The sequence below is a fragment of the Lissotriton vulgaris genome, chromosome 5 (assembly GCF_964263255.1).
Source record: "Lissotriton vulgaris chromosome 5, aLisVul1.2, whole genome shotgun sequence".
In the NCBI taxonomy this organism is placed as follows: domain Eukaryota; kingdom Metazoa; phylum Chordata; class Amphibia; order Caudata; family Salamandridae; genus Lissotriton; species Lissotriton vulgaris.
This window is the reverse complement of record NC_141693.1, coordinates 1,744,753,606-1,744,897,784: the sequence shown is the minus strand read 5'-3', so window position 1 is coordinate 1,744,897,784 and position 144,179 is coordinate 1,744,753,606. Positions and strand designations below refer to the sequence as shown.

General features: G+C 44.3%; 1 protein-coding gene across 3 annotated transcripts; it reads right to left on the bottom strand.

The window, feature by feature from the left end:
* Positions 1-46,066: 46,066 nt before the first annotated feature.
* PHB1 (prohibitin 1) lies at positions 46,067-98,909 on the bottom strand. Of its 3 annotated transcripts, none has more exons than XM_086923993.1 (7): positions 98,808-98,909; positions 57,141-57,260; positions 55,163-55,324; positions 51,701-51,843; positions 50,411-50,527; positions 47,297-47,392; positions 46,067-46,847 (listed from the first exon to the last, which is right to left on the bottom strand). In XM_086923993.1, the coding sequence occupies exons 2-7, from the start codon at positions 57,226-57,228 to the stop codon at positions 46,635-46,637; spliced, it is 819 nt and encodes a 272-aa protein (XP_086780119.1). In that variant the 5' UTR covers positions 57,229-57,260; positions 98,808-98,909; the 3' UTR covers positions 46,067-46,634. The 3 variants fall into 3 exon arrangements, with proteins under 3 accessions (XP_086780119.1, XP_086780120.1, XP_086780121.1); XM_086923994.1 differs by lacking the exon at positions 98,808-98,909 and adding an exon at positions 87,932-88,128; XM_086923995.1 differs by lacking the exon at positions 98,808-98,909 and adding an exon at positions 71,720-71,778.
* Between the last annotated feature and the right edge of the window lie 45,270 nt (positions 98,910-144,179).

Here is a 144,179-nt window from a genome sequence, read left to right as displayed (position 1 = left end):
GACAGACAGTAGCGGTACCACATCCACAGCCCATTGCCGCGACACAGCAAGTTGCACAGCAGATGTACCAGTATGCACAATCTGATTACCCCCGATTATCAGCGTTATTCATGAAACAGCCTAGAGAGGGAGGTTGGCTTGCCTCTCATTGAAGTTCCTGTAGATCAAGAAGGTCCCTATGTACATAGTCAAGTATTAGGAAAAGATAAAAAGTTTTTGATTGACACAGGGGCAAGTCGAACAACAATAAGTCACGACGAGGTTCCAGGGGCACCCCTCTCAGGCTCACAGAATGTTTCCCTTGGTTTTTCAGGACAGCCCATTGTTAATGAAGTATCGAAACCTGTTCCCCTAGCAGTTGGTCCATTGTCACGTACTACAGACTTACTACTCACGAAGTCATGCCCAGAAAACTTGTTAGGTATCAAGACACTGAAAGCTCTAGGAGCTGTAATATGTTGTTCTCCGGAAGGAGTTAGACTGTTTTTACGTGACTTTAAAGGTCACTATGTATTACGAGATTTTGATGTGAGATTGAAAAATGTACCAGAACATTTGTGGGCGAAAGGCCCAACTGATGTAGGTTGTATGCACATTACACCATACCGAGTTACACTCAAGCCAGGAGTTGTACTGCCCCAAATCCGACAATACAAGTTACCACCCGATGCTGTAGTGGCTTTACTAGAAATCATTGAAGAGCTCATCGCACAGGGAGTGGTTGTAGAAACTGACTCCAATCTATGTAATTCCCCCGTCATTCCGATTCTTAAACGTACTGACCCGAATGCACCACCAGTTTATCGGTTGGTGATTGATCTGCGAGAATTAAATAAATGCATTCTGCCACAGTACCCTGTGGTCCCCGACATCTCATCCTTATTGACTGCTATTGATTCAGAGGCGACGTTCTTTACTGTAATTGACCTCAAGAACGCCTTCTTCAGTGTCCCCATTGATCCGGAAAGCCAATACCTTTTCGGATTCTGTTTAAATGGCCGTAGCTTCAAATTTGCACGCGCACCTCAAGGATTCACAGAAAGCCCCAGCATCTACAGCCAAGCATTGAAAAGACAACTTGACAGTATTCACATGCCAGTTAACACAGCCCTACTGCAGTACGTCGATGATCTGCTGATCACCGCCCGCAGCGAACCTGAATGTGAACATGCATCACTGACGGTTTTGCATTTCCTAGCTGACAAAGGACACAAGGTGTCCCCTTCAAAGTTACAATTCTGTGTTCAGCAAGTGGTGTACCTTGGGCACTTGCTGTCCAAGAGGGGGAGACAGCTAACACCTGACCGCATCGAGTTAATTGCACACTTACCGCAACCCAAGACACAAAAGGAAGTGCGGGCCTTCATTGGCCTCACCTCTTACTGCAGGCAATGGATTCCCCAATACGCATTTCTAGCCAAGCCACTTATACAGTTGACAACACAGGAGGCAGCGACTTCGACTGTCCTCCCTTGGACTCAGGAACACACACAGGCTTTTGATGAATTAAAGAAAGCGTTATGTCAAGCACCAGTTTTAGCAACACCTTGTTACAGCAAGCCTTTTACACTTTTTGTTACAGAACGTGATGGCACAGCATTATCTGTCCTCACACAAGACCAAGCAGGTTCACATAAGCCGTGTGCTTATTTTTCGAGTACATTAGACCCAGTTGCCCAGGCCCTGCCTGCGTGCTTAAAATCAGTTGCAGCGACAGCCTTAGCGATCCGACAAAGTGATTCCATAGTGTTAGGACATCCTCTGACAGTACAAGTTCTACACTCTGTGGAAGTTCTTTTAAAAAAAGAACACAGACTCAACACTTGACTATAGCACGATTGACAGGTTATGAATTGACATTGTTCCAGCCACACATAGAAATCAGATGCTGTAATATACTCAATCCTGCCACATTGTTACCTTCGAACATTACAGATCCAGCTCCACATGACTGTATAGAGATCATTAATGCAGTAACAAAGCCCCGACGAGACTTGACAGATGTTGCACTGACTAACCCAGACCTGACACTTTACGTGGATGGTTCATGTATGAGAACAAGCACAGGAGAATTAGTGGCCGCATATGCAGTGACCACTGAAACTGAAGTCAAAGAAACACACCGCATTGATACATTGTCTGCTCAAGCTGCAGAGCTCATTGCTCTGACCCGAGCGTGTATAATAGCCAAAAACAGGAATGTTAACATATACACAGATTCACGTTATGCATTTGGAGTCGTACACGACTTCGGTGTACTCTGGCAGGAAAGAGGTTTCTTGACCTCTCACGGAGCCAAAATCCAACATGGTCCCCTCATTCAAGAATTATTGGAAGTAATACATTTGCCATCAGCCATAGCTATCATGAAGTGCAAGGCACATACTAAAGTTACAGATACCATTTCCCAGGGTAACGACCTGGCCGATCGAACCGCGAAACACACAGCTCTGACTTACACACATGCAGCTGACATGACAAAGACAATAGTTCCGACACCGACACATTGCATGACAGTCAAGGATCCCGCACTAGATGTAATTGACATACAGACACATGCTACTCCAGACTAAATTAAGAAATGGACTGAACTAGGAGGGATCCAGACAGATCAGGGATGGATGACGAAGGGAAAAGCCACATGGTTTCTCCCCGACTCTATGGTCCAAGTTATGATTAACACTGCACACAGTCCAGCACACTTAGGAGAAAAAGCCATGTTAGACAGTTTACAGAATCTCTGGTACAATAAACATTTACGAGCAGCAGCAAAACAGAAAGTACGTACTTGCATGATCTGTTGTCAGTTCAACCCAGGTAAAAGCATTCCCGTAGAGCAAGGTGGATTCAATCCTCCCGATTACCCTTTTGAAGTCCTCCAGATGGATTATATCCAGATGGAACGATGTCGAGGATTCAAATATGTCCTCGTAGTTGTATGTGCACTTTCCCGTTGGACAGAAGAATATCCAGTCCCAGATTACACTGCTCCGACCACTGCCAAACAGTTGGTTCGTGAATTCTTCCCACGGTACGGTTTGCCTCGTGTGGTGTACTCAGATAATGGCCAACCTTTCTCGTCCGAGCTAATGAAGCAGGTATCACTCCTGCTAGGATATCAGTGGAAGTTCCACTGCGTCCGACATCCCGAGGCAGCAGGTCTCGTAGAGAGACACAATCAGACACTGAAAACACGTCTTGCTAAGATTTGTGCCGAGAAAGGGGTAGACTGGATAGTCGCCTTGCCAGTTGCATTGTTTCACATGAGAATGGTTGCACACTCTAGAACAGGGCTATCCCCGTACGAGGTGGTCTTTGGTAGGCCACCGAATATGTGGGGGACGCCTCTGCCTCGTAAAATAACCGATGTTGATTGTAACATGTTGACAGATTACCTTGCCTCCTTGATGTCTGCACTACAATCTTGTCGTTCACAGGTGGCTGCAGCCTTTCCCGACAACACCGAGGTGAAGCCACACGAGATTATACCAGGAGACCTCGTTTTTGTGAGAAACTTCGACAGGAGGAGTCCGCTGGAGCCCCGCTGGCAGGAGCCGAAGCTTGTTTTATTAACTACAAGGACAGCGGTGAAAGTGGAGGGCCGCAAGGGCTGGCTCCACTCAAGTCATATAAAAAAATATCATGGACTTCCGCCAGAGTCAGACTCTCAGCCCGGCCCCGTCCCAGAAACTGATACCAAACTCCCACTGGTAGAGAAAACTCCCCAACAGGAGTACCGTTTAAAGTTGAGGTCTAGCAAGTCAGACAGTTTAATTGTTTAAGTCCTCCCCTAGGTGAAGCGGTTAGACAGGTTCCTGACATGTACAAGCTAGATCCCAATAGAGAGAGAGATAGACAGAAACAGCTCAAGAAACGAGAATATTGTAAATCTCTTCATAGTCACTGCATTGTGACGTTATTGATTATGTTTTTTCTGAGTCTTACGATTATTGCTGCGAGTTTACTGTTACACATGTATTTCCCTATTTCCATACATGCACATTTCTTTCCGAATAGCACTATCGAGCATACTTTCAGCGAATTACCCCCGCATGAGTTATCTTACCGGCTTGCGCTGCGCAACAATACCTTTATCAGTATGTTACATCATTCCCATCAGACCAGCAATGCTACGAATTGTTGGATATGTGGCCGACTTCCTCCCTATCAGAAATACAAGGGAGTCCTGCCCCTCTTCCCGTATCCGTTCACACATAATGGTTCCTGTGGTGCATGGTTTAGTTTAATAAATTCTTTAGACTCTGGTTCCATAGTCTACAAAGGCAGTTGGGTATGGGGAAATCTGAACACAGTTCTACACAAAGCATGTTATCCTAACAAGGAGGGTCTCCCACAAAGGACAGGGACCGATCTAGAAAATGAATTATATGGATTAGGTAATTATACACTTAACCTCATGATTCTGAATGTCCAGTCTGATACAGGACCAGACTTACCCTCTATGTCAGTGTTACCAGTCAAAGGCGAATTATGTGTCAGAAAGAATGGTTCAGTACCCCTAGGTCATAGTAAATGTACTACTGTGATCGAATTCAGTGATAAAGGCAAGTCTACATTCAAAGCTACCCGCCATTCCTATTTCATTTGTGGTCATACAGCCTATATACGTTTGCCACTAGATTGGGATGGGACATGTTACATTGCATTCCTTCTGCCACCTGTTTTTCTAGCTCCACCTGACTATCATAAGAATTCCCGTCTAGTACCTAATAGGCACAAGAGAGATCTCCCGATTGTCGACTATACTGAAACGGCATTGGAACAATATACAGATTTCAATAAAGGTTTCTTTCCCTATTTAGGAGCTATTTTCAATAGCAAAGCAATACGTCATTTGACCAGAACCCTTGAAGCAGTTGTAAATGAAACTACTTCCGCCCTAGACAACTTAACAGAGGAACAGTCTGCTATGAGAATTGTTGTTCTTCAAAATCGTCTTGTTCTTGACGTCATCCTGGCCGATAGGGGCGGGGCCTGTAGAGTCATCGGATCGAGTTGCTGTGTTTTCATTCCAGAAAACGCACCGTCAGTATATAAAGCCATAACGCGTCTCCATAAGATTGCAAGTCAGATACACCAGAATCCAGGTACCTGGACTTGGTCCGGTTGGTTCTGGAGCGTGTTATCAGCCTGGGGTTGGAAAGCCCTATCCTTCCTCGGAATAGCTCTTCTCCTAGTATTCATAATAAAGTATTGTCTATCCCTTCCTGATCCTTTATGGTGAAAGGAACATGATACCCTGGTTCGAACCATTCCATTTTATGGAATAAAACCCTTATAAACTCAGATATCACGGATTTTGCCTCTTATTTTTGACTGAGTTATTTTATTGAACTTTACTGCATAGAAATTCCGACGGTAAATATTTATTTACCACATTAATTTGGCGCCCGAATAGGGACCCCTCCCCCACCTTACGTGCCGGCGGTGCGTTGCAAGCCTAGCCCCCTGCCACAGCCGAGACGGACAATTACGCGTACCCGCAGGATTTCCTGTATCTCCCTCTGGCCAACGGAGGTGACTGAGACTGCGATCGACACCCAGACGAGGCGGTGAGGAGTGCGGAGGATCCCGACCAGAGCCCAGCCAAGAGAGCAAGATCCGAGGTGTTTAGAGGCCCACCAGTTCCGACGTGCCAGTGACGTCACGAGTCGAGTCCAGTCCAGTCCAGACGAGTTTTCCGAGGCCTTCCGTTCCGTGCTTCCCGGTGAGTACCGTTGCTGGGGACGCATCTAGACGGGTACATTACTATGTATCCGGTCAAGACGGGTTTGGGTACACAGACCCGGTCTGCACTGTTTTAGCAGTGTATCTGTACTGTTTAGCAGTATATCAAGTATTCGTGTCTTCAAGGGTTTGATTTTTGTCTTCGTTATAGAATTCAAGCTTAGTTAATATGTTTTCAAAATGTTTTTATGTGATTAATGTTGTGGTGTGAGTGACTGTTTGATATACATTACCTTTTTTCTGTGTCAAAAGTGTGTTCAGGTTCAAGTAAGTATCAAGTACCGAATATCAAGATGCCATTGTTTTCCAAATTAAGACAGATAGGAACTAGGAAAGGGATACTAGAGGAAGCGATTCCTGTCCCACCTAGGGACACTCCCGGAAATTTTATGTACCATAAGCATGGCTTAGATGCCATCTTATATCTAGACTTATGGGCCGATTATACCAAGAACCTAGACGAGAAATATAGATGGCCCGTTGCAGGGACATGGGATGCAGACTGCATCATGAGAGTAGAAGAAGTGCTATGGAAAAAGAAGGCCAGACAATCTCAGAAAGACGCCATAGAATTGTGGCGTAAAGAATTGCATAGACGTACAGAAAAAGAATTCAGGAAAGCAGAGAAACATAGAGAAGATTCAGACAAAGCCCGAGAAAACGTACTAGTTGAAGAAGGGATACGAGTTAAAGCAGAGCAAGTAGACCGACAACGAAACACCCTTTTGAATGGTATGTATCCTCTTTTGGCCGAGGGTTTACCTAAGGCCACTCCGGAAATACCAAAAGATCTGCCCCCTCCATTGGTTCCGACTAAATTACATCACAAGACCGCAGCAGACATTTTTATTTCTTCCTATTTAGACGATGTAGCTCCTACATATACTACTGCACCTGCCCATGTACCCGTACCACCTGCACCTGCTGACGGTCTCCTACCCCATGATCATCCGCCCCCAGGTCCGCAACAAGAGATCCTTCCAGCTCCGCTACCCGCACCCGTTCCCGTTGTCCCCCCTGGTATCCAACAACTGCATCCATTAAATCCTTTTGGGACTGGCGTGGTCCAGGACCCAACCCAGCTACAGCAAGTACAGCCAGGCTATGCTCAAGCCTCCGGTTCAGGAGGTGCTACAGGAGGTTACCGAACACCCCCACAGATACACCGAGTTACAATGAGAGATTTAGCAAAGGCTCGAACACCGAAAGGCGCTTCGACCGAACACCTTAGAAGAGAACTTACAGACTGCAGATATGACACAGTGCCTGGTACGTCAGGACCTATGTTGTTATACGTTTGAGACGCGTTACAGATTATTTGATGCTACTACCCGAAATGCCAGAACATCTAGACAAATTGTATTTCTTTATCAGAACAGAAGAAGGACCGGAGTCTGTTGCCGACGCTATGTCACGTCAGAAAGTTGAGACTAAAGGTTTTTTAATGCGATTTTTGGTTAATTGTTTAATAAGAGAACAAGATCAGGCAGGTTTTCCGCAAACTGAGATGAAAAGACTGATTAGATGGAGCCAGAATATGGCGGAGGGTAAACATGATAAGGAGAACAGTATACATATTATGGTTAAAAAGATCCGTAAAGAAATAATAGACATACATGCCCAGCGAGCACCTGACGAAGATTTTGAATTAGACGATCCACTTTCCTCACAAGAGGAGGAGGAAACAGAGAATGTAGCAGAAACATCACAACAGTCAGACAAAGAGATCATAGCATATGTAGGTAAGGGAAAATACCTTAAGAAAACAATACGTCCAGAAAGCAAAAGAATTTTTCTCTCTGCTATATCAAATCCGAGTTCTCCTGAACATATGTTTCAGGCTACCGATAAAATACTTCAAGATCGAATGGGGTACCATGTACTCAATTCCATGGATGAGCAAGAACTAGCCCGGTCCGCAGTACAATGGGCTAACGATTCCAGTACATATAATGATGATGCAATAGCTCAGACGTTTTTGAACCTTTCTCCTGATGAACAAAAATTAGCTGGTGTATACATGATCCAGCATCTCATTACGTTGTTTAAAAGCCAACATTCTGACCCAGGTCCCTTACCGGATATATTAGTAGAACTGCTCTCTAATAGATGGAGAGGCCTAGGTACTGATTTAATTAAAGAAATTCTAGAACATAGACACAAGTATAGTGCTTTTCTGAAACCCCAGTTTATGTCAGCTCCACCACCCTTAGAAAGAAAAATTTATTACTTTGACAGACAGAATCCCTTACGGGAAGTACATCCGGTCAGAAAAGACGATAACACGCTAGAACGTGTATTTGTATATACACCCATCACTAAAATGGAATTATTGGAAATGAAGAAAATAGTGCCCAGTCATGATAAAGACCCCGCAGGTTTTCACCGAGAGATTAAAGATATGTTACTCATGGGCGATTACACGTATACAGATATTATGAAAATGTTAAAAGTACTGTTGCCTGCTGGAATTTACGAGAGACTAAAGGAGAAAGAATGGGAGGTGGGAGACACAAAGATTGATTGGGCTGCATTAGAAGTTGAAGAAAATGGTCGTACCGCAGGTTTAGGCCTTGGGGATAAAGCTAAAGCATTACCAGGTTTATTAGTTCAGGTTTTACCTAGACTGTTAGCAACTAAAAAGGAAGACTGGGACGCAATCTCAGCCTGTAAACAGAAACACGATGAAGACACTAGCGATTTTTATTCTAGATTCGAGAAATGTTTTATTATTAACAGTGGCCTGAAAACAAGTAGCGAGTCATACCCACACCTCTTTGTATCAAAATTAGTCGAGAATTCCCTGCCTCAAGTTAAGAACCGTGTCTTGAAAGTAGAAAGTACATGGCAAGCAAATACGCCGTCCCAAATGTTACAAATGTTACAGTACCACCAGAATAGAATTAGGGAAGAACAAGACCACGAACAGAGACGTATGAAAGATACGAAAATGAAAATGTTGGTTGCTCAGTCAGTTCCAGCTGACGGTCAGAAAAAGGGTGTGACACAGTCAAATAATACGGCGGCTCCCGTTAAAGGGACATGCAACTATTGTAAACAACCAGGTCACTATGTGAATGAATGTACGGTTCTAAAATACAATATAGCAACAGGAAAAACTAAAGAGAGACCACGTCAGCCTAGACAGGACCAGGTCCAACACCAAGTTCAGCAACATATTCCACAGAGCACCCAGCCAATGCCTGCTCCTCAACAGACAGGACAGACAGTAGCGGTACCACATCCACAGCCCATTGCCGCGACACAGCAAGTTGCACAGCAGATGTACCAGTATGCACAATCTGATTACCCCCGATTATCAGCGTTATTCATGAAACAGCCTAGAGAGGGAGGTTGGCTTGCCTCTCATTGAAGTTCCTGTAGATCAAGAAGGTCCCTATGTACATAGTCAAGTATTAGGAAAAGATAGAAAGTTTTTGATTGACACAGGGGCAAGTCGAACAACAATAAGTCACGACGAGGTTCCAGGGGCACCCCTCTCAGGCTCACAGAATGTTTCCCTTGGTTTTTCAGGACAGCCCATTGTTAATGAAGTATCGAAACCTGTTCCCCTAGCAGTTGGTCCATTGTCACGTACTACAGACTTACTACTCACGAAGTCATGCCCAGAAAACTTGTTAGGTATCAAGACACTGAAAGCTCTAGGAGCTGTAATATGTTGTTCTCCGGAAGGAGTTAGACTGTTTTTATGTGACTTTAAAGGTCACTATGTATTACGAGATTTTGATGTGAGATTGAAAAATGTACCAGAACATTTGTGGGCGAAAGGCCCAACTGATGTAGGTTGTATGCACATTACACCATACCGAGTTACACTCAAGCCAGGAGTTGTACTGCCCCGAATCCGACAATACAAGTTACCACCCGATGCTGTAGTGGCTTTACTGGAAATCATTGAAGAGCTCATCGCACAGGGAGTGGTTGTAGAAACTGACTCCAATCTATGTAATTCCCCCGTCATTCCGATTCTTAAACGTACTGACCCGAATGCACCACCAGTTTATCGGTTGGTGATTGATCTGCGAGAATTAAATAAATGCATTCTGCCACAGTACCCTGTGGTCCCCGACATCTCATCCTTATTGACTGCTATTGATTCAGAGGCGACGTTCTTTACTGTAATTGACCTCAAGAACGCCTTCTTCAGTGTCCCCATTGATCCGGAAAGCCAATACCTTTTCGGATTCTGTTTAAATGGCCGTAGCTTCAAATTTGCACGCGCACCTCAAGGATTCACAGAAAGCCCCAGCATCTACAGCCAAGCATTGAAAAGACAACTTGACAGTATTCACATGCCAGTTAACACAGCCCTACTGCAGTACGTCGATGATCTGCTGATCACCGCCCGCAGCGAACCTGAATGTGAACATGCATCACTGACGGTTTTGCATTTCCTAGCTGACAAAGGACACAAGGTGTCCCCTTCAAAGTTACAATTCTGTGTTCAGCAAGTGGTGTACCTTGGGCACTTGCTGTCCAAGAGGGGGAGACAGCTAACACCTGACCGCATCGAGTTAATTGCACACTTACCGCAACCCAAGACACAAAAGGAAGTGCGGGCCTTCATTGGCCTCACCTCTTACTGCAGGCAATGGATTCCCCAATACGCATTTCTAGCCAAGCCACTTATACAGTTGACAACACAGGAGGCAGCGACTTCGACTGTCCTCCCTTGGACTCAGGAACACACACAGGCTTTTGATGAATTAAAGAAAGCGTTATGTCAAGCACCAGTTTTAGCAACACCTTGTTACAGCAAGCCTTTTACACTTTTTGTTACAGAACGTGATGGCACAGCATTATCTGTCCTCACACAAGACCAAGCAGGTTCACATAAGCCGTGTGCTTATTTTTCGAGTACATTAGACCCAGTAGCCCAGGCCCTGCCTGCGTGCTTAAAATCAGTTGCAGCGACAGCCTTAGCGATCCGACAAAGTGATTCCATAGTGTTAGGACATCCTCTGACAGTACAAGTTCCACACTCTGTGGAAGTTCTTTTAAACAGAACACAGACTCAACACTTGACTATAGCACGATTGACAGGTTATGAATTGACATTGTTCCAGCCACACATAGAAATCAGACGCTGTAATATACTCAATCCTGCCACATTGTTACCTTCGAACATTACAGATCCAGCTCCACATGACTGTATAGAGATCATTAATGCAGTAACAAAGCCCCGACGAGACTTGACAGATGTTGCACTGACTAACCCAGACCTGACACTTTACGTGGATGGTTCATGTATGAGAACAAGCACAGGAGAATTAGTGGCCGCATATGCAGTGACCACTGAAACTGAAGTCAAAGAAACACACCGCATTGATACATTGTCTGCTCAAGCTGCAGAGCTCATTGCTCTGACCCGAGCGTGTATAATAGCCAAAAACAGGAATGTTAACATATACACAGATTCACGTTATGCATTTGGAGTCGTACACGACTTCGGTGTACTCTGGCAGGAAAGAGGTTTCTTGACCTCTCACGGAGCCAAAATCCAACATGGTCCCCTCATTCAAGAATTATTGGAAGCAATACATTTGCCATCAGCCATAGCTATCATGAAGTGCAAGGCACATACTAAAGTTACAGATACCATTTCCCAGGGTAACGACCTGGCCGATCGAACCGCGAAACACACAGCTCTGACTTACACACATGCAGCTGACATGACAAAGACAATAGTTCCGACACCGACACATTGCATGACAGTCAAGGATCCTGCACTAGATGTAATTGACATACAGACACATGCTACTCCAGACGAAATTAAGAAATGGACTGAACTAGGAGGGATCCAGACAGATCAGGGATGGATGACGAAGGGAAAAGCCACATGGTTTCTCCCCGACTCTATGGTCCAAGTTATGATTAACACTGCACACAGTCCAGCACACTTAGGAGAAAAAGCCATGTTAGACAGTTTACAGAATCTCTGGTACAATAAACATTTACGAGCAGGAGCAAAACAGAAAGTACGTACTTGCATGATCTGTTGTCAGTTCAACCCAGGTAAAAGTATTCCCGTAGAGCAAGGTGGATTCAATCCTCCCGATTACCCTTTTGAAGTCCTCCAGATGGATTATATCCAGATGGAACGATGTCGAGGATTCAAATATGTCCTCGTAGTTGTATGTGCACTTTCCCGTTGGACAGAAGCATATCCAGTCCCAGATTACACTGCTCCGACCACTGCCAAACAGTTGGTTCGTGAATTCTTCCCACGGTACGGTTTGCCTCGTGTCGTGTACTCAGATAATGGCCAACCTTTCTCGTCCGAGCTAATGAAGCAGGTATCACTCCTGCTAGGATATCAGTGGAAGTTCCACTGCGTCCGACATCCCGAGGCAGCAGGTCTCGTAGAGAGACACAATCAGACACTGAAAACACGTCTTGCTAAGATTTGTGCCGAGAAAGGGGTAGACTGGATAGTCGCCTTGCCAGTTGCATTGTTTTACATGAGAATGGTTGCACACTCTAGAACAGGACTATCCCCGTACGAGGTGGTCTTTGGTAGGCCACCGAATATGTGGGGGACGCCTCTGCCTCGTAAAATAACCGATGTTGATTGTAACATGTTGACAGATTACCTTGCCTCCTTGATGTCTGCACTACAATCTTGTCGTTCACAGGTGGCTGCAGCCTTTCCCGACAACACCGAGGTGAAGCCACACGAGATTATACCAGGAGACCTCGTTTTTGTGAGAAACTTCGACAGGAGGAATCCGCTGGAGCACCGCTGGCAGGAGCCGAAGCTTGTTTTATTAACTACAAGGACAGCGGTGAAAGTGGAGGGCCGCAAGGGCTGGCTCCACTCAAGTCATATAAAAAAATATCATGGACTTCCGCCAGAGTCAGACTCTCAGCCCGGCCCCGTCCCAGAAACTGATACCAAACTCCCACTGGTAGAGAAAACTCCCCAACAGGAGTACCGTTTAAAGTTGAGGTCTAGCAAGTCAGACAGTTTAATTGTTTAAGTCCTCCCCTAGGTGAAGCGGTTAGACAGGTTCCTGACATGTACAAGCTAGATCCCAATAGAGAGAGAGATAGACAGAAACAGCTCAAGAAACGAGAATATTGTAAATCTCTTCGTAGTCACTGCATTGTGACGTTATTGATTATGTTTTTTCTGAGTCTTACGATTATTGCTGCGAGTTTACTGTTACACATGTATTTCCCTATTTCCATACATGCACATTTCTTTCCGAATAGCACTATCGAGCATACTTTCAGCGAATTACCCCCGCATGAGTTATCTTACCGGCTTGCGCTGCGCAACAATACCTTTATCAGTATGTTACATCATTCCCATCAGACCAGCAATGCTACGAATTGTTGGATATGTGGCCGACTTCCTCCCTATCAGAAATACAAGGGAGTCCTGCCCCTCTTCCCGTATCCGTTCACACATAATGGTTCCTGTGGTGCATGGTTTAGTTTAATAAATTCTTTAGACTCTGGTTCCATAGTCTACAAAGGCAGTTGGGTATGGGGAAATCTGAACACAGTTCTACACAAAGCATGTTATCCTAACAAGGAGGGTCTCCCACAAAGGACAGGGACCGATCTAGAAAATGAAGTATATGGATTAGGTAATTATACACTTAACCTCATGATTCTGAATGTCCAGTCTGATACAGGACCAGACTTACCCTCTATGTCAGTGTTACCAGTCAAAGGCGAATTATGTGTCAGAAAGAATGGTTCAGTACCCCTAGGTCATAGTAAATGTACTACTGTGATCGAATTCAGTGATAAAGGCAAGTCTACATTCAAAGCTACCCGCCATTCCTATTTCATTTGTGGTCATACAGCCTATATACGTTTGCCACTAGATTGGGATGGGACATGTTACATTGCATTCCTTCTGCCACCTGTTTTTCTAGCTCCACCTGACTATCATAAGAATTCCCGTCTAGTACCTAATAGGCACAAGAGAGATCTCCCGATTGTCGACTATACTGAAACGGCATTGGAACAATATACAGATTTCAATAAAGGTTTCTTTCCCTATTTAGGAGCTATTTTCAATAGCAAAGCAATACGTCATTTGACCAGAACCCTTGAAGCAGTGGTAAATGAAACTACTTCCGCCCTAGGCAACTTAACAGAGGAACAGTCTGCTATGAGAATTGTTGTTCTTCAAAATCGTCTTGTTCTTGACGTCATCCTGGCCGATAGGGGCGGGGCCTGTAGAGTCATCGGATCGAGTTGCTGTGTTTTCATTCCAGAAAACGCACCGTCAGTATATAAAGCCATAACGCGTCTCCATAAGATTGCAAGTCAGATACACCAGAATCCAGGTACCTGGACTTGGTCCGGTTGGTTCTGGAGCGCGTTATCAGCCTGGGGTTGGAAAGTCCTATCCTTCCTCGGAATAGCTCTTCTCCTAGTATTCAGTTGTTGCCTATGTATACAATGTGGGCCAGCAATTTGCGGCTTGTGCGCCACATCATGTTTTCCTCATCCAAGTCCACGTTCTAAATCCCGCCTGAAAAAGGAAGAGCAAATGATGTTATATGAACAGATAGATGGACTAATGAAGATTGATATATCATGAAGGGTCCGTAGGGGACAAGGAGGGAATGAGGTAATATGAATTTTTATGGTCAATTGTGTCCCCTAACGTGAACCCCACCGACTCCATGTACGAGCTTAAAGTGCATGTAACTTCCCTCCTCTACCAGTTATGAAGACACAAATACATTTGCGTCCAACGTTAACATGTCCTCTTTCAGATCCACCATGAATGGATCGATAATTCAGTTCCTAAGTATGCCTTGCCAACGTCTTTTCATAGTGCACTTTCACGTTTTCCTAGCCCTGCAGAGCTAGGCCCTAATTTCTGCCATGGAGCCCTTTCTGTTCTCTGCCTCCTGAAAGCTGCAACGTGGGATGCATCCCTGACCTCTGTCCTACTCCCTGCGCGGCGAGCGGTGCCCGGCTCGGCCTGCTTGCCTGCCAAAGACAGTATTTTGCCTTCAAGTTATCAGTATAGCCGAGTTCAGCTCCTCGAAAACACATTCCAGTCTAGTAGAATAGATAAACATTTCCCCGGCTACAGAGCAAAGGGCCCGGCCTCTCTGTCTCCATGCAAGTAATTCATTGCTCCCGTTACCATGGTAGGCCCATAGCCCCTCGCATTACACGCAGACACGTAGTCACATATGCAGGCATTAATAGTCAGTATAGAGTAGCCTCTGCCCAAGAGACCTTTCCTTCTAGATAATACAGTTCCCCAAACACAAGATATCAGATATAATTTAGGAACGAGTCGATCTGACATGCCAGACTTCTGTCTCTTTCCTCTAGTGCTAAATGTCAAGTCCCCTGCACCCTCCAGCCTCACGTCAGTCACGCGTCATGCTGCTGCGCGCGCATCCTTGCTACAGATTTCTGCTGACACTGCAAGATTCCACTATGTATCCACCCACTTGTGACACTTTCATGTGACGTTTCTAGCACACACCTCTGTGTACGCCCTCGTGCACGCCTTTCTGTTACGCACATGTGTTCTTATCTCGTTTCTCTCAGCTGTTACGCCTTCTGTATCCATCACCATTATATGCATTTACTATAAATATTGTATGCTGTCAATAAAGTATTGTCTATCCCTTCCTGATCCTTTATGGTGAAAGGAACATGATACCCAGGTTCGAACCATTCCATTTTATGGAATAAAACCCTTATAAACTCAGATATCACGGATTTTGCCTCTTATTTTTGACTGAGTTATTTTATTGAACTTTACTGCATAGAAATTCCGACGGTAAATATTTATTTACCACATAACAACTGATATTTTTACAAAGAGATACTTATTGTATATGATTTTTAAAAAAAACAATAAAGATGCTTTAAATAATTCAGCTAATCAAGTCACATACGATGATGCACCTTCTCTCAAACCAGGACAATAACCACGTTCTGTGGCATAGGAGGTCAGACTCCATCCTGTAGGTTTCTGAAAAAGAAATAGCTTTGGGTTTGGTGCATCCGGTTTTAGTTCCTCTCATCATTGCACAACCCAACAGAGTAGATTCACAAGACAAATTGTTTAGGATAAGCAATTCTCAAACTGTCTTATGCAAATTTCGTTACCAAGTTGTTAATACTACTACCCTGTTTGATAATGAAATTCTCCCACCTAGTGGATATAAGTTAGTACTACAAACAATTCCGAACAAAGTCCCAGCATGGTTGCATAGCAAGTTGGCTTTTATATACAATAAACGTAGGGGCATATTACCAAGCAATAGCGATAATTATCGCTATTGCTTGGTTAGAGACAAAAATTTACTGCAACGCTGCGGCGATTTTTACCGCAAATAAACCTTGGTATTATTACCAAGGTTTAACGCAAATGCGGTAAAAATCGCCGCAAAGCATGAATATCGCTGAAAAGTCAGCGATATTCATGCATTAGAGAGCTAATACTCTTAGCCATGTTATCCACCTCCCATTGGATAACATGGCTAAGAACTGCTCAGGGCAGGTGTTAGCTTTTGGAGATATTCCCGCTTAGCGCGAATATCTCCAAAAGTTGGTAATAGGAGATAGCGATGTTAGCGACTGTTTTCAGTCTCTAACATCTTGGCACGCCCACTTTGCATCTCATTAGTGATAAATATCACTGACATGCAAAGTGGGGCCCAAGATGGTCGCTATCTCCTACTAGCTGTCGCTAACTGGTGGTAGCAGCAGCTAGGTAATAGGGAGATAATTTTATCTCCGCTTTCTTGGCTTTTAAAGCTAAAAAAGCGGAGATAAACCCCCTTGATAATATGCCCCGTATTACCTTCACTCCGCGTTGATTATGTTACTGTGTTGCTTTAACGTTTCATGTGTTTCTTTGCATCACTTATTTTGTAATGTTTTAAATCATCTTCGATATCATCTACTTGTACTGCGATGAGTCGAATGGCATAATGTTTGCACCAAGGTAAAACAAGTTTAAATTTATATACCACGATGTTTGTTTTCTTATGTATGTATGAATGGAACAATTTCCTACTCCTCGTCTGTGGCATATTTCAGTAAAATTACACTGATGAGAAGCATAATTGTTATTCGTTAATTTGCATTCATAGGAATAAAATAAAATTGCCTAACTTTTCAACTCAGAAGAATGGACCCAAGTTTGAGGTTGACGCAGTTTGCTACATTCTATATCGCATACACTATAAAAAAATGAAACAAAATTAATCAGTTAAATTTTTTGCGTAAAATCTTTTTTCTATTTGGCCTGCCAGTTAATATTGTCTGCTCTGCCTGGGAAGAGAAACAATTGCATGAGATGCAACAGGAGCCTGGGAATCCAGGGCACTTATAGTGCTCTGAAGTGGGTAAAAGGACGTTCGCAGTGCTTTATAAAGCTACTTAATATTCATAGCAAACACAACAAGATGATGGATGGAGTGCTGAAACTTTTCAAACACTCACCATGCCAACCCACTTTGGACCCAGCCAAATGCAAATCAGTCTTAATTCTGCCCCTCATGGGAACAGTCCAGCCGGAACTGCCAGGCCAGGTTCTCCCTGGAAGAGGGTATTATCCCTCATCAGCCAGGCTAGCTTGAATCCAGTGGTCTGGGCTTAACTTTAGCCACTTAGGGCGAACATAGCAAACACAAGAAGATGATGGATGGAGTGCTGCTGAAACTTTTCAGACACTCTCCCCAGTCATTAATAGATCTGAGTTGAATCATCATCATCCTTTAGCTCACTCCGCCACCCCATTTCAGTCCTGATGAGGGGTAATACCCAGAAACCAGTCCCAGGATGTTTGTTTCCGGTCCCTGGAGTACCTGGCCTGGCAGTTCGGGCTGGACTGTTCCAACATTTGTTAATGTTGTTGAGGACTGGAATGGTTATGAGGACCCAATGAAGTCTTCGACTCTCATGAGCTGTGGCCCATCCCTTAACGGAACAATGGCAATGATGCCTTTCCGTCTGAATAGACATATTGTGTCTGACTGAACGTGCTTGCCCACGAGTTACCTACAGCTCAACTGAGTCAAAGTTTTTATAAGCATATTCCAGTGGGCATCAATATCTTCCCATTAGAAGGCTTGAATGTCAGTACTAAATATAAAACATACTCATTGCTTCAGTACCGGCTGGTGTCCGAGCAGAGTGGGGGGAAAGGGGGGATCAACAATGACAATGAAAATAAGTAAAAACCTAGAAAAAAAAACCTTACCTGCCGCTTCGCCACTCTTCTGCTCCTCTCTGGCTCCACCTTTCTCCCAGACTCCCCTAAAGCCAATCCTGATGCTGCTCCCAGCTGATCATCGGTTCTGCCAAATTGTCTTTCCACTAATGAGTTGTGACTGTGTCGCATTAAATTCATACGATGTACTTGTGTTAAAGTTAATTAAGTTGAACTGATTAACACTAGTTGTATATAAGAAGAAAACTGTTAACAACTGGTTGGTTTGGCAGACTAGGTGCCCCACATTGGGTTTATTGATTCCCCCCTGTTGTGTGTGCACCGCTTGGATTGTATGAATGAGGTATGTTGTGCAAAAGTATATATGTGATTGAGTGAATGAAGGTTAGAGTGAACTGTTTTCAGCCGCCTTGTCCATAATACATTTTTTTCACTTCTTTTTCTGTTTGATTGTTGACTATGTGTTAAATTGTTATTAGATATAAATAGAGTATTTTTGAAATAAACAAGCTATTAATCAGCTTCCAAATGTGTATGGTTTATGCATTTAGGTCAAATATTTCTGAGTGACAATCAGTATTGGCGTTTCTCTTGTTTTCTAGTAATTTTTCAGCAAAAAAGCAGCATCAGGATTGGCCTGAGTGGCTTCAATGTACGCTCCCAGAGAAACTGGAAGCCTGTGCCTGCTGTGTCCAACCCACCAATGCAGCTCGGATTGGAGACAGCTCAGTATGCATGTCGGTTTGGCAGTCCTAAGACCACCGGTCAAACTCACATGCACACTGACAGCAATGCAGCCACTTCTCCTCGGTGACTATAATCTCCATTGCCCCGCCCCCAAGACTCTGCCCGTAGAACTTGAAAAATAAAACGATAATAAACCTGCTTTATTTTTCAACTTTTGAGGCTGCTGGCGGGGGGGGGGGCAACGCTCCTCTGCAATAGCAGAGGAGCCTTCAATGCATTGCGTGTAATCAGTCATTAGAGTGTTGAAATACTGAATACTGTGTTAACGGTATGGAATGATAATAGATTGTGTAATATTATAGACAATAGGCAGCCTGCTCAAAAATTAAGATTTTGGAGACTAGAATAATGGAATTGAATATCACTATGAGAAATGAGGGACACAAATGAAGTTACAAATTAGAATGCAAACATTAACCTTATAGTTAGGTATGATAATAATATCTTACTTTGCCCTAAATTAACAATAGCTCACGCGCCAGCCTGGCACAGTGTTGTCATCAAAAAGTGATGTAATATATGAGGTTATAAGCAGTGCCTGGTGAGGACGTGAGTTATAGTTACTTTCGGGCATGAGTTATAGTTACTTGAGATAATTACAACTGGTGAATTCAGTGGCTTTGTTTGTTCAAAATGGTGTGTTTTAACTGACATTTTCATCTAGCTATAACGTCCCTTTCACCTTTGTTTTTTTTCAGTGAACTTCTAAGGTTTTTCCAAATCCAAAGATATTGTTGCCATACCTAACTAAAACGTCACTTTAATTTTTGTTTTTTTTTGTGTGAATTTCATTTTAGTGGAAACTCTGACTGGAACGTGTCCGTGGCAGCTGTAAGTGGGAAAATCGTAGATTTTCCCCAGTTTATGGTGATAAGCGAGAGGTTGCCAAATCTGATGATCTCGAATATAAGGGGATCAAGATTAGTCGCTGGGTGGTTGACATAAAGGGTCACATCATTCGCATACATGGACTCAAGAATCACCCGAGGTGTAAAAGCAAATTCTCTTCGCGCATGGAACTGTTGCAGCCAGGCTGCCAGCGGCTCCATCGCGATGGCGAAGAGGAGGGGGGATAACGGACACCCATGTCTAGTGCCACGAGCCACCTTGCCCGGGGGGGAGACGACTCAGTTTATCGGCAATCTGGCTGTTGGGGTAGTGTAGAGTAATGCTATCTTTTTAAGAAACGCAGGACTTGTACCAATACGAGCGAGCAGTGAGAATAGTTTAGGCAATTCCAGCGTATCGAAAACGTTAGTTGTATCAAGGAAAACCGCAGGGATGGAAGGGTCCACCCCCTGCATCGCAGCAAAGAGGGTGCAGAGGTTGTGAGCTGTGCTTCTGCCAGGGATAAAGCCACATTGATCAGGCCTGAGTATTGTGGGGAGCAGTTAGAGCAGGGACGAGGCCAGCAGTTTTGCATGGATTTTATTATCAATGTTAATCATTGATAGTGGCCTGTAAGAGTCGCAATTAGTGGGTCCTTGTCCGGAGTAGGAATGGTCACTATGAGTGCTGTGCGAAGGGAAGGGAGGAGAACACCATGTTCCAGCAAATCACCATACATGTTGAGGAGATGGGGCTTGAGGAACGGCACAAATTCCTCTTAAAAATCGCTGGCGAGTCCGTTCAACCCGGGTGCTTTGTCTCCGGGCATAGCCCGAATGACTCCAATCTCCTCCTCTTCAGAAAACGGTTCATCCAAAACTTACGGTGGGCATTGCTAAGCCAAACTAGCTCAATGGAGGCAAACCAGGGGAGCAGATCAGGAGGTACCTCCGGCTGGAGTGCAGCATATAATGAAGAATAGAATGTAATCATGTTGGCCTGAAGTGCTTCCTGCCCGACTATGATCTCACGCTCGCCCGTCCGCAGCTCACTGATGTATTCATTTGCCCACAGCTTTTTTAACAATCTTGCAAGAGTTTTACCGGCTCTATCTCCCTCGGCATATTGATGGGCGCGAGCCTCCCTCCCCAGATACTGTGTTTCTTTTTATGCCACCTCCTCAAATTCCGCAATCTTTGCCTTAATCTGCCAGAGAGTTGAAAGTCGGTTGGACTCGAAATAGTCAGATTCAAGTATGCGTATCTCTCTTTTGAGCCGCAGCAGGTAATTTCTCAATGTGCCCAGAACTCCAGCCTGCTTGGCCATACACTTGCCCCTAATGCCTCCCATAACGTGGACGGGGAATCCAGAGAGCTGACATTTATCTCGAAATACTGTGTTATGGCGGCCCGAATTTCCTGCCGAAATGCCTGGCCATGAAGGGCAACAGCTGGAACTCTCCAACGGAAGGTCCTACTAGGCGCATCCGGTAGTGCGAATTCCAGTAGAACCGGGGCATGATCCGAAAGGGTGTGAGCAAGAGGAGCACCGTGTCTTATCCAGGTATCTACATCGCGGGAGATGAGCCAGAAATCAATTCTGGACCAGGTTGGGCTCACAGTAGAGATGCATGTCCCCTCTCGGGTATTCTGGTGTAGACAACGCCAGGCGTCAGCCATTCCATAGTCTTCCATAAGCACCTGAAGTTGCACCGCTGCCCGCGTATAATCAAATGTATAAATTCACTCAGTGCAATGTTTCATAAAAGTGATCGTCATAAAAATATAATCCATACTAATATAATAAAATGAGAGAGACCAAACCTTTGAGGCGGGTAAGTTCCGGAACCACAGTGCCAACCGGAGCACCGCATGCAGCGTTGGAAAGGTGAGGCAAAGCAGATGGACATAGGCTATACACCGGCGCAACATATATGTTGGAGGGGACAAAGAACGTTGTACACCGTCGGTTGACGTTTGGAGCGTGTGAACAGCGTTCTATTGCGGTGGCTGAGTACGCCGTCGGGTGACGTAGACGCGGCGTGTGGCCTCTGAGTGCATCATGCCGTGTTGTGGATGCAGAGTCCGGACACGATGTGCACAGCAGGATGGAAAGAGGCACATATCGCTGGGGCAGACTGTGAGACAAGAACTTCAGGGCAGGTACGTGTTGTGGATGCAGAGCCCGGGCACGATGTGCGCGGCAGGACGGCAAGAGGCACATATCGCTGGGGCTGACTATGAGGCCAGAACTTCAGAGCAGGCACACACGCATCAGCGCCTGCACATATCGCTGGGGCGCATTCTGATTGCAGACAGGACGGCAAGAGGCACATATCGCTGGGGCGCATTCTAATTGCACACATGTCTGTCATGCCCGGACAACGTCAGGACGGGCCGCTAGTGACTCTATAAAAAAACAAAATTAACAAGTCTTTGACTCTTATTTTAACAGTGTTCAAGCTACAAAGTGCAGATATAGAACCAACCTCGGGTGGGGCAAATTGAAAGACTGGAGGTTCGCCTAACCCCCGGGGGAGGATAGCCAGAGAGTGACTCTGTGGAGGCCCTTGCATTTGAGCAGCGGACGACGATGCTGGAACCCCCTGTAGCAGCAACAATGGCGAGTGGAAGGGGCTAAAAGCGATGCAGCAAAGTAATCTCGACAAATACACCAGCCCCAAGGTCCCGATGCTGGAGCACACAGTTCAGACTGACCACGCTGGCGGACTGGGGAGTGAGACCTCTGAGCTGTCGCTTAAGGACGTAATGGAGGTGATTGTGGGGGTACGCTGCTCCATGGAACAACGCACAGATGCCATCACGTTGGATGTGACTCGGATTAGAGCGGACCTTGCCAAAACCCATGAGAAGGTCAAACAACTGGAGATCACCACCAAGAGTATCGTGGATGACGTCACACGGCTCCAGACCGAAGTTCCAGCTCTCCACACCTTCAAGAAGTTTGCTCATAAAAAAGCTGGACGATTATAAGGAACGCTCCAGGAGGAATAATTGGTGTTCCTGAAAAATCAGAAGGTGATGCCCCGGACCTCTTTGTTGAAGACCTAATACTCAATCATCTCAAGCCGAGGGTCCTTTCAAGGTTCTTTGTAGTAGAAAGGGTGCACCGAGTACCTGGGGGGGACCGGAAGCCGGGAGCCCCGCCTCGTCCTATGTTGGCGAGACCACTAAACTTTAGAGATCGAGACGTAATACTGCAGAACACCAGGAACTTGCCGACTCCCAGGTATGAAAACTCAACTGTGACCTTCTTTCTGGACTTCACGCAGGCAGTACAGAGGCAGCGGAGGTCGTTCATGGCTGTTAAAAAGATCTTGTGAGACAAAGGGGTAAAATATGCTATGCTTTTCCCTGCTAAACTACAAATAGAGGCAAACAGAAGATCTTGGGGGCATATTATCAACAACTAGCAATATTTAGCGAAAAATAAGCTTAGCGAAATTTTTGTTATCACCGCGTATCGTCGGATTTTATCGCAGAGATAACGTGCTATTAGCAACGTTTATCTCCTAAGCGATAAAATATCCGGCGATAGCGGCGAAATGCGTGAACATCGCTGGAAATCCCACGATATTCAGGCATTATTGCTAATAGGGACTTAGCCTGAATATCCACCTCCCATTGGATATACAGGCTAAGAACTGGTCTGAGCAGGCGTTAGTTTTCAGCGATATTCGTGCTTAGCGCACATTTTTTTGTCGCTACGCCTGCGTTGATAATAGGCGATAGTGATGTTAGCGACTGCTTTCAGTCGCTAACAGGTTGGGTACGCCCACTTTACATGTTATTAGCGATAAATATCGCTGACATGCAAAGCAGGCCCCAAACCGCACGCTATCACCTAAAAGCTGTCGCCAACTAATGTTAGCAACAGCTTGCTAATAGGGCGATGAAATTATCGCCGCTTTGCGGACAAAAACTGCTGCAAAAGCGGCGATAATTTAATTTCGCCTGCCTTGGAAATATGCCCCTTGGTTCTTCGATCGCCTGGACGCGGTGGCGGACTGGCTGGAGGGATGGAGAGATGCCAGGGAGCACAACTCACGTTGAACTGGTAGGAATGTTGCCACTTCTTTTTGTGTTGGACTGGAGGTTTCCTGAACAGACTTCAGGGCTAATATAGACTTTACCATTCATATGCCGGACCCAGTGGGTGGTGCCGCACTGTTGAACTGTACCAGCTGCCACTGATGGCTCACTACCCAGGACTGTTGGACTCTAGCGGCCTCCTACTGCGGGGCTAGTAAACCATGTTCATTTGTTTCCCTTCTTCTTGGGGTAGTAGGTTGGCTGGGGAGGGTGGGCCTTTCATCCCCACCTTTAATTTGTGTTTGTAATTTTGGGGGGACAGGCACTCTGCGCAGTTAGCTTAATGGGCTGGTTCTTGCCTGAGGTGCAGGTAGACAGGGAAGGGGGAGTTGGTAGGGGGGTTGGAGGGGTGGGATTGTTCTTTGTTGTGATGTTGGCTTCATTACTTTCCATTGATCTGGGTGTATTATTACGTCCTAATTTGGAACTTGGGTATGAATCCATCTCTTTTATTCTACTATGGGGTCACACTGGAACAAAACCTTCATGTTAATAAGTTGGAACGTTAATGGATTGGGGGACAGTGAAACGCACAATAGTCCTGCAGTATATAAAAAGGCATTCCCCCCAGGTGGTCCTCTTGCAGGAAACGCATCTAGTCAGGGACATGTGTAAAGCCCTGAATAGATGGGGATACAGGATCTTGGCACATTCGGGCTTTACTAGCGGGTCTAGGGGAGTTGGGATCCTGGCCAAGCACTCCTTCCCCATTTCAGTTCAGTCTACACACACAGACAGCCGCGGGCGGTATGTGGCACTCACTGGGCAATGAGAGGGTAGGACATTGACCTTGGTGTTGGTGTATGCCTCACCGGGACTGCAGACACAAGCATTCACTGACCATGGCACTGTACTCCTCTCCCTCTCGGAGGGCTTATTACTAGAGGGAGGGGACTTTCACGCGGTCGCATCTGGAGTACTTGATCGCCAGCCCCCCTCGCCACAGGGCACTTTGACAGTTGGTTTCCCGACTTCATCGAGGCTTTTGGCCTTTCGGACGCCTGGAGGGCATTCCATCCAGGGATACTTGCAATACACCTTTTTCTCTTGCGCCCACCACAGCTCCTCTCGCATTGACTATTTACTTCTGCCTGCCTCTGACCTACTTCACTTGCAAGAGGTCCACCACCTGGCACCCGGTATCTCTGATCATTCTCCCCTATGGACCAGACTAGTCCTGGGGGATCAACAGATTGACATGGCAGCGCCCATTAATCCCTGGTATCTGCAACGACCCTCGGTCCGCGCGGATCTGCAAAAAGCGATTGATTGTTATTTTCAGGAGAACCTCGGCTCAGTGGAATCTTCTCAGATGCTCTGGGAAGCGTTCAAATCTGTTGTTCGAGGGGTAGCGCTCTCACTCATTGCGGGATTCAGGAAAGAAAACTCCAGGGACCTCGAGGAAGTTGAGGGAGAGGTCCTGTGCCTAGAGGCAGACGTTGGGATAGGGGGGTACCCCGGAGGCGGTGCACCTATTGCAACTAAAAACAGACGAGTACAAAGCCATTGTCACAGATCGTGCCAAGTCCTGGGGAAGTGAAAGAGACGGTAGGGTATATGAATGGGGGGGTGGGGGAGACAAAGTTGGGAAACTTGTCGTCTGGCTGGACAAAAAGGAAAAAGCAAACTGCCTGGTGCCGGAGCTTACATCCGACTCGGGTACAAAGATTACAGACCCAGTACACATTGCCAGGGAGTTTGCTGCACACTACACCAATGTGTATCGGACACGGACGTCACTGTTGGAGGCGGACTCGTCTGACCTCCTCACGGATATCAAACTCCCGGTCCTCTCTGAGGGTGACCGGAGCTACTTAGAGAGTGACATCACTAATGACGAGATCGCATAAGCGGTCAGGGCCCTTAAACTTGGGAAGCCGATGGGGCCCAATGGATTGCCCATTGAGCTCTACAAACTATGTCCAGACAAACTGGCTCTGCACCTAAAGGAAATGTTCGAAGACAGTAGAGAGGAGGGAGAGCTGCCACCTGACCAAAGGCTGGCATCTATAGTGGTCATCCCTGAAGAAGGTAAGCCGAGAGACAGGTGTGTCTCCTATAGACCCATCTCTTTAATCAATGCCGAACCAAAAATACTTGCTTAACTCCTGGCCCCCCGACTTTCATAAGTGACCAATCTGGCTTCATGTCTCACTGTAACACTGCTCTAAACTTACAACGACTTCATGGAGTGATTGAGCGGGCCAACACAATTCAAGAAAGTTTGGTACTCCTGTCCTTAGATGCATTCAATACTCTCAAATGGCCCTACCGATTCGCAGTACTTCTCAAGTTGGGATTTGGCCCGCAATTTATATCTTGGTTTTGTCTCCATTATTCTGCTCCTCTCGCGCAGGTGGTGGTTAACAACAAACGATCTGAGCCATTTGCTCTCGGTCCAGGCACCAGACAGGGGTGTCCGCTGTGGCCCCAATTTTTCGCCCTGTCTTTGGAGATCTTGGCGGCCTGGATCTGATCCGTCTGGCCATTCGTGGTATTGGATGGTCAGCAGAGTGGGAGGATCGTATCTCACTCTACGTGGACAACACCCTCCTTTATTTGACCTCCCCCGCAGAGTCCCTCAGATGTGTCTTAGATATCTTTACATCCTTCTGTAGGTTTTCGGGCTACTCTATCAACTGGAATAAATCGCTTTTATACACCCTATCGGGATCAACTCCATCTCTCCCCAGGGAGTGTCCGATACAGGTGGTGTCTGATGGGTTCAGATATTTCGGGATTTTTATCACCGCAGACCCCAGGCTCCGCTATGATAAAAACCTGCTCCCGCCACTGCAGCGTCTGCGACACGACGTTGAACACTGGAGAGCGCTCCCTCTCTCGTTGCTTGGCTGAGCTGTGCTTCTTAAGATGATGTCCCTGCCCCCCTTCCTGTATATCCTGCAAAACTACCCTGTCCCTGCGCAATATTTTAAACAGATGGAAGATCTACAGCAGCTAATACTTTGGGACGGAAGACTGAGAATAGCACTTCCCAAACTAACCCTCAACTGGTATGACAGTGGCATCAGTCTCCCGGACATTAAAAAATACTATTGGCCGGCCCATCTCGCTGCCATCAACCAGGGTACGTACCGTGCTCCAGGTGACCCAGGCTACGCCATAGACAGATGGCTGCTGCCGGGCGTAACGTACAATAGAGCCCTTTATGCTAATCCCAGGAAGTTTCTCCTTACTGGGCCCACTTCCCACTCTGTCCAGGTGTGGCACGCGGTCAGCAAGCACCTAGGGTGGGATCGGAGACTCACCCTAGCAAAACCCCTGTGGGACTCGAAGCTACTTGGCGGTCTACATAGCTCCAAGGGATTTGAGAAATGGGACCTCATAGGTACTTCCCAAGTGGGCGACCTCTGGGTGAAAGGTAGAATGCTGTTTCAGCCAGTTGAAAGAGCAATACGAACTTGCAGTTCTTCCGCTACTTGCAAATCCGGCATGCACTGACCCCCACAATTACTGGGGACACCCCCCCCCTCCCTGACTCCTCCCCCTTAGAGGACAGATTATTGAATGGACTACTGCCACAGAAGGCAATCTCATTGACCTACAGAAAACTTGTAAACAACATGCCGGATCCCCTGGTCCGGCTGCGGGAGGCGATGGTCTCCTGTTAGATGAAGAGGAGTGGAGGGAAGCATTGGTCTCCCCCAGAGAGGTGGTGGTCTCTGCACGTCTCCGCTTGATACAATTGACCACAGATGGTCTACATGGGGCGGGGCACACACTGCAGGCAGGTCTGTGGACTTGTCGCCATTTTTATGCACATTCTCTGGGAGTGTGAGAAAATTCAAAGAGGAGGGGGATACATGTGATCATGAGTGAAGTGCTGCACAAATCTATCCGACCTGAGGCCAAACGATGTCTCCTTAATGTGTGGGAACCCACTGATTTGGGAGGGGCGCAGAAGTTGTGGGTCATACTGGGAGGTGCGATTGCAAAAAGGGACATAGCTCAGCTATGGGGAGGAATGGTACCCCCTACTGTCATAGCATGGAAGCGAAATGTTGATTGGTGCATCTTTCTTCAGAAAACGGTCTATGTCGCAAGAGGATGCTCCCAAAAGTGGTCCCGAGTGTGGGTTAAGTGGTACGCCTATAGAGGGGAAATATGTGTTGCACCATCTGATCCCCTCGACAATGTAACCCTGTCTCCCTGAATATCTGCTCCATCATAGGTATCACTTACTGCATTTGCTTGGTGTCCCATGTGATTTATTGTACATAATTATGCTACATCTCAATGACTGGTGATCAGCCGACTGTTTTGTTTGTTTGATATAATCAATAAAAACATATATATTTTTTTAAATATATATATTGTAAGTTCTTCTGGGGTCATAGATTTAATGACCCAAGGCACTTACTGTTTTTAATGTTGCTGGGGGGGGGGGGGGTGCTACATACTCTGGTGCCCCAGAACATCATAAAAAGGCTTCTTGGTGCCCCTGCCCCTTGTAGGGACACCACCAGGCTCAAAATAATATATTTTTTAAAACACTGGCAGGGCATTATGGGGTGCTCCTTGTAAGCTGCAGTGAATAATAAATGGGCAGGTCTTGATGCTCATTTATTATTCATTTATTGTTATGGATTTTGTTTTATTTTTTTAGTGACTTGGTGTCCAACCTGGACATTCTTATATTGTATACCCAGCCAGGGCACCCCACAACATCTCATGTTCAGGGGTATCGGGGAGCCCCAAGGCCTCCAAAGTCCCAACAGCTCCTGTGCCAGCAACCCTCCTGGGTGTGGCAGGAGCCGGCATTGCTCCAAACCTACGGGAACATTTTTCTTTTGCTCCCGTTTGGTGGCAGCAATTCTTAGTTTCCTTGTCCATGACAGCACGGACAGGGAGAACAGTTTGTGCTCCACCCAGTAGAAGCAACTTTCTGCACCTGCTGGGTGGGAGCACATTCAACTATATATAGGTGTGTATATGTAATGTATAAGTAGAACTATGGATCAAATTTACAATGGCTCGATATTTGAAAAACAATTTTGCATGTAAATACAACTATGGAGCCAATTTACAAGGTTAGAGGGAGCGAGTCAATATATCATCCTGGAGGGGTTTAAGGGATGGTAAATTGTCAGTTCACTTGATATTTGTCAAGCAGAAGGGATTAATAGCACTTCTTGAAGAAAGCATGGGATGTGTTTGTGCGGGTCTCCAGAGGTAATGAGTTTCCGATCCTTGGAGTATTTCCAGGGAATAATCTTGAGTGGGAACTCTAGTTTAGGTGGCTCAAGGAACAGCGTGTCTGAGCCTTGGAGGACTCATTTGCCTCAGGAGTGAGTGAGTTTGCAGGACAGGTATATAGGTGTCCCTAGGTGAAGCGCTTTGGGGCATATTATCAATGGTCAGCGATAATTATCACTGGCTGCGCTTAGCGATAGATTTTTTTATCACAGGAAATTATCGCCATGCTAGCGCTGTATCAACAACGCATAGCGCAATGGCTATAATTATTCCTGTGATAGCTGTGTTTTCCATGGAACATCGCTGGTGTTGGCACGAACAGTGGCGAGACGCTGCACCTGCCTTCTGCTGCCCGGCACTGCGCTTTGATCCTTCATGGCTTGTGTGGCTGGAGTGCCAGGCTTAGGCACAACCAGACCTGCAAGAGGTTTGTGGCCCAGAGAACCTTTATGTAAAAGATAAAATGATGGCTTTGAGTAACTTTATTTAGGGCATTTAAAATGCGAAAGGTACTTCATTCATTTTTTTAAAAAATCCATTTGAAATGCTGTTTTGATTTAATTAGTAAATTAACGCAGTGTTTTACATAGATCTTTTATTTTTAAATAAACAAAGTACCTTGCACGTTGTTCCTGCTTACAAACCGGAGTCAGGAACATCATTTTACATTTCTTTTTATTACATTTTAAAGAAATAATGGGAAATATGTCAAATAAAGTTCCTGGCTTCGGTGTGTGCCCAAGAACTTGTAGGAGGTACTTTATTATTATTTTTTTTAAAGATCCCTTTAAAGCCCTGCTTTAATAAAAAAATAATGGGGCAAATTAAAATGCAGTGACAAGTTTATGGCACAAGGAACATAAGGCTTAACACTTCACTTTAAATGAATCTCATTTAAAAAAAAAAAAGTCCTCACCCCTGCAGTGCCCATATTTTTCTGTTGTAAATGAGGCCAATGAACTCACAGGGATAGCAGAGTCATGTACCAAGGTTAGGTGTATGACCTCTTCCTCGAACAAGCACAGATAAATAGTGACACAAAATTCATACAAAAATATGATGGAATCTTTAAAAAAATCATATTGTTTATTTCTCCAACATGTGCATTTCATCAGAACATCAGATTATACCACTGCTTAAGAGGCATTTTTAGAAGTGAAGGTTTTCAAATATTTAACAATCAAGATCTTTGCTTTTGCTAGGGCAGGGTGAGTGGCTACCTGGTCTGAGCTGGAAAACGCCAGTGTTTCTCCTCAACTGAGCTCCTACTGAGCTGTATTTGCAACAAAGTAAATAACAATAAATCAAACAATTTTCTAGGGAGAGAATGTTATGAAACACCAGCAACAGATCACCTACCTCAGCAATGCTTATTGTACTCTACACACCAAATAGAAGAGAACAGAATAGCAAACATTGCGGTGGGATCCCACTCCAGAGTGGAAGATGGAACTTCTCCCCTCTCAATTTCTTTTCTAGGTTGCTTTTAGAGGCAAAATGGTGCTCCGAACGACGCTTTGATAGTGCAACGGGTGAGTATAAACTGCTATACAGTATACATACACAAATAGTGGCTGATAACGATGCAAAGGTGTTTGATACACACTCTGGAACAGAGTGTAAGCTCCAAACCATAATAAAAACAGTACACTGTTATTGTGTCAACATTTCAACCACAAACATATTTATACAGGGTAATCATCCAGACTAAGATGGGCAGCACCTAAAGGGTGGTACACCTGAGGCGGATGTCAGTGAAAACAAACGCGAAAAGGATCCACAACAGTGGTCGGATACACTTCGAAAAGTAAATACATGAGTCTGGTTCTATCAAGAACCTTCATGTGCAAGTGGGCTCTTTACGGGTGGACATGCTAAAATGGAAGCAAATCTCACCAGGCAGGCTCTAGTATGGATAAACAATGTTTAAAGGTTGGTGTTGGTATTTCTCAGGTACAGACTTTCTAAAAGAAAAAAATCAAGGTCCCCTGCTTACAATAAACACCGAAGATCAGTGTAGGGTGGGCGCTGAAACATGCGTCTCAGTGGCCAGGCTGCCGCATGTTTCAGCACCCTTTTGACAGGGTTTATCCAAAACGCCGACATAATAATAGTGTACTGCAAGTGTTTAAGTCATTTTGATTTTGTTCTTGCTAATAATTAAATAAAATCGATTCTTCTTTTATTAAACCAATCATTGAATAGTTCATGAATTATTACCAAGTAAGTTGAGGTTCCAGTTCTCCCCCAAGGGACCGTTGTCTACTTATATTATTATTTCATGTGAATGAAAGATCCAAGGGAGGTGCACCACTCCTATCACGGAGGGCATGTGGCTGCATAATGTGGAAGGTGCATGTGAAGTTACAGAGAAAGCACTAGCATATCAAGCAGTGTGGAGGCCAGTAGCGCATGTGCACAGGGTGCAGAGATGGGCTTAGTGTACATATAGGAGGACCAGATATGTTCTCCAACTGTAGCACAGATAGTGGCTTATGCAGCTAAGAGGAGGGGCGCTTAAGACATTGGGTGTGGTACGTATGGCATTGAAGAGAAGGAGCTATGTGAAAGCATGCATGCTGTGCCTGAAGACCATGTGTACAGCTTGTCAATGAGCGTAGAAAAGACACAAGGAAATTGAAATTCTGATATATGCCCAGCGATTAACGGACATCTCAAAGGTACAGGGCTGTTGTCCTGGCCAGCTGTACCATGGCGCAACGCAGGTGTTTGAAACAGCCTGGTCTTCAGACCTTCACAAGAGGCCAGCTGATCATGGAGGATCCGGACATTGACAGAAAGGGAATCAAGTTTTGCTGTCTTGGGAAGCTATGTTCCATTTTATTTCAAGATTTCAAATCAAGCACAGAGTTACGTCTGAGCGCATAGATTTGTGGTTTATTTTTGAGGAACGAAGGTCAATTCAATTCCATGAGAGAAGCAATGAAGCCCTCCTGGACCCAGAAACGCGGCGCAGGGCTTAGTAATAGACTAGCCCCATTGTTGTCAAATTAACTCGACTCAAGAGTTTAGTACTCTTATGAGACTGCAGTATATATCCCAGGCCACTGGGGTAGATGACTTTTGCCACAATGTAGAAGAGACAGCACCAGGGCAATAGTCCTCTGTACCCAATAGGCAAACGCCAGAAATATTACAATTCTCCTTAGAGTTTCCAGAAATCAGTGCTGATTGGACATCAAAGGCCACTGCGATTCTTAGGCTTTTCTTTGAGGTTACAGGTTTGATAGGACTGTCCCTCTCCAAAAACTATTAGGCAGGGAATTCATAAATAAAAACAAGCAATAACAAAGCCAATAGGTCTTAGTTCTATTTTGCTAATGGCATGTGAACACATGCTCACACATGACTGGCAAGCTGAAGTGGGTTTTTTGTTAAAGAAAACCTATTTCAACATGGCAACGGATGAGCACCCAAGCTTTGTGAAGTATAGCAACAAAGTTTAATTTATGGTTCTAACATGAGAGATGCCCATGTTAGAACGGTAAATTAAAAAGTGAAAATAGAAACACAAAGCACCTACAGCACTTTTCAGCTGCCAAGTCCTAATAACGTAAATTAATAAATATTGTAACATAGGAAGCGGGAATGGCAGCAAGGGGGCAGGGGGTGTTACGCAGAGAAAAAAGCAAGGGAAGAAAGGAAACATGCACTACATCTGGCATTGGCTACCATTCGTTTGGCTTGGTCAATGCTTCTTTTATCTTGTCAAGGTTTTTGCAAACCTTTATTGTTGGGAAGACTCTGGGGCCCTGATCAATAAAAAAAAATAGCTAAAAGCCAAAATATTTTTTTGAATTTTTTTTGTGAAATATAACCTTACTTTATTATAGTGGTCCCTTCCACTTGAGGGAACCCCTGTGTGTGCAGATATTCTCTTGCCACTCATAGCGAAGTTTGACAACGGGTAACGGGGCAGAACCACTTATGTTAAGTGCTGCTGTATTGGGTGGAAGAAAAATGTGTATAACACTAAAACAGACCAATGGATGAAGAGGGCCGGCCGAAAGTCCCAATACATATATTGTTAGTAAAATCAAAAAAAGATCTTGGCTGACGTCAGACCTAAATAGAGCACATGCTGCATTCTATACCATGCAGTGGAAGGCTACAACTAATGCGATGTGAACGCAGAGATTGAAATGCCTCTAGATGGACAAACAACAATTGGGGGTGGAGAAGATTCTATTGAATTCACAGCAGAAACATGAGACAAACAACGCCATCAAAGCATGAGGCCGACCTAAAGTATACCCCAAGTATATGTTTTATTTATTGGAAGGAACATATCTGCCAAGACAAATCAAGTTGCCTATTGAGGTGACCTAAAAAGGGCTAATGTATTTTCAACTACTGAACCCAGATGGCTAACAGTTCAGAAGATCTTTGTGAGGTTTTCGGTTTGGTTCACATTAATTAATACCCTGTAAAGCGCTCTGATACCCTGTACAGGGTCATGTTCACGCTATAGAAAACACCAAAAATAAAATAAATAAAATACTTGAAGTATAACTTACCTTAGTACAATCATGACCCTAAGCACTTCCAAATTTAGCTATGCAAAGGTGAATAGTCAGATCCATTGCTGTGAGTTGGCAGTGGGATCAAATGTGGCAGAAGCTTAAATTGGCAAAAAAAATAGTAGAAGCACATGGTGTTGGCAGTTCAGGACCTAGTTCCGTAACACGTAAAGTTTCTGGATCTAATACATACAAAAGATCACGCGCCACAGTGCACTGTTGATAGATGCGCCACAATTCGAGATTTGATAATGTAGTGCACAGACAAATCAGGGGCTCTGCTTTCATGATTTGAAATTGCTGGGGCATCAAGAGTTGTAACAAATAGCCTGATTAGGTTACATTATAGGGCAGCTGAAAAATGCATCACCGCTAGTTTGGTTAGAAAGCATCAGGATGACCAGCCAGCAAACATGAATGTCGCGCAGCCCCAAAAGCATGCCACTGGGGTGGAACGAATGGCAGGTCGCACTCGCCCACAATGCTAGATCACTTGGCTGCATTGAGATCGCACAGCAGTACCTGGTAGCAGGACTACTACTGCCAATAATACTTTGAAAGCTCTGTTCCACACAATCCTGTCTCTGGCTAGCTCCATTTGCTGAAGAGCTTGATCATGACAAGTTTTAGACCTCATTCAGGCTTTCACAGAGCTGTGCGTGGTACCAACTACGGTGTTCTGCTAAGTGGGATTCATAATGTTCCAAAGCCACAGGTGTATGGTTTTACTGTATAAATGGCTCAGCCTTCCTCCCTCCCCAGCCACCTCTTGTTTCTTATTATAATCTGCACTATGTCTATTTGTATCTGTTGGACTTGGCCCTTAAGGCAGGTTCACCCCTAAACTTTTTGCTTTTAAATGCGACCTGATGTTAGTTGTTTTTGGCTTCTGCGCACTTTAACACTATGTCCCAGTATAAAGTGAGTGTGCAATCTGAGTGCGTGTGGTGAGAATGGCCTGCACTCCCATAGTAATGCATTTGGAATATATGTGTCCATGGTAATTCCTGGTGTGAGAGGTATGCAGACTCTAGTTTGGTATATGCGAACTCTTGAGAATAAATGCTGCGCCATGGTGTGCGCAAATTTATTGTGTCTAGTGGAGAAGTGCCACTTTTAGAAGTTGGCATTTGTGTGCTGTGCTTGGCCCCAGGAGCCAGGATGGGTCTGCCCGGTGGTGAATAGGGAGATCTGCATGTAGATGGGAGCCTGAATAGGGCTGTGCCTTCCCAACACAATGCTGGCTCCGCCCCCTGTGGTGCGTCTGATGTCCCTGGCCCATCCTGTTAATAGAAGAGGAGCTGAGCAAAACAAAGTGCTCCCAAACCAGTTGCATCTGGTTTTCCCTAAACCCTGTGCTAGGTGACAAAGGAAATGTGTGTATAAGAAGGGGCTGTGACCCCAAGTAAAATGTTCTCTCTGTGTTCCTGACTTGAGGGCCCTGCTGCTTCTGGGCGCCAGGAGGTACCACCACTGGGGACTGCCTCCCTGCTGGAGGGCCCTGCGAGCTGGCCCCGGGCCCAGCCTTTGCCCCCTTTATTCTAAAAGACTTTCTTTGACTTTAGCGCCTGGGAGCGCTTTATTTTCTGCAGTGGGGAAAAGAAGAGCTTTATTTATTCCTGGACAAAGCGCTGGATGTATGCCCTGGTGATCGCTCTGTCTCTGCTGGATTGGGCTTTATCCTCAAGCAGATGCCCACCCTGCATCTCTGTGCTGAAAAACCGAGTGGGAGCCCACACCGCTTCAGTACCTCTATAGCGTGTGCCTACCTCGCATTGTGTGCCACCAGGGACTTTGCGCTTTTGATATCCCTAGCGGGTGCCCACCCTGCCGTGGACTTTGTGCCATTCTTATACCCCTAGCGGGTGCCCACCATACCAGGGACTTTGTATTTAAACGGGTGCCTACCCCGCATCACCACCGCTGGTTGGGAGTCTGCCCCCTCGCAGCTCCCCCGACGCCAGGCGCCCACCGCGCTGGGATTGGTCCCAGTTGTGGGTGTTGCCTGGCGGGGCTCGACCGACGGAAACCACTCGGAGCGGAGGAGGCGCTGGACGTATCAGCCTCAGTGCTCCTCCCGCATTCCGCCGATCCTGCTCCTAGCGATCCGACCAGCGGAGGAAAGAGGCTGCAGCAGACTGGCGAGAAAAGAAGCAGAGTCCCCTGAGAGCCGCCCGGTAAGTTGAAACGGGCTGGGGGGGCTCCGTGGGTGCAGGATTGTCGCAGAGTGACCCTGCCTACCTCCTGAGCGGGCCCGCCGTTGCGGACCTCTCCAACGTTGGGAGACCCCTTTTCCTCCTGCAATTTGAGAGTCCCCCGAATGGGGCTCACCAGCACAGCTGGGCCCGTTCTCTTTGTTCTTGTAGGGGCATCATTATTATCCGAGCCCCATGTGGCTCCAACGAGGCCCCAGTCGTTTTAGGGCCCCCGTGGGGGTTCTGGGCTGCCTTGGCTCAGTTGCTCACAGTTGCCCCGCTGGATAGTTGGCAACTGCAACCCTTGCGGGCTATTCTTTTTCAGCCCCAGGGAGGCCCCGAAGGCCCAGCCGTGCCAGGGCCTGTTTTCCCCTGATCCCAGCTACCCTGCGAGAGCACAGGCAGTTGCAACGTTTGGCGCATGTTGGCACAAAAGGGCACAAGGAGTGCCACTGCCCCTATTTTGTGATTACACAGCTGCCCAGCAATTAGTGGGCAGCTGCCACGTTTAGGCTTGTTCTTTTGCTTTATTGCTTTTACTGCAGGCGCAGCCAGCCCTGACTTTTGGGACAAAGGGCATTTGAGCCCCAGGAAAGGCCAGTTGGCCTGGGGCCAGTACCTGCTGTGATTCTTGCGCAAGGTGATAGCATACTGTGTTCATGATAGTAATTACCTAATGTGATTTATGCGTAATGTATTTATGCATCCTGTTTGATACCTCTAAATATGGTTTATGATTATGAGGTTGTTCTGCATATCATGGTTTATGCGAGTGAGATTATGTTCTGTTATTTACGCCCCTGATGTGATTTATACTTAGGTGGTTAGGGTCTTATGTATTTAGACTTGTGGGATACTGTGCATAATGTAGTTTATGTCACAGACTGATGCAAAGTACAGCGATTACCAGTGTTTACTGGTTGTACGTTTTATGATCTATTTTACTTTTACCAAGTTCACGTTATGATGGTTCTGACAGAGGTCCATGTGGCCCGGTCAGGTGTACATAATCCATTGTAAATATTACCCATTGACAGTTGGCACAGTGTACAGTATGTGTTTACTATTGTAATGTGTTTTGAGAATACAAAGGCTATTTTTGATATAACCTTGTGTGGAGTTCCTTTAGTAGTGTGCCTGGGATGTTGTTGCTGTTGTGTGCGTGCGCAAATGCTTTACACATTGCCTCCGGGATAAGCCTGACTGCTCGTGCCAAGCTACCAAGGTGGTCAAGCAGGGGTTATCTTTGGCGCGTAACTCCCTTGCCCAGACTAGAGTGGTGGTCTCTGCCTGGCTTTGGTGCAAGCCTTAGCCAACCAGAGATCCCATTTCTAACAGTATCTAAATGCATTTACTGATTTGCTTTGGATTTGTCTTGGGCAAGGTAGTTTGCTCTAAGTTTCAACATGCTTACATGAAGGATTTTTGCTGGGGGTCAAGGACCACGTTGTCGAGGTGAATCCTGAAGAGATGCCTTTAAGATCACTTTAATTTCCAACTCCTAGAATAAAAATCCCTTTGTAGCACGGCCGTGCAGATACACCAGCAACAACTGCTCCATCTTATACGCAAGTAATTTATTCATCCTCTTTCCTGCTATGCAATGCCACTTGCTGCCAAATCACGCTTGAATATCATGTGAAATCTACTGCAAGGGAGGGGCAAGATGAGACGAGGCTGAAAAGAGCCCTCGCTGTGAGAGAAGGATCCGTCTAAAGCAGTGAAAGTCCCTGAATAAGAAAAGAGAACCTATCCTCTGCAGGAAGTACCTTTCTTGCTGCAGAGTCCAATATTACTCCTAGAAAATTAGTTCTTAAGGACTCGGAGCAGACTTCGCCCAACTCACAGAAAGGGCTAACTACTGGAGAAGAAATAAAACATGATGTAGACGGATATAGGGAGTACTTAAACAAAAAACTTAGAACATTTAAAAAAGATGTAGAGAAATACTCATTAGAAGCTGTTTATCCCTACACAAACAAAGACTATTTCTCAAATAAAAATGAACCCCGGAGTGATAGACCTTATCAACAAAGACCCATATACTCTAGGGGAGGAGAAAATAGGAGAATAACATTCTCAGAAACCTCAGGATCAGGTAGTGAGGAAGAACCAGAGAGAGCACAGGAGAATAGACCTGGCCGCAATTTTGAAAGGGAACCTTTTTTAGGGAGACGCCCATATCGGGGCAACAGAAACTTCAGAGGTTACAACCGCCAGGATGCTCCCCCCAACCATCCACTTCAGAGCAACACAAAAGAATACATCACCACCAGGAACAAGCAATACTGGCGATAAAAGAATTCCCTATCATCAATCTCTCAAGTAGGGTCCTATCAGACAGAGGAGGAAGTTCTCCAGAAAGGGTTTAGCTTCGCCCCAACCACCCGCTATCCCCTTTTTAACCTAAAAAGTGACTTAAATTTTTTTTTTAGAAAGGTCAGACTTAACCACTTCTTTGAAAACCGAGACTATAATCCCCCTGAGAGTGTAACAGGACTTAAACCTAAGTCAACATTATTCCCTAACCTTAACCAATTGGACAAAAAGGTAGAGGTTTTTGAACACATGGTAGAAATGGAGATTAAATCCCTATATGATAAAACAGCCAAAAATAAATTCAATAATAACTTAACACAAGAACAAAGAGCAGCCCTCACAAACCTGCAGAATAGTGAGAAGCTTACCATTAAACCGGCAGACAAAGGGGGAGGAGTGGTAGTTTTTAACACAAAACACTACGAAAAGAACATCAGAGACCTTCTCAACGTAGAGGAACATTATAAAAAAGCCAGACTGACAGATCTAAGCACGTTAAAACAAGAAGTCTCAGAACTGTTAAACAAAGGGAGAGAAGAAGGCCACATAAGTGATAATGAATATAAATTTCTTTTAAATAACCATCCAGTCATTCCAGCGATATATGGCCTCCCAAAAATACATAAACGGTTAGATAATCCACCAATGAGACCCATTATCAGCGGTATTGGCTCCATTTTAGAACCCGTAAGCCGGTACGTGGATTTTTTTCTCCAACCTATAGTTAAAAAGCAGAGATCCTACTTGAAAGATACCACCCACGCGATCACTACGTTTGAAGGTAGAGGGTTCAACAAGGCGACCCAGTTCCTGGTCGCCTTGGATATAGAAGCCCTCTACACCAATATCCCTCAGAATGACACCATACAAGTAATAGCATCGATCTTAGAACATGAAGATCTCAAGGGAGGGAATGACTATTTTATAATGTCATGTATATACTTGATCCTCAAGAAAAACTTTTTTCTCTTCAAGGACGATCTCTTCTTACAGGTGAAGGGGACCAGTATGGGGGCCACATGTGCCCCCAGCCTGGCCTGCTTGTACGTGAGCAATTTTGAGGAGAGACACATATACAATGAGATGGCCCCATTTTTTGAGAACATCTCTTGCTGGCACCGCTATATAGATGACATCATTTTCATCTGGAGCGGTGCCAGCGAGACCCTCTCTAACTTTTTGGAGTGGCTTAATTTGGGGGATCCAAACCTTAAATTCACAGGCCACCATAGTAACCAACAAGTTACCTTCCTAGATATCATCAAAGAGGAGGGGATTCTTAAGGTGGAACTATTTACGAAACCTACGGACAAAAATACCCTCCTGTTATATTCCAGCAATCATCCTAAATCTCAAAAAGATAATGTACCATTCGGGGAATTCCTACGTCTTCGCAGGAACTGTACCAACTTGAATGACTTCTATAAACACGCGGATAATACCAAACTTAAACTAGAAAATAGAGGTTACCCAAAGAAACTGATCAAAAACGCACTTAAACGTGCACGGTTCTATGATCGAGACAGTCTCTTGGACCCTGAAAGAAAATCTAAAAAGAACTCTACATTAGACAGGATAGTTTTTGTTACTCAATATTCGCATTTGAGCAATCAGATTAAGAACATTGTTAACAAAAACTGGAAAATATTGAATCAAAATAGGGAGACTCAATTGAACAAACCTCTATTTTCATTTCGTCGTAATAAGACCATTAAAAACAGTCTAGTTCACACCTATCCTACTGCAAAAGAACAACAACTAACTCTGTCAGGAAACCTTGCCTCAGGTAACTTCAAATGTGGAACATGTTCCATTTGTCCACAATGCATTGTAGGTAGCAACTTCGAATACAATGGCAAGAACCTTAAACCTATTACCTTCAACAACTGTCGCAGCCAGAATGTAATATACCTGCTGCTTTGCCCATGCAATCTAGGTTACGTGGGCGAAACAAGCAGAGAATTGCGTATCAGAGTTTTGGAGCACAAGTCAGCAATACGTACTTCTAAAACCAATGCGCCCCTAACAGAACATTACAAAGAGAAGAAACATTCCTGTGATATTAGATGGTTCATATTAGAAAAGGTGAGACAAAATAGAAGAGAGGGACATGCAGACAGACTTAGGAAAAGAAGAGAGCAATGGTACTTCTGCTACCTAAACACAATAGATAAGGGCCTGAATACTAGAGAGGATTGGGCCAAATGCCTGTAAAGAAAACTGAATAACCCCCAATGATTGATAACTCTGTAACTGGGAACCGCCAATAACAGCGACACAGTCCCATACTCTGGGACCAGTGATCAGGCCTGTTAACCCATGAGAGCCCTATGCTCGATAATTTACCAATCCCTGCTTAAACCACCAATCTTAGGTCTCTCTAGAAATTCATCGCAAGTAGCAGGAATATAACCCCACTCTTTGAGACACTGCACTATGTCTGACTAAAATGTACAACCGTACCCATTCAGAGACTAGCCAAGGTTAATTTCCTTTTCTTCTTTATAGTCCTATAATAAAAAGATCGGCAACTGAATACTATTCAACTACGTATTTCATCCAATATAGCCCCCATTCCCCGAGCAGAAAAAGAGAGAAACTTTACCCTTTTAAATTAGCGGAAATAATAATAGCTTAGGTACTAGGAACGCAAGCAAGTTAATACCGCACATGAGGGAACAAATATAGCCAATGGTACCTTGCGGTATACAAAGGTAGTTGGAAAATTAGGTCAACATTAAGCAACCTCATTATTAGACGAGCGCGAACAATTCCCCTCCCTTAGAGGACCTCAGTGGGAACCGAATAAAGCCTCCGAATAGACATGCCCTCTAATCACGTAACAGCCAATAGAATAGAGCGCTCAGCAAGCCCAACATGCAAATAGGCAGCTTCAACAGTAAATGCACATGATTGGATAATACAATACTTTGTCTTCATCCAATCGTAACACAGAGGGGTGTATTTTAACTAAGCCCGCGAGACACTAAGAATCTTTCATTCCAAAACAAAGACCCGATGCAACGAGACGCTAGCGCTAGAGCAGGTAAGACTCACCCCGGGAGGGAGCACTTAAAGATGTCGCACTTATTAACGAACCACAAATGAAATATGGTTATACTTTTGTCCTCCTAGGGGATACAAGAATACCAATTTAAGAAATTACCCCAGCGCTCTGAAAAGTAAAGGCATCCCACCGCGCCTCCATAACTCCCTCTACGGCGAGATTATTTTCCGCTACTATAGGTAAGACTACTCTATCAGTAACTTAGCAATTCGGGTGCATAATCATAACTATTTACACCGCCATATAGAATTGTGGCCTAAAAGCGCTCCCCTCTTGTCATTTTCCTTTAAGAGAGACTCGCTCTGGTCGTTTGAGCAAACCGCCATTGAACTCCATCTCCGCCACTAACCAAGAACAGCGGATAAGCAGTGGTATAGAAGTGTCTGAAGATTGACAGTTTTTAAAAAGTTTTCTAATCCTTAAGGGATAGGATACTCAAAGGAAATCTAAAGGTATGTCAAGCAATAGGCTAAAATGAATAAGAAGGACATAGGACCAATCCCACCTCCCACCTAATCTAGCGGTTTCATATGCTTTTCCCTTCAGATGGTAACCGCCCAATAAGAACAACTCCTTTCAACCTGAAAGCATTTTATCTCTTCCAAATAACTAGGAATCCCACCTGATGATACAGGTAACGGCAGAACTTTAACAGGGAAATTTAATTTTAAGTTCCTACACTCTTTAAATAGTTTTTTGAACCTCAATGGCAGAGATACAGCCGTTAGATGCATACACAGAATGTCTCCTCCTATTTTGTACCAACCATATACTACTATTAGCAATAGCTTAGAGCGTCATATGCCTAGCATCCCATAAGCCCATTATTCGGTTTTTAAAGGGGGAAGATGTCATGTAGGTAACTGTCCCCGCCTAGCTAGCGCCTATCAGGCTACCAGTTTGCAATATTACAAATTTGTGTTGTAATCTAGGTTTTTACCAGAGATATCTCAAAGATCATAACCTGATTAAGCTCCCATAATTGAGTTACTCTGTGTTTCTGTGAGTTTGCACGTAGAGACAATTGTGAAGTCATAAGAATATATAACTCATGTATATACAAAATCATAACACAATACTGTTTTTTAACAAGATAGACAATGTACCTTTGAATTACTGCTATGTAGAGTGTTCTTTTGATTTAGATAATTAATTGTATGTATATCTATTGTAGGACACCTATAAGGATCCAGTAACACGACAGACAACGAAATAATAGTCTTGATAAAGGTGGCACACAATTATACGCAAAACCACCGAAACGCGTCGACGCAAGTCTTTGTACAATTCATGCTCTTTCCTCCCCGGTGTATATACGATTGTGAGGTTATAAAACCAGGGGATGTTGAAATATTAACTGTGAATGTACGCTTTGTAATTTCCAATTTGTATGTTTTACAATTGAGTTTTGTCTGTCCCCCATTTTGTGCTGGTCACAAAATCACACAGTATTAGTTAAATTTTAACTGTCTTTTAGTGTTTTCCTCAAGTGTAATTGTAAATTGTTTTTTATTGTTTCAATAAATTGTTATGTAATTCAAATTTTTATTATTCTTTTAGCTTGTGTGTTTATATTCAATTGTGTTATAGCTAAATCTAGGCTTCTCCTGTACACGACCCAAGGGAATCATTTTGTTTGATTTAGGCCTAACACCCTAATTCCCTTGTCTACTTCAAGGGGTTCCTCTCTCTATTCATAATACTAACTACTGGAGAAACATAGCTATTTGCAGCGGTGATTCTTAATCCAATAAACAAAGGGGCCCCCTGAAACGTATATGGGCGGACGTCAGGGAAAATTACACAACTGTGAACAAACAAAGTCCAACCCACTAACTTTAGAAAATGGCACCCAGTGACAGTCTTGTTTGCGATCGGTGAGGAGAGGGATTAGAGGCGCACGTCGCCCTACTGAAGAGTGGGAAGAATTCCACCGGAGACGAAAAGGCACAAAGAACCCCCCTCGTGCATTGGGATCGTAATCTATAATACTTCTTATGCCCCTCGAATTCCTGAGGCGCCTCCAATAGACTGATGTAAGACCGACTCGTCACTGTGTGAATCGCACCTGCCTGTACCAGACACATTTCGTTGTAACGAAGGGGAATCGGAAATTGCCCCTCTGTTTAAAATCGGTTTAGGACCCGAGAGTGCGCTGTCAATACCTGCAGATCCTGTACATTTTCATCCCTGGTGTAAATGACGAGCGACAACCTGAACGGATTTCTAGCAGACTCTTTGTCGTCGGCCGAGATTGGTCACGTATATTTATCATACTTGTTGTCCTTCCCCCACCTAACGTGAGAGCCCTGATGAAGGTGCGCCCATTGATCTGGGCCTTGCACTGAAACACGCCTCGGCGTTATTTGAACGTGGGCGTTTATGTTCATCTAACTGGAATCCCCTGGTCTTGTACCACGGAGATCACAGTGTTTTTCCTCCCACTCCTACCACTCCAGAGGACTGTCTTTGAGAAACGTGTATATTTGTGGATGTATGTGTGTGATTGAATGAGCTTTGAGTATGTGTCGGAAAGTCTGGTGTGGGGACATGTTTTGATGTATATTTATTGATGTTTTGACATGATAATTGTTATCCCATATGATTCCTCCTGATGTGTAAACAAAAAAAGTATATGAATTAAATAGGAATAAAGGAGGAGAAAGAAAGGGAAAAAATAAAATAAAGATTTTTGTATACTGATATGTGTGTTTTTCTCCTCTCACTGTGACCTATCCGTTACCCCATGGTGAGCTCCTGGTTGCACTTTTAAAAAAATTGACTCTCTTAGAGCCATTTACTAAAGTTAGTGGGTTGGACTTTGTTTGTTCACAGGGGTGATTCTTAAACCTCTTCTTCCTATGTATGTATTACCCAGTAAGGGTAGACTTACATACCCTGCTTTCAAAAACAGAGATTCCTATGTAACGGTTAGATAATGGACAGTGATTTTTACTCAAATATTGTGCAAAATGTTCCACTGAAACCTATGGGGGGCAATAATGAAACCATCCGGCAGAACAAGACATACTCATCTGCAACGCAACCCCAGATATATATAGAGACAGCCTGCTGATCTTGCATCTTGGGACACTGTACACCAACACTCCAGCCGGTTTTATCTCTTAAAAGACTGCTTGTTAAACAAAAAAAATACTCCTCTGGAAACTTCAATGTATAAGAACATAAGAGCCAATCCTTTGAATACCCATTTGTGTTTAAGAAATGTGGAGAAATCATTCCTCCAAACCAGGATTTAGTTCTGCTGCAGACTTTACTAGTGCAAGTTGATCAGTGCTCCCAACCCACCGCATCTACATACTGAACAGGTGAATGGTCACCTTATAGCCTTTTTTTTTTTAAAAAGGAGCAGTTGCTTTTTAAAAATGTGGTATCAAAGAACACCTCTGCTGTAGCCTCTCTTCTACTCTAGCCGGCAGCAAACTCCAAGAAAAAAAAAAAACGTTCCTTTCTCCGCAGTACTGACCTGGAAATAGAGCTCTCAGACAAAGAAAATGTCTATTGAATAGCGTATAACAAGTATTCGGAGAACAAATACAAGGTCAGGCTGTCATCATTATTCTATTGGGTAATCATGTATTAGTGTTGAATCAGACTTTTATTGACCCTTTACTGAAGTTTCACCACTTATCAAAATCCTTCGGACATCCACCAGATAAAATGACTGATTGTGTGGCAAATTTACCCTCAAGGATACACTGAAATTAAACGCAACCCATTGTGTTAATACTCCAAATATATACATAAAAGGACACAACCAAAATCATTAACTTCATCTGTTTGGATACCATGATAACAACTTAACTAATAAGAGGACAGAAAGTCTGAGTTACATAGTTCCTTGTTGGTTTGCATCTCAACATTAAACTCTCAAACACCATTCCACACGACTTATGGACACTCAATGGCAAAATAACAGTTGTCTAAACTCCAATTTTTGCCTCTAAATTAAAATACCGTTTCACAACACACACTCATCAAAAACAGTGTATTGTATAGTAGTATCACGAAATGTCTTGTAAATACAAAAAGATCAATCCCAGATTATGTTTATCTGTTTTCACTAAGTGGTGAAAAAGCATATCTTTTCGAACACAAGTGGTATGAGGACTCTTATATTGTCCTGTTTTCTGTACCAGTGTTATACATCTAAAATGAAAGCGGTCTCTTTCTCTAAACCTTGCGTGGCACAGCTATGGAGATCCTGCCCTCATCAGCACTATGGCATCAGAATAGGAGAAAGCTCCCCCACTTCCATTCCTTTATCACAGCATTTCAGAGAAATCTTAAAAAATGGGCGCTAAAATGACTACATAATAAAGGTGAATAGAAACCAGAAGGCAATGCAACAAGTCAAAGTTTCTGCTTAAAACAGTAGGAAAAAAAGCGCCCAGAGTGGGGAACATACTCTAGGAAACGCCTCCAATGGTGAAGAAATTGACAAAATTATGTTGGAAAGGGGACTGCAATGGTTTAAATTTGAAAATGATGGGTCAAATCAAACCCCTAGCGATCTTGGATCCTCGGGAGTGGAGGTAGAGAGCATGGAGGATGCGATCAGGCCACCTCAAGCGAGAACCATCACAATTCCATAGGCCATGTATATATGTTTTCATAAATGGGTTTACACACACAAAGGATTACGTTAATTGAAATGCTTTGAAGATCTCCATTCTGCTCCACAGGAATATTGCAACAGTTAGTAATGCATATAAACATACCATTAAGGCCAGTAGATGATTCTAGAAGCAACAGTGAGAGTAGATGCTGTATACTATTTTGCGTACTGTAGTAACGAACTCAAATCTGCTTCATCAGTGGAATCTGTGAAAAAAAGGTTGTCATGTCTTTGCTTATTGGCTTGGACTATAATGTATATAACACGAATTAGGGCTTTTTGGAATTGATGAATGATACTGTGTATGGGTGTTAAGTGAAAAAAGGAGCATAGATCCAGACCGAGATTCCCAAAAATGCATGAAAACAGACCTGTTCAATTCCAACATCCTCAGACCGAGAAGCTAAGAGGGTGCTTATCACAGGCCACCAGCCAAGTGCAGGAATATACTCAAACAGGATGTTCAAACTGCTTTTATTTGAAGTACATTGGCTGTATACTGATCACACATTTTCAGGTTCGAACATTCAGAATAGAAAAAGGCAGAAAAATCAGGCCCCGGTGGAAGGGGTCTTTATGCTGTTCAATCACACCCAGAGTTCCCGCCCCTCTAAGGCTGTTACACATTAAATGGAATGAATAGAGAAGGCAAGTTCCAACTTTCAACAGGTAGGAAAGACAGAAGAAGGATGGTAGAGTGCACAGACTGTGTAAAGAAACTGGCATGTGGACAGAAACTCAGTTACAGACCCTCTTTTATATCCAGTTTATGCATGCACTGTATTGGCTACCATCCAACAATGTTCCGTAATGCACGCCTATCCTCCTCGGTCTTCCCTGCAGTCTCAAGCGTCATCCTTTACAAGACAGAGGGACTTGGTGTGGAAATCAGTGCCATTGAGAGTTAAAGTCTGGTGTCTAGTGATGCCTTTGCATTAGCCAATCTGTTCTCGTGCCGAAATTACATTTAAGCGGGGAAAGGCGTATGCAGCTAGAAATGATCATGGCTTGTGGGGCAGGTGGGGTCACTGCGGTAGCTGGAGCAGGGTCGTCTGTCCAGAGGGCAGGTAGGTGATGTTACGGGATCGAGAGAGCTGGTATGCTATGTCCTCGGCTGCCTCAAGTTTGCGCAGCTCAATCAGACCATCCCCGGCTGTTGTTAAGGTGTTGGCAATAAGCTCGGCTGCCTTGGAGTCACCCTCTGCAGAAATGATGGCAGCTTTCTTCTGCTGCTCAGCCTGTGGGTGGAAGAATGTGAAAAAAAGAAAAAACATTTAGGAGGGGCAGATAAGACAATGGCAAGCGAAGTCCTAATACTGATGGGGGAATCAAAGTTTCTACTACATTATCCAGCACTAATCACTTTCACATGACCCAATGAATATATACCAAACATGCTCTCTAGCAACAGATCCTGGGGAGGTGGACCCTCTTTAAAAGGCAGCTGCTTGACATGCAATGTTTAACTTCCCTCGACCCGCGTATAACGACTAGCTCCATGTACTAGAGGAGGATGGTCTCAGAATACCTCCACTACTTCTTATTAGACCTCTGATCTGAACTAATCTCTCCAAGGAACACTCGCACCCAGCTCATATCCCGCTACAAACACAGAGAAGTATCTCACCGCGGCCGCACATGTTCACGTTTCTGCAACTCTACCTAAAGCATGAGATCACCGACTTACCTTCTCGACAACAAATCTGGCTCTCTCCGCTTCTTGCTGGGCTACTTGCTTCGCTTCTACAGCTTCTGTGAACTCTTTACCGAAGGTCAGATGTGTCTAGGGTAGAAGAGATAGCTCAGAAATTGGTTGGGGAGGGGGGAGACTAAGTTCACGTGGTCATAAACTAAGACAAATCAGCAAAATACCATTCACACAGCTAGACCAACAGAAGATCTGAAAAAGAATTAAAAACTACGGAACATGTTCACGGTCCGCACTTGGGACTCTTGAAGCCCCAGCATAGTTCCTAATCTTGTCATCCCCTCACTTAAATATAAATGGACAGCGGCCTAACGTGTGGGCAGGGCTGACAATCCCTGCTTCCAACTAAATGAGAACATTGAGAGGTGTCAAACCAGGTCACTCACGCTGCAGCTGACGTTTAGCAACAGCATGTGTGTTCGTGTCAATGCTTCAAGGAGGCCAGTGAATTTATAGAAAACATTAAAGAGATTACAAAACAAGGGTGTGGCACAAAACATGACGTTTATCTTCATCAACTATCAACCTTACTAAATATTTATCGTCCGATTCTGAAGGTTGAAAATGCGCTCCCTAAAAGAAAACCACTTTTTCAAGGAGGGCAGCAACTGTTGTGTATCAAACACAGACTGACTTTACCATGTACAGTTGAACATTCTGTATGACACTATCATGTTCGCAGGTTTTGGGTGCGGTGCTGCTACTCCTGGCGACCAATGCAGATGCTGCTTCTCACGAGTCGCAAACATGCTGAGGAGAACTGTCGCGATGCACAGCAGCCCTGCTGACAAATGCTCCTAATGGCACTTTAACAGTACAGTTGATGCGCTAAACGTGCCAGGGGTAAACTACAGGCAGAATGATGGGCTTCAGAAGTAGATTTCACCTTGGTACGCAGTTTTGTGTTCGCATGTGAGCATGGCCCATTAGCCATCAACTAGCCCTGTTCCAAAGAAACACCCTTCCAATGAAGCATCACGGCCATTAATGTATAGAATCTACAGAACACAACCCTAATAACAAAGCACTGGACTGCTGGTCTGAGATAGGAGCAGGAAGGCCCATTAGCCATCAACTAGCCCTGTTCCAAAGAAACACCCTTCCAATGAAGCATCACGGCCATTAATGTATAGAATCTACAGAACACAACCCTAATAACAAAGCACTGGACTGCTGGTCTGGGATAGGAGCAGGAGGAATAAGGTGGAGATGCAGGCAGTGCAAGAAGGACTGACCAACATTTGGAAGTTACAAGAAAGCTCCCTTGGTCACATGGCCATCCAAGGGGCACTCGCTAACCAGCGGTAGCACCCCCTCTCAGGTTCCACATTCACCCGAAGACACAGACACCCACCATTAGCGTACTTACCCTGCTACTGCAAAATGTGGGTAGCAGGCATGTACGCTACTTGCGAGGCTGCTTACAAATCAGATTGTTTTTTACTGCAAAAAACAGCAATGAGGCTTGCACATACCACAGTCATACTATTATCATAGGAACATGATGAAGGGATAGGATGTAGCCTAACGGCTAGGGTGGTCGATCTCAAAACCAGGAACCGGCTTCGAATCTCAGCAATGACGCTCACCATCCTGTGATTCTGGGCCAATCACGTCATCTCCCTGTGCTTAACAAAAATTAATATGTCCTTGTGTAGCGAATATATGACTTTACCACGAACACAAATACTCCGCATGGCATTACCACGCGAATTTTACTTCGCAAGTGGCTGTTCCACGCAGCTTTTTAGAACGCAAGTTCTTACCTCGCATTTCAAAAACGTTACGTTCTCCAGCTCTTACTTCCATCCTCCATCGAATTATGCGTTAAAACAAGTCTTCAAAAACTAAAAAAGGACTTCATTTATGACGTACTCGCCACGTCTTCGGTGCGGCTCTTTTCTTTTTTTTTTTTATTGACACTTTAGTGCGTTTTTTTTCTATGTAGCCTGCTCTTTTTTTTTTTTAATGGGGGGGGGGAGACCCCCCCAACCCCCCCCCCAAGGCCACGCAGAACTTACATGCTGGACGACCAAAAAGAATACCACTTGCGTGGTGAAGACGGTCGTTGAAGGCTCCCTCGTTGAAGAGACGTTTGCGGGGTAAGTGGATCGTTGAAGACGTCATGCGTGGAAAAGACTTCGTTGTAAATGATGTTTCCCTGTGTAGCAACTGGTGTTCATGTGAAGCGCTCGGATACCTTTGGGTCAAGTTCACGCTATCTATAACTCCGAAATTTTCATAAAGGGCAGCACTCTCAGTTGTGTTGCTTTTCTAGCAATAAGTCCCATCAAAACAGGCCACCAACACTCTACAGAGAATGGGAAAACTGGCAATGGACTGATGTGCTCATGGCACTGTGCTGATATTAGAAACTTCACCGTGGTCACAGGGAGGGCATAACAGTGTCAAGTGATGCCTAATGCAAGAGTCAAAATTATAACAATGGAATAACTGCATAAAAACACAAAACCACACTTATGAGTTACTAACAGGACATGGGATCATTCTGCACATACAGCTGCAACCCGACACACATTACCTCTACCTTCTGGTTGTTAAGAGGTTCAACAGAACTATATATAGGACACCTATCACCATACTTCTAATACAGAGGACTGATTTAGGGACTAAGCATAAACAGTTTAAAACATTTTGTTCAGTGCCTTTTGTAACTTTACTCTAAATCTTTGTGCCCTGCAGGTCTTTCAAATAATGTTACTTGCCCTTTTAACACATTGATGTCATCTCTGCCTCGAGTGGTTAGGATGTAAAGTTACTACAGCAAAAACATACTAAACTCAGGGAGCTTTTTGAAATAAAGAGGGAACTTTTAGTGCTCTAGGACCAGATTATGTTGCTCTAAGTACAGAGTTTTGAGACCAAAATTACTGAAGTGATTTGTCCCAAGAATGTAACATTATCCCTTCAAGGAGAGATAACAGCTTCCCGCAAGCAAGCAAGCTGCTACACAGAGCACAGACTGTATCCTAGCAACAACATCTGATTAGAAGAGCAGCAGTGCATCCAAAGTTGTTGAAAACTCTGCAGTGGACAAGAGACAGCATGAAAAATAAAATTAGTTTTTTTTACCAGTGACACATCATCAAGGATCAGTCCAAACGTTGATGCTCGTTCAGTGAGATCTTCGCTGACCTGTCTGGAGACCAACTCTCTCTGTGTAATGAGCTCTCCTGCATCAAAGCGAGCCTAGAACCAAAGAACAGACCGTGAGATCCAAGGAAGCGAGTCATCTGCATATTTATAAAAAAAAGGAACAGACATAAGGCATATCTTAAGCAAACAAAAAAAAAAAAACACAACTAGGGTTGAACTAAGCAAAAAAAGCAGCCAGGACCTTCACAGCTGTGCAAAAGGGAACACACATTGCAAAGCAGAAGACGAGACAAAGAAAAAAAAACACCCACAAAGAATAGGGACAGAAAAAGAGAAACCATGCAGTGAACAGATTTTCTTTACATGGAGGTACATCAAGTAACTTCAATATAAATGAATGTGTGTGTTGCTGTACGTAAGATATATGGGTAGAAACAGTGGTTACTGTGGACAAAAGTAATTAATAAACCAATACTGGTATGCAAAATGGCAATAGGAAGGGTTAAAGTGGATGTCCGAGAGATACAAGACCATATACCACGGGATACTTGTAAGCAACCAGCTCTCTCCGCCAAAACCGGGCATCAAGGCAGACCTCACTAGTGATAGATGCCGGTTGCATCATCTCCTATTATCTGGGATTGCAGTGTTGCCTGCTGAATTCCCGTGTTTACTGATATGCGGGATATCATAGTGATGCCAGACCGAGTGGTGGTTTCATAAGAAATCTTGTGCATCCTACCACGGAAGGAATAGACTGATAAATGAATTATATTAAAAAAAGAAAAGGTAAGTTGTTGATTGCGTCGAAACAGCGTCCACAAACCCAAAGTGAACCATTCACCGTCTCTATTACTATATTAGAAGGCTGTGATCATTTTATACCATTTTGATAGGTGACTTTGTAACTTTGGAATCCCTTTCTTTGTCACAGATTGTCACAAATTGTTATGTAGGTTCCATGCTCACTAGGGACATCATGCACTTAAAAAAAAAGTGAGGATTTATGTATATAAACCTTTTGAATTTACAATTATCCTGTGGTATATGGTCTTATATCTCTCTCTCGAGCATCCACTTTACCCCTGCCTCTTGTACATACCAGTATTGCTTATTAATTACATTGGTACACAGGAACCACTGTTTCTGCTTATATACTATGTACCCTGGTTCCAAGTAAGTAGGGTGTCCCCTGTTTCCGTTACACAGCTGTAAGTAAGAGGCATAGGGAACAAAGAAAGAAAATGATTGGACAGATTTGCTTACAACAACAGCCTTTAGGATTTCTGTAGTGATGGAAGGGAGTACTCTTTCATCGTAGTCTTCGCCAATACTGGTAAATATACGTGGAAGCTGGTTGGCTACTGGTCTGAACAGGATACGTAATGTAATATTTACATTCTGTAAATCTGAAGAGAGAAATCAAAGTACGGAAAAAAGAAGTTTAGGGACTTACATCTGCGATACCTCCACGAATACAAACAAAAAATAATTGACTGAAGACCACTGTAGGTGGAATTAGGCCATGCTAACAGCCGAGAGAGCATGTTTAACACAGAAATGAAGTTGCAGGTCACGGTACAGTCAACAGAAAGGAAAACCAAGTCTGCCCATACGGCATGTAGGTTAGACACAGAATATAAGCACAGGCAGGGTATAGGAGGCTGGCTTCGTATATGGTGCACACTTATTTAAGTGATGCACCCTGCACTAATCCAGGCAACCTTTATGGCAATTTTCTACGACAACCATAGAAAGCTCTCTTAGTGTTAGTTGTGGAGAGCAGCCTTCATTCTTAGTCCAGAAGGAGTGTAAAGCAGCTTGTTTCACCTGAACTAATCATATAGTATAGGTTAAGTGAAAAAGAACCACACAGTAGTTATAACAATATGTATTTATTAAAAACACTCACAAACACATGGAGACATCGCCTAACCAGAGATATAACCACAATACTTTAATAGAACACGTAAGTGGCACAACTACACAGTGGTCCCCAGGGGGAGATCAAACCATACACTAAAATAGTGGAATGTGAACTACAACCCAAGTCAAGAATGGACTCAGAAGACAGAGAAAAGACGGGGACCCAAGGAACCACCCAAGGTGAGTATCTAGGCACCACACGGAGGTCGTGTGCAGTATGGGAACATGACTGTGTGCTCAATACAAGTCAACAGGTAAGTCGCGGTTGCAGTTTTTAAAGAAACAGGACCCTTCCAAGCACATCCTGAAGAAACCCCGTGGAAGATGGAAGGTTGGAGAGTCACCCCACCCATGGATACCCCAGGAACTGGGATACCAACACCAGGGAAGCCCGACGTTGGAAACTGCCGTAGACCACAATGGAGGACTTCAGTGAAGATGCCACTAGCGAAGGTGAAAGTGTCCGGTGGAATCCAAGAGTGGATTCTTGAAGGGGAGTACAAGCAAGTAGAGGGGACAGAGTCAATGCCACTCTGGACTGAGCAGGAGGCATGGAGGACGAATGCCCACCGATGGTGGAAGATGCAGGAGAGTTGCCGGTGACCTTGGCGATGTAGCTGTGCGGACCAGGCGACGCTGGGGAAAACCATGGACTGTCCCACGTCAGATGTCAAGAGGGACGGGGGGGAATGGGGGTGTCGGTGTCTGGCAGGAGCACAAACAAGCCTTGGCAACAGCTCTAGCGGTTGCGACAAGGGATACTAGTTTCAACTTGCTGTGAAGACAGCGCAGGTCTCGAGGGAATTGCAGAAACACCACCAGTGTTGCTGAACCTTTCAGAGTCTGTGGGAGCGCAGTAACAGCAGACCAGTCAGCTTTGTTGCAGTGCCTGCAGATGCAGGGGAGTGACTCCTTCACTCCAAGGGAGATTCCTTTGGGTGTCTTGGATGTCCACAGGCCTGTAGAAGAACCTGTAAGGAGCACAGACAACGCAGAAGACTGGCAGGACGACGATACCAGGAGAAGCAGACACCTTCCTGGTGCAGTAGAGGTTCCCAAAGCAAAATCCAACGCAGTCCAAAGTGCCAAGATGGTTAAAGATGAAGTGGTTTCGGATCTGAATCTTGTCCCACGACTAATCTGAAGGCTCACCCACAAGTAAGCCTTTAAGTACCCTTTGGTAAGGGTTGCGACGATTCAGGAGTCACTCCCAGAGGAGGGGATGGATAGAGGGGAGGCTACTTCTATGTCCTTTGTCCGGTTTTGCAACTGGAGTATGCAAGGAGGGCACCAAATTTGCCCTTCAAAGCAGTCTGGTTGTGCTGGCAAGTGCCCCCCAACACAGTAAATTTCCCTGTGACAAGAAACCTATTGTCCTACCTTCCCCTGCTCTAGTCTGGCTCAGCAGCAGGACAGCAGAATCGGGTCTGTGGCCGGCACTAGCTTGCTGTTAGACCCTGAAAGGCTGCTACCTGAAATATAGGGTAGCTCTATACAGGAGCCCACAGTACATGGGATCCTTCATCCAACACTGGAATTGTTGTTGGGGTAGGATTCCAACAGGTTTGATACCAAACATGATCGGTTTCGGTGTAGCTAATATTTAGTTAGACATATTGTGATTCACTTGATGTCCACTATATGTTTAAAATAGCTGAACGCACTTTCAAAGCCTGGAGAATCGACTGTGGGGTTTGTGGTGGGTGTCCTGCTCATGCAGGGCACCCTCACACTTAGAACCAAGCACCATGTCTAAACGATTGAAAGGCCTACCTTAGGGGTGACTTATCTGTGGCGAGTGGTGCTAGCACCAGCTCACATAGGGTGAAATGGCAGGCCTGCAGTCACAGTTTGAATGGTCTCTCTCATGGGTGGCATAGTGCACTGCTGTGCCAGACAATTTACAAAAGTTAATTGGTCCCCTTGAAAATTGCAACTGCTTTACGTCTGTATTTAAATGAGGGGTCAGTTACCCATATTGTAAACGTATCCTTATTTGATGGACTGAGAACAGGCTTTATTTTCAGCGTTCAAGTAACTGTATTGGGACAGTGTGGATAGAACAAGTCCATTGTTAAGATTTGTTTTGTTTCACTTTCAGTACAAATTCCTTTTCACGTCATACGATGTTCCCAAGGATGCAGTTATTTCAAAGGGTGCTAAGACTTTCGCAGAAACAAAAGTCTGTAGCATTTCTTTTAATGGCTCCAAGTCTTGAATCTTAAAATACCTCCAAGTAGGATACAGACTAAATAAATAGGAAATGTACTATTCAGTTCCGAAAATACGTTTTTAGGTCTCAACTGGTCTGTTGTCGAAAGACCAAAAACATAGTGAGCTTAGAGCAAGCATTTACCATTTGTTGGCTTGCTTGTCACTCATTTCCTTGTGTCTTATTCAATGGTTTTCCTGGTGTTTCCTGTGTTTGCCCCTCCCCTGGAGCAAACTATCTTTGCGGTCCCATTCTGGGAACCACTTTTTTCATATTCTTTCAGCATTCGATGTGTGCATGCATTTCCTTGATTTGTCCCTTACGTACGGCCCCCGAAATGCCCGCCTTCTGTGCACTCCATGTTGCTCCCTCATCGCACGCCTTTAACTCTTCCATGCTTTCCCCACCCATTCTCGGATTTTGTACATAATTTAATCCTCCAGTGCTGCATCATTTGAGTGGCTTAAGCCATCTTCATATAACAATACTGCAAGCAATTAAAGTTACAAACTAAAATGAAAGAATAAAAATAGAAATGTTTTTAAACATGGTTCTGTTAAAAATACGTTCAAGCCTCAATCCTCTCTCACCTTTGCTGCCGGTGATAACTGGAATGTTGCGCGGTCGTGACCGACAGTCAAAAATGATAGGCTTCTGCACCCAAGGGATGAGGAAGTGTGTCCCTTCTCCAACCACTACATCCTGAACACCACGAAATCGGTCAAAGATAACTGCTCTATGCCCAGCATCCACTATAAGGGAAAACAAAAATTGCTATCAGTGTAAATGAAGGTTCAAAGACAGTGAGAGGGGCCTCACAAGCACAAAAGGGACAAGGCACAACACGTGACTCAAGGTCCAATACATAATTCCCTTTTGGTACACCATTGCAGAAACATTCCACACATACTCACTCTTTCCAACTCCAATTCGCAGACACAAAACTGAACCGGATATTGAAACACAAATACCAATTTCATAAAAAATATTCTGATTCACACATATATCAAAACATTGTTACAAACATGGAAAATACATATATAATTATTTTTTTTTACATTGGTATTTATAAGTGTTTCGATATCCAGTTCAGTTTTGACCTTGCGACACCGAGAGTAAATGAAGGACCACCACAGGCAAACAGAGAAGACCTGCCCGAGTATAGACTGCGTGAGCATGTTGGGAATAAATGGGTTTACTGAAAGGCAAGCCATAAACCAATGCTTGTGAGGAGGTAAATACAATTCAGGGTGAGGCAAGATTTCCCACACAAGTAATTCCTCCACACATCAAACTAATAGAAGTACTTTATTATGCTATGCATTCAAGTAGTGATGTGTGAAACGGCCTTTACAACGTGGACAGAGCCATGTGTGCAGTTTCCCCGCAAGCGTAACCATGCATGCCTTAACCACGCATATGCATGGTTAAGGCAGTGTGCGCACTAGATGCGAGGATGGGCGGGCGGAGGAAGAATCAGGAGGGACGTGGATTAGTGATAGGGGTAGGGGTCAAGTGGGGGATAGGGGTAGGGGTCGTTTTTAAGGGTTGTAGTAGATTGTAGGGCGCGGTGGGGTCAGGGGTAGTGTTTAGGGCTCGAGGGTCAGGCTAGTGTTTAGGGCTCGGGGGTCAGGCTAGTGTTTAGGGCTCGGGGGTCAGGCTAGTGTTTAGGGCTCGGGGGGTCAGGCTAGTGTTTAGGGCTCGGGGGGTCAGGCTAGCGTTTAGGGCTCGGGGGTCAGGCTAGCGTTTAGGGCTCGGGGGTCAGGCTAAAAGTTTAGGGCTCGGGGGTCAGGCTAGTGTTTAGGGTTGGAGGGGGCAGGGTAGTGTTTAGGGTTGGGCAGGGTAGTGTTTAGGGTTGGGCAGGGTAGTGTTTAGGGCTCGGCAGGGTAGTATCTAGGGCTCGGCAGGGTAGTATCTAGGGCTCGGCAGGGGCAGGGTAGTGTTGAGGGCTCGGGGGCGGGAGGTAGTGTTCAGGGCTTGGGGGTCAGTGGTGTTTAAGGCTCGGGCAGGGGGATTAGGATCGTTTTTAGGGCCCAGGGCGAAGGGGCTGGGGTGTGATCTTTACCACACATTCCTTTCCCCAGCCATGCCTCTATCACAAAATTGCATAGTAAAACCCTGTGAGGTAAAAGATTGCATTATTCAGACGCATTCGTTGTTGGGACCACGTAGTAAAGGCACTTGTGGTTTAGCCATATATGCCTCTATCATACAACCAGTGATGTTTATGCATTAAAATGCATCAAGTACTGTGCTCAATGCATTAAAACATTTTCTTAATAAAAAAATAAAAAAACTCCCAACCAACAACCTCAAAGTTTCTTTGAAAGTCCAGTCTGGGTTGTGATTCACACTACTGAAAATAGAGGCCTCCCAAACCACTCTCAACCCTACATAAACACAATCCAGGTCATACTCAGATTCGTGAACTTTGAAACATTTCAGTCTAGCCTAGCCAAAAACAGCCACGAAAAAAACAAGATTTTTTTTTTTTTTAAGTATCCACTGGTGCTGAATTCAACTTCAATTTTCTCACATCACTTGGCCAACCGGTTTCATACGTCTTACCATTATAAAGGGCCGAGTTGGCCACTCCTCCAGCGACTGCCAATCCCAGACCCAACTTGCCAATGGTCTCAAATAGCTTAGCAGCCATTATTAGTCTTGTGTTTGCTTCTTCAGTTCAACCTGCAGAAAAAAATTATGGTATTTTAGAAACGCAAGCCAATAAAATCAAACACTACTAGGAGCAAATCCTAGAAATACTAAATCAATGGGACACATGCCTGTAAATATCAAATTTGCAATATATGGTACATGCGAGTCTATCTGTAATCTCAACAGTATTTAATAAAAATGCCCAACTAGATGCATTTCCTGTAAACTCACTGATACAGCCAGTCCTTCCTTTAGCACTGCCAGCACTCGAAAATAATGCAAGTGCTATCCTACGGAGGCAAATGTGTAATGAGCGCACAGGATGTCTCCACAAGAGCTATTGTGTAATTAAATTCCAGCCTCAAAGAAAGTATCAGTATCTCTTAGATAGAAGATAGAAAGAAGGGGGACGAACAGTGGCTATAAAAAAAAACTGCGCATGGGCAAGGAGGTAGGTGGGAAGTGTAATGCATTTCAACAGTGTGATTAGGCGGGCCCCTGAGTGATGGACCAAAAGCAGTCAAGTTGCGAAAATCTGAAGTTGCTGGCAGCACTATTAGTCACAATAACATATTCGCCAAAAGAGAAAATCATGGCTGTGTCCAAACTGAGGTGGCATTGTGTGCAAAATAATGATGGATTGAGATACCACACATAGGAATTGAATCCACTTCTCTTCAACATTTTTAAAAGTCATTCTTCCCCTATTCCGGTCACAGCCATACTGCCACACCAAAGCTTCCCACAGTGGAAACTTTGCCACACTGTTAGATTTAAAGTGCACTTTAGGACTGTAAAAATCAACGATTCCTGATTCTGTGTAAAAGTTACACTTAGATCTGATCTGCTTGTGAAAGGTGCTACATATTAATGGACCTGAACTTTCAACAGGAGTACTACCTATCGGGGACTAGAGGTTTAAGCGATATAGGTATACTATATTTGGGCCATGGTTCTGTACTCACTGCACATTGTTATAAGGACAACCATACAAATGATCAATCCACGTTCATACAACCGACTCACACTTGCAACAGCGCCCACTCCAGCAGTCGCTTATATCTTCAGTGCAAGTTGCTTAATCAACATTCCCATGATCTAAGCATCACACTGCTTAACACAGCAGGATCTCTAGTTTAATATGACACCAAGACAAACATTTTCCAAATACAACTCAACTAGGCATTATTCGAATAGTAACAAAAGGCTGTGTTGCTAACTGGGAATAGTCGAAAAAGTGCAAGATATGTAAATAGCTGGCCTGACAGTGGTACTCACAAGAGGTTTACAGGCTTTTAGCTTATGTCATACCTGGCTGAAGTGCGACATGTTGAGAGTTAATTGTGGGATCGCACTTTTTAGGTGCTTGGGATAAACCCAGTTTGTGCTTCCCATGAAGGTACTACCTGCCATTTCCCCCTCAGCACGGATCCAATGTCAAAGACTTCCAGTTTATATCAATACGAATGTCTTGTGCTATTTTGCTGTTGCCAGAGCATGGTCTGCACTTTTTGAATCCCCTAGATCAGTGGTTTCCTAACTTTTTAGACTCACGACCCACTTTTCAGGATGACACTCTTGCAACCCACCTACCTTTAATAGACATGAGGTGGGCAGTTGTTGAATGTATCTAAAGCATCATGTGGTATCGCATTCTCATTTATAGACAGCACGTTTTCCATTGAAATGGCCACTAAAGTTGCACAGACATACAGTTTTACTGACAAAACTAAATAGCACACAAATGATATTGGAAATTGGGTTTCTTTGAACATTTAGCATTTGTGCATCACCAAGTAAAGTGTCTTGATTGTTTAGTTCGTATTAAAACCTCCAGCACACTTCAGAATTACAAACAAGTGTGCTACACTTTTGCTTTCCTAACTGCTGAATACATAGTTCATTTAAAGGTATTTACATTTAATATTTTGTGCTGCAAAAAACAAACATCTACAAGCTCTCCTTCTTACTCTCTGTAATCCAGCAAGGATGGTTACATAATTCACTTTAAAAAAACTCCTCACACTTTGCAGTCAGAGTAAACAGCAATCTATGTCCATGTAAAAAAATAAACCAGCCTGACATCCGACTTCTGCCTTTGAAGCACCAGCAAACGTGGCAAGAGAAACACGTAATTTAAAGGAATCTTTCATTATTGCTCGGACTTTCACGACCCAACAAAAATCAGCTGGTGACCCCCCCCCCATCCCCCGTTTGGGAAATTTCTTACTGACCAAAACCACAACAGTAGTGGAGTAACGGCAGATATGGAATGAAAGGAGTTTCATATTGTATCATTTCAAGTGGCAAAATATAAATATCCTCCCGCACACCTCTCCCACCACCTGATCTATAGTTAAAAACGAGGGTTTGCAAGGTAGAGGAATAGTCACTTTAACGGGAGCACATCATCTGGTGTGCTCAGTCTTTGACGTGCATAAGCCATTAGCTAAATGTACTTAGGGTCCAATCAAGTGAACTTATACTGTATGGTCTGGGCAATCAGGCGTTAGTAGAGACAACACAAGTCCTTAGACAATTATTCCTTCAGCCCACTAATTATGTGAACAGCTTCACTCGGGATAGCATGCACCGGCCCTGCAGGAAAACGAGCAGATAATGAATTACAGTCATGTTTTTGTGAGTTGATGGCTACCCAAAGGCTATGTTTTTTAGCAACTGCAAGGTTGGGGAGGTTTGAGTTGAATGTCTTTTCTTTCTTCATTAACAAAAGCGGTCATTTACCTGCTATTACACAGACATGTATATATAGGAGGTATATAGGAGGATGCCTCGATTTTAACTTGTGGGACCAGTGTAACAGATTCCTAGTAGAACGAATGGGGCAAAATCTCAGCCAGCATGTGGAAGAAAAAGTAATATGAAACATGTTCTGTCAGAATTTAACTTAGGCCAAATGGACTTCATCTACTTTTATAGCCATTAGGTGATTGGTCAAAGGCTTCAAACAATATGTCACAAAACTGGGCCAGAGGACGCTACGGATAAGCAACCATAAAAGAACAGATATGAAAATTACTATGAAAAATAATTACTAAATCTTAGAGCCATTTGGGCTTATGGACAGACTCAGCCAGGAACCCATCATATAACAAGCATTGTCATAGCCAATAAGTCTCGCTTTTGGGACCTTATAAGTATTTAGTTATGCAGCACAATATCCTTGGTGCAAAACCATCAACTGTTGCATGGTTAAACACTTATAAGGTCCCAAGGGCGAGACCTATTGGCCATGCCAATGCTTGTTCTGTCTTACTTTGACAAGTGATAGAGCTGAATGCATGGATGGATGAATGTGAGTACAGTGAAATAAAAATACTTTACAACACTTTATGCATTAGTGATGTAGAGGGGATCCTAGATAATGTGTGTAATTTATTCAGAATAGTAAGCTATAAGTATTGTAAGGAAACATTTATCTTTTCAGTAAACTGTTGTGAACTTATTATGTTTTGATCCATGGACATTGAATTATATCGTTGCCTATAGTTTATTCAACTGAAAATAGTTTGTAAATAAAAGTAACAAAAAAAGTTATTGGCGAAAATGTTGTCAGACCTAAACAATCTAGTCCTAAACATTGTTTACAAAAATATCATCTCATTTGGTGTAGATCTATTATTGCACTCCAGAGGCAGTATGATTTTTTTTCTTTCAGAGTTTTATATAGTCACATGAACTGAGACTAGAAACGTCAATTCAAGTTTCTTCGCATAACAAAACCTAAGAATCCAACAGAACAAAGGAGGTGTGTCTAAAAATGATTTCCAAAATTGCCTGACAATTTCCCAAGTCACAAGATGTGATAAATTGTTCTGTTTTTGTATTCCATTATGGTATCCTGAATTTTTCGGGCAAGGTTGCAGTTTTCTAATTAATTTTAGTACCACCTCTTTTAGTTCCAAGTATTCTTATACTTTTGTAGGTTCTTCTAACGGACATCCCTGTAAACAAATTTTCCTCACAACTCTCTTCTCAGTTAGGTTTAATGGCTAGACGTTGGTATACCTCCTTCTCGGGACGTGTCAGCTGGAGGAGGAGTTGTAATCTTCTCATTGTGCCGGCCAGATTCAGCTTGCCGCATGGGATACCAAATGAACAATACCATCTTCAAAGCTCCCAACTACTGATTAAAGTCGGCTGCTTTTCAGGAGAGCTCACATAAGGGCTGACATAAATCAGAGAGCTGGAGGAAAGATTTTGCATCTTTCTACATACGCTGCTGCTTTGGACAAATGTTTTGAGTATGGTAAGCAGATGAGGTTATAGCCTTTGGGGAATGTGTGGTCTGTTTTTTCCAGAAGTGATTATAGATTTTTGTGCCTCAGAATTTTGAGCATTGGAGGGGAATTTGAGACCTTGCAAAATTCTTTATTTTTGTACCCACAGTTTTAAGAATCGTGCAGTGTTGGATAATGGGTGGTGTATGTGGCATCCACAGTTAGGTGAGCATTATCAGTTTTGTATATGAAGGAGAGAAGCTTGTCAGTATAGAATCTACTGGTGAGATGTGTGTAGATCACGTAGGGTTGGAGGCACATGGAGGAGGAGTAGAGTGGATGATTAGGAAAAGGTGGTGATTATGAGGTCCCAGCTTGGGGTAAGGTGGAGCAGGGGAAGTACGTTTTTTATTTAATTCCACTAAAGGCAGATAGGGCTACCATCCCTTTCCACACAGAATAGGTCTTCTCAGGTCTAAAAGCACTTTTCTTTTCGGGGTTGAGTGTTGCAGAGCCACTAATTGAATTTAAGTTTTTTTAATCAATTTACAAATACTAAAATGTTATTGACCAAGACGGTTTTATAGCAATAATAAAGGTAACATCGCTGATGCTTGAATGTCAATGACTTTAGATATGTGTTGACTGGCATTTAGGTCGAGGAATTTCGGTTTCTGGAGGTCGCTTATGGTGAATGTCTAAAAATAGATTGAGAATTGTTTCTATTTCTTCCTAATGTTTTCTCTTGTTCCCTGCCTTTTTGGATACTTTGTGCATGATTGCGGTATGATTATTAAAGATGGAGATTACTTTTTACCTTCAGGGACAGCTTAGTTGCATTCCCCTGCATCTGTTGTGGTCATGGCAAATGCTGTTGAAGCCATTCATTGAATAATCTTCCCCGTTTCTCTTTCATTCGATAAAATGTATTTTTATTGGAAAGATGGATAACCTGTAAAAGTGTAGTCATGTGGAAATATACACTGTATCACAATTACAGGATATTCGTTGTAGGGAACTCACAAAGCGAAAGATTAGTTTTTAAACAAAGGATAAATCATAGCCACAAATTGATATCCTAACTAAAGTAACCATTGTGGCAACCAAAAATAGCTTTAATATCAGCGAGTTCACAGGGCCTTTGTGGAACTGGGATTTTTTTCTCCATCTTTTTGCATTCTTGTGAATGTTGAAAAAACATGTACAATCGAATTTTAAAGTCAAGGGCTGTTTGTATGAATAAAGCAAATGTATGGCCATATGTACTATAGCATTTTCCCTTAGGGTCTTAGGGTTCCTAAACCCTTTGATGCATCTGGCAATTAGTTTGCTAACATTTATTTCTCGAATTTGGTCCTTAAGGGTTCTGGTCTGTCCAAGGTAAGGGTGACCCCTTTCTAGTAGCCACGATGCTGCCGATGATTAATTGCACTCCAGCGGAGTTGGGTTGCACTGAATTTATCACAGGCCTCGGAGGTGATAGCAACTTTTGATGTATATTGGCTGTGAATTTTAACATCGTATTGTCACCGTGTACAAACACCCTTTGTATGAGTAGCATAAACAATCAGATAAAAGAAACGGTCAGTGCTGCGAGTTAATTGTGTCTCACTTGTGAGGATATATTTTGATCTTGGAAGTCATACTCAGTCTAAAACATCAATATGAGCTGAAAAAAAAAAAGATACACAACCCTGTGAATAACCCCACCCATATTTTTATTGCGATTTGCAGTAGTTCCCACTTGTTGACATGGCATGTTACACGTTTTCCAGCAGAGAACAGCAATCTGTTGTACCATATCAAAAAGTGTCTCAATTGTGTACTTGTGAATGTATATTTTTGTCTGGCACCAAGAAGAATCATTAGATTAGGAAAACAAGCATTTACAATGCAATGGTTTTGCCTTTGTTAAAGTTAGAGCTATTGGCATTGCTCTTGACATTATTTTTATTTATGTTTTTTTTTAAAACATAAATAAATGGCATTGTCATTTACAATGCCAATAGCTTAATCGCTCGCAAATGCATGACCTCTTGCATTTTACACCCACACAGAGCCACACACGCAAAGCCACCCACACACACATAGAGTCACCCACAGAATCTGCACTCTGAATCCTGCACTCTGAATCCTGCACTCTGAATCCTGCACTCTGAATCCTGCACTCTCAATCTCAGTATTTTTCTTCTTATTTTTATGTAAAACCATCTGAAGTATTAGTGAGTAGGGGGGGTTCATATTTTTCTCCGGTAGATTATTTCTTAGGGAGCGTGATTGTGGTTCAAGCCAATTTTAATTTGATAAATGAGCCATAGCAAGAGCAGTAAATTACCATTTAGGGGACCCAATGTTTTTACTTTCATGGGCCGTGAATGGAGAGTAATTGAAAGTTAACCGGTTGGTCAAATATTCCTTTTAATAAACGCACGAGCAGCCGGTCCAGGGCTGTCTTCTCTGTCTAAATGGGCGACAGCGTCTTGTTTGCATATGCCTCTGGCTATAAATCATCATTGTGCGGCCATAATTAGATATTCTACACGTTTAATGCAAGGAACATACGCCCATTCAGTGTGTCAAACATCAGAGCCTGCCACATGCTCCGAGGCCCCTGCGACTGTGGAGGGACGAGAGAGCAAGTGCGGTCTCTCCCAAGAACTTGTGCCCTGCACCCAGCATGGCACAATCAGGGCCATTCACCGATTGGTCACAGTTTATTAGCAGCCTATAAACTTCTCCTCTGCTCCCGGGGACTTGCTAGGGGTCTGTCACCTGCGACTGCCAGAACAACAGCTCCCCCCCTCGCCCCCCCGCCCCTTTCACGGCCTCCTTTGTGATTTGTTCACAGCGCGTGACTTTGCTGGCAGATCACACACAACCCGAGTTAAGCGCATAACAATGTGTATCGCGGTCCAATCGGAAGTGGTTGGCATTTAATGTGGTTTTTTTTTGCCTGGTAGAAAGAATCATGATGAGGAAGCAAGACAAGGAAGACCTGTTTTTCGGACATCCCAGTATTCAGCCAGTGGAAAGTTGGGATGGCCTCCTAAAAAACGTTGGGCCTTTATTTATTTTAAAAATGAAGCTGTGGTCCCCAAACCCCTTGCATTCTTTCGCCGTTCCCCTCAAATAATACACAGCCCTTTTATCTTCACACATGGCCACATCTGTCTTAACTGTTCACGAGGAGCAGTTTAAATGCAAACATAGATATTTTTGGTTTTGTTATTTTACTCTCAAAAACAGAGCTGCAGGAAAGCATAGAAAACACCCCCAGCGAAACAATTGAAATGACCTTTAGAGGTTGTCGCGCAGAAGTGATGACAGGCCGGGGAGCATGGAGACAGGACAACTCCCGACGCCATCGCGGTGCTCTCCGGAGCTTGTGTCGCACTGGCCATGATCCAAAGATGAGGCAGGGGCGTGAGCTTCACTACTCTTCGTCATTGTTCTGCTATCTCCATCGTGAAGTGCGTGTGCATTAACACAACGAGCGACGGCACGCTTACCTCAGTCAGGCTGTCTCCGAGTATGAAGGGTGTGGGCGGGCGGGAAACAGGGCTCTTTCATCGCGGCCTAATCAATAAAGCATTTCCCTCCTTCTCCCTGTGCGGCATTGTTAAAATCTCCAGAGGCATGTTTTCCCCACCAAGGGCGATCAAATTATTAATAATGTTTTTTGTTTGCCTTTTCACGAAGAGCGGGAGGGGGGTCGGGAACGGCCACACACGAGGTAAACGGAGGAGGGGGGGGGCGGAAAGGCACGAAGAGCGGGAGGGGGTCGGGAACGGCCACACACTGACAGCGGGAGGGTGAGGGGCGGGAACAGACACACACACACGGACAAAGCAACAAACTAAAAAACAAAGCACTCACCTGGACATCTTCCGGCAGATCTCTTGCTTCCTGCTCTCCACTCCTCCTCCCGATGACGTGGTGGAGGCTCGGCCGGCTGGGCCAATCCCAGCGCGGCCCTGGCTGGAGGCGGACGGCTGCTTCCTTCAGCTGGCCGGCCGGCCTGAGGAGAGGGAGGGGGACGGGCTGCCACGGAGCGGGAGGGAGGGGCTATCGAGCGTCTTTTGTGCAATGTCCCGAGCAGGAAGGCAGAGGCAGGTGCCGGCAATGCCGGACCAGATTCGGGGGCGTTCCCGGCTTTCGCCTGACGTCGCGTGACGTCGGCAAAAGCCAAAGAATCTCGGGAACGCCCCCGTGTCTGGTCCGGCATTGACGGACAGGCCCCTCGTCCAATGGCTAGGCTCCATTCATGGAGCCAGCCAATGAATGACGAGGGCCGACCCAAACCCACACACAGTACTCATTAGGTTTTTGCCTGCGCAAAAAAGATGCGCAGAGCGCATCTTTTTCGCGAGGCAAAACCTAAAAATGTGGCCAAATTTGCGAAAACTCCAAAGCTTTTACATCTGATCTATCAAAAATCCAAAGTCAACAAATCTTGGCATTCTCCTCACAGTGCTAGCGCAAGAGTAGCAGGTGCACTGCTGAGCAGTGGCGAAGTAGGTGGTGACGCGTGCGCCATTTAGTAACCTTTTAATAGAGTGATTCATCCTTTATCGCAGTCAGGCCCAATAGAGAAACCCCAACGTAATAACGAATGTTGTTTTGCTGCGCAAAAGCCCGGCACCAAGCTGGTCAATACACAAAAAGGTCCAAGTTAATAATAATTGAAAAAAAACATGTCTAGTCAGTCACATACGCAAACACTCAAGGAAAACAAAAACAGCGACAGGCCTTTTCTTGTCGCGTACAGCAGACAGATACGCTCTAGGCATGCAAGAGACTCTCGGCCGGCGCTGCCCTGTCAGTCACCTCAACCCTGACCAGGTGGGGACTCCCTCTGCCGGGGAAAGATGTCCCTCCCTCGTCGCTGTGGCAGCTGCGGACGGAGGGACTCGTGGACGGTATGTAAGTGGTGGGCCTCTGCCCCTCTAACTGGGCCGAGACTCGAGTACGTTGGGGTCAAGGGTAAAGAAGCGTTCCACTGGACGCAAGGACAATGCCCCCATCCTCGTTTGAGTAGTAAAGACAGGTATGGCCAGTGGGCTCCTCACAAGTCCCCGGTTTCATTATTAACATGATCCACAACAAGGGAGGAATGCAGCTGCCACAAAGTGTGCCGCTGCTCGCTCCAGACACCAAAACGCTATGGAAGTGAACATTTAGAGAAAAGGTGGGACACACACCCGCCTCTGCCCATTTGTGTGCTTTCATTATTGAAACTCGACCTAAAAACGAGGGAGACAAACTTTGTGCTTGTTCAAACGACATGGGATGACTGAATGCCATAACAGATAGCAACTCTAGATACAACAACCCCTTAACCACTTAACCGCGGTGGCAATTCCGCCGCGGTGCAGCGGTTTAGCGGAGTGGGCGGGCCGCGTCGGCCAACGGACGTGCGCAGCACTACGGTGGTAGTGCTTGCGACGGCCGACGAACGCATGGAAGGGGTGAAAAAATAAAATACAGTTCTGGATACAAAAATCCGTTCCATAAACAGATTCAATGATCAGAGTTTTCAATTTTATTACCACAATTCGATCAATAATATGAATGACCTCAGCCGGAATAATTTCAAAAACCAAAGCTCAAGAGAGCAAAAAAACAAATAACTGAAACAAACAAAGTTACTACATAGTGTACCGGGTATTTTTGTTTTGGGTGCAGTGGTGCTTTGCTTTTAATGAGAAGTGACCTAAAGGTGTTACATTAATGTTGGTCACTGTTTACTAGCCTGTATAGGTCTACATGTCTTTTATTGTCAGTTTTTAACACCTGGTTTTCTGTGCATATTGTTTTTTTGCTCATTGTTTGCTTCAGTTCATTGTTTGTTTGCTCTTTGGTTTTTGAAATTATTCCGGCTTAAAAGAAGAGGAGCGTGCAATACGTATTTTGCCACCTTTCCACAAATCTACAGGTGGGGGCAGGAAGCTGTAGTTCCTGGGTTGAAATGCCCCCCACCAAGGTCTTTATACACACACACACAAACTAACGTTCATGGGTATCCACCAACTTATCTTCAGTCTCTTTCCGCTCTGGAAAAGGGTGGACATTTTCTCCTGACAAGGGCAGTGGTAACCACTTTGTACTCAGAATGAAAAATGTAAATCTTGTGTATCTTTTCTTTATATTAATAATCACAGTGTAGTCTGCTTATCAGTCACAATCTTCATTTATTATAGTTGTATCATCAAGCCTATAGTGTTGATCCATCACACTATCTGTTCGCTGTGATAAAGGTCTTAAGAATCCCAATGCATTTCGGGACTGGCCCTTCATCAGGGGTATATCTCCTATAATACAATCATATATAGTCAAAATAATCCAGAATGGAACAGCATGTCACAAGAACAATCTTTGAAAACCTGTCATTACTTTGCAAATGAAGTCAAAGAAACGTCTAGAAATCTGTAAAAAGATGTATCATAGCGTGCAGCCCTTTGTGAAACTTAAAAATAGTCCCTTGACACAAACTGTACACCCAAAACAACTAGGCGTAGTCTAGGACATGATCATCCCAAAAAGGTATGCTGACCTTGGAGTACGTCCTGTGCTGCGAAAACTGATGGTAAACTAAAACATAACTTAAAGCATCAATAGTGTAAAAAAGTAGAAGAAAAGAAGCATGCAATATACTGTGCAACATCAAAACTGTTGCTCCAGTCGATGAAATTATGTTCCAAGTGCTCTTTGAGGTGCAGTAGTTAATGGCGCGTATACTTTAAACCCAAGTATGCACAATGTGTATTATCAAAACCAGAGATTGTGCGTACCTTAATGGCGATACATGTCCTGCATTGTTTCAGTATTTGTTGGATCATCTTGAACAGGGCTAGATCTAGGGGTACAATAGATAAGAGGACAAACACTACCTCACACAAGACCACCCAAGTACACCACATATATACATGTGACACAAGATCCTTAGAGATTTGCATAAACCTCCCTTTCGACCAATAGTTTCTACAAGAAATTCCATACACGAACCCACTGGAAAATATTTGGATCGTCATCTCCAACCTATAGCCCAAAACATGACCACCTATCTTAAGGATACGACTGATTTTATAAAAAAATTAAGGGCAATTGAATTTGATGAAGATACTACTGCAATTTTCTGTACTATAGATGCGAGGTCACTGTATACTTTAATTCCTCATGATTTGGGTTTTCAAGCAGTGGAATCCATTTCAACAGCTTTATTCGACAGATTAAGTCACAAAAGCATTTACAAAGATACAGATGAAATTAAGTAAAACAGATGCCATAATGAAACGTGTAAACTGGATGAAGGGCATGCAAGAGTGACTTTTTTTTTTTTAAATGTGATGAACGCACTTGTTATAAAACAGCAATAAAATCACGTAATCAATCTTATAACTTGATGAAAGGGCATGCAAAAGTAGCCTTTAAAAAAATTAGATGTATGCACTTATTGCAAAAGTTAATAAAATCACATTACAAGAGACATAATAAAAATATTTAAGATTTTTACAATTTGCAACACCTTTTTTGAATTAACTGGATACGATCCACCTTCTGCGTTAAATGCTCAAGTGAATCTAATTAATCAATTTATCTCTGATGTATCCTGGCCTATTCATCAGAAATCAATCGAACATCTACTACAAAAAATTGGCTGTATTTAGTCGCATCATTATTTATCCTCACATAGGCGTAGGGAGTTGAACTTTAAGAACCATGACCACCCTAGAAATGTTGCCATGGCTATAGCAATCATTGCTGAAGTATTGGTCAGCAAGATTCTTTCAGCTTCGCTAGCTCTTCTTGCGCACAGGAGCTTACAAATTGGGAAAAGCCAAACAGGACGCGGGACAACATACCCAGCACAAACAAAGAGTTGGTGAGCCAAAGATTCATTGCTTGACTTACATACCGGGTTTATATCAACAGTAGATTTGTTCCATATAGCAGTGAATGCTCCTACTGGCAGTGTGCCTACTGGCAGTGTGCCTACCCTAAACTGGAAATATCGTTTCAGGTCTACTGGTCTGATCCTGTAAATTCTAATTTCCCCACAAACAAGGCCCTGAAGGACAAATACTGGGCATGTTATCATGCCTACTGCTAGGAGGGGAGCGTCTAAATTGGATTGTTGAATGCCCCGGAGGACTAGTACGAAACTCCAGTATGAAAAGATTCGACTAGATCTGTGCTATTCATGATAAGCTCGATACAGTCGTGGCGATGGTTTGGGGAGGTTAACCTTCGCGCAGCTACTATATCATCCCTCATCACCGAGCGGCATCCTTTCACACGCCTTATCCAATGGATGGCTTTATTGGTTAAGGAATCCCTGTTCTCTATGCCTCTACATGACACATATTTTGGTACATTTACCATGTAAATTCTAAGGGGTCTAGCTACGTTGTGTGTGTTCTGTACTCGGGACCCCATCAGAGAACCCAACTGTGGTAAATCCGTATGCGAAGAGGTTTTACTTCTAGGAGATCGATGGGTCCTCAACACTGCTGCCTTACTAAACGTGGTACTATTACTAGCTTAAAGGTGTAGTGGGTGCTTGATCGTTGCTGGTGTTTTATTAATGCTTAGCTTGCTCTAAGTCTAAGTAATGTAATGCCCCACTCGCTGTGGTGTGCCTGGGATACTCGGTAAGACCAAAGAGGTAGTAGACATGGAACCCTGTGGGTCTACCATCTGACTGCTATCCTGTGTGTTTCCATTCCCTCTTCAGGTTGGATCAGATAATAAAGATTTGACCATTTCAGATAACTCCTCTATCATGCCTCTCATGGTTCCCACTTCAAGTCTTAATGTGGTGACTACTTAGAACATGTTCGGCCATTCTGAGCAAGGTCCTGGTACTAGATCTTGATCATGTTTAGCTATTGTCTGTGGGGATTGGGCCGTCACAAGTCTATCACCTCCCACCTCATTTTTACTGTCCGAATCAGATAGTGGCTGAAATCTATTGGTACAAATGACTATAGGATCTATGTGGTCTAGATCTGGCAATAGCCTGGTCAGCCCGTTATTAGTAGGGGGTGTTGCCGTGGAATCACATACCCCATCATTATTGTTGGTTACCACTTTTTTATTTGGTTGCGAAACATGTCTGGAATGGCCGGCTTCGCTGGTTGCCTCTGCCTGGAGTTTTTGTTTTGTCACTAGTTGCGTGCGTCATGGGTGTGGATTCTAAAATATCCTCACACTCACTTATTAGGATGTCTATCCGGTCCATTACAGTTACTAACTGCAGATTTTTTAAATGTTTTGCCTTCTTTCAAGTTATCTCTTCTAACCCCGCCTTCACTCCCCTCTCCAATTTCTTCCAGTGACTTTCTTTTCCCCACTGGCCTAAGCTAAGTTAAGCTGATTAAATGGTGGCCCTCCCAAAACCGGAAGATGGGCTTCTCCTGGTTCCAGATAAACCTTAGCTTTCTGACACTAGACAGATCATACAAGTAAATGGAGGAAGAGACAGGGTATTTTGGGGCATAGGTAACAACCCACTGGCCCAGGTAAACATTCCGCTTGCAATTATTGAGCTCTGGAAGAAACATTCATTGACACAGAACCTTTGAATTCCCACCCTCAGACAGTTCAGCACCTAGTCGAAGAGGGGTGGCGATGATGGGCAAGGACGGGCCTGCCCTTCGCCGCGGGGTTTCACCAGCGCTGATAAGGGCTCTGTAGACTCCTCCCCCACAGCTGGCTGTGGACGGGAAACTCGCATTGCACTCTCGGAATTAGAGTCCGACGAGAGTGTCAGACCAGGTGGATGTGCTCGTGGTGATGGAAGGAGAGTGCCCGTAAGGTTTGCCACGGACAGGAAGCGATGCCAGGAACACAGACCCTGCCAAGGATCGGTACAGATGCCAAAACTGCCCCACAGATGGTTCGGGCAGTGTAAATCATTCTTGATAAATGCTACGATGGAAGAGGACTGAAAAATTCTCTTATTGGAATTACTACACTTCACGCTATAGAATAGTTACTTTGTGTGGAACAATGAATACTACTTAAAACTCTCAGGAACCTCCAAGGGAAATTGTGCTGCACCATGCTATGCAAATCTCTTCATGTATCGCTTCGAGTTAGACAATATCTTTCAAAATCAAGAATGATTAGAGAACCTAGTCACATTGGAGATATATTGACAACATTTCTTATATGGAAAGGCCAACAAACACAGTTGATCTCAGTTATAAAAGATTTAAAAGTCATTGATGAACGAATCTGACTCACCAACACCATCAGCAAATACAAAATAACATTCTTAGATGCTGAAGTAACAGTTCCGGGCCGAACACTAGAAACAAAAAAAGTTATCAAATCCACACACAGAAACAATTTGCCTAATTACAACAGCTATCAAACAGCCTTAAAATTACACTCTTAAGAATCAAACGGATGGCATCCAGGGAGGAACCCTACAAGAAAAACAGTCATCACACCTTTTAGATATAGAGAATGGACAAAAAAAGTATCCCTGTATGCCGATGATATTATGATCATTACCTCTGACATCAATTCCGCATTTCCGAGAGCCATAAAATTAGCACAACAATTTGGCAATATCTCTGGCTACGAAATTAATGCCACGAAGACTGAGGTCATGGTGTGGAATAGCATAGCAGTGGGGCTTCCTGTGCAACCCTGTGATAATATGAGATATGTCGGCATAAAGATCATAAAGGATATAAAGTTGATCGCCTCTACAAATTTTACTTTAGTGGCTAAAGAATGTAGGAAACTAATGAGCTCCTGGGCACATCTTCCTTTATCGCTCCTGGGTCGGTCAAACTTAGTTAAGATGTCTATCCTACCAAGGTTGACTTCTTTTAAACAGTTTGCCACTTTACTTTGAGAAAACACTGATAGCAAAGATGCAGAGTGACATTACTTCATTTGTTTGGAGGAATAAGACTGCCAGAATTGCTTGGACCAAACTGAGGCGACGTAGGGAGAAGGGTGGTTTGGCTGGTCCTGACCTCCAGATTTATGCTTGGGCCTTTCAGTTGACACATGCCCGTATGTTACTCAAAACTCCAGCAGATCAAGGCATCGGGCTCATGTTCACAGCATTATTGCAGTGTGAGGGTCTAAACCAGTCAGGTTTTTTATTTAAGTTTGGAGACCCTAAATTCTTTAAGAAGATCAAACTGAAGGTATTGCAGGACCTTGCAAGAACTTGGTATAACCTTCGAGTTGCTACCAAAATAGGCTACCATTCTAATAGATCTCCTATATGGGATCTTCCTGCTCCCCCTGGCTGGACCAAAGACACATTGATTAGCCCACTGAAAGACGCTGGTATATCATCATGGGGAGATCTATTTTTTGAGATCTATTTTTTGAAGGGGATATGTTCTCCTGGGAGCACCTAGTCAGCCTGGTAGGTCCCAATCTCTCTAGATTAAAATTCCTACAAATTTCAAGTTGGGCACAAGCACAAAAAATAGGGCCACCTTTTCGACAACAACCACCTCTAGGACGAAGTAGCCACCTGGAATCTTCTCTACTCGATAGGCCACCAGCACCCAAGGAGGTCTCCTTCTTTTATAATTTAATCTTAGAAGAGATCGACGGAGAATTCCATCTTCCAGACCAGCTCTGGGGCTCCCTATTGCCTACAATAAACTTGCACGAACTTTGGCTAACCTCCTGCAATGTTCTCTGGGATATCGTTAAACCTGCCTGGCTTCGTAGAAACCACCTTTTTACTCTCCACAGGGCTTATTATTCGCCTCAGAGGTTGTCTAAATTTTCACCAGGTATACCAGTGGCTTGTCCCCGTTGTGGCCAAGAGGCAGCCTCGGATGCGCATATGTTTTACGAATGCCCACGTCTAATATCTTACTGGCAATCAATAGGCACCAGATTAACATCTTCAACAGGCTCCATCGTGAACATAGATCTCCGCTTAGTAATTTTTGGTGTAGTGGACACGAAACGTAATGCTAACAACAATCTTTTGTTCTACTCAATGTTGGCGGCGCGACGAGAGATTTGCAGGCGCTGGAAAGAGGCTTCTCCCCCGACCTTATACGACTGGTGTTCCTCCATGCTACAAATATCTAAAATGGATCTTTCCAGGGCTGGAAAACCAGATAAAAGAGCTTTTTGGTCGAAACTTGATTGGTCCCAATAACTCGAGCTGGGGTTTTTTTTTTTTTCCCCAGTTCCAATGATTACGAAGCCATGACACACTCTCTTCGCTATATCACTGTCGTCCTTGTTTTAAGGCGAATCAGTGGTAACAGCAATAGTGGAATCTGGTTAATGGCATTCACCTGTCGATGGGTGCATAGGGGCCAGAGATTGAGTGAGATAACGGCATAGCTGTAGGGTCTTGTCGGTTCCGTAATACGATCGCACCCCAACCAGTCCTGCACTGAGGCAGCATGTCTACTCTCCACATCTCTTTTTTTCCCTGTCCACGGTACTGACGGGCCAGCCATGGTTGAGATGAGGAACAAAAAAAAAAAAAAAAAAAAGAAAAACAGTCATGAAAGCTACTAAATTCAAACAACGAGGATACCCTAATAACATCCTAAAAATAGCCGTCGAGACAGCGGTCGTCAAAGAGAGAAATCAACTTCTCACTACTGTAAAAAAACCTACAAGTACCATAGGAAGATCTGTTTTTGTGTGCAAATATTCCACCAGGAGTAACATCAGGAGGGTTCTGTTAAAACATCGGCCTATGTCATAAACTGAAGAAAAGTTTAGGGGCATTTTTAATCTTACACCATTGTTTGTTTATCAGAGTACAAAAAACCTGAAGATTTTGACCAGATCGGTTAAACCAAAGGCAGACCAAATACATAGAGAAACAACACCATGCCTCAATTGTGGAAATTGTAATAACATCATAACGGGTACCACTATTATACATCCCGTTCAAGGAACTCTAATCAAATTGTATACTTCAGCTAATTGGATTAGCATATGTGGGCAAAACAGAACTGAAGATGAAAAGCAGACTCTCAGAACATAAAAGTAACATCCACAACAAGAAAGAGAAATCTACTATTGCCGTGTACTTTAACACACACACACATATAACGTGACCCAACTCAGATTTCCTATATTGTAGACTGTACCAATCCAATAAGGGAGAGCCAATAGGAAATATCTGTTCTAACAGGAAATCTATTGGATGAAAAATCTTGACTCTGCCAGCTTGAATGGCCTAAATGAACGATTAGACCTCAGTTATCTTCAAGACTTGCTCACACTTCTTTTTAATATTTAATGTTTACTGTCTGGTGTTTGATAATGTTGCTCTTGACCATTATGTTCAGTTTATCTTCCTTTATGTTTACCTTATTAATATGGGGCCCATTCATTATGGCACCTAGTCCTTCGTTTTTTCCACTCGCAGCGTCTTCTTACTTCATTGCTTTTAATTCACTAGGGCGTCCACTTTCACTGTAGCACCGCGGATGATGGCATTCTCTAACAAACACCGAATCCATGCAGGACATGTATCGCCATTCAGGTATGCAAATTCTCAGGTTTTAATAATATGCGTTGTGCGTACTTGGGTTTAAAGTATGTGAGCTTTTAACTACTGCACCTCAAAGAGCACTCTGGACAATTTCTTCGAGCAGAGACATAATTTTGATGCTGCACAGTATATTGCATGTTTCTTACATTTATTTTACACTATATGATGCTAGGAGCAAGTTAATATGCACGCTGTGAGCCATTGTACCCTAAAGAGCACTTGAGATATATTTTTGTCGAACGAGGAGCAACAGCTTTGATGATGCACAGTATACTGCATACTTATCTTCTTATATTTTGTTTACACTATATAATGCTTTGAGAACATTATATTTGGGTTTACCATCGGTTTTCACAGGACATACTCTACGGTCAGCATGCTTAGTATACCCTTTTGGAATAACCAGTCATAGGCTACGCCTGGTTGTTTGGGCTGTATGGTTGTGTCAAGGGACAATTTAAGATTCACAAAGGACTGCCGGGTATGACATTTTTTCTGGTTATCTGGATGTTTCTTTGACTTCATTTGCAAAGTAATGACAGGTTTACATAAATTGTTCTTGTGACAGGCTGTTCCATTCTTGGTTATTTTGACTAAAGGATGTGGTTTCTATTATAAGAGATATTCCCCTAATTAAGGGTCAGTTGCAAAAATGCATTGGGATTCTTAAGAAATGTATCACGACGAACAGATGTAGTGTGATAGATCAACACTATAGAATCAATGCAACTATAATAAATGAGGACTGTAACTGATCAGCAGACTACATTGTGATTTTTAATACAAAGAACTTAGAAAAAAAATACACAAGATTTAAACATTTCATTCTGAGTGCAAAGTGGGGACGTTATTCCCTCTCAGAAAAACGCAACAGTGACCTATTCCAATTATGCCTTGGATCAGTGGCCGATACCCAGCTGCACCCAATACGGCACAGAAAGAGATAGATTTACATCTGACTCCTGACACTTTGAGTTCAAGAGTTCGCTTAGTAACAAGGGCAGTAGGAAAACATTTTTCACGGGGTGAAAAAAGGGGGTTTAGGGAAAAGAAATGTATTTGTAATCACTCAACAGATTTTCACACGATCATATGTATATCGGCTCATGGAAAAATGGAATTAGAAAAATGCTTGCTAGGGTTACAGTTTCTAGGTCTCCCTCTAAACTTTTGTTAATTCCTTAAAATAGTAAATCTGCACTAATGCAAGGCATGTGCAGTTTTGCGACTTTTTTACGAATAGGGCCTCTAATTTATTTTCACCTCGCCTAGAAAATGTTTACAATGAAAATTTTTTTTTTTTTTTAAATACCGACATGCAAACATGTTTTACTAAATAATGCCTTAGAGAAATATTTAAAGTTGCACAATTATTTAGCAAAATATTTTTTGCATTAGTGTAGATTTTATTTTATAAGGAAATATTCACCACGTTGCTTTCATGCTTATGCACATATTTGCATTTAATCCCCTATTAAAAATGTATACTGCGGTACTGCAATCTAGCAAAGCATTTGCACAACAGGGTGTTAGGCCTGCTTGTCCAACGGACAAAGTAAACATGAAAGCTCATTATCCTTGACCCCAAATAATATGGCCTGGCCGTCGGGCGATAAGAATGCTACATCCCTTATCTAAACAAGCATTGACAACGCAATAGGTCTCACATTTGTGAAATTTTGAGCTATTGGCGTTGCAAATACAATATATTTTTTATATTCTAGAAGTAGAATAAGTAATGGTAACATGTTATTTATTAAGGAAAGGGTGCAGTACCAGGGGCTGTTACTAGGTGTCCCTTTGGAGTTGTAAAGGGACCTCTATTAGGCAGGGTACTACACCTTTAATGGATATAAAGAACGATTACTGCTGAGCACAAGTTTTCATTTGAAGTGAGATTTTTGTTAGTTTGCGCTTTTAAAATGCATCATTGTTATTTTGTGTGTGCAATACAGGTACATAATCAAGAATGGTACATTTTGAAAAACACAAGCTAACTAACATTTCACTTCCAATAAAAACAAACTGAAAAGTATGTTCAGCTGTAAGTTATTTGTTTATAATAGGGAGCAATAATGAGTGTGAATTTTGTTTTGTATGTTTTTATAGACTTTGTGCTATGCAGCACTAGAACTTTAAACGTTGTAAGCTAAGTGCGCTGAGCCATTAATGGTAGAAAATTAAATAAATGGAAAGTAAAGGCGGGCGGCTGCCATGTTGAAATGGAAAATTGATGATACTCTAAAGGTTTCAGCTTGTCTTTTTTTTTATATATGCACTTTACCCTGCCACGCTTTAGCTTTATACATTTAAAGATAAAGCGCGGCATGCTGCGATTATTTACTTTTGTAGCAATCACAGCACGCCACGCTTTAGCCTTAAATGTGTGAAGCTAAAGCGCGACATGCCGCGAATGGTAATAAAGAACTTAAATTAAACAAAAAACGTAAAGCCCATATCTAGGTGCAATTATTATTACAAAAGTAAATGAATAGAAATAAAAGGCGGGCGACTGCCATTTTAAAGGGAAAGCCAACAATTATGTAAAGGTGCCGGGGCAGCTTTTTAAAAATTATTATACTTTATTACCATTTGCGGTCTGTCGTACTTTATCTTTACGCATTTAACGCTATAGAGTGAGACGTGCCGCTATTGATACAAACGCAAATAAATAGGGAAGAAACTCAGCAGCTGCCCGTTTTATTCTATTTATTTACTTTTGAAGCAATTTGGGCATGCCGCGATGTAGCTTTAAAATGTGTGAAGCTAAAGTAAGTAAATACTTTTTTTAGGGCTCGCCTGCTGATGCGCTCTTGCGCATAGCTGGCGAAGCTCTATAGGGACTTAAACAGAGTTTAACTACTGGCGATTCCACTGGCGATTCCTTGCAGTGCATGTGCTTTTTAACTCATTGCGCAAGCGCAATGAGTTAAAATGCGCGTGCACAGCATCAAATCGTCAGCTTGGTGCCGCCAGCAGCTCTTCTACTCCGCCCCCTGCTGCATCAAAGGCTTTTTCACAGCCGGCCGGCCGTGACTCTCGTTTCTGCCGTGCTTGTTTTGCTCTCTCTCTCTCCTCAAGTCGCACTTCTCTCCCTGCACACAGCGTGCCCCCGTCTCGCCTTTATTTTTGCTCTCTGTCTCCTCAAGGCTTCCCTGGCGCTCTCGCGCATTATTCCGCCAGCTGCAGCAGTCTCGTTCTGTCTGAACGAGCAATAATAACATCATTTGAGACCAGAATTGCAACCGACCTGTTATTACCCTTCATTGGAAGAGACTGTAGCGCTGTTCTCTAGGATGTTGACACTCTTTTCCACACCCTCCCCCAGGCGTCACCGTTAAATTAAAGTGGTGTGGTAGTCAGCTGTTGCATTTTGTGAACCCGCTCGCGCCCCCAGTAGACAAATACACTTTTGATGTGAAAATCTGCACTTTTATAAATGCCATCCTGCGGGCCGGCTTCGGTCTGGGAAAGGTGCCCGGCTTTGGGGCGGGGGAGCTTTGAAGGTGTGGGTTAATGAACACATTAAATGCTCCTAACAGGAAGTGGGCTCTGATATCACTCCTCCGACTGGCTCACCTACCTACGGCTATTGTCCCCTTCAGTCGAGCACCATTTGCACAATAAAGAGGGGGCTGTTTGATCAACAAGCTTCCCCTCCGTCCCTGGCGCCAGGGAGTCAAAAACCTACGGGCTCTTCCACAGACCCCTGGTGATGGCTTCTGAATACCCCTTCACACCTGCATATCCTACAGGAGACGCAGTAACACAGAGGGGTAGCGACCACTGTTCCCAGGAACGCGCGCGCACTTCCCTACCCCCTAGCGCGCAGTCCCATGTGTGGAGCGCGCACAGAGGGCACATCCCGTGATAGTATTCGCGCCGCCGCCGCTTTTAAAAGGCGCGCGGCGCGAAAAAAACGGGCATTTCCTGATTGTGGACGACGGCGGTGGAAGTGACCACTTTGGAGTGACAGATTACTGGGGAGCGGAGGTAAGTGTTCTAATGTGGCCACTTGCTGGCCTTTTGTTTTAGCTGGGCTCGCTTTTGTTTTGCCGCCCTGTAGTGCACGCACTGTTGGTTTTATATTTGTAAAGCGAGGCTGCGGGCAGATTGAGTGCTTTTGTTAAAGTATCGATGTTAATCGCAGCCCCTTCACGAGCTGCGATTAACAGGGATACTTTAACAAAAGGACTCAATCTGCCCGCAGCCTAGCTTTACTTACAAAACAATACACTAAGTTTAAAAACACCTCTTGTGGGCTTTTTAGGGAAATCTGCCCGATTTGCAGACTTGCTGCATTATTTTGGAAGTAAAGTGAGGCTGCGGGCAGATTGTTTTCTTTTATTTAGATATCCCTGTTAATCGCAGCTCGTGAAGGTGCTGCGATTAACATGGATACTTTAACAAAAGCACTCAATCTGCCCGCAGCCTCACGTTACTAACAAAATAATACAGCAAGTCTGCAAACCGGGCAGACTACCCTAAAAAGCCCACAAGTGCTGTTTTTAAACTTACTGCATTATTGTGGTAGAAACGAGAGGCTGCGGGCAGATTGTGTTTAATTTATTTAAATATCCCTGTTAATCTCAGCCCCTTTCAGAAATTTGCAGTGAACTAATTTGGAAACAAACAGAAGTAACAATCGTTTATTTGCCGAATACTGGGATGTTCCAACCGCTTTGGAAGTTAAATTGTAAACCAGTATTTAGTTACTGATTCATTTTTGGGTTCAGATTAGGCCACCAAGTAAACGATTCGGTGCGATAAAAACTTTACCCTTTCCCATAGCTGCCAATGTTTCAGATCTCTGTGTGACATTTTCATAATTTCACTGTAATTACGAGTGACATTTAAATGACTATGAGTGACACGTTCTTGCGAGCGAAATAAAGCAATGAAGATGAGGGAACATATGAATATCGCAAAATACACCCATTTGAGTATCAAGAAACTGTAAGAATATCTTAAAACTGCACCAAAGCATCAGAAAGGAAGGGCACTGTTGGACTCGACTGTACCAAACAGGACTGAGAGGCCACGCTGCCTGGAAATGAGCCTCATCTTCCATAACGCGCCCCTCTCCCATAAAAATAGGCTAGATCTCCCATGGGTGGACTTAAGCAGAACCCCCTCATCCTGCCTCTGATCAAACTGTGCTGAGAAGCCACAGCACAAACCATCACAAACAGTGCATCTGGCTACCGTACCATATGACAGTCATAGCCACCTTCACACACAGATGTCACCTCATTAGGATGGTTTGCTTACTGTGTATTTGCTATTAAAGAAGACAGTCGAACGTTTCCTGTACCTCAGCATTGCGACCCCTACAGGGTAAACAGTCCAGTCATAAGAAGCCAAAATACAGTTTTTGAAAATTAGGTATCGAAAACATCAGAAGGAAAGCTATTACCTTGAAATAAATGCTTTTAAATATTTATTTTTCCGAAAGTACTGCATTTTTTAAACAAATTGTTGAAGACAATGATACTTCTAAATATGTTTTGGTGTATACTCTGTTGCATGTACCTTGCTATTCATCCTGGAAACGTGCAATTCTCTTTTTATTCTCATTCGGTTATAAACTTTAATAGTTTTGTTGTTTACAGGCAAGTTGAGAACAGAGAAAGTTAAATAACAAGTTCTCTTTTTATTTGTATAGGCCTGAATGCTTGAGTGTAGCTGCGAAACATTAACTTGAAAACATTCCAAAAAGACGGACCTATGTGGAAGGTCACAGAACCTCTCGGACAGGAGTCTCATTTTCTGTTTTACATGATTCATGTAAAACAGAACATTAGACTCCAGTCCAGGCACCGACCCGCAGGCAGCTGATCGCGCTGCAGTTGAAAAGCTAACACTTGGCTGGCACTGAGTCCCGCAGCAACACGATCACTTACTTGCTAGGCTTGCCACAGCAATTCAATTTACAGCCCAGTCGCCCGTCTGTCTCCTCAGACTCCTGGCCATTGTACCTCAAAAAATCCTTCAACATTCAGCAAACGTGCATGGTGAATCTCCCGAGGCATCAGCAGCAGGCACCACTGCTGCACAGTGGGCTTCAAATGCGCTGCGGTCCGTAGGGTTGGGTCCGCCAGTCGTAGCATCATGATAAATTTTAATTTACCACCATGCAGTGGTGCTAGCAGCGCTTGGATCGCTGTGAGAAGCAACCCTGTCACCCATCTAGTGATGCCACTTGACATGTCTGAACGGCTCTCTCCCACAGTCCATGTTTGCCTGGATGTCTACGTTTTACAAACTATCTCTGGTGGAATAGGCCAACATTACTCAGCAGCTCTCACATCAAATTGTAAATATGTTATATAATTTTGTAACTTATTGTGTACATGTGATATTGTATAGGCTCTCAATATTTCCCCACCCAATGAACAGTGCTCCAGTTAAGAATATTTAGTAAAATCTAATGATGGTACCACCACTGGAGTCTTGTGCTTTTCTAAACCTGAAGTGTACTTGTCTGTGTAACTAATTCATGTAATGGTGTGTTTATCCAATTTGCAAACCGACCTTAAGACTCTTAACGTGGCGCTGTATGTGTGAAAATTCATCATCTTTTCACTTTTTAAAGTAAATATTTAGAGTGATATTTGGCACGGCACACGCGCGTTGTCTGGTTTCTGGCGCACATAGCCATGGTGGCAGCGCACAGAGACCCTCCACTGCCGCACACTGAGGAAAAAAATTTAGAGGGAACATTGGTAGCGACTGCCCCATAACCATGCTTTTTGGCAGGGTAACGCTGCACGTGGTATGTTGCCTGTGAATTAAATCAAGCATACAGGAGTAGTTTATATAGGTCGTATGCGGTTTAGTCAGGTTCACAGCCTCCCGTGTTTCAGCAGATTAGGTGATTTAGGCGGAAGGTGAAAGCGATTTTCCCAGGATCACACACTTTCCCCAAGTGAGAAGCCAGAATTAAATTCTTGTCTCTTCGTGGTTTCAGACAGCTTAATCACTTTACCTAATGCAGTTCGGCAGGTTTGACCTACTGACATTTAATGGTTAGCAGGGTTGCAAACTTTACTGCGCCTGGTAATTACCCGATGCGATAATCATCCTTCCTATTCTAATTACAACCCCTGTGCAAATAGGTGCTTGCCTAGTGTTCACAATTTAACGGGCACTTATAACCAGACCGGTAGCGCCTTGTTAGTACAGATGTAGCATTACTTGCTTGTTGAAAACACTATCCCCTGGACAGCTGTTACAACAAGATGGCACACATTCCACATAATATGCACAGCCTGACACAGCACATCATGTCGAGGTACATATACTTTATCAACACATTTTGTGGCTGTGAACTTTATGGTAAATGTGTCTCTTTGAAATCTGAATGGAGATGTAAGTCGTGTTAGTTTATATATTTTATGCAACACATTCTCATACATCAGAACTGCTTAGTAGCACCTTATGTTGATGACGTGGACTGTTACAGAGCGCTGCTTAGACTTGGCGAGCAGATGTTAGCGCAACCTTCCTTTTTGGCAAAAAAAGTACAACAAACACTTAATTTAGCAATTGATTCAATCAGCTGGTTTACGTATCGCAGATAAAAACCCATTAAACAATGATCCCCAGTAAAAATACCATTGTCACTAACATGCAGAAACCATTAACAGCGTCACATGAAACACATTAATGGCCCGATTCATAAAGACTTCTGTACAAATGTATGACCTGAAGTGCGTATACAAGTTTTTAAAAAAATTATGGGTTTTAGTTTTCAGCGCAACAGCTTCCAATTCATAACATATACATTTACTATATGGAACTACTACACTGCCATGGACACCTGACACTCTACCATCAAAACATAGTTGAGATGACCCATCCAAGGTAGCCAATTATTTCTCACGCCTGATGGCTCTACCTTATTTGTTCGGCAGCATCAAGAAAAAAAATGGACCTAGGGATCAACCAATTCATTAAAAAAAGGTTTTTTCAAGGGCCCCAACCCAGTTGAAATTGAAGGGGTTAACTTGTTGAAATGGCATCCACCATGAATAGAAAGAACTAAAGCAGGTGTGTGCCACTACTGTGGACGCGTTGATAAGCAGTTGCACGCCTGAGCCCTCCACACACAGGCACACATGCACGCTCTCTCTCACTCACACACACACGCATACTCACACATGCAGGCTCTGCTCTCTGTCTCTCCCCCTCTCACACACATGCACACTCTCTCTCTCTCTCTCACACACAGGCATGCACGCATGCACATTCTCTCTCACACACACGCACAAACACTTGCACTCTCTCTCTCTTTCACACACACCCACGCACGGACACACGCGCGCTCTCGCTCTCTCACATGCATGCACGCACACATGCACGCTCTCTCTCCCTCTCTCACACACAGACATACACACACTCACCCACACTGCCAGGCCTCCAGATCTGGTGGCGTGGTGGGGGTAGTGCGTGGTGTGCAGTGCCGAAGCACCATTGACTCCTGCTGTTTACAGTAAGACCTTCACTGGTTCTTTTAGCTTGACTGTGGTATGATACAAGGACCCCTTTTCTCCCTTTCAGGCCTCCAGCACTGGTGGTGTGGTGGTGGTGGCAGTGTGCAATGCCGAAGCACTTTTGACTTCTGCTATGCGTGGTAAGGCATTCGCGAGCGTGGCAGTGCCTAATCTGAATACCTTCACTGCTCTCTCTTGGAGCACCGAAACACTGCTGTGAATAGTCACAATATGTTCGTGAGTACAACCACACACACAACCAAACACACAACACACACACACACACACAACCACACAAAACCACACACATGCAACCACAACCACACACATGCAACCACAACCACACACATGCAACCACAACCACACACATGCAACCACAACCACACACAACCACACACACAACCACAACCACACACACAACCACACACACAACCACAACCACACACACAACCACACAGTCGTCAGTGCACGCTTTCACCAGGCACAAACACCACCAATCATCAGTGCACGCTTTCACTGGGCACAAAAACCACCAGCTGTCAGTGCACGCTTCCACCAGGCACACACCACCAGACGTTAGTGCACGCTTTCACCAGCCACACACACCACCAGCAGTCAGTGCACACACCCTGTCACCCTGACACCCTCACCCTGACACCCTCACGCTGACACCCCCTAACCCTCACCCCCTCATTCACCCTCATACCCCCTCACTCACCCTCACCCCCCTTACCCTCACACCCCCTCACTCACCCTCACCCCCCTTACCCTCACACCCCCTCACTCACCCTCACAGACCCTGTCACCCTCACACTTCCTCACCATCACACACCCTCACATCCTCTCACCATCACACACCCTCTCACCCTCACCCACCCTCACCCACCCTCACCCACCCTCACCCACCCTCACCCTTACACATCCACACATCCTCACCCCCTCATCCTCACACACCCTCACTCACCCTCACACCCTCACCCTCACACCCCCTCACCCTCACACCCCCTCACCCTCACACCCCCTCACCCTCACACCCTCACACCCCCTCACCCTCACACCCCCTCACCCTCACACCCCCCTCACCCTCACACCCCCCTCACCCTCACACCCCCTCACCCCCTCACCCTCACACCCCCTCACCCTCACACCCCCTCACCCCCCCTCACCCCTCAGTGCTACAACACATATTGTGTTACAATAGGTGTCACATTTGCGAAAGATAAAACTATTGGCATTGTAAATAACAAAGCTATTAATTTCGCTATTTTCAAAACAAGCACATAAATAAAAAGTGTCCTTTACCATACCAATAGCTCAAACTTTCCTAATGCGAGACCTATTGCATTGCTGTGCTTCTCTCCCCTGCTGCACTCTCCTGCTCTCTAGAGAAGTGGCCTTGGGACCCTCCGGGTAAGTAGTGCGCTATATAAATGCCTATACATACATACAACGACCAGAGCTGCCATCTAAGTCACATAAATACAGAACATGTTGCATTCCAAATGCTATAGGTGTCATATTCGCAAAAGTTATAACTATTGGCATTGTAAATGACAAAGCTATCAATTTAGCTATTTTAAAAATCAACAAATAAATAAAATATTTGTCATTTACAAGACCAATAGCTCCAACTTTTCTAATGCGAGACCTATTGCATTTCCAATGCTTGTTTAATTAAACCACATATCCATATGTAAATAAGAAGCAGCAGGAGGGAGTCAGAGAATCCAGTTGCTGCACAAAGAGCGTGTCAGGGAAAGGACGTTTGAGAAGGGGCTATTGTGATCAAACTCCAGCTACGTTTAACAAGTCATTAAGAAAAGAATTCTGAGAAACTAACTTAAAACGTTCCAAGTAAAGTCACATGTAAGTGGGGCCTGTCCTTATGGCATGTTACAACTGAAGAGAAGGAGGTACTAAAGAGGCAGAAGGAGGGACTATTAAAGAACTAAACCAATGAAATACAAACAAACAATCTTAAAAGACACTGAAAGGAGCCAATAAAATACATGGACCTAACATAGGCAGAGCTTAAAGCCCATATCCTGAATACAGCAAGTCTCGGAGAGACAGTGCAAGCGCTGCATAGGCAATACCTAAAAAGGTATCTCAATTGGTAGAAAACATAGTACACTACTGTACAAGCACCCACAGGACTATTTCATAACTGCGTTAAGAATCCTTCATTGGCTGTCAGTTACCCAACAAATTACGTTCAAAGTACTCTGCATTAAAGAGGGAACCAGGACAATCAGGGGTATGGAATTTAATAAAATATCTACTTGTCCATGGGACAGGTTGCTTCATAAATCTACTAGTCCCGTAGCAAAATCCACATGTCCCTTTGGCGCAATGTTGTGTGACGACAAATTATGGCAGCAATCTCATGCTATAAGTTCTGATAATAGCCTCTCTATTTATGCCAGAGCTCATACCATAGTAGGGTTTGAACACTAGCAATTCCCTTATTTTGCCTCCTTTCTGCAGATCTATATACTGCTGTAAATAACTAAGCAATAGTTCCCCATGGCTGGAATGTCCTGAGTCTGTGCAAACTTACTAACTTGCATGTTATATGGGTTTGCACCAGCTCATCTCTCATATTTTTTCCAAACAGAGAAAGATTGGAAATTTCCTGCTGACAAGGGAAAAAGTAAAACGTCTTCCAGGGTTGGGAAAAAAGTGATTGATGGAAAAGTAAACTTGTTACTGCTCAACAAATTTTCGCATGAGCAAACTTACACATGCATAAGCATATGGCACGAATTACCTTGTTTGCAGAAAATGCCCTATTCTGTCCCATAATGTGGTACTGTAATCTGGCAGCCGAAGGGTTTGTGCTGCGAGGGGGGGGGTCATCTTAACTGGCAGATCATCCCCGGAATGCTTTTTACCATCAGTTATGATCAATGCACAATAATTTCACCTTCTGGAAAATACTAAAGAACTAGAACAAAGGCTACCAGCTGGAACCGCTTTGACCAACTGTATAGGCGACAAAATGCCCAGACACAGCAAACCAACAACTGACAAACAAGACCATCCTCCATGAAAACTGGCAGACTAAAGTTAAATTGATAACCTAAATCTCAGTAGCAATTCAGGGAGAAGTTGCAGCCTGACAACCATACAAAAGTCATCTGGTAATACATGGGCAAACAGGGTAATATAAAAATACATGCAATTAAATTAGGCATATTGCTGAGATTGTAAGCACAAACTACCAGCACGGTAAGGGGCTAGATTGAGTGAGTGTGTAGGTAGAACACGCCTAATGGGTTACTGTAATATGATCCATCATTGCCATATTGGGGAGTGTGGGGCATCTGGTGACATAAACCAAAAGGCAGAAGAGCGAGTAGTTTGTAATTGTCCAATAGAACCCCAAAAAGGCAATATAGAACCAGAGCATACATGGTATCTTTTATGTAGGTTTTATATTATGTCTCTTTTGGAGCAGATGGTGCTAAAAAAAAAAAAAGTTTTCTTCAATGTGTAGCTAACCACAGGCACCGACCTGAATTAGAATGTTTACTCTTGGTCTATCTTTCTTGGATAAATTATTAAACAGTAGGCAATAGTGAGGGACAGGGGATTTAGGGGATTCTATGGCTGCACATATTTATGGTTTTACTGCATCTGTCACTTAATATGCAGATTTCACCAAGTATGTTTTTAGCTCAAATGGATAAAAATAAAAATGAGAATGTGCTACATAATTTCCATTTTTGTGGCATAAAGTTGGATGAAATTGCCACATACGTTGGTCCTCCCAGGAGCATAAACCTAGCAGCACGGACACTGTTTAAGCTCTGCAGAGTGATTTGGGTGCCGACATAATAAAATGCGTATTTCACTGGTAACCATGAAATATTTCCCATATTTTACAGTACCCTGTGAAAGATGGGGCTTTAGACCCCTGCATTTTGTGCAATTAACGCACCAAAACTTGGAATTCATATGTGTTCTGTAGTTATGGACTGTAATATACAGAGTATCTTTCTAATACATGGTGTCGTCAAACTGCATATACTAGCTAGGGGTGAATGTTTGATTTTTAGGTCTCGCCTGTCGATGCGCATGCGCATCGAGCTTGCGAGACTATGGGGGCTTAAACACTCTTTAACCAACTTGCAAGGAATCGTGGCGATTCCTTGCAGTGCCCGTGAAATTTAAGCTCAATGCGCATGCGCATTGAGCTTAAAAGCGCGTGCACATGCCCCCAGCCGCCTGCCTTGCCCACTCTCTCTCTCACAGCCTCCCCCAGCTCCGCCGCCCCACTTCTTGGTTGCACGGCCGCTAAGCCGTGCCTCCCCTACTCTTCTCCCCCCTCCTCCTCCTACTCTCCTCCCCTGCCTGCCGTGTCGCACCTCTTCCCGCTCCGCCCCCTCCCCTGCCCGCCGTGTCGCAGAACACAGAAGCTTGTTACCCTGACTTGTTCCTTCTCACCTGTACGCTTAATTTGCGGTTGTTGGTGGGTTGAGACTGTTGCTGATTGAGGCATCGCAGCTGTTCCGGCAAATGGATCGCCTTTGTCCTGAAGTTAGACTGGGTGCTGTTCTCCGGTCTAAGCTTTTTTTTGCCCACTTTCAACTTCACTTTCTGAAAGTCATCCTGGCGTCTTCTTTTTTTGGCCATTGTTGAAACTAACGGCACCAGAAACAACAAAACGTGTACACGCCAGTTAACACTTGCAGGGAAAAGGTTTGAGCCTCTCGGGGCACCGTTCACTTCAGTGCAGTTACCTGTATCACTGACCCAGGGAGAAAGACACTAGCGCGAGATGAGCGAACCCTAAGACACGCGCCTGCTACGGCCATCTTGGGGAGGTATATATCAGGAAGCATGTGGGAAAGTTTCAAAGGACGTTAATTGTTCTTCAGGTCTGTAGCACATTGGATTTCCTTATTTTAAATAACGTAATTTATAAATAAGGACATACATTGGATTTCGTTTAATGGCGCGCCCCAGTCACATTCGCTGAATTGATATTTCACGGAATAAATGAAGGTTGGGCTGCGACCGAAAAAACCCTGCTCGCACGCAGGGCAACTCTGTTAAGCCATTGGGCTCGTATGAAAAACAAACACTAGCCGCGCACAGTAGTACATAAAATGAAGAGGCCATGTTGGAAGTGTCGGGTTTTTCGTCCGTATTGTAAACGAAATTGATCTATTTTAAAAATGACAGCATTGAGTACGTATTTTAACTGCTCAGGGATATTACTTTCAATGAATCCTTAAGAATTTATGATTTTACATATGATGTACTCCCTTATTCAGCCATCAATTTTTCAAGAACAATTAGGCTAAATACGTAATCCAACTACGTACATTTTTCAGGTGAATGCAGTCCTTGTCTCGTCAGTGCGTTCAATTACTTTCGCGGTAGTACGATTTGGTGCAATAACCGCGTCTTTTTTGTTTCTCCTTAGATACATGCGGACACTACTCTGAGTAACACTTCCGTTGGACAGCTATGTAGCAAGCATGGTGGCTCCTGTTGTGCAGATGTGCCATGTTGCTACCTGCGCAAATAGAACTCCGCAATCAGTTTCGTGGGGGCGAGTAGGACTTATTGCCTTCGGAACCTGTAATTCCATCGCCTTGTACCATCCTGAGGTAAAGAGGGAGGGATCGTTACCACAGAAATCTTTCAATTAACTGATATAGCAATAAGTACTGCTGGCTAGCAGTCCGCATTTTCAGTATGCAATATGTGTGCATTATCTAAGTAGGACTGGGACAAAAAATAGGCCTGGGCACCTAGAAAAGTGGCCCCCAAGAGTGAATTGGATAGCTAACAAATGGCCCATGTTGGCAAATTGGGGCAGTTTTGTACTTGTAAAGACACACTGTATAAATGTTTTGGAAGTGTAGAAGGCTGCATTGATTTGAGTTTGCTGCAGACAATGTTTGATTTAATAACTGGAAAGCAACACTGCCCGTGCACTTTCTACCAATGAGGATTCCAACAACATTTCTCTTGTAATGGCTTTTTTTATTTGTAATTCTTTAGCATTGGCTACAGGAAACAAAAATGCTAAAGATTTACAAAAAAAACCCATAAACAATTCTAAAAGCACTAACTCTAATGATGCGAGACCTATTGCATTTCCAATGCTTGTTTTCAACATTCCGTCCATGATCTTTTTTTTTTGTCATACTGCATATAGCCACCACTGTTTTGCAAGTCACTCAAGGCTTCTTTGGAACTTCTACACACTTCTACATAAATTCAACACGCAACTTTTGCCTCTGACCATACTCCCTGGCAACTTGCAACCACCTGCCATATTCTCCTCCACAGACAACTTCCGAACTTAACATCGATGTGCCCAGCAAACCCTTTATACTGACAATGCTCTAGCTATGATTTAACTTCAACCTCAACCAAGACTAACTCGGAATATTACTGCCCCTACCTTTCCCTGGCACAAGTTCTCATTCAATAGTCTTTGCAGCGTCGTTCAGGAGGCCTTCTCAGTTACTCACCTCTTCGCTTCACTTAAAAGTCATGACCCATTCTAGTCACCACTCGAACATCACCCCTATTTCTGTTCTGCACTTACACCATTCTCAATAATTACGTATTTACCAAATCACATTCCCACTTCCTGTGACACAAACTTTGATTATTATCCCACGCCTATACCCATTCTTGCTCCTCATACCAAAACCCATGCAGCCACCTAAAGAAACCCGCAAGCACACAATCCTGCATTGCAGCACAAATGACCACCTCGGAGCAAACTACTCCCACCCTCATTCCCATGGGCCAAAATACCTATATCAATCGAATACTACAGCTCATATCTAACTCATTGTCCTTTGTATTTCTTCCTTGACTCCCATGGAGCATTACTAAGCGTTTGATATACCCCCCTCAAACCTTATAGGCTGCAAAGACCCTTTGTATCAATAAAATCGCATACTCCCTTTGTAGGACAACTTCTAACCCTCAATACTGCTTACGAATAGTGACCAACACCACGCATTCCCATGCCCACTCCTACTCAATGTGATCTTAAAGCAACCCCTTCCAGTATAGTAAGCATCAAAAATAACTATACGCCAACTACTCGTTTCCATATGACCCTCAATAGTGTTACAAATCGCTGCTTTCTAAAATGCGAACATACTTCTCCCAGATCATGCTTGCACTGTGAAATATAAAATGCATCAAAACTATTGCTGCACTTTTTCGCTGACTATGCTTCTTACTCCCACAGATACCTGAAAGAAGGTCTAGTCGTAAATGCATGAGGAAGATTTTCTAGTCCATCTGAACCCAATACACCAACACGTTCCTGAACACACCAAATAGAAACTACATTACATCCAAATTTGTAAAAACCATGCCACATAATATCTAGCCAGTCATATTGCACATAATTCACCATCAGAGATCTAGTGAGACCAAACTGACTACATTTCCAAAACGTATTAAAGTGAGGCAGAGCGTCAGAAGAATCATAGCCCTCTGCAAGAAACTGTACTTCTGTGTAAGATTCTCACACACTCACTAAATACTGTGTCAGGAACGAATTAGATTCTCACCACGACATACTAAATTAATACAATCCTACTGTATCAGACTTAAAGATGCCATCAAATCTCACCCTCTCCCTGAAAATACAGTATCTCACAACATGTCAATCTATACCAAACTTTTCAGATCTGGACCACCAAGCAACTTTACCTACCAGATGACTAATCACTCAAAAAAAGAACATTACATAAATCTCAGCAACTCACATGCATACACAATGTCATAGAATCTTCACATATCCACATGACAGACCTCAGTATCAGCTTTGAGAAAGGTCACAAGTCCCAATTCCCCTGAACACCTCCAATGAGCCAACCAATAACATTCTAGGGAGGATCAAATAAAGCACACAGATGGCAGCTACTCTCGTTGAAAACTACTTGCAAGTGCTTAGGTTTACAGGAAGGTTGCAACTGCAACTTTTTTTGTACTACATGCCACACAGCCCGATAAGTTAACTTGCTGCCAAACTGCTGACTACATGACACAGCACTTCATGAGGCTGGATATAGGCCAAGGTCACACACTGCAGACGGCAACTTCAACAAATTCCACAACAGGCAGTGCCAGTAGACCAAGTATCTGGTGAACAATTCGAAAACATCATGAGTGCTTAGCATTCAGACACAGTGCAGTGTCACTCAGTTCTTAAAGCTGACGTATTTTTTGATATAGTACTATTCATATTATGTTTACATGTAAATGTAGGAATCTCTCAATTGCAAAAGGCCGAACCCACTCAAAATTCAGGAGATTATACTGGCCACACATGTAGCGGTCTTAAATACTAGAAAAGGATTGTAACAAATGAATGCACAAGTGTGCTACTCTAAAATAAAATAGTTTATGTGCAAAGGTACTGGGGTTGCACTTAGTGTAAAAAGGTGTACGAGTGTCAACAGGAGAAGTGGGTCTAATTCACGGAGGACGGAAGCTTACATACCACAAGGGCGTGGGGGGTATTATTGTTTAACAAGCATTGGAAATGCAATAGGGCTCGCATTAGGAAAGTTTGAGCTATTGGTCTTATAAATGAATTTTTTTATTTATGTGTTATTTTTGAAAATAGCTAAATTAATAGCTTTGTCATTTACAATGCCAATAGTTATAACTTTCGCAAATGTGACACCTTTCGCATTTCTAATGCAATATGTGTTGCATTTACGTGACTTAGATGTATTTATATTACAAATAACAATGGCTTTTAATTTTTTTAAATAATTAATACTTAACCCAATGCGCGCTACGCGTTTTCCCGCTGTGCGCTTTTTTTTTTTTTAAATCCCGCGGTTCATGACGAGCTCAGCTTGTCATGAGCGTACGACAGGCGTAACTCATGACGAGCTGAGCTCGTCATGAGCGTCGAAGGGGTTAAATAAAAGTTATTGTAATTTATAATGGCAATAGCTTAAACTTTTTTAAATAACTTTTGTGAAGATTATGTTCAGTGCATAATATTGTGACGAAAATCCAAGAACAGAAGTGAAATAGTAACATCTTTTTGTGACATTTGTAATAAAGCTTGAAACATTGAGAGAACATATTTGAACCAGCTGTTGTTGAATGGTTGCACAGATTGATGGTGTGGTGGCGCGGAGTGATGTTGTGGTGTCAACAAGTAATGCTGTGGCGTTCAGTGATGCTGTGATAGCGCATAGTGTTGTTGAGGTGCCCCCGAGTGATGCTGCTGAGGGATGCTGTTGTGATGCGATAGATAAAGTGAGGGCGATAGGTAGACAGATAGTGAGGGCGATAGATAGAGGGAGGGCGATAGATAGATAGAGGGCAATAGATAGATAGAGGGAGGGCGATAGATAGAGAGAGGGCAATAGATATAGTGAGTGCGATATAGACAGATAAGGTGAGGACGACAGATAGAGTGAGGGCGATCGAAAGAGTGGGTGTCACTTTTCTGAACTTCGCTTGAACCCCACTAGTGCGTGACTGGAACGCAGGAAAGACCCTGTATTTAGCTGGTGGAATAGAAACATGCGTCAGTATGCCTTACAGTGTGGTGACACCACTTCTATCCCACCTGCCCACTCCCTTATCTACTCTTTAAACCCGTTGACTCAAGAGGAAGAGAGAAAGGGAAAGAAAGAGAGAAAGGGAAAGGAAAAAGAGAGAAGGAAAGGGAAATAAAGATAAAGATAGAGAAGGAGAAAGAGATAAAAAGACATAGGGAAAGAGAGAAACAAAGAGAGAAAGAGGAAGAAAGGGAAAGACAGAGAGAAAGAAAGAAAAAGAGAGAAAGGGAAACAAATAGAAAGAAAGAAAAAGAAAGAAAGAAAAAGAAAGAAAGAGAAAAAGAAAGGAAGTAAGGAAGAAAGAAAAAGGAAGGAAGAAAGAAAGAAAGAAAGAAAGAAAGACATTGGTGTGATAGCTAGTATGTGCTGAGTGACCAAGAACTTAGAGGTCTGGTAAAACAAGACACCCACGTGGGCAGCTGGGCCGACCTGGTTTCTGTATACAGAGCTCAGGGGAACAGCCTCAGTAGACTCCAGGTTTCACTGAGGGCATTTCAAAGTGCCAGACTGCATTTTAACTCGGGCTGACGTCATTTCAATTGAAAGGCAGACATTTGGGGAGGAGCTCGTCTCCTCGGTCTACAAATTACTAAGTTACTCTACCAACAAGTCGAAACAAGCAAAAGAAGACCTCAAACACACTTACAGTCACATATCACATCCTAAACAAAAACACGAACACACACACCAACGGAGGTCACCACAGATACCTGAAAACAAACACTTTCGAAGAGAGACAAGGATACATATACGCATACACAAAAAGTTAGACCGGGATACATACTTATGAGCACAAGCTTCACCTAAAAAACCTGTAAATATGTTGTGTGTCGGCAGCATTGATGACGCTGAAAGTTCACAGTGCCTCTGCGCCAGTTCGGACTGGACTGTTCCCATGAGGCACAGGGTCAGAGCTGATTTGCATATAGCCAGTGTATAACCCAGGGTGGTGTGGAGTGCAAAGAAACAATGGATTTAGGCCCAGATCCTTGTACTGGGGTGAATGTATGACATTGTTCTACATTCTGTCCATCAACTGTGTTTTTTGCAATTTTCACACCGAGTGGGCTGGGTATGCTCAGACGTGAGTCCCAGGCTCTCCACACCACTGGAGTCAAGCTATCCAGGCTGATGAAGGCTGATAGCCAGAAACCGTCCTTTGATGCTTGATTCCGGTCTGGGAAAGACATGGCTTGGTAGTTCGGACTGGACTGTTCCCATGAGGCACAGGGTCAGAGCTGATTTGCAAATAACCAGTGTCTAACCCAGGGTGGTGTGGAGTGCAAAAAAACAAAGGATTTAGGCCCAGATTTTTGTACTGGGTGAATGTATGACATTGTTCTACATTCTGTCCATCAACTGTGTTTTTTGCAATTTAGATCCTTGTAGCAGTGGTTCTCTCTCACCTTGCGCTATAAGCTATTTGGTCGACTGTTCCTTCACCTATTCAGTGGTTGCATTCCAATTCATCGATGGACTATTTTACATTTTAAAATGCATGTTGGATTAGTGTACATTAAATTATCTCATACATATAGGATACACAGAAATCAACATGTTCTACTGTTTTCGCTGCTTCAGACACTACAAGCTCATGCAGCAGCAGAAAAGGTTTTCCTCCAACATATTCACAGCAAGTACAGCACAGCTAAAGATTAGACATCCAGCAGAAGAAGCGTCTTTCACACTAGTATAGTACAGAAAAGGTGAAGAGAAACAAAACAACGAGCATCCACACACTGCCTTTGCATCTCTTGAGGGCAAACTGTAAGTGCAAAGATTGGTGCCTGTAAGCAAGGGTGGCTCCTCCGCTAAGGTGGAGGAGCAGCGTCCCACAGCTCTGCGAGCAGTGTAAAAAGAAAAATTATAATAACTAATGTTATTACCCTTTTCCTTCCTGCTCCGGTACAGGGCGGGTGGGCCGGCTTGCCAGTGCTGGGGAGGAGGGTAAAGCACACTCTAAAGTGAGCATGACGGTTTGACTGGCCAAAAGGGTCTGTCTTACCATCATGCGCACTTTGCATCCTCCCTACAAGGCTGCATTACATAGTCTGGTGGGGAACATGCAAAGCCTCCAAGCCCCTGTCTGAGCGCCGACCAAACACCCCCCCCCCCCAAACACACAATCACCCTGCCTCACCACCCATGCATATTAGCGGCCGCTACTGCCTGGAAGGCCGGTGTCTGAGGGGTTGCGGGCAGAAGAACACACTGCTACATACCATTTAAGTTGAACCAAGATTCAGGAGGTATTGGGGGAAAATTGGGAGGAGATTCTCAGCGGTTTATATTGCATACTGAAGTTGACTCTGCACTAGGGGCCAGATGTAGGAGCCAAAATACCAATCGGTAACGGCCGATTTCGGCCGTTACCGACCGGTATTAAGTATTTGGCATGTAGGGACCCTATTTTATCGAATCAGTAAGTTTACTGAGTCGGTAAAATACCGATTCAGTAATTTTGAGATCTAGGTGGGACGGTTCTGAGTCCCACAGGCCTTACCGAATCGATATTTTACCACCCAATCCAATTGGGTGGTAAAATACCGATTCCAGGTGTGCATGCACACCTATGGCATGTGACAGACAGACATGCCCTTAGGGCATGTCTGTGTGCCACATGTCACACGCCTGAATTCGGGGTGCTAGAGTGTGTCAAAGTGACACCCCCTGCACCCTTGCAACATTCGGTATTTACCGAATCGGTAAATACCGATTCGGTAATGCCCATTGATTCCCATGGGCTTCTATGCCCATATGAATCAATGGGCATTACCGAATCGGTATTTACCGATTCGGTAAATACCGATTCTTACAGAATCGGGAATTCAATTACCGATTCTACCGAAATCTCCCCCCTTCTATTTTACCGATTCATAAATACCGAATCGGTAAAATTCGGTATTTATGAATCGGTAAAAATATACTTACATCTGGCCCTAGATTTCCTTGGGAATCCAAGGTGAGCAGACCCTGGACCATTGCTCCCTCCATTTCTATAACTGCATTGATGGTGGCAAAACGTGATGAGATTAGACTGTGGGGTGTGGCGAGACGCCAATGCAGCGGGCTTGTGAATCCAATGTGGACTGGTGATGTGATTCGAGAGACCAGTATGCCTGGGACAAGGCTCCCTAAGAAGTTCGACAAAGTGTGGGGGCACTGACAGCATGCACAAGTAATTCTGTGAGGTGGCCTCCGGATGGGGTCCCAGGCAGGCACAGGGATCCAACAAGACTAACATGCAACACTTCTTGCTGGTGGGTGTAACAGTTTTATAATTACTTACCTTTGCCCAGTTTGGCGGAAGGTGGTGCTTTTCACCAGTCAGTGTTAAACTTAATTAAGAGATTTTAAAAACATGTTTTAACGGGTTACTTGAGTGGGTGTTAGGCTTTACGAAGATAGTTGTGACCACTCATACCTGACAATTCTGATACAATGGATGGATTTTTTTTCCTTTATGGGGCTTCGCCTTCACTATCTCAACTGCACAGAACCAGTGTGGCTGGTGCTATAGTGAGGACATAGCAAACAATTGCCTACTAGTGCCGTTTGGCCCTAAAGGGAGTCGACCAAAGTCAATGTTGCTAGTAGAAAAGGTGACCAAATGATAATATCATTAAGCTTGGGGCATTGAAAATCTTAGTAATTCTGAGTTGACCTAGCGTTGACAAAGCCAGCAGGTACAGCTTTAATGCACCAACACTCGTAAATAAAATCCAAACATGTCCACGTTTGCATGTTTAGCATTTATTAAGTAAGACCTACTGGCTCTGCCAAAGCGTTCTTTTTTTTCCCTAATCTGTGATCATATGGGCTATACTTTGGAAAACAATCTACGAGTTGCAAGGAGCTGTTCGCTAAAAGTATAACTAGTGGAAGGCCAATGGGCGGGCAGCAGGTGAATGCCAAGCACTTCATCAACTGGACAGGTAAACTGATTTGTCAAAGGAGTGGCTGCTATCTATTGCAGTAGAGTGAAACTGATCTGTTCATAGGAAGCTTTGAGTTTTAGGGGTGTTAACGAAGTCCAGCCATCTTTAAGTGTGTTGCTAGAGGCATACTCGCCTAGAAAGGGCAGCAATTTATAGGGAGAAGAGAGTTATCTGGAAACGGGCTCAGGGTGATCCATCACATTAGCGTAAAAGCATGGATTGCTTCTCGATCCATACAATTAAAAAATAGGGGGCAGATTTGTGACGGACTTGCGCCACGTTTACACCGCCGTCGCGTGACGCAACGGCGCGGAAACGTGGCGAATCCCTGCGACCTATTTACAACGTGACGCATCTAGGCAGATGCGTCATGTTGTAAAGCCCTGCGCCACTTGAAACCTGCGTCAGGTTTCATGTGGGCACTCTGTCGCAGGGTGGGCGTTCCCTCGTAGGAAAGCCCCGTAAAACTGACGCAGTGAAATCTACAAGATTTCACGGAGTCAGTTTTACGAGGCTGCTGCGTCAAATCCGTACGCCTGCTTGAAGCAGGCGTAAGGAGTGACGCACCACGGTATGTATGGGTGGCCTCTGTACATTGCAGGAGTTGCGTCGCACTTGCGACGCTACTCCAGCAATGCGCCGCCCATACACCACAAGATGCGTCACGCATCCGCCCTTCCTTGCACCATGGTGCGCCGCATTGTAAACGCGGCGCATCTGTGGTGCCAAAAGGAGGGAATTGCGTGACGCATCAGTTCTGGCGCATCCCTGCTGATTTGCAGAGATGCGCCAGAACTCATAAATCTGCCCCCAGGTTTCCAAAGCACTGAAGACTCGAGACAGATGCCTAGCTCTGACCCACTTCAAGACCACTAACAAGCTTAGCTTTTGTGTGGCTTCTGCTTGCCACCTATGCTCTAACCTCATTAGTAAAGATCTTAAGACAAAGCATTGACGTTATATGCACACGATAAGAGTTACTCATCTTGTGGCTAAATTACATATTATGAAACCAGAAAAACTGGGATAAAGCATGGTTTCTAATGACCAAACTGTGTGATCCTAGGTTAATACCTCTTTTCTGTTCAAGACTATAAAGTTCCGACACGTGCAAGAATCCAAGCCACAAATAGGGTGCCTATGATAACCAACTTGCCACTTCGTTCTCAAATTGCACTATTGCCAGTGGTGGCTGGTATGACTGTTGCTAAATTAAAACTACCACTTTTAATATTTGCCTCTCAATACAGTGATATAATCTTAATTAAATACCAAGGTGAAACACTTCTCCATGTTAACAGTGATACACTTTTTTAATTATTAAGAGACTTTGGTATATCTTTACGTTTGTTATATGAAATACATGCCGAATACTTTCATGGCTTGACTCGCGCCAGGGCTCCTAGAGCCAATCTAGGGCCTCGGTTCGACTCCCACTGTTAATTTGTTGGCTCGCCCACCTGTACAGATCAAGCTTTCCTTACGGGATGAGGTTAGTTCTGGCCACTGTAGGTGGGGCAAAGTGTTTCTAAGAAAGGCACCTGTTTAAGGGGTCACAATGTGCCAACAGTGCGGTGAAGTCAAACTGGGGTGTATCTGTAGTTCCCCAAAACACACCACCCCCACTCAGGTCACTGGTTGCCTTAGTCTTACATCCATGGGCCGAGTCGTGCTGCGACAACTGTCGATAGGGGCTAAAAGAAACAGGGTACAGAAAATAGCTCCACCATGTCAGCGGGAGGCAAAGTAAAGCCAGGAGAAGCCACGTAAAGTGGGGCCCCTACATATCGGATCACGCTCCATACTCACCTCGTCCTCCGGCAGCGCTGACCTCCACATGCGACACCAAACCGATGCGCATGCGCTATGTGGAACCCGCCTCCCACCTTAACAAACGTTCCTATTGGCTCCATTGCTCGAGGCGTTTTATGGGGGATATAGTTTCTTTTCGTATACTTGTCTCCTTGCTGAGCACAGTATGGACTACAACTTCCAAAATGCCACGATCACACTTTGACAGGGATCCTCAACTACCGACGAAGGTTCTATTCCGTGTAGAAAACAGACTGCAACTGGAGGGTCACGCTTACTTTCTATCCTGATCTAAAATGGCTACCCAATTTGGCGAACTAGATTTTACTTAAATTATATTCAAGATACTGCCAAGGTTTCAGATTGCGATGTGTGACATTTTCAAAATTTCAATGCAACTATGAGTGACATTTCAATGAGTATAAGTGACATTTTCTTGCGGGCATAAAATCAAGCAATTTAGAAAAAGCATACATGCCAACATTTCAGAAGAGCAAAGAGGGAGATTTAAAAAAAAAAAACGGGAGAACGGGGCCTTGAATCGGGTTACTGGCATGTATGGGCTTTGGAAGTGTGCTGCTGCAGGATTGGACATTTGAAACGTAAATGCACGTTTTTTTCTTACCTTTCAGAAGCATTGAGCATAATGGGAGGGAGAGGGTGATGCAAGTGTTGTGCACTGGCCTGGCACAGCCCTGCCAAGTGTCACACATCGTGTGTGACACTAACGCATTTTAAGTTACATTACCGCATTACCGCATGTGAAATGATTGTCACGCAAAGCCGCGTACTTAAAAGCTGAGTGTATTTCCGGGATTTGTGGTTTGTAAAGTCTGATATTTTGTTAGGTGACAGAAACACAAAGCAGAGGGGCACAGCAGCCTATGCGCGTCCTGCTATGTTTTGATGGTTCAACTTGATCGGACGGTGTTTTGTTTGTATTACGTAGGAAGGCTGACCTCCCAACCCCCGGCACTAATTGGTCCTTATTGTACCTACGTGCGTGCAGCTATATGGGCTGCTGAACACAGCATAATTTACGGGAGACAGGCGATCCATGCAGTGTTAGCGCTGCTAAAGGAAGAAGTTTGCTTCAGAAAAGGGGGTGGTGATGAACAGAGTGTCTGAATTGAGCAGACCACTCTTACCCAGTCCAAAGATCAGGGCTTGATCCATCACCGTTTTTTAGCTCACTGCACCATCCCAGCTCAGAACTTGGCTATATGCAAATTAGTCTGACCCTGGCCCAGAGCATCATGGGAACAGGGCAGACCAAACTACCAAGCCAATTCTTATACTGGGAAGGAAACAAGCTACCGGGGACCGGTTTCTGGCATTTCAGCCGTCTTCAACCCGGCTTGCTTGAATCCTGATGGTGCAATGAGCTAGGAACTCACATCTGAGTATACCCTTCCACGCTTATGGTGGACAAAAATGATTCAGAAAAGGGGGTGGTGATGAACAGAGTGTCTGAATTGAGCAGACCACTCTTACCCAGTCCAAAGATCAGGGCTTGATCCATCACCGTTTTTTAGCTCACTGCCCCATCCCAGCTCAGAACTTGGCTATATGCAAATTAGTCTGACCCTGGCCCAGTGCATCATGGGAACAGGGCAGACCAAACTACCAAGCCAATTCTTATACTGGGAAGGAAACAAGCTACCGGCGACCGGTTTCTGGCATTTCAGCCGTATTCGGCCCGGCTTGCTTGAATCCTGATGGTGCAATGAGCTAGGGACTCACATCTGAGTATACCCTTCCACGCTTATGGTGGACAAAAATGATTCAGAAAAGGGGGTGGTGATGAACAGAGTGTCTGAATTGAGCAGACCACTCTTACCCAGTCCAAAGATCAGGGCTTGATCCATCACCGTTTTTTAGCTCACTGCACCATCCCAGCTCAGAACTTGGCTATATGCAAATTAGTCTGACCCTGGCCCAGTGCATCATGGTAACAGGGCAGACCAAACTACCAAGCCAATTCTTATACTGGGAAGGAAACAAGCTACCGGGGACCGGTTTCTGGCATTTCAGCCGTCTTCGGCCCGGCTTGCTTGAATCCTGATGGTGCAATGAGCTAGGGACTCACATCTGAGTATACCCTTCCACGCTTATGGTGGACAAAAATGATTCAGAAAACGGGGTGGTGATGAACAGAGTGTCTGAATTAAGCAGACCACTCTTACCCAGTCCAAAGATCAGGGCTTGATCCATAACCGTTTTTTAGCTCACTGCACCATCCCAGCTCAGAACTTGGCTATATGCAAATTAGTCTGACCCTGGCCCAGTGCATCATGGGAACAGGGCAGACCAAACTACCAAGCCAATTCTTATACTGGGAAGGAAACAAGCTACCGGGGACCGGTTTCTGGCATTTCAGCCGTCTTCGGCCCGGCTTGCTTGAATCCTGATGGTGCAATGAGCTAGGGACTCACATCTGAGTATACCCTTCCACGCTTATGGTGGACAAAAATGATTCAGAAAAGGGGGTGGTGATGAACAGAGTGTCTGAATTAAGCAGACCACTCTTACCCAGTCCAAAGATCAGGGCTTGATTCATCACTGTTTTTTAGCTCACTGCACCATCCCAGCTCAGAACTTGGCTATATGCAAATTAGTCTGACCCTGGCCCAGTGCATCATGGGAACAGGGCACACCAAACTACCAAGCCAATTCTTATACTGGAAAGGAAACAAGCTACCGGGGACCGGTTTCTGGCATTTCAGCCGTCTTCGGCCCGGCTTGCTTGAATCCTGATAGTGCAATGAGCTAGGGACTCACATCTGAGTATACCCTTCCACGCTTATGGTGGACAAAAATGATTCAGAAAAGGGGGTGGTGATGAACAGAGTGTCTGAATTAATTAGACCACTCTTACCCAGTCCAAAGATCAGGGCTTGATCCATCACCGTTTTTTAGCTCACTGCACCATCCCAGCTCAGAACTTGGCTATATGCAAATTATTCTGACCCTGGCCCAGTGCATCATGGGAACAGGGCAGACCAAACTACCAAGCCAATTCTTCACCAGAAAGGAGACAAGCTTGGAATTTGGAATTCGCAAAATGGCATGCACCGTTTGCGACTCCTAAATACCTTGATGCATGTGGCCGGAAGATCCTTTTTGGGGCTCAGTGAGTACTACTCACGTTTTGTTGAAAACTACTCAGAAAAGGTGGAACCATTACGTGTTTTATTACGAAAAGGTGAAAAATAGGTAAGGTCTGATGATCAAGATGTAGCCTTTACTGAAATCAAGAATGCCATTTTGAGTGCGCCAACATTGAAACCTTATGATCCGGACAGTGTTAATGTCATCACTGTAGATGCTAGCTCTGTGGGCATAGGTGCTGTGTTCACTCGAAAGGTAGCAGGTAATGTGCATACCATAGCCTTCATTTCTAGACGTTTACATGATGCGGAGGTAAACTATAGCACAATAGAAAGAGAAGCGCTTGCTTGTGTATGGGCTGTTGAGAAACCCAAGATGTACCTTTGGGATAAAAGTTTTGAGTTGATCACAGACCATAAACCCTTAACCTTTCTAATGGATGGATGTAATAGGGGAAATGGCAAAGTGTCTTCAAGGTTGGTGAGGTTGATATCTAAACTGCAAGAGTATAATTTTTCAATCAAACACATTGCAGGCAAATGTAATGTAAGAGCAGATTTTCTATCACGTCTTCCGTTAAACAGTTGTGAATCCAAAGGTGAAGATGACGTTGAATGTGTAGTATCTTATGTAAGATGCTTCAATCAATCAGCACACATTTGTGATGAGTCAGAATGGCTGTCTCTCCTAGACAAGGACCCTGTCTTAAGCAAAGCAAACATTTATCTTTCAAGTAAATGGCCACCGATCAGAAACTCATATGCTGATTTGAAAACATATGCACAGGTGGCAGAGGAATTAAATATTGAGAATGGTTTTATATTAAGAGGAGATCTATTGGTCCCACCAACCAAGGTGAGGAAACTCCTTATTGAGTTAGCACACAAAACTCATTTAGGGTCGACTATGACCAAGAAAGCTTTGAAACAGTATTATTATTGGCCAGGTTTGGACTCAGAGGTTAATGCTTTTGTGGATTCTTGTACAATATGTTTGAAATCTGACAAACATTGGAAGCCTAAGGTGCAAGAAATGCAGTTAGTTGACATAGACAGTACATCTTGGAGTAAAATAGCAATAGATTTCTCTGGCCCATTTCATGCTTTGGAGCATGATTCTAAGTTTTTAATTGTTTTGTGTGATTATTATAGTAAATGGATTTATTTCAAATTTGTATCAACTATAGATTCTAGAAATGTTATACCATTTTTAGATTCTCTTTTTAGGTCTCGCCTGTCAATGCGCTTGCGCATTGAGCTTGCGAGAATATAGGGGCTAAACAGAGTTTAACCATCGGGCGGTTCCATGCAGTGCCCGTGAAAAGCAAGCTCATTGCGCAAGCACATTGACCTAAAATGCGCGTGCACATGTAAGCCAGCCATCTACCGCCAGCAGCTTCACTTCAGTTGAAAGGCATCCGCTCCGCCCCCTGCTGCATCAAAGGCGTTCGGCCGTGTCGCATTTCTCCTCCCCCCTCCCCACAGCAATGCAAAGAGCTTTCACTTTCACAGCCGCTAGGCCGTGTCTCTCGTTTCTCCACCTCCTTCCCCCCTCCCCACTCGCTCATCGAAGGCTGCTCACTCTCCTTCTCCCCCACCCCCAACCCCATCCGACTTGTCTTCATTTCGCGCCGAATTTTTTTGCGGGCTGTGTCTCTCGTTTCTCCTCCCCTCTTCCCCCCTCCCAACTCGCTCATCAAAGGCTGCTCACTTGCCTTCCCCCCCGCCCCCCACACCAGCCGAGTTGTCTTCGTTTCGCGCCGATTTTTTTTTTCCGGCCGCCAATGCTTGTTTTTATTTTCTACTGATTGTTTAGATCTCGCTTATTTCTCCGCAGCATAATGAATAGTTGCCTCTTGAAATATTACTGTATCAGCCACGGTTCAGGAAATAACACTTCACTCGGAAGCAGACTTGTGCTTGTTTATCCCCTGATGGCATCCAATGTATAATCATTCATTTGTGAATTCATTCTTACGCATCCAAATGTTTATTCCTCTATTTGTGTGCACATTGCTTTGAATATGTGGGTAGCTGTGGGGCAGCTCAGGAGTCTATGTACCCTCACAGCGGCACCTTCAAGTCAAGGGTTGGAAACCCGGCACTGCAGAGTCTGCTTTTCATCCTTCCTGAGTCGATACAAAGAACACAATTTTGTTGTGTAGTCATGCATAGCCTTTTATCCTTTGTATTTCGATACGGACTTGGGGTTGTCCATGCAACTGCTGTTCAGTTTGCGATGAGTCTTGCACAATCATTATTTTATAATTTGTCAATATGCATCAGGCCACGGTCAGGAGCTCTCCCCCCTCCCCGCAGCAATGCCAAGAGCTTTCACTTTCAAGGCTGCCAAGCCGTGTCTCTCGTTTCTCCTCCCCTCTTCCCCCCTCCCAATTCGCTCATCACAGGCTGCTCACTCTTCTTCTCCCCCGCCCCCCACCCCATCCGACTTGTCTTCATTTCGCTCCGATTCTTTTGTAGGCCGTGTCTCTCGTTTCTCCTCCCCCTTCCCCCTCTCCACTTGCTCATCAAAGGCTGCTCACTTCCCTTCTCCCCCGCCCCCACCCCATCCGACTTGTCTTCATTTCGCTACGATTTTTTTTTCCGGCCGCCAATGCTTGATTTTATTTCTCCGCAGCCTAATGAATAGTTGCCTCTTGCAATATTACTGTATCAGCCACGGTTCAGGAAATAACACTTCACTCGGAAGCAGACATGTGCTTGTTTATCCCCTGATGGTATCCAATGTATAATCATTCATTTGTGAATTCATTCTTACCCACCCATCCAAATGTTTATTCCTCTATTTGTGTGCACATTGCCTCGAATATGTGGGCAGCTGTGGGGCAGCTCAGGAGGCTTTGTACCCTCACAGTGGCACCTTCAAGTCAAGGGTTGGAAACCCGGCACTGCAGAGTCTGCTTTTCATCCTTCCTGAGTCGATACAAAGAACACAATTTTGTTGTGTAGTCATGCATAGCCTTTTATCATTCGTATCTCGATAGGGACTTGAGGTTGTCCTTCCAACTGCTGTTCAGTTTGCGATGAGTCTTGCACAATCATTATTTTATAATTTGTCATTATGCATCAGGCCACGGTCAGGAGCTATAAGGAGTTCTGGAAATAATGTCTTACTAGTTACCTGTTGGTTCTGGTGTGACCGGCTTTTCACAGAGAGGTTCGGACCTCAAGCATTAAAAATATTTGCTTTGAAAACGAGGTCAAACTATACATGTTTTGCAGGCAGTTCGTCACCAGAATTGACAAACTATTCCCATACTTAACTCCCTTGCATAGGACCTAGGAGCATCGCTTCTCCACATCAGTAAATCCTTTCTTTCCCTATAGAGAGTGTGTCCACTCCATCTGGATGTTCTAGAGCTCAGAGTTCCAGAGCCCATGCAGCACCTCTAAGCAGCCTTCTTTCTTCCCTTCTCTTTTTCTTTATTTTCCTTCTATGTTTTGTTGTTGCCTTCTTTCCTATTTTTTCATTCTTTCTTGCTTTCATTCCTTTTGCCTTCTTTTTTCCCTTTTTGCTTTTTCTGCTTCTTTCTTCATTTCTTGCCTTCTTCATTCTTTTCATTTTTCCTACTTTTCCTCTTTCCTTTTTTCTTTCCTTTTTCCTTTCCTTTCTTTTCCTTTCCTTTCCTTTCCTTTCCTTTCCTTTCCTTTCCTTTCCTTTCCTTTCCTTTCCTTTCCTTTCCCTTCTTTCTGTCTTTCTTTCCTTCTTTCTCCCTTTCTTCCCTTTCCGTCTATCTTCCTTTTTGTCTTCCTTGCCCTCCTTCCTTCCTTTTTTGTCTTTCTTTTTCCCTTTTTTGTCTTCCTTCCTTCCTTCCTTCCTTCCTTCCTTCCTTCCTTCCTTCCTTCCTTCCTTCCTTCCTTCCTTCCTTCCTTCCTTCCTTCCTTCCTTCCTCCATTCCTTCCTTCCTTCCTTCCTTCCTTCTCTCCTTCCTTTCTGTCTTCCTTTCTTTCTGCTGAGTTCATGTGTTCCAGCTTTGGTTGGAACTTAAGTGAATCTATCGATCGCCCTCCCTCTATCTATCTATCGCCCTCACTCTATCTATCTATCGCCCTCACTTTATCTATCTATCTATCGCCCCTCACTATATCTATCTATCGCCCTCACTCTATCTAGCGCATCACCACAGCATCACTCAGCACGACCACAACATCACTCAGGGGCACCACAACCTCACTATACGCTACCACAGCATTACTGAACGCCACAGCATCACTCGTCGCCACCACCACATCACTCAGCGCCACCACAGCATCACTCAGCACAACCACAGCATCACTCAGCGCAACTGCAGCATCACTCAGCGCAACCACAGCATCACTCAGCGCAACCACAGCATCACTCAGCGCAACCACAGCATCACTCAGCGCAACCACAGCATCACTCAGCAGAACCACAGCATCATTCAGCGTAACCACAGCATCACTCAGCGCAACCAAATGACACAACATTTTTTTAAATAATGCTATAGGTGTCACATTTGTAAATTTTATAAATATTGGCATTTACAATAACAAAATGAATACATTTGCTATTATAAAAACATAAACATAACTTAAAAAATTATTCGATTTACAAGACCAATAGCTCCAACTTTTCTAATGCGAGACCTATTGCATTTCCAATGCTTGTTTTCTTTAGAAGGTTTGCCTCAAATTCTAGTGTCAGACAATGGGAAACAACTTACCTCTGAACTTATGGTATTATTTTTGAATAAAAATAACATTCGCCAAGAGAAAACCCCTTTGTACTCTCCCAAGTCGAATGGTCAAGTGGAAAGAGTCAACCGATTTCTTAAGGATGGTATTCAGATGGCTCTTTCGACTAACTTGCCAGTGGTTGAATTTACTCAAGAAAGAGTTGATATGTTTAACAACACAATCAACAGTGTCACAGGTTTTTCACCATTTTTCCTTATGAGAGGGAGGCATGGTAACACGGCCATCACACCCAAGTTTTCCATTCATCGAGGGCTGGAAAAAGGTGTGACAGTATTGGATGACTCTCAACTCAAAGTGAGGAACTATATTTGTGAGCAACAAATAAAGTAAAAAATATACCATGACAGGATCCATAAAGCCATCGTCAAGGACATCTGCAAAGGTGATTGGGTCATTTTCAAGAAGCCTTTTGTTAAGCAGAAAGGAGATTCCAAATACTACGACCCTAGTGAAGTCATAGAAGTCTCTGGGGGTTCATTACGTTTGCCTAATTTGGTATGGAGAAACAAGAGTGATGTCATGAAACTCAAAAAGGGTCAGAGAGAACTTATGTCCAGCGCTTTTGTTAACAATTCAGACCCACAACGTAATAGTATCTAGTTTGATGAACAAACCTTTGTAAATGACAATGCTAATACGTCAGGTTGCTCAGCCACTGTTGAACCCATTAATGATTTCACCTTCCCTAATGTCACAGCGGATTTTCCCATGCGTTTGGGTAATGAGAGTGAAGGGGAATGTTGCTGTAAAAGTTTGCGTTCATCTAATGTACAGGAGACACTGGCACCTAGTGCAGTAGTTTTAGATAGTTTTCATGTAAGTAGTGAGGATGCTTCTACATCAGATGTTTTTGAAGGCACTTGCACCAGTTCGGGAAGGTTATTGCATTTTCCGAACAAGTTCTGAGATTTTATTATGTATTGAATTTTCTGTTGTTTAAAAAGGGAGATGTTGTATAACCTGTCCGCTTCGTTTGTTGAACTGGCTTACTTGTGCTCTCATTCAATCTTTATCCTCATGGTTGTCACTTTGTTCTCATTGGTCATACAGCTCCTACGTCATGAGAATTCCTCCCCCTTATTTAGCATGCGTCATTTCATTGTTGTCATTCCAGCCCCAGCTGTTCGTTCCTGTCATCACATTCCCCAGCTTCCTGCGGGCCTTTGTATTTGTAATAAATATTTACTGTAAATGTAAACGCTTGAAGTTTCATTTATATTACACTGACACATCACATATGCATGATTAGTTTGATAATGAAACAGTCCTGAGAGGACCAAGTGTTTGCTAGGCACAGGACATATAGGGATACAAAAGACACATGAGCGACTTGGGGATAAAACAACTACGTAAATGTTTTGTCAAGAGAAGAGCATATATGATGTGTCAATGTGGGGGTAATAACTGAAACAAGCCAATACAACTTGAGGTAGGCACACGGCGAAAATGATCAGTTGTGTAGAAACTGAATTAGTAGCTCTAGTAGCAGGATCACTGCCACTCAGGAAGGGGCTGTAGGAGAGTAGGGTCTGTTTTGTATGGTCACCCACACTTTTTGCTGTGATTCTCTGTTTTTTTTTACTTTAATGTGGCTGTGGGCCTGCTAATCAGACCCACAGCCCAGCTGTTCTCTCTCTAAATTGATACCATGTACTTTAGGTACATACCAGATTGGGTATTGGGTCACCTCTGTGAGCCCCTGTATAGTGTACCATAGGTACCCAGGGCATAGGTGCATCCAAGGCCTACCAGGGGCTGCAACATGTATTATGCCACCCCTAGCTGGCATTCCAAACTGACACAACAGGCTGATCACTCAGCTTAGGTAAGGTGGTGCAATCACCCTTTACTTAGATATAGTATACTTATAAATACCTCATATATAGACACATTTGCACCTATAAGTCACTACTATGGTAGGCCTCGACAATCCTGGAGGCAGAGTGCTTAGTTTTATGTGAGAGGGTGCCCTAGCATGAGCTGAGCCCCTCTGCAGCTTTTGGAACCATATCCTTATAACTGTTTTATGATATAGCCATATCATATACTCTTAAGTGCATTATAATCCTTGCGGTTAATGCTAACTTTGGTTTGGCTTTATCAAAACATGTTGTGTAAGGTGTCAAACACTTTGGAATACTACCCCCGCCACTTCTGGTGGTGGGGGTAGCATTCCATCCTTCTAGAGGGAAAAGACATGTATGTTACTGCTTTACCGGTTAAAGTTAAACAGAGCCTCAGCATAACAAAATGGATTCTGCTGCCACAGACACAAGTCTGACCACCTGGTGCTGGGGGAAACTCCAGCAAGGGTGGCGTGGACAATAGGTTTCCTGTCCAGGGAGGTGCCAGCACCTCCCCAGACAGGGGTTTTGTGTATTGGGGCAGGGAGGGCTGCATTCAGTGAATGCATCTAGACACTGCCTGGGGCATACAAGGTACTCCATGCATAGCCTGGTTCAAACCAGTTGCTGGGGCACCCCAGCCCCAGCTCTGGTGTGAAACTGGACAAAGGGAAAGGGGTGTAACCACCCCCTTCCTAGGTCCACCCATGGGAGGGACCTAGGCAGGTAATTCAGCCCCTTAGCTTAGTATAAGTATAGGAGCTGTGTCCCCAGGACTTTAGATTATCCTGAAAAGAAACTTTGATACAGAACTCTTGGACCTTCGACATTTTCTTCTGACTTGAAGCCGGAAGACATCTCCCTTGTGGTCAAGGAGTGACCACACTGTGCAAACAGGCACCACCAGTAACTTGCCAGTCTGCTTTGTCGACAATCCCGCCAGAACCCAATACTCAGACTTCTCTAACTCCAACCCACATCCATAGCAAAGCTGAGACCCGTGGGGAAACACGAGAGACCTGGGACCGGACACCCTGGTCATCCTGCATTTTGCTAACTGCTCAACTACCAAGGTACCCTCGCAGTTGTGCATTGGGGTACAAGAAGCCCCAGACCCGAACACCAGTTGCACTGAAGCTTAGCCCTCCACACACTACGAGTGCCACGTGGGGCCCGCTCTTGCATTTCAGCTCGACGCGTCTTCCCGGTTCCTTGCCCATTGGCTAGTGAGCCCCCTGAAGACTTTTCTTTTAAACTAAACTGCATTCCTGTTTGCTCCAGGCTTGCTCCAGCTTCCCTTCAAAGTAGAAGTGCCACAGACCTTGCTGGTCTGCAACAGAGCCAATCTTGACATCCTGCGTGGGTTGCAGTTGCCAAGGCTTGTTGGGTCCAATCTGGATACCAACACCACAGTCAACTAGATCTATCATGAGACAGCTCGAATCCAGCGCCTGGTTATCGTCAATGCCTCCTGGACCTCATGGCTGAAGAGACAAGCTCAGCTTCTTCACCTTCAAGCATGCAACATCGCCTGGTTCCTTCCTGGCCACTGGCTAGTTACCCAGACTCTGTCCCCTCTTCTTTCAGATTCTTCACATCGCCGATACACCCTTGGATCCACCCGGACACTTTTCTTCTGGTCGCCTGCAGCACTTCTTTGCAGATCTCCATAGAAAACGACAACAAAACCCGACACAAAAAGACACCTATGCACCCGGCTTTCCTGGGTGAGGTAACACGAGTACTCCAGTGCTCCTGTGGGTCTTGACTCTCAAAGTGTCCTAGTTTAAAAGGGTTCCATCCTAGTCCATCCGGAAGTGTCCTTTAACAGTAACTTTGTAACTTCTTCGTTTCCCATTATAAGGCAATAGTAACTTGCGACTGTGTTTAGACTCTGCAAGCATCTCCCGTGGGCCTCCTACTTCCTAACCTTTGGTTGTTGAATGTAGTCCCAGCGATTCTACAGGCCCTAGGCCTGCTGTGTAACTCTCACGTGGTTCTTATACCACTTCCTTAGTATATGGTTTGTGAGGCCCCTAGGGCATAACTGTATTTGTGCAACTTATCGTATGCTAATTGAGTAACTTGTGATGTACTTTGACCTCTGACATCATAAAGAGTACAGAGGGGTTGTGTTAGAAATAAATACATATATAGTTGGTATATACCTTGTGTGGTATCCTTTCATTTGGTATTCAAGGGATTATATTTGGTAAACCAGCTTGCTTCACATGCTCTCTGAAGTCTTAGCCTATGACTGCTGGTCCATGCTACCACTAGGATAGTTTGTCTATAAGGTTGACTTTACAACCACCATCAATAAGGGTCGATTAGACTGGTGCAAGGTGCCAACTAGAATAGTGGACATCATATCCCATGCTACCTTCTCACATTGGTGTGCAGCGGATGGGATAAGAGCTTGCTGTTGTTTTACCATATAATCTTGAAATATAATTTGAAAGATCACATTATGGTACCTGTAGGTACATATAAATCAAGTTCTTATAATTAAGTATGGGCGAAATGTGCAAATTTGCGATCCGCGAACTCGCGTGAAATCGAATTCGCAATCCGCAAAAATCCGCGAATTCATGCAAATTTGCGGATTTTTGTTTTTTCGCGTGTTCGCAGGGTTTTTTGCGTGTTCATGAGGTTTTTTGCGTGTTCACAGGGCTTTTTGCGTGTTCGCGGGCCGCTTGCATGGCGAAGTTACCCATGCAGTCGTGTATGGGCACAGCGCCCTCTGGTTCACCACTGCCACCCTCTGGTTCATCACTGCCACCCTCTGGTTCACCACTGCCACCCTCTGGTTCACCCCTGCCACCCTCTGGTTCACCACTGCCACTCTCTGGTTCACCCCTGCCACCTTCTGGTTCAGCACTCTCACCCTCTGGTTCACAACTGCCACCCTCTGGTTCACGACTGCCACCCTCTGTTTCATAACAGCACCTCTGGTTCACCACTGCCACCCTCTGGTTAACCACTGTCACCCTCTGGTTCAGCACTGCCACCCTCTGGTTCACCACTGCCACCCTCAGGTTCACCCCTGCCACCCTCTGGTTCACCACTGCCACCCTCTGGTTCTTCACAGCACCCTCTGGTTCACCCCTGCCACCCTCTGGTACAGCACTGTCACCCTCTGGTTCACCACTGCCACCCTCTGGTTCATGACTGCCACCCTCTGGTTCATCACAGCACCTCTGGTTCAGCCCTGCCACCCTCCGGTACAGCACAGTCACCCTCTGGTTCCCCACTGCCACCCTCTGGTTCACCACTGCCACCCTCTGGTTCATCACAGCACCTCTGGTTCACCACTGCCACCCTCTGGTTAACCACTGTCACCCTCTGGTTCAGCACTGGCACCCTCTGGTTCACCACTGCCACCCTCTGGTTCACCACTGCCAGCCTCTGGTTCATCCCTGTCACCCTCTGGTTCATCACAGCACCTCTGGTTCACCACTGCCACCCTCTGGTTAACCACTGTCACCCTCTGGTTCAGCACTGCCACCCTCTGGTACAGCACTGTCACCCTCTGGTTCACCACTGCCACACTCTGGTTCACGACTGCCACCCTCTGGTTCATCACAGAACCTCTGGTTCACCACTGCCACCCTCTGGTTAACCACTGTCACCCTTTGGTTCAGCACTGCCACCCTCTGGTTCACCACTGCGACTCTCTGGTTCACCACTGCCACCCTCTGGTTCACCCATGCCACCCTCTGGTTCACCACTGCCACCCTCTGGTTCACCCCTGCCACCATCCGGTTCATCACTGCCACCCTCTGGTTCACCCCTGCCACCCTCTGGTTCAGCACTGCCACCCTCTGGTTCAGCACTGTCACCCTCTGGTTCACCCCTGCCACCCTCTGGTTCATCACTGTCACCCTCTGGTTCATCACTGCCACCCTCTGGTTCCCCACTCCCACCCTCTACTGAGACCTTTTGAGACGCAGCGGCAGCACAAAAGATGCGCCATGGTGCTGGATATTAACAACGTGACGCATCTTAGAGATGCGTCACGTTGTAAAGCCCTGCGCCATCAGGAGGCGTTCCGGTGCAGGGGAAAAAGTGGCTGAGTGAAATCTACAAGAATTCTCTCAGTCACTTTTAGGCCAATCCTGCATCAAAACCCTGCGCCTGCTTGAAGCAGGCGCAAGGCTTGATGCAGCATTGGGGAGATAGGGCCCTCCAGAGCATTGCCGGAGCTGCGTCGCAAGCTCGACGCAGCTCCAGCAATGCGCTGCTTTCACGGCACAGATGCGTGACGCATCTGTGCTTTTTTTGCCACATGGTGCGCCGCATTGTAAATGCGGCGCACCATGGGTGGCGGACCTGCGGCGCACAATATCTGGCGCATCCCTGGGGATGCGCCAGTTATTGTAAATATGCCTCTATACATTTAGCCAACGAGGGAGCACTTACTGATTAGACAGTAGAAAGTACTCCAGTTGAGTAGAGGTATTGCACAAAAAGGTGGCATCTTCGTAGACAAACACGCAGGGCGGGATTCATTCTTCCCCCTGTTAGACTCGTTTTTTGTGCCCTTCTGCCCTCTGTTAGACTTGTTTTTCCTTTGTTTTTTCGCCCTTCTGCCCTCTGTTCGACTCGTTATTCCCCTTGTTTTTCTGCCCTTCTGCCCCCTGTTAGACTCGTTTTTGTGCCCTGCCTTCTGTTAGACTAATTTTCCCTTGTTTTTCTGCCCTTCTGCCCTCTGTTAGACTCGTTTTTTGTGCCCTTCTGCCCTCTGTTATTCCCTTGTTTTTGTGCCCTTCTGCCCTCTGTTGGACTCATTTTTTTGTGCCCTTCTGCCCTCTGTTAGACTCGTTTTTGTGCCTTTCTGCCCCGTTACACTAGTTTTTTGTGCCCTTCTGCCCTCTGTTAGACTCGTTTTTCCCTTGTTTTTCTGCCCTTCTGTCCTCTGTTAGACTGTTTTTTTGCGCCCTTCTGCCCTCTGTTAGACTCATTTTTTCCCTTGTTTTTCTGCCCTTCTGCCCTTTGTTAGACTGCTTTTTGTGCCTTTCTGCCTTCTGCATTACCACATCATCACTCAGCTCTACCCCAGCATTACTCAGCACCACCACATTATCACTCAGCACCACCACATTATCACTCAGCATCACCACAGCACCACTCAGCGCCACCACAGCATCACTCAGCGTCACCACAGCATCACTCAGTGCCACCACATTATCACTCAGCACCACCACAGCACACTCAGCACCACCACAGCATCACTCAGCACCACCACAGCACCAATCAGCACCACCACAACACCACTCAGCACCACCACAACACCACTCAGCACCACCACAGCATCACTCAGCACCACCACAGCATCACTCAGCACCACCACATTATCACTCAGCACCACCACAGCACCACTCAGCGCCACCACAGCATCACTCAGCGTCACCACAGCATCACTCAGTGCCACCACATTATCACTCAGCACCACCACAGCACACTCAGCACCACCACAGCATCACTCAGCACCACCACAGCACCAATCAGCACCACCACAACACCACTCAGCACCACCACAACACCACTCAGCACCACCACAGCATCACTCAGCACCACCACAGCATCACTCAGCACCACCACATTATCACTCAGCACCACCACAGCACCACTCAGCACCACCACAGCATCACTCAGCACCACCACAGCACCAATCAGCACCACCACAACACCACTCAGCACCACCACAACACCACTCAGCACCACCACAGCATCACTCAGCACCACCACAGCATCACTCAGCACCACCACATTATCACTCAGCACCACCACAGCACCACTCAGCACCACCACAGCATCACTCAGCACCACCACAGCACCACTCAACACCAACCCAGCATCACTTAGCACCATCCCAGTATCACTCAGCACCACCACAGCACCACTCAGCATCACCCCAGCACCACTCAACACCAACACAGCACCACTCAGCACCACCCAGCGCCACCACAGCATCAATCTGCTCAACCATTCAACAACAACTGGTTCTAATATGTTCTCTCAATGTTTTAAACTTTATTACAAATGTCAAAAAAAGATGTTAATATTTCACTTCTGTTCTTGGATTTTCGTCACAATAAAATACACTGAACATAATCTTCACAAAAGTTATTTAAAAACGTTTAAGCTATTGCCATTATAAATTAAAATCACTTTTATTTAAGCATTAAATATTTAAAAAAATTAAAAGCCATTGTAATTTGTAATATCAATACAGCTAAGTCACGTAAATACAAAACATGTTGCATTACAAATGCTATAGGTGTCACATTTGCGAAAGTTATAACTATTGACATTGTAAATGACAAAGCTATTAATTTAGCTATTTTCAAAACCAACACATAAATAAAAAAATTGGCATTTACAAGACCAATAGCTCAAACTTTCCTAATGCGAGACCTATTGCATTGCAAATGCTTGTTTTTATATCTGTCAGTGCTTCCTGTTGAGGTTTAATTTTCATGACAGGCGCCTCATTGCCTACTTGTAATTATTCTCTGACCCTGCTTCAAGGGTCAGAGCAGGGTCAGAGAATAGTTGCAAGTAGGCAACGAGGCGCCAGGAAGCACTAACAGGCTTACAGCAGCAGGTGCCCAAGTTGAAGTTAATTTCTTTGTAACCCTTTTGTAAAAGGTTACAAAAAATTTGCTTCAACTTTTGCACCTGCTGCTGTAACCCTGTAAGTGCTAGGCTGAAAATGTGTCCCCGCTGATTTGCTGATTTTACCGCGATTTCGCGAGATTCGCGGATTGCGAAATCGCGGAAAATGCGCAAATTCCGCGAGCGGAAAGAACTTTCAGCCCATGCTTACTTATAATACATAAGTTCTACTGAACTTAGCAGTTGTAGGTGGTAAGGGCCTAGCACACCCTGACTACAACTCCTAGAGAGGTTCTAGTGGGAAAACATTTAGTGTAGGTAGGTGCACACACCACACCTCACTAGAAAATGTCCTTTGAAGCAGGCCCTAGTGGACCCCTTTAAGAAGAAACCCAGAGGGTGTCTTCTAAGTATGACTCATTCACTTTTCATGAATTGGGAAGCCTGTGTGCAGTCAGAAAGTTGAGACAAGGACAGAGTCCAACCTTTAACCACCTGGTAGATATCTTAGTGGCTCATGATGTAGAGAATGCATCAGACCCAGGTGACCAAGGGGGTAGACAGGGGTTCATCTTTCAACAGAGGAAAATACCACTGGAGATGATCCTTTGGTCTCTGATGGGGATGATGACCAGGATGCAGCTGATGAAGCTCCCCTGGGCAACCTAGAACTGTCTGGAGGTGGAGAGGGTCATGGTAGGCCCCCCTCTATCCTTCCAGACAGACCTAACAATGGAACCACAAGGTCCAGATCACTGTCCAGTGGTTCTCATCATTCCGATTCCTCAGTAGGGTCCAGTGCCTCTGCTGTGAGGAGGATGACTTCCCCTAAGAGGAGAGAGCACAAAGCTTGGATGAAGGAAGTCAAGCTTAGGATCAAGAGGCAAGAAGTTGCCCTTGCAAAAGAGACCATGGCTCTTGAAAGAGAAAAAGCTGTGTGGGCTAGAGCCCACTGGTAGCAGCATAGTTCTTAGAGATAGGGAAATGTCTCATGGCCATAGAAACCTGAACAAGATTGTCCCTCCCTATCAGGTTGGGGATGACATCCACAAGTGGATAACTGCTTTGGAAAGGGCCTGCAAAGTACAAAAGGTCCCCAAGGAGCAGTGGGCAGCAATCTTGTGGCTCTCCTTTGCAGACAAAGGCAGAGATAAGCTCCTGACTGTTAGTGAACAGGATGCTGACAACTACAATGTCCTGAAGAGTGCTATGATAGATGGGTTTGGCTTAACCACTGAGCAGTACAGGTTGCTGTTCAGAGATACCCAGAAGGCACAGACTCAGTACTGGACTGACTTTGTAGATTGTGCTACTAAGGCTCTGGAAGGCTGGTTACTGGGCAGTAAGGTTAATGACTATACAGGATTGTATAAATTGATCATGAGAGAACTGTCAGGATCGGAGCAATGCGGGGCCGCTGTCCGCGTGATGCGTGGTATATCCAAGCCCCGAGGTGTGAGAACTACGTTGCCCAAGGTCCCTAGCAACAAACGGAGCGTGATGACGTCATCGTGCTGTTCCAGGAACTAGTACCAGCGGCCAGGAAGGACGGTGCCGATAATTCCTTCTGAGTTTGGTGTCCTGGTCGGTAAGCAGCGTATCTGGGAAATCGTGAGTACAGACACTGTGTTATAGACGACACTCGCTCTTGGACAGAGAAACGAGTGGGTGTCGTATTGTAGGCAATCGGAGAACACGCAGCTGCGTGTAAGTGGTATAAACACTTGTGGATTTCCTGTCTTGGCAAAATATAAGTTTGGTTTCATTTCCTGTTGGAAGAGAAAGAGACGCTTTCTCAGTGCAGGAGGGAAACGCTGTCCTCAGAGCCAAACGATCTTTGGAGATTAACTATTGATGTGTGTGCTTGGCTAAGACTGAATTACTCGAGCAGTTGGAGACCGATAACGCTTTTGGGCTCAAAACGTTGGGCAAAGTCCCCACTGGTTACATCAATATGCTTAATGACTAATACACGTTTTAGGTGTGACAATAGTCTTTATTATTTAGGGAAGGAACTGTGATTTGGTGATTTCAACCTCACGTATTTCTATTTACTTTTTCTGCACATCGTTATTGTTTTCATCAGGAGAAACTCAACAGGGGGTACATGATCAGAGGGAGCGTGTGACCAAAGATAGCACAACAGATATATTGTGGTATGTCATTGTTTGGTGCATACATTTCTTTCTCTTTATTAAGAGCTATAGCTGGGTGGTAAGGTATTCCTTATTCTCTTTTAGCTGGTGACCGCCCCTGGTATTACCCTGTGCCTGTGCTCCTGTGTTTTAAAGATCCTATTATCTTCCTTTTCAGGTAGGGGTCCAAACATCCAGTTAGACAAGTATATAGGAAGTGCGGGGGTTTACTGTTGTTGGAAACACAAAGGGGGGGGGGTAAGTTGTTCTAAACAAACTGTTGTTTGTCATTTCAGATCTCCCTCCCTGCTGTCCCCTTCCTTTCCCGCGCTCTCTGAACCATTCTGAGGTCTGGGTTATATTATCAGACCTCGGGGTTGTTGTGGGTGTGCGGGTTTCGGATTTTCATCACAGCCCCGAGGAGTATCGGATACGGAGCCTGACAGAATTATCGGCCCACGAATACTGTTCTCCTCTTGGCTGTGTTGAATTAGGAATGGCGACATTAGATGATGTATTGGCAGCCCTGGCTTTGGTACAAACGGAGTTAGCGGCCTCCAATAGAGAGGTGGCGGCTTCTCGAGTAGAAACTGCGCAATTGAGGGCAAGGGTGGATGGGTTGCAAGGGAACCCTTTTAGTGCAGGAACCAGTTCGACATCTCCCCCCTCTCTGGTGGTAGAAATGCCAACACAAATACCACTTACACACAGCCGCGTGTTTTCCGATTGCCTACAATACGACACCCACTCGTTTCTCTGTCCAAGAGCGAGTGTCGTCTATAACACAGTGTCTGTACTCAAGATTTCCCAGATACGCTGCTTACCGACCAGGACACCAAACTCAGAAGAAATTATCGGCACCGTCCTTCCTGGCCGCCGGTACAAGTTCCTGGAACAGCGCGATGACGTCATCACGCTCCGTTTGTTGCTAGGGACCTTGGGCAACGTAGTTCTCACACCTCGGGGCTTGGATATATCACGCATCACGCGGACAGCGGCCCCGCAATGCTCCGATCCTGACAAGAACAAATTCTTAACAACTGTCAGAACCAGTTATTGCGTCAGCACCTGGTTGACTCTGATCTGACCTCTCCCAAAGAATTGGTAAAGAAGGCAGACAAATGGGTCAGAACCAGGGTAAAGCAGAAGGTACAGAACCAAGGTGATGATCAGAAGAAGCAAGACCAACAGGTTGGGGAGAAGTCAAAAGACCAGAAGTCTTCTCAAGGTCCCCAAAAAGCTTCTAATGGTGGGGGTTCCCAACCTGCAAAAAAGAAAGAAGGTCCTAAGAAACCATGGTGCAAAGTAGGTAAGGTGAATACTCACTGGACCAGTGAATACACCAAGAAGGAGGCAGCTCCAGCTATCATTGACCCTAAGGCAACTGTCACCCTAGTACAGCTAATAGTGGTGCTTCTCAACAGAAAGGTGTAGTAGGGTTAACCCTGGGAACTGAGGTGGATTCTGGCCTAGCCAGAATACCAACTCAAGCTGTTCTTGCCTGTGATGTGGACATGGCTATGTCCTCTACTGTAAGCCCCAGTAACTTGGGCAAGTACAGACAGACTCCTTTAATTAATAACAAAGTGGCTCTGGCCAACAGGGACACCTGTGCTAGTGTCACTGTGGTGACACCCAGCTTTGTGGACCCTGGACAGATAATACTAGGTGACAATTACCTAGTGACTAATGCAAGCAATGTCACTACCACCCATAGTATGGCAATTGTTAATTTCTCCTGGGGAGGGGTAACTGGCCTCAAAAGAGTTGTTGTTAGGTCACACCTCCCTGTAGAATGTTTGCTTGGCAATGACCTAGAATCTTCAGTCTGGTCCGAAGTGGAGTATAGGACTCGTGCAGAGATGTTAGGTATATCAACACATGTCCTTGCTGTGGCCAGGTCATAGGTCAAAAATTGCAACACTGAACAGGCCCTGGATCCAGAAATAATGGACCAGTTGCCTACCAGGAGGAGAAGCAGTAGGGTTAAGGCAGTGCCTTCCGCCTTGCCCCAGGAAGAGGATCAGGCTTCGCAGGAAGCTGATTGTGAGACCCAGGAGGAATCTGTCCTAGAAGAACTTGAGCCTGATCAGGTTGAGTTTCTTGGGACAGGGGGACCCTCCAGGGCAGAGTTGAGGCAGGCGCATATGCACTGCCCTTCTCTAGAACCCCTCAGTTAGCAAGCTGCTGCTGAGGCTGCAGGGAATGCTAGTGGGACCCACAAAGTCTATTGGGATGATGGGCTTCTGTATTCAGTGGCTAGAGATCCCAAGCCTGGTGCTTCCAGTAGGGTGGTCATACCTTTGGCATTCAGGGGCTTCCTTCTCACACTAGCCCATGATATTCCCCTTGCAGGACAGGCTTGTCCCTCACTTTCACTGGCCCCTCATGTCAGAAGACACCAAGGAGTTTTGTCGCTCCTGTGTCACCTGCCAAGCCAGTGGCAAATCAGGTAGCACCACAAAGGCCTCCTTAATACCACTACCTGTGGTGGGGGTTCCCTTTGAAAGAGTGGGGATTGATATTGTTGAGCCAATGGATCCCCAAACAGCCTCTGGGCACAGGTTGATTCTGGTGGTAGTGGATCATGCCACCAGATACCCAGAAGCTATTTCCCTAACAGCACCTGTTGTGGCAAGAGCCTCCTGGGAGTTTTCTCAAGAGTGGGTTTTCCAAAGGAGGTTGTCTCAGACAGAGGTGCAAACTTTATGTCTGGATATCTGACTGTCATGTGGAAGGAGTGTGGAGTGAACTACAAGTTCACCACACCCTATCAACTACAGTGCAATGGTCTGGTAGAGAGATTCAACAAGACCTTAAAGGGCATGATCAAGAGTTTACCTGAAAAGCTTAGGTGAAGATGGGACATCCTGCTGCCCTGCCTTTTCTTTGCTTACAGAGAGGTCCCACAGAAGGGGGTTGGCTACAGCCCGTTTGAGCTTCTGTTTGGGCATCCTGAAAGGGGACCCCTTTGTCTGGTGAAGGAGGGATGGGAGTTACCTCTCAAAACCTCCAAACAAGACATTGTGGATTATGTACTTGGTCTCCGCTCCAGGATGGCTGAGTATATGAAAAAGGCATCCAAAAACCTTGAGGCTAGCCAGGAATTACAGAAAACCTGGCATGACCAAAAGGCTGTGCTGACTGTTTACCAGCCAGGACAGAAAGTGTGGGTGTTGGAGCCAGTGGCCCCAGCAGCTCTCCAAGAAAAATGGTCTGGACCCCACACTATTGTTGAGCAAAAGGGAGAGGTAACCTATTTGGTTGATCTTGGAACTCTCAGGAGCTTCCTCGGGGTGCTTCATGTCAGCAGATTGAAACCATATGTTGACAGGGCAGACATGGGCTTGCTCATGGCTACAGATGAGGGACAGGAGGAGGAGAGTGACCCTCTCCCAGACCTGCTTTCTCAGAACCCTGATGATGGTTCAGTTGATGGTGTAGCCTTGGCAGGCAGCCTCACTGACTAACAGCAACAGGACTACAGACACGTTCTACAGTCCTACAGACATATGTTTTCTCTGACTCCAAGTCAGACTACCTGGTGCACTCATGAAGTGGACACTGGGGACAGTCTGCCTTTTAAAAGTAAGATTTATAGGCAACCTGATCATGTCAGAGATTGTATCAGGACAGAGGTCCAAAAGATGTTGCAGTTGAGAGTCATTGAGCCATCAGAAAGCCCTTTGGCCAGTCCACTAGTCCTGGTGCCTAAACCTCACACCCAAAATGGTAAGAGAGAGATAAGGTTTTGCGTGGATTACAGAGGCCTCAATGCTGTCACTAGGACAGATGCCCACTCACTACCAAGGGCAGATGAACTCATTGACAGATTGGCATCTGCCAAGTTTTTGAGTACATTTGACTTGACAGCTGGCATTTTCAACCCCAGGAGGACATTATCAATTTGTGGTAATGCCCTTTGGTCTGAAAAATGCACCTGCCACATTCCAAAGGTTGGTTAACCAAGTCCTCTCAGGTCTGGATGACTGCTGTGCAGCTTATCTAGATGATACTGCTGTCTTTAGTTCCACTTGGGAAGATCACCTGATCCACCTGAAGAATGTTTTGGAGGCCCTGCAAAAGGCAGGCCTAACTATCAAGGCTACCAAGTGCCAGATAGGGCAGAGCAAGGTTGTATACCTGGGCCACCTTGTAGGTAGAGGTCAGGTTCAACCATTGGAGAGCAAGATCCAGACCATTAAGGACTGGACTGCTTCCACCACCCAGACACAGGTCAGAGCTTTCGTGGGCCTGACTGGGTACTACAGGACATTTGTCAAGGGGTATGGTTCCATAGTAACACCCCTTAATGACTTAACTTACAAGAAAATGTCACAGAAAGTTCAGTGGACAGTAAGCTGTCAAAAGGCATTTGATGACCTCAAGCAGGCCATGTGCACTGCTCATATTCTGCAAAGTCCAGACTACTTCAAAGAATTCATTGTTCAAACAGATGCTTCTGAGTTGGGTGTAGGTGCTGTTCTTTCACAACTGAATAAAGATGGTCAAGACCAGCCAGTAGCTTTTATTAGCAGAAGGCTGACCCCTAGAGAGAAATGTTGGTCAGCTATTGAGTGGAAGGACTTCGCTGTGGTTTGGGCACTGAAGAAGCTGAGGCCTTACTTGTTTGGTACTCACTTCAGGATTCAGACAGACCATAAGCCCCTCATGTGGCTAAATCAGATGAAGGGTGAAAATCCCAAACTGCTTAGGTGGTCCATTTTCCTACAGGGGATGGACTTTACAGTGGAACATAGACCTGGGACTGTCTATCCTAATGCAGATGGACTCTCTAGATATTTCCACTTAGAACATGAAGACTCAACTGGTCAAGGTTAGTTTAATGTCCCTGCGTTTGGGCGGGGGTTGTGTAGGAGAGTAGGGTCTGCTTCCTATGGTCACCCCCACTTTTTGCTGTGATTCTCTGTTTTTTCGACTTTAATGTGGCTGTGGTCCTGCTAATCAGACTCACAGCCCAGCTGTTCTCTCTCTAAATTGATACCATGTACTTTTGGTACATACCAGATTGGGTATTGGGTCACCTCTGTGAGCCCCTGTATAGTGTACCATAGGTACCCAGGGCATAGGTGCATCCAAGGCCTACCAGGGGCTGCACCATGTATTATGCCACTCCTGGCTGCCCCTCCAAACTGACACCACAGGCTGATCACTCAGCTTGGGTAATGTGGTGTAATCACCCCTTACTTAGATATAGTATACCTATATCTACCTTATATATAGACACATATGCACCTATAAGTCACTCCTATGGTAGGCCTCGACAATCCTGGAGGCAGAGTGCTTGGTTTTATATGAGAGGGTGTCCTAGCATGAGCTGAGCCCCTCTGCAGCTTTCGGAACCATCTCCTTCTAGCTGTTCTATGATATAGCCATACCATATACTCCTAATTGCATTATAATCCTTGCGGTTAATGCTAACTTTAGTTTGGCTTTATCAAAACATGTCGTGTAAGGTGTCAAACATTTTGGAATACTACCCCCCACCCCAACAATTCTGGTGGCGGGGGTAGCATTCCACCCTTCTAGAGGGAAAAGACATGTATGTTACTGTTTTACCCGGTTAAAGTTAAACAGAGCCTCAGCATCACAAAATGGATGCTGCTGCTACAGACACGAGTCTGAACACCATGGTGCTGGGGGAAGCTCCAGCAAGGGTGGCCTGGATAATAGGTTTCCTGCCCAGGGAGGTGCCAGCACACTCCCCAGACAGGGGTTTTGTGTATTGGAGCAGGGAGGGCTGCATTCAGTGAAATCATCTAGACACTGCCTGGGGCACACAACATGCTCCATGCATAGCCCGGTTCAAACCAGTTGTTGGGGCACTCCAGCCCCAACTCTGGCACGAAACTGGACAAAGGGAAAGGGGTGTAACCACCCCCTTCCGAGGTCCACCCATAGGAGGGACCTAGGCAGGCAATCCAGCCCCTTAGCTTAGTATAAGTATAGGAACTGTGTACCCAGGACTTTAGATTAACCTGGAAAGAAACTTTGATACAGAACTCTTGGACCTTCGACATTCTATTCTGACTAGAAGACAGAAGACATCTCCCTTGTGGTCAAGGAGTGACCACCCTGTGCAAACAGGCACCACCAGTAACTTGCCGGTCTGCTTTGTCGACGCTCCCGCCGGAACCCGAAGACTCAGCAACACAGGAACTGGACTCTCAGACTTTTCTAACTCCGACCCACATCCACAGCAAAGCTGAGACCCGTGGCAGACACGAGAGACGTGGGACCGGACACCCTGGACATCCTGCATTCTGCTAACTGCTCGACGACCGAGGAACCCTCGCAGTTGTGCATTGGGGTACGAGAAGCCCCAGACCCGAGTGCCATTTGCACCTAAGTGCAGCCCTCCACACTCCACGAGTGCCGCGTGGGTCCCGCTCTTGCATTTCAGCTCGACGCGTCTTCCCGGTTCCTTGCCCGTTGGCTAGTGAGCACCCTGAAGACTTTTCTTTTGAACTAAACTGCTTTCCTGGTTGCTCTAGGTTTGCTCCAGCTTCCCTTGAAAGGAGAAGCGCCACAGACCTTGCTGGTCTGCAACAGAGCCGATATCCTGCGTGGGTTGCGGTTGCCAAGACTTGTTGGGTCCAATCCAGATACCGACACCGCAGTCAACTAGATCCGTCGTGGGACAGCTTGAATCCAGCGCCGATGCCTCCTGGACCTCGTGGCTAAAGAGACAAGCTCACCTTCCTAACCTTCAAGCACGCGACGTCTCTTGGTTCCTTCCTGGTCACTGGCTAGTGACCCAGACTCTGTCCCCTCTGCTTTCAGGTTCTTCCCATCGCCGATCCACCCTTGGATCCACCCGGACCCTTTTCCTCTGGTCACCTTCAGCACTTCTTCGCAGATCTCCATAGAAAACGGCGACGAAACCCGGCACAAAAAGACACCTTTGCACCCGGCTTCCCTGGGTGAGGTAACACGAGTACTCCGGTGCACCCGTGGGTCTTGACTCTTGAAGTGTCCTAGTTTAAAAGTGTTCCATCCTAGTCCATCCGGAAGTGTCTTTAAACAGTAACTTTGTAACTTCTTTGTTTCCCATTATAAGGCAATGGTAACTCGCAACTGTGTTTAGACACTGCACGTGTCTCCCGTGGGCCTCCTACTTCCTAACCTTTGATTGTTTAGTGTAGTCCCAGCGATTCTACAGGCCCAAGGCCTGCTGTCTAACTCTCACGTGGTTCTTATACCACTTCCTTAGTATATGGTTTGTGAGGCCCCTAGGGCATAACTGTATTTGTGCAACTTACCATATGCTAATTGAGTAACTTGTGATGTACTTTGACCTCTGACCTCATAAAGAGTGTAGAGGGGTTGTGTTAGAAATAAATACATATATATTTGATATATATCTTGATTGGTGTCCTTTCATTTGGTATTCGTTTCAAAAGCTTTATTCTCATTCAAGGAATTACAATTGGTAAACCAGCTTGCTTCACATGCTCTCTGAAGTCTTAGCCTATGACTGCTGGTCCATGCTACCACTAGGATAACTTGTCTATAAGGTTGACTTTACAATCACCATCAATAAGGGTCGATTAGACTGGTGCAAGGTGCCCACTAGAATAGTGGACATCATATGCCAGGCTAACTTCTCACAGGGGCGAAAAGCAGCACAGTGTTTGGAGGCTTTAATTTAGTAAGAAAAGATTTCAGCTGCAAGGAATTGCAAATGGGGTGAGTAAGCCCTCATTAACAAATAACAAGCATTTGCAATGTGATAGGTCTCGCATTACTAAAAGTTTAAGCTATTGTTGTTGCATTATTATTTGCAACTCCAATAGCTCAAACTTTCAATATTGCAAGACCTATTGCATTGCAAATGCTTGTTGAAGTAGATTATGCTGTTCCTCTCCTTGCCAAGAGTCAACAATGCCCAGCTAGAGCCAATCAGGGGGCGCAGCCTATGATCTTCGTATAGAAGTAGTGAATGCCTGGCAGCACATTTCCCACCCTTTGGAATTGTTAGACGCCATTTTAGTTCCTTTAGCCTGCTTACACATTTATGTCATGAACATTGACTTATTGCTTTTTTTTTGTAAGTACGAGTTTTCAGTTTTGTTTCCAGGTTTTCTCTGCAGGCAGTTTGACTTTTCCTGTGTTGTGTCTGTGCTTAATTGCAAATAATTAAAACATGAAAAGGCGTTCTTCAAATGACAGCAGGTGCATTATCTGCGCTATGAATTTTAAGGCCATGTTTTGTGGAGGCAGTAACTTGTAACATCATATAACAATGAGGATGATTCCCTTCCTAAAGTTCACCTAATGTGCTAATCCCATCCAGTGGTTAATAGAGGCCTCCCATCCCACTCCCTGATGGCGATAAAGGGCTATTATGTTTATGGCAGCAGTTCAGAGACAGCTGGTGAGTGTTAATAATGCATCATTGTCCCACTAATAAGCACAGCAAAGGTCAACACTTCAAATCACCCAACCACCAAACAAACCTTGTGCCGGGTACTTATTAAAGCTCTAAACATGTATCTGCCCCTCTCGGAGTCTCCGGCGTCACAAAAGCACTTCTGACAAATGTTACAGAACCTTATCGGGTGTGTGAAAAAATTATCAGATATTGATGCAAATGTTTCATCAGTTGCTGATGGCCCCAGTTTTCATCCTGGTCACACATCTCAGTGACAGATTACATGTGTGAACCGATTCACCCTGACACTCAACATTTCCATAAGTTTCTGTAGGGGCGGATGCAGAAAAGTTATGACAATATGCTCGTTTAAATTTTGGGGTCATGTTTAATGCACCTCATTGTGGATGGAAGCAAAAAGAGAGTTCTAATGTCCCCTAACAGGAAAAAATATATACATTTTCATTTAAAACTGAATGGTTGTTTTTGAAGACAAAGTAACAGTGTGTTAGGCAACCGGAAAGTGATTGGAAGTTAGACACAGCACCGACATGAGCGGTAAGCGGAGTTAATCAATTGTTTTTCCCAAACATTAACTAGCCACCAAAGCTATAGGGAATAAACATAACCAAACGATTCACTGCCAGGGGATTACGTCTTTCCAAAATGCTAAATAATGATGAATAAAACAAAAACAAACCTTATGAGCTAATGACAAACCGACAAGACGGGATACTTAAGAACATCCAAGTCTATGATAGGAGGCGCGGTTACAAGGTAACAAGCGGCAGACTGAAACCAATTAATTGACTTTAGCCGTTAACTATTACGAGAAACAAGAGGCAAACAAACAACTTCAAAGAAGTGTGCCCCAGCGCAAAAAGGAAAATAACTGACCATAGCCCCATAATTTCAAACGGAGCGCTCAAAGATACAGCCAGATGTGTCACCGCATAAATAAGTGAAAGATATAAGGGGCAGATAAACACGCACGTCAAGCCAGTGTGCCTAAGCTTAGTTGCATTAATGGACTGTAGCTGTTAAGATTTCACACAGCACACGCAAACACATAACCAAAAGGGTCATCATAGCAAAAGAAGATTTATTCACTACCTTGAAACCCCCAATCGTAAATCTTGATCGTATTTTATAACAAGCAAACAAGCCCGCGAGTGGTGCGCACGCGCGCACCACAGCGAGACATAAGGTTTCAATTATTGCGCCTGTGTCTGGGCATGATAATTGAAACCACATGACGGCCGTGCGGGTAACCGCCACCAATAGGCCATGGGCCGAGCAATGCGCCCGCCTTTGGCCAATTGTGTGTTGTCTTTTTTTAAAAACACGCGCGCAAAAGCCAATTGCAGCCGACAAAAACAAAAAGCACATGCACAAGTGTATGGTCAGCGTTCAGAAGCCCCTACATGAAGTCTCGCACTACGCGAACAGTGCTGCGCACTGTAAAGCTAGGTGCGAGACCTAAAAACGGAAAAGAACCAACAGTTAGGCCATGCTGATCGATATCCCATGAGATAGAAGATTCCAGGATAGGAAGCAGGCAGTTTAGAAGAGTGGTCTAACCATTATTACTGTTTCTTCACAGTGTTACTTTCAAAAGAAATGTTGCTTTAAAAATACCTACAATTTTTAAACAGAACTTTCTCTTGCATACATGGATAGACATAAATAGAGCTATTAGCAATATTATTGCATATAAAGCAACTAACAACAGACCTAGCCAACCATAGAATAATTGTGACTGAGTATTTATATGGGAAGGAGGAGGGGAGCTTGGAAAGGAGGCAGGCTGAAAGGAAGACACAACACTGTAAGGTAGGAGTTGTGTTTATTGAGTCCAACGTACACCAGGTCCCAGCAGCAATTGCTGCCCAAGAATCCATGTTCCATACTGGAATCCACAGTAGAACCCCACAACCAGCACAAGTATATGCTCGAGCTGAAGGAAGATCCCAACAACCCCCCCTTCCTTCATAATTAATAACAAGAAAAGAGTGGTAAAGGGAAAGAAGAAGATAAACAAAAAATAATCAAGCAGAGAAAAAACAAAAACCAAGGCAACAAGTAAAGGAAAAACAAATTACAGCATTTTATAATCTTGAAATTTGACAGGAACAAACTTCAATCCGGAAGAAGCATCCCTCAGAGGAACTCAGTCAGTGTAAACCTCCCCCTTTCCGTGAGCATTGGTGGGTACAACAACCGGAAGGGAATGAATACCTACTTTCTTGTTGACACAATGAAGGATAGGATTGGGCACAATGGAAATGGTACTCTTATTCCAAACCCTCCCGTCTTCCAACACTACAACATGATCCCTTACAGCAGACACTCTCTTGGGAGATGAGAACCGAGACTTCCCCTTTCGAAGAAATCCAGCTTTTTTGATCCTCACCCAATCTCCCACCTTGACCTTGAGCGAACAGTGAATTGGGGGCCTAGTGTCGTACTTGGCTTGGACGGCAGCCCTGGCATCAGTCACAACAGACAAATTCTTGGCATCCACAACTCTCCTGGACATCCATTCCTTGTTCAGTCTAGGACCGGCCACCCTTCCCTGCAACAAAGTAAATGGAGCAACTCCAGTGGAGACATGGGGAGTGGTCCTTACTGCCCACCACCAATACACCCATTTATCAACGCCAGTTGTAGGTGCTCCTTAATAACATGGTTGAAGCGCTCAACCAAAGTGTTGCTGCTGGGGTGATAAAGGGACGTAAGGATATGTTTTATACCAACATCCTCAAGGAATATCTCCATCTCGGAAGGAACAAGCTGGGTACCGTTGTCAGACACCAACTCCTCTGGGAAACCTTCCCTTAGAAAAATATCTTGCAAAAAATTGATGACAGAAAAGGAGTTACCATTGTCAACAAACCTAACTTCCGGCCATTTAGACATATAGTCAATTAAGACAAGAGCACACTTTGGGGAACTACTGCTACAGCAGGACTCCAAAAAGAAATTCTAAATCAACATGGCCATTTCCCCGAATCCTCAGAACACCCATTCATTCAACAGTGGGGCCCATTACACTGCACACTTACTCTGTTCATTTAATTCGGCTTCACAGATTTGGCCAACAAACCAGGAGTCCTACTATAACATTGGCGGAGTGTCTAAACCTATTTAACTATTTTATTTATACCTGCAATGTAAAGCAACTTACCATGGTTTCATTTAAACACCATTTCAATCAGACACACCACCATAATGGCAATGGATCTGCTAGAACGAAAACTAAGCGTAGGAAAAACCAAAGACCAGTTTTTACTTATGTAAATTGATACTTGTATAGCGCACTACTCACCCGCAAGGGTCTCAAGGCGCTTGTACGAATACCGCTGTGTAACCCATCCTGGCTTTCCCTGTGAGACGTCCACTCCTGGGCACCCCCAAGGTGGAGGCCAGGCATCCTTAGCGTTGTGGGGGCCGTTGTGGAGATTAAGCAAGCTATTGCCCAGGGTTGCAGAGTGGGACTCCATGATTGGAATAGGCACCGAGGCGAGAATTATCAGGCCCGTGGAATTTTGAGCCCAAGACCCGCCGAGGCGGGGAATTGAACCCTGGTCCCGGGCTAGACCTCTGCATCAGGGTCTGCCGCTTCAATCATTGAGCCACACTTCTCTACTTATTCATTTATCAAATTTTTATTCAAAGCAAACTTTTAGTATGTCCGACATTTAGGCATTTATTTAATTCTTTATTCAATAAGAATCTTTTAACTTTATTTTTTAAAATGATCATTTATTTAAAGCTCAGTAAAAGTTCAGTAAGAAGTTTAGCAAAGAACAAATAGTTCCAAATTCACTCTCTCCTATCATCCCTAGCTAACACCCTCATCTTATCCTAACAGACCTGCAAAGAAAAACAAATAAAAACAAAAAGAAGTTCTTACATCCAAGAATCGATCTTCAGTCCAGCAGCATTTCCAGAGGAAATCGAAAGAGCGACACCCTCTAAGCAAAATCAGTTTTTTTTATACACTATTTTCCTAACTTAATCTAAAAAGTAACTAACATCACCAATTTGAGTTCTGATTGGACAAATTTGGGGTAGATGAGCACTTCCTTATCATTACAGTATGTTTTTCACGATGAATCAGCAGAAAAATAAAGGGTCTTTGTTTAAGACAGTTTGTGGCCTAGGCGCTTCCTTCACTTGAAACATAGGGAAAAGTTCTCAGGCTCCGAGCATTACATCGCCCATGCTTGGCACCCATCCTAGGTTCCGGGGCAAGGCGTCCTTGAACCTCCCATCCAAGCACAGTCAGCTCACTCGTGCTTGCAGGCTTGGGATGCACATTTACAGATCAATACTCGCTCGCAGTAAATCAGAGTGGCCAATGCCGTACTAGGCCTCACAGGCCACATTTTGGAACTATCATAGAAACAAACACAAATTCATGTTAATTATGGTAATGAAACCCTTCTGTTTACCTCCCACCATTCTAATATTTCCCTATTAGTTGTTACCTAGCAAAAAAGCCACATAAATGCGCTTTATACTTACGTATCCAACAACTTTCTGGCACAAAAACGTGTACAATAAGCACATTTAAACTGCGTGTGTTTATAATTAAGCTGTGCATTAGTCCACATCACAATAACACATATTAGTTAATTTTATTGCATCATGCAAGTAAGATTAGTATTCCCATATGTTGGTCTATGCATCTTTATACTATTGTTGATTAATTTACAACATCACACTATTAGTAAAATATTAACATTATGGAACATTGATTTCGAGACGGGTGTACAAATTTTTGTTTTCACCACCTCGCTCCATCACTACCAATGAGGCCAAACGGACCAGTAATGTCAAACGCTAATTTGGTCCAAGGAGTATTCTTTACTGCTACAGGTTCAACAGGAGACGGATGAGTCACTTGAGATTTGTCGCTGATGACACACGCACAACAGTCGGGAACAAATTGTTCAACATCCTTATCTAGGGCTAGCCACCAAAAATCCTGTCTCACCCTGTGCTTCATGGCTCGGATACCAGGATGGCCTTTGTGAGCCAAATTCGAAACCCTTATGCGAATAGGATAGGGAACTACTAACAAACCAACCCTCCTTAGCACCCCATCCACCACAGATAACTCATCTTTGACTCTCTTATAAGCTATAAGCTGGGAAGGGCTTATACCTTATCTCCGGGCTACACACCAGTCAAAAGGTTGATGACCCTCACAACATCTGCATCCTGAGAGACACCCTCCAACCATTCTCGTTCGCAAAAGCACAACCCACAGTGTCTTCCAAAGAACATGCCACACAGACAACCTCCAAATCATCACACTCAGAAACGTCATCCTCATTGGAGAGAGGCAATCTAGACAGGCAATCAGCCACAAGGTTTTTCACACCAGCTACGTACTCAGCTGATAGCGAAATTGTTATATTTGATCTATGTCTCTTTTCCCTGGATGGGATTTCCCTGTGGTTCACATGGTGTCACTGCTAGAATGCTTGGTGACATTGTGGAATGTTGGGGGCTTGGCCTGTATGTGAACTGGCAGTTGGTGGGAGGCAGGCTGAGCGACAGGGAGGTCACTCCTGGTGGGGTTTTACCTTTACATCTTAAGAACCTAATCTGCAACTCAACTTAAATAAAGCTATCCTATTTATACACCTGGCTCAAGGAATTTTTGTGTATAACATTTTTTTACCTTTACATCTTAAGAACCTAATCTGCAACTCAACTGAAATAAAGCTATCCTATTTATACACCTGGCTCAAGGACTTTTTGTGTTTAACAGAAATTCCTGCAGCCTGAATTGCCATTTCGAAATTCGTGGGGTGACTCTCCCACCACCTTTGGTAATGAACAAATCGACTAAAGGTTTGTGGTCAGTCCTTAAAATGAACTCGTTCCCCAGAGAAATTTTTGGAAGTGTTGGACACCCCACCACATGCCCAGGGCTTCTCAGCACCCCTCAAAGTTCTTGACGCGAAAGCTATGGTTTCTTCCCGACCATCACTTCTCCTCTGAAGGACAGCCCCCAAACCCACATCACTTGCGTCAATGGATACAATACACAAATCGTTAATATTAAAAAGTTTAAGGGGGCGAGCATGTACAATCTCTTGTTTGATGGTTTCAAAATTGCTATGACAGTCACCATCCCATACAAATTTGACATTTATCATAACAGTAAATTCTGCTTAGCAGCTGTTTTGGTTGAAAAATTCCTATGAACTTGGAGTAATCCTCCACCAACCCTAGATAAGAACGATGTTGGTCCTTGTTCGAAGGTGTGGGTGCATTCTGGATAGCTTCAATAATTTTGAGTTTGGGCTTAACTCCCTTGTGGGAGATATGTTGGCCTAAATAGTCAAACCCTTCCTGAAGAAATTTGCATTTATCAGCCCTTAGTGTTATACCACTGGCTCTGATGATGCTCAAGATATGCTTGACTTTCTCATCATGCTCAGATTTGGTCTTCCCATGAATAAGAATATCATCCTGGAAGAACACGACCCCAGGAATGTCCTTGAATAGATTGTTCATTAATCTTTGAAATACAGCAGAATCCGAGGCAAGGCCGAAGGGCATGCAAATATAAATATAGCGCCCTCCGGAGTGACAAAAGTTGTTAGGTGCCTGGACTCCTTAAACAACTCAATCTGATGATTATCTGATGAGATATTAAGGGAAGTTAAAAACTTGGCACCCTCTAGAGTGGCCAGCATCTCGTTGATGTTCGGAAGTGGTTGTCGATCAATCCAGATGTTAGCGTTGAGAGCCCTCAAGTCAACACACATCTTGAGGCATTTGTCAGATTTCCATGCTAATACGATGGGGGCGAGCCATTCGGAACCCTCAATAGGTTCGATAACCCCTGCAGCACATAAACGTTCCAATTCTTTCTTGAGTTCAGGGCGCAGGCTCAAAGGCACCTTACGTACTTTATGAGCCACAGCTTTTGCACTGTCCTTGAGAATAATGCGATGCTGGAAACCTTTGAGCTTTCCAAGATCACCATTAAACACTTCAGGAAACATTTGGGCCCACTTGACATTGGAAATTTGAGTAACAGTATGATTGGCAGATGTGTCAGTAAGGGTGGATTTGTAAAATTGGCTTATAACACTGCGGGACACCACCATGTCAGGGTGGTTAGGGTCCAGAATAATGTTTAGAGCTCCCTGCTCGTCCCATCCTAATAAATTCGCACCTTTCTTGACCACAAATACAGTTCCAGAGGCCTGATCAATATTAAAAACCAAATTTGCAGTGAATTTACCCAACACTTCCACTCTTTTACCCCCATAAGCAAACATTTTAATGTTAGACTGTGCTAAATGTGTGCTGACAATTTTACCAAAATCCACAGCGCTGACAAAGTTAAAAGGAGAACCTGAATCAGCGAGAAATTTGAGATTGACACTATTAACAGATATGCAGCATGAGGGAGATTTTCTCTTGTGGAATCCTCCCAAAGAAGATAATTCAACTACTCCTTCGGTGTGAGACGATGAAGGAGACAGCATTAATAGTTCATAACTCTCCTCGTCAGAATCCTCAGCAATGGCCTTAACTGCCTGGGTTGGATTTCTCTTTACAGAAACAGCTTTGCACATCCTAGAATAGTGACCCTTCTTCCCACACTTGTAACAAGTTTGATTAAGAGCGAAACAGAATTTGGCATTACCCAAATGCAACTTGCTCCTACAGTGAAAACACATGAGATAATTTTGTTCGGGTCTAGTTGTGGTGGAAAAAAACGAAGCGGGTGGGAAACACTAGCATCAAGTACTTTCGGTTTGGGAACCGGTTTAGAGTTCAACAGTTTTACTTCGCCAGAAGAAGAAGTACTACTCATTTCTTTCACACAAAATTGAAAATGCTCTATGCTTCTAGCCAATGTGAGTGCAGTCTCTAAATCAGGATCATCAGAGGACAGTAATTTTTCTTGAATTTTTTTGTTGCAAGTTCTCTCGATTAATTGATCTTGTATGATCTCTTCCCTAAACTCCCTGTAGTTGCATGTGACAGCCAAAATCCTAAGAGCAGCAACAAAATCATCAATAGACTCTCCCTGAGTTTGGGCACAATGAAGGAATTCATGATGTTCCAGTTTGACGTTTCTTTTAGGACTGAATCTCTTATCTAAAGTTTTTACAAGAGAGGCGCATTCGTCTACCAATAGTGAATCACAGTTGTCACCGCCACTCACTAACGTACTTACTACTTCAAGCAGTAAAGTTTTCAAAATGTTTTTACCTTCAGAACCAAGATTATAAATTAAGAGGGCTTTCTTTTTTTTAAAGTAAATGTCCCACCGTCGATGGCTTCTACATATGCATCCAAAGTGTCTCACCACTGCTCCCAATGGACAGGTGGCATACCTGCTGACTGTAAGAAGAGAGGAGGTGCCGAAACACGATCCATGTCCCAACGTGGGTGAGTTGCAGCCCTACACTGATACGTGTTATGTCATAGAATACTTTAAGACAATGCCCTGAGAAGAACATAATGAAGAATAAGTAGACAAAAAGTGTATGCGCACCACTGAATGCGCTAAAGTAAGTAACATGAAATGATATAGGGTGTGCACATCGCCGATCTCAATCACAGAATGGTGGTGTGCGTGTCATCGTCCGACAAGCAGGGATGAAATTGAAATTAGAATAAAGGGTGTGCGTGTCACCATTTGACAAGCACTGACAAAGCTGCAATCAAATCAAGGATGTGCGCATCACATTACAATTGGAATAAAAGGGTGTGCTTGTCACAGTTTGACAAGCAGAGATGAAATTGCAATTACAATAAAGGGTGTGCGTGTCACCGTTCGACAAGCACTGGCAAAGCTGCAATCAAATCAAGGATGTGCGCATCACCTTGCAATTAGAATTAAGGGTGTGCGTGTCGCCGTTTGACAAGCACTGACAAAGCTGCAATTAAATCAAGGGTGTGCGCATCAGCGAGTCACAAATGCTCAATGCTATGGAAACCAGATGCACGTAAAGGGGATCCAAGATGGCCGCTACGTTGATGTCGCGGATTGATCACGTTGCATGGTCATTCAGCGGGGAACACAAGCAAAATGTGGACAAGTTGTTGCCAAGGGGATCTGTAGCTAGGCAACACCAACGCGCATGGAAATGGGGCAAGCAGGAAGGGAGCGCGTACGTCAAGCAACGGACTCGCGGTTGTGATGTCGTAGGCTCCACTTCGATTTCTTGATTTCCTTCAATCACAGCTAGAAATTAACGACTACCTCCAGGTAGCTAAGAACAACTCAGGTACGGTGCACCAGGAAGGCGGTGCCAAAACCAGGGCAAGAGAAGGCAGGAGGCTCACGGAGTGAGGTTCGGTGAGCAATAACCAGACTCCAGGAGGCAGGAAACAGCTTGGTGTACAGCAGGAGCACCACAGGAGGGAAGCTGGAGGCGTCGAACCACCTCCTCGCCAGTGAAAGAAAGACACAACGCTGCAAGGTAGGAGTTGTGTTTATTGAGTCCACCCAAGAATCCACGTTCCATGCTGGAATCCACAGTAGAACCCCACAACCAGCACAAGCATATGCACGAGCCAAAGGAAGATCCCAACACAGGCCCATGAAGATTGAGGCTTTAGACACAAAGCACTACACTGTACCTAACCTCCGCATAGCGAGAACAAAATCATCTTCATCCACCTCCTGGAAAGAATTTAATTAGAGACAAACAATGCGGAGTACTCATGCTTGAGTTGAAAACCTATTTGTGCAAGGGTTTCTAGCTAACAGTGTGACAGTGGCTCTTCACTAGGACGCTGTGTATTGACTGAAGAAACACGGTCACACAGCTGCACTGTGTAAACTGGTAGGCCTGTTACACGTTGCTCAATTTAGTTTGGAGCCCAAACTTTAAATGCTTTAGCGTCAAACGTTTTTAGAATGAACATGAAAGGCTTAGTTCAGAAGATAAGTCCAACAGCTTTTAGCTCCGGCACGGTATGCCTGCGAGCTTTATCATGGTGACAAGTCAACTTATTCTGGATTTGTATCTGTTCTAAATCTACATTGTTGCTGGACAGTTCCATCAGTTCCATGCCAAGTCACATAATTTATTTATTTATTTATTTATTGCCATTTGTAAATCGCGATAAATACCCGCGGGCGTCTTGGCATAAGGCACAACACTCCTTCAGTACACTGGCTTACAAAATACACACAACACAGACGTGTATGGAGACCAACACTATATGTGACTTTACTGGAAACTGACACTATCTCTTTGAGGAATCTGTTTTATGGCTTTCAATGTGCATTCTAAAACATCCTCAAGCTAAAGCAATTAAAGCTCATTTTACAAAAATAGACCAAATGTAATTTCCACACTTGTGCTACAATTAACACATTCTGTGCTATTAGCTCCATTTGTCAATTCAACTAAACAGGAAGGAGATCCATACCAAGAGGAATCCCATTGACCTATACAAAGGTGTATGGCAGTTTTTCCCAAACTCTGGGTCACGGGCCGATTTTGGGGGGGGGGGTCAGGAACATCCAAATAATAGAGATTCTGTATTTATCTTGTCGAATTTGCTGCGCTTCAAAGACAGATGTTAAATGTCAGGCTATGGTTTCTGACAAACTACTGCTTCTTTTTTTAACTCCTTGCACTTTGCAGTCAGAGAAAGAAAAGGAATATTATTTTACAATGTTGTTTGGGTACAGGGGATATGAAAGGAATAGCTGTAGGATGTCATTTTTTGAAAAAGACAACGAAATGCCTGTAAATGAACTGCATACATTCAGCAGTTAGAAAAGCAAAAATGAAGCACATTATTTTGTAATTTTGAAGTGTGATGAAAATAAAGATTTTAATAGGAGCAAAACAAATCAAGACACTTTATTTGGTGATGCACAGATGATAAATATTCACTGAAACCTAATTTCCACACATTATTATTTGAGTGGAATATAGTTGTATCAATAAAACTCTGTCTGTACTGATTTAAGGCCTTTTCAATGGAAAATGTGGAGTCTGTAAGTGACAGTGTAATTCCACACTATGCTTAAGTTACTTTAAAGAATCACCTGCCTCATGACCATTAAAGTTAGGAGTCGCTTAAGTTTTTCTTTCTAAAAATTGGGTCATTTTTCTAAAAAGTTTGGGAACAATGCTGTAGAAAATTTGCCCTTTCTCCAGGGTCACCCCAGATTTTTTGCTGAACCCTATATTTTTGCTGACTGTAGAACTATGTGCACTTTACCCCTGCTAACTAGTGATAAAGTGTGCTTCCCCTATCCACATGTTGATATTGGTATACCCTTATTTGGCACATTTAATTAACTTATAAGTCCCTAGTATATGGTACAAAGTATACCAAAGGCCTGTAATTCAAATGTCACTAGTGGACTACTGCACCCCTTGTGCCACTCACTACAGTGACGGTGCAAACATAACTGCATGCCTACCATTTGAAACTGGCTGTTGCAGTTTTAATCGGTGAATTTGACATGCCAATATACCCTTTTTGACAGATCAAAACCTTCCTTTTAAATATTTATAAGTCACCCCTATATAGATCTTATTGTCCTTAAGGCAGGGTGCATGGTATTTAAAAGTAGAACATGTCCTTACAGTGAAAACCCTATTTTGCTGTAGCAAATTTTAGTTAAGATACTGCTAGAAAATAATTAAACATCTGTTCTAATAATTATCAAAAATCCAATTCAATGGTGAAGTCAGCTTTTTGATAAATATTAAGGAAACTGTACTCCTAGAAAGTTACTTATTCTATGCCTAAAGCTTTTGGAGGCTCAGCTGCATATCCCCTTCCATGTCTGACAGTCATTAATTAGCATTTATTTTAATAGGTGTGGATGGGTGTCAAATACCTCCCAGGAGCAAACAATCACAATGGACCCCTTTGTGCCAATGCTGTGCCACATCCTGCCGAATTGTCAAATCCTGCTTGACAGGTCTGCTGGGGTTTTACATATAACAATTGTGGCGCACTTCAAGGGGCGAGAACAGGATGCCAAAACAATTCTTGTGCAGCCACTGTTCTATTCCCGTAAAACCCTGTTTTGTTCTACTAAAAATCTGTTGATTGATTTACTGGGGTACAGTGAATGCCCCAAACTGGATTTTGGTGTTAGATGTGGGAGGGCACTAAACGAGGATGTGTGTGGGGAGTGTTCAATACACTCTACATGCACATCCTCAGGACCCACATTTTGAGTGGCCAAAGACTTCTACCATCTTGAAGATGCCCAAAGTGGGTAGGGTTGGCCCCATGAACTTTGCTCCAGTGGTTAGGGCATACCCAGGAGTCATTCCCACCCACTAGCTTTTGCCTGGAATAAATGTGGCATCTTGTGAACTACAGGACAAAGAAGTGGACTCCAAGGGTCATAACATTGACCATTAAAGATACAGGACACAACAAGCTACAGGATGCCTCGTCCTGCAACTACCCAGTTGATTGGTGGCAACTGGACCTAGACCCTGCTATTTGGCCTCTGCCTGACACCCTTTGGTCATGTAGATTCTAAAAATACATAGGATCTGCACATTTAGACAACATAAATTGAGGGATTGGGGTCTAGACTGATTCCGGACACCCCCAAAGAATATGCTAGCCTTTAGACCAGCAGTGCCACCATAAGCCCCCTAACATTACCAAGGAGTGAATATTTTCTAGCAACTATGGGACATGACAACCCTTGATGCTGCATGGATCGTGGAAACAGTACGGTACTTTTCGTTCAAGCAATCATATTCACTTAGGGCCATATGTATCATCATGCCAATTTGCGATTTCTAAATAGCGATTTTTAAGGAATCGCTATTTAGAAATCGCAAAATGGTATGTATGTAGGAAATCGTTTCTTTTTAGCGATTCCTTAACATTCCTAAATTGCGATTAGCAAATTGCTAATCGCAAATTTCCCATTCATTTCCATGGGCCAGGAGGCCCATAGGAATGAAGGGGAAATTTGCGATTAGCAATTTGCTAATCGCAATTTAGGAATATTTTCAAGGGTGCAGGGGTGTCACAAGAACACCCTGCTGCACCCCTGAAAATGACATGTGTGGGCATATGGTGCACATACATGCATGTATGAGCGTCATATGCCACCTTTGGATTTTAAATAAATTGCTTTTTCAAAATAATTCACAATTTACCACCAACTAGAAAATGGTGGTAATTTGCGATTCCTTATGGGCATTTTTGCATTAATTTTTATTTGATACATTGCATTTAAGGAATCGCTAAATTTGCGATTCCTTAAGTGCAATCGCAAAATAAGGAATGGCAAATTTTGCGATTCCTTATTTTGCTGCGAAAATGTTTCATACATTCCATTTAGCAAATTAGCATTCGCAAAAACGCCGAAATTCGCATAATTTCGGCCTTTGCGAATGCTAATTTGCTTGATAGATTTGGCCCTAAGTCTCAGACAGGTACCCAGAATAAACAATGGGAACGTTTTCAATAAGCATTTATTGAACCAGCGTCATTCTAGTACAAAACATATTTATTGTACCAAGCAAGTGTAAAAGATTACAAGCACTGACAGAGTAAATAAAAGGTAGAATTCTACCATGGTGCTAGAACTGTGAATATAGGCAGGCATTTAAACATGACAGTAATCAAGCATACTAATTTGATGCAACCTTACCTAAGTGTACCTAAATGTGCCTAGCATGTATATGGGTGTAAATAAAAAAAAACCCTAGGAAAGAGGTAACTTCATTTCCTGATAGGAGAGAATGAAGGACCCCATCTTGTACACGAGTTGAACACCTCGCAAGGGATGTCAGACTGCTGTGTGTTGTAGCTTCTGCAGGCCGGGCCTTCAGTGTCTTGTGTCAGCTTGGAAGCTTCTCCTCTCTCTATCTAGTGTAGGTATGGCTCTTTCATACCATAAAGATAACCTCTGGGTTCCTAACACAATCGATATGTTGTGAGTAAGATTATGTAAATGAGCCTAAATCAATACCTGGAATTATGCAAAGAAGTTATTTCGTCCTAGGATGAAGATGACCATTCATTTTATATAGAGTATGTTAATCCTGTTATGTACGTACGTCATGAGCAGGGGACGTTTCTATGAATCCCCATGCATAATGAATGAGGTTCAAGGAAACCGATCAACATTTATTCAGCACATAACTGGGGGAAAGGTCAGTGCTAGAACCATTATGCAGAGCAAGGTAGGGCAAATGTTGGTGAAAGGTTGTGAAGCTACTTAGGCCTATTTTGGGGTACATAACACTTTGAGTCTTTAAGTACCTCCCCAGAATTGCTTTAGAAGTGTACTCCTGTGGTGGACTTGGGACTTAAAGGACTCAAGGCAGTAGTTAAAATCTTTTACAAGGATGAATCTGGTTAGTGTATCTGACCTGCACTCCATTGTGGTCACCATCAAATTGCATTTAGGTTCCAGTCTCTTGTGACCTTTAACTACCATCGGAACTTTGTGCTTCTTGGCACTATTCCTACTTAAACTATAAAAATATTTCCCTTTGGTTCCCCTATTTGGATTTTTTTTTCATTTTCATGTCACTTTATTTATTACATTTTAGCCTATTTTTGTAACTTAGCTTTGGATTTTTCTTTTTTTTGCATTTAGATTTTATTACTGTTTTGGTACTGCATAAATACTTTATGGGTTGCTGTAGCGGGTTTGAATGACTGGGAAGGACAACAGACCTAGTTAAGGAAGGTTTTATTTTATGAAGCACTCTTCTTTTCGAAGCCAGTATAACAAAAAGCAAAGTCAGCACAAAAGAAATATCTCTGTCCCAAATCCGGGTCTTCTTCTCTTGGTGTGTAAGGGTACTGACGAGTCTCCGTCTGATATTCCGGGAGCTCCGTGTGGGCTGGTGTAGGGATATTCATGTTCGCTCAAACAAAACAAAAAAATAAAGTATTGTTGAGTGCTTTGTATATCGTTTGTATCGTCAGGGAAGGGAGTGAGGAAACAAACCCCAAGACTGTGACGGACTTCTGATTAGATGAGTGATAGTGCGGGGGTAGGGAATTGACCAACACAAGGACCGGGAGGTAGCTAACTAGTTCAAGTGTCTGGTCTTTCCTGCCTCCCGACCCAGTCTGCGAACCACTCGCATACCTGTGTTACCCACGCTCCTCCGGGAGCGTGGTTGGACGTAGCGTGTTCCTGGTAGTCTTCTCTCGTGGGTCTCGCTCTTCCGGCGCTCTCTGCTCCTCTCGGCGTCTTTTGGGGCAGCTTCGGTTCCTCCGCTTGCGTTGCGTCCTCCTTTCTTCGCTTCTCCCGTTCTTCGTTGTTACAGCACACCTTCGTGAATTTGTCCTCCCTTATTGGCCCGTTGGTCGTGACATCATCTCTGGGGGGGGGTCCTTAAATGTTATGTCCCAATTAAAGGGTCCATGTCCTTTTTGTGTCGATGCCCAGTGAGTAACTTCCAACAGATGAAACCAGTCATCCTGTGGTGACGAGATAAGAGCTGTGGCGACATATGGAACCTCCCACCAGTCTCTAGTTGAGTGCAATTCCTCCCTCAGAACCCTCGTCCCGTGACAGTTGCCTAATGTTAAGCCTGTCTGCTATGTGCCATAGATACCAGGGGATGGCTCACATTAATTTAGTGGCTTGAGGCAAATTTGTCCGTTTGTGGATGCAAAATAGTCTTTCATGATATATGAAAGGCTTTGTAGTCGCAATTACCTAAAATTGAGAATTCAAATGCAAGATCACAATTTGCGATTCTGTAAGCACATTTCTGAAGCATTTTTCAAATGCAAACTGTGCATTTAGGAAAATGCAATTTCCATTGACTTCAAGTTGACAATAACCATGTGCAAACTGCATTTTTCAAAGTGCCATGTAGTCACAAATGCCCCTAGGACAAGTATGCTGTTTACATGTGCACATTTATGGTTTTTTGGGGTGCTTCAGGGGAGCCTTAGGCCCCCAGGCACCTTGGCTTTACATTAGCGAATTTTCGATTACCAATTAGGTAATTGCAAATTTGCGAATGCAAAACCTTTCACAGCTTTGGGTCTTTCTGCCCATAGGAACGAATGGAGTGAATTACCTAATATCAATTTGCTATTTATGGAAACGCTATTAGGTAATTTCAAGGAATCGCTAAATCTTTGGTGTTTCCTTATATGCATAGCATTTTGCGATTACGAAATTGCGATTTGGTGAAAATTACTATTTGATAATCGCAAAATGCTATTTTGATACATGTGGCAATTTGAGGGTTCATCCTAACAAGGGTTGTGATTATTCCTTGAGATGGGTAGTCATCAGCCCCAAATAATAATCCAATTTCTTACAAAAGGCCACTGTATTTTAAACCTATCATAGGTGCAGTTCCAACCACATGGCCAACCAAAGACCCGTTCTCTCTACACACAGATACACATACTTTACATACTTACACTTATACAACTGCATCAAATCTCGATTTATCTCATAGCCCATTTGTGTCATGATTAATACCTTTGTTTCAACTGGTGGCTGCTGAGGCTGGAGGCTAACTGTTGCAGCGTCTAGCTCTGCTTCCTTTGATATAACAACTGCTTGCTTTCAGCTAGCCCACATGCTTCCAATAAACGAGGCATTCTGAGCCAGGAAAGCTGGTGGGTACTACTTTGCCAATTAGCATGGTCCTTTCCATATTAAATATGAGAGGGCGCTGCTGATGAGGTGTTTTTTAATTGTTACCCGCTAAAAGCCCTAGTGTGTGCACACTGCGCCTGGACATGGTCAAGACAATTTGCCGGCACTGCAACTCAGTTCCAGCAAAAGAATAGCTGTCAAAATTCAGAATCATTCCTTTTTTCTCTCTATGCCACTATTGTGCATTGGTCAGCAGTGTAAAAGTATGCGTAGCAGATAACATTTTCAAACAGTAATCATGCTTTGGGTATAATGGACCATGCAAAATCATTGGCCTTGGTTATCGATGGGATTTCCTATATGGCCATAATGTTATGCTACATTCTCTTACACAAGGGTGTAATTATGCTATGCCAATGCAGTGTGCTTCAGGTCCATCATTTTGTATTGTTCCATGCTAATTTGCTGGTTACTCACACCGTGTGGAACGAAGACCGTGTTTGTGATGCTTTTGTGTTGAGCTGCCAGTTTTAGAAGACTGAAGTGCTGCAGTGATGCTGAGACCACCAGGCTTTGTCGGGTACCAGACAGGAGGCTGTGGTCAAGAAATTATCTTCAGGGGTCTCTCGTGTAAGATTTCCTGTAGCTCTCTCTTCAGATATTGGTGGTGGACTGTTATGGCTGTTTATTTAATTGAAGATACTTTCTCCCTGATAACACCTGAATCGGGGCGAGAGGAAGATGTTTATATGTAGAATTGGTAAAAGGGCTCCAGGATTCATTTAAGCAGAGATGCGGCATTGAAAATGCTGACAAGCCTCCATACAGTGGACACTTCTGATAGGACAATATGAATGTAAGAATAAATACGTGCTTCAATGATCCTGATCCCCTTACATGGTCTCAGGAATATAATCTTTTTAAGAGGGTTCAAGAGTGTCTGAAAATGTATGTGTGACGTTACAATCCATACTTTTACAACACAGTTTTTACAACACAACTTCCATTACAAAGCATGCTATTACAACGCAGACCATTACAACGGATGCACCATTACAACGTAATTTACCATTCTAACACCGCTAGGTGCTTACCACAGGGTGTCCTGTAGCTCCTATTGTAGCCATGCAGGACCTGCACGTTTTGATAACACACTGTAGGATTGGTGGCAGACTAACTCTGAACCCCCCCGAGAATGTTAGCCTGTTTTCATATATGCTAGCTCACAGTGCCACTAGTGTCTCCTCTTATTGGGGAGAGATTTGTTTCTGGCAGCCTCAGAACATGACAACCCTGATCCCTCAAGATCGTGGGAACATTGTACTACTTTTCGCTCAGTCACTCATGCTCGTTTAGTTTATCTCAGAGGTACACAGAATAAACAGTCTGGGTGTTTCAATAAAAGGTTTATTGAACAGTTGTTATTCTCGTGTAGAATATAAGAGCTGTAACAACCATTAGACAGTAGCAGAGATATATGATTATCAGTACTATGAATATAAACGGATAGTACAGTTCTACCATTGTGCAAACAGCATGAACAAATACATGAACATAAAATGCATGATAAAAGTGTGCATACTCCTACGATGCCCACCTAGATGTGCCTAAGTGTACCTAGCATATGAGTAGGTGTAAAAGCCAAGAATCCCTCTAGGATTTAGTGGAACCCCATTACCTGAAGTATGAGAAATGTTGGAGCCCTTCTTAGCCTTGAATTGGACACCCCACAAGGGATGTTCAGACCACTGTCAGCTGGAGTGTCTGCATGCAGGAGACTCAGCGTCTCTGGTCAGTGTATTGGCCTGAAAGTCTCGGTTCCCTCTAACTACTGCTAGCAAGAGGTGCTGTATTTATACAGAAAAGTATATAGAGTCCCTTGGTTCCTTGTTCTTGTGTTAGCCATTGTTGTGTATGAAGATGACGTGTGTTATGAACC

What these genes read in the sequence shown, in the direction of transcription:
- PHB1 (XM_086923993.1), bottom strand. Translation starts at nt 57,228, where the DNA reads ATGGCTGCTAAGCTATTTGAGACCATTGGCAAGTTGGGTCTGGGATTG. An exon ending in AGTTATCACCGGCAGCAAAG is followed by an intron (nt 51,844 to 55,162) that starts GTGAGAGAGGAT and finishes TTCTCTCTTCAG; the next exon opens with ATTTACAGAATGTAAATATT. An exon ending in TCCTTGATGATGTGTCACTG is followed by an intron (nt 47,393 to 50,410) that starts GTAAAAAAAACT and finishes CTTCTACCCTAG; the next exon opens with ACACATCTGACCTTCGGTAA.